Source organism: Erpetoichthys calabaricus, chromosome 2, assembly GCF_900747795.2.
Source record: "Erpetoichthys calabaricus chromosome 2, fErpCal1.3, whole genome shotgun sequence".
Taxonomy (NCBI): Eukaryota; Metazoa; Chordata; class Cladistia; order Polypteriformes; family Polypteridae; genus Erpetoichthys; species Erpetoichthys calabaricus.
The window spans coordinates 198,168,694-198,312,872 of NC_041395.2; the positions used below are offsets into that span (position 1 = coordinate 198,168,694).

At 39.2% G+C, this 144,179-nt stretch overlaps 1 protein-coding gene across 7 annotated transcripts; it reads right to left on the reverse strand.

Moving 5' to 3' along the window:
• Nucleotides 1-11,080: 11,080 nt before the first annotated feature.
• zgc:153039 (uncharacterized protein LOC767698 homolog) lies at nt 11,081-121,496 on the reverse strand. Of its 7 annotated transcripts, XM_051923052.1 has the most exons (17): nt 121,373-121,496; nt 59,474-59,601; nt 58,249-58,335; nt 57,506-57,670; nt 55,853-56,041; nt 23,386-23,520; nt 22,556-22,693; nt 22,186-22,473; nt 22,004-22,111; nt 21,733-21,844; nt 17,384-17,541; nt 16,215-16,297; nt 15,455-15,579; nt 13,650-13,847; nt 12,667-12,836; nt 12,126-12,272; nt 11,081-12,043 (listed from the first exon to the last, which is right to left on the reverse strand). In XM_051923052.1, exons 6-17 carry the CDS (start codon nt 23,477-23,479, stop codon nt 11,187-11,189), a joined length of 2,478 nt encoding a protein of 825 aa, XP_051779012.1. In that variant the 5' UTR covers nt 23,480-23,520; nt 55,853-56,041; nt 57,506-57,670; nt 58,249-58,335; nt 59,474-59,601; nt 121,373-121,496; the 3' UTR covers nt 11,081-11,186. The 7 variants fall into 7 exon arrangements, with proteins under 7 accessions (XP_051779012.1, XP_051779014.1, XP_051779011.1 ...); XM_051923054.1 differs by lacking the exon at nt 23,386-23,520 and having other exon boundaries at nt 22,556-22,750; nt 121,373-121,495; XM_051923051.1 differs by lacking the exons at nt 55,853-56,041; nt 57,506-57,670; nt 58,249-58,335; nt 59,474-59,601; nt 121,373-121,496 and adding an exon at nt 24,585-25,110.
• Between the last annotated feature and the right edge of the window lie 22,683 nt (nt 121,497-144,179).

The following is a 144,179-nucleotide window of genomic DNA, read 5'->3' on the forward strand; positions in this document are numbered from 1 at the left end:
CTTTTCATTTCAAGAAGCTTACGGAATAGTCATGTATTAAAGGGCCTCTTGTAAACCTCTGTATTGTCCATTTTCTAGTGAGGCTTCTTATGGAGCTGGTTGCCTTCAGCATGGTGCAACCTTCCTGTAGATCTCAGTGACTTGTTAATAAAAGAGGGATTCCCAAGAGATCATACCAGTTTTACCTTGCATGCTAGCCTCTTGTGTCCAACAGCATGTAATGAGTTAAACACACTAGAAGGGGCGCACACTTTGGTGTTTTGATCCTAATTCCAATCACACTTTGATTTTTCCATTCATTGTGTTCCCTGTGGGACCCCCTGCCAGATCTTCATTTCCGAAGTCTGATCTGCTGTGGCGCAATCATTCCCACACCGACCTAGCGGGGGGCCGCCTCATCACTTGCTGGAAGGTAATCAGGAATGTGTCAGCCTGTCAGCAGCTCCTGGAATGACATGTTTATCAAAAGCCGGAAGTGGGTGTCTGCCTGTGAGAGGGCCAGTCGGCTGCTCAGCAAGAGGGGGTAGTGGGCAGCTTGACGTGAGGGCGCAGAATGCGTCATGGATTGCAATAAAAACGAATGAAAGAAGATTCCTGGATGGGCATGCACCTGTGTTTACTTCAAGCCTTCATGCTGTCCCACTTCCCTAGATTTCGGAGGTTAATGCCCTACACTGGGTATGGCTCATTCATTCTTATGATGTCCACCCATTCCAATCCTCAGAAGACGCATTTCTCCCTTTGCTCAATCTCTGTCTTGATATTAGTCACCCCGCAGCTTCCTTTTTGATATTCTTACATCCTGTTCTTGAAAAGTGCAATGTAAAGAAAATCATGGCAGATTTCCAATGCCTCACCAACTTGGACCACTTACTGTAAAATAATATGTGGGGTGCTATCATGCCAAACTACATTCTCACAGTCTCTTTGCTTTAGATTCTTGCTGCTGACTCACAAGAGAGCCCACTGTTAAATAAAGTCGTAAATTGAGTGAATCAGAATGGAAATGGCACTGCAATCATGCGTGTAAGAGAATAGGCGAGCCTCAACATATGGGAGCTGCTGGCATGAGTTCTGCTGGCACCTTACTTGGTTTGCACAGGAGTGGGTATGGCCATGCTATAATTTGAATCCTGCATTTTGTCGTGTGAGGACCAAAGATTAGACAACCTCTGACCCCATAGGGGTTAATGGACTCAACTTTCAGGCTGTGATACAAAAAAAAAAAAAAAAAGACCCTGAATGGCAGCGATGCATCCCAGGTTGGCGCATTCTTTAAATAAATATGGATTTTCTTTTTTTCATTCTCATAACTTTCTCACAAAATATATGCTGCATCGTTTGTCACCCTGACACCTGGCCGGTTCCCATGGAAACACGGTCATTCCTGCACAGAGGACGCAGCAGTGAGGAATTTGTTTTGGGGAAGAAATTTCTGGGTGAATTTTCTGTGGTGTGGGGGCACACCAGTAATGGGAACCTGATGCTTGCCTCCTTTCAACTGGGTTATACTGTTGTGCCACTTTGTTGTATGGGCTGCATCCTACCCATCATCATGAAGAGCCATCAGCCAGGAACAACAGGTATGCTTCAGTAATTCTGGGGTTCTACTGATTACTGTATTCACCCACTGCAACTGGGTGCAGTGTACTAAAGTGTTCACATGCCACACCTAAAACATAAACCAGTGCCCACTGCCAAAGAACAAGAGCAATCTAATGTTCCTTTGAACCACTACCAGCATGTAAGTTACTGCTCCATAGTGTGCCCATTGAGATCACATTCCCACTTGCTGAGCATTAGGGGCATTAGGTTATACCACATCTGTTAGTATGGTTAACCTCATGAAGCCCACACTCAAATATACTGAAATGCCATAAAGGGTTCCAGACCTCTAACCACTTACTTGACTGGCGGCAAACCAAAAACTGAACATGAATGATGATGAAGCATCCTGATGAGTCAGTGGAAATGGCTTCAGTTTTTACATTCAAAATTACATTCAAATGCCTGTCCTTTTCCTAACTCACTTATCTATTTCAGAGTTGTGGGGAGGTGGTGTCTATTCTGGCAGCACTGGGTGCAAGGGCACACCTTCACAGACAATTAATCAATTTAGAACTGCCGAGTAACCTACAACACAGGTGTTTGAAATGAAATGCCATGAAAACATAGGTAGAACATTGAAACCCCACCTAGGCAAGACCTAGGCTAAGATATGAACCCAGGTCTCTGCAGCAGTGAGGCTACAGTGCTAGCCACAGCACCACCTCTGTACAAAAGTAAATGTCTTAATTATTTCCAACTGCTAAGGCCTTAAAGGACCTTGACTGCAGGAATATTTCACGTGCTGTTTAGGAGCACTTGATGGACGGCTCATTGTAGCCCATCTCTTTGTCTCCATTAGCGTCTGGTGGGAGGCGGCCAACATGCTTCAGATTTATGGCTCATAAGCAGAGGGGTCACTTGGAGGACAGCTCTCATCTATCCTGTTGCGCTGCCCGCTGTTCAGCTTCCTTCTTACCTTTATATATGTAAAACATTTTCAGAATCAGATTGCATCTCAAAAATAGAAGACCCAGAAAAAATTATCAGCTTGAAGCATGACAGATACTAGACCACATGATAGGGGTGAAAGTGGTCATTAAGGACCTTAAAGTAATGGAGCCCAAGAGGTCCTTTAGGTTAATGGACACTCACCAAAATATCCTGAAATATATTTAGGAAGGTGACCATTAGGATCTTGGATAATTGGAATGAGTGAAACTCAAAATCTCGGACTGGAGGGGGGAGTAATGCCAGCATCAGTGAATGAAAAGTGTTGTCAAGGCAATAAATGGCAAGGGCCTCAAAGTCCTCAATATGATGTCTAGCAGTCTGGATAAATGGATGGGGTGGATCTACCCTAGTCCTGGATAATAAGAGCTCTCAGAGGTATTTGAGTATCTGCAAAGTTAAAGAAAACCAAACAGAGCACAGTCTTTGAGGTTATATACCAATGAATTTGGTGGGATCTAAAGAGTTCATTTAAGGATGGGGCAAGCTGAATCCACATGATTCTTAAGACCTATAATTAATAGGAACCACCAAGAACTAAATGGAGAAAGTATAATTCTGAAAGTAATTATGAACAGATGGAATGGTTGCAACATTCAAGGTCATGAAATTAGTTGGGTGATCATTGACACGAATAACTTGCATGAAGGTGTCCTTTAAGATCATGAACCATTTAAGTGAATATGGCCAACACATTCATGAATAATGGCAGGGAGTGAGAAGTTATGAGTAACTAGTGTGACTACAGTAGTTGAGGTAATAGGTATTTAGTGTGAGTGTGACCAATATGTTTATATAAAGGTGTAAGTGAGGCCTTTGGTATATTGATGAACAGTGTGAATACAATATTTGAGGGTCATTAGTAACTGGTGCGAGTGCGAATGACAAGTTCATTGAGAACAGGCATAAACTTGACCAACAAGTTCATAGATAAAGAGAGTGACCTTTAGGTCATGGATAACTATTTTGCATATGGTCATGGGTAATTGATATGAATGTGATGGGCACATTCATTGACAATGACCCTTGAAGTCACTAACATTTAGTGTGAATGCAGCCTTTAAGGTAATCAAAAACTGGCATGATAACAATTCTGTATATCACGAGAGTATGTATAATTTACAAGGTCATGGGTGTTGTATTTCAGCCAGGATTCTCACCAGGCTGTGGTTCAAATATTATTTGTATGTCTTTCTTGTTTAATTGTGATTCCTTTGTTTATGTTACTAATGCTTGTGTATATGTTTTGCATTATACTTTGTTTTTTATATATCCACTTTAATGCCACCAGAGTTCATGTCCTGGGTCCTCTCTGTATCGAGTCTGCATGTTCTCTTCATGGGTTTCCTCTGGGTTCTCCAGTTTTCTCCCATGGCTCAAAGAATGTGAATTGGCCACACTGAATTGGCCCCTATGTGTGTTTGCCGTGAGTGTGGGTGTGTGTGTGTTGTGTGTGTGCTTGTCCAGTGATGGACTGGCACACTGTTCAAGGTTTGTTCCTGCCTTACGCCCTATGCTATCTGGTTTAGGCTCCAGCACCTCCCATGATCCTGCTCTGCTTTCTGGTTGGAAAATGAAATAGAATGAAAAAAATATTCATGCATTTGTTATGTGGCTCTTAAATTTGTGAGTGGTCCCCCAAAAGGCAGGGTCATCTTTCTATAACTGCATGGGACCGCCCTCAGCCCTATAAAGATGGGGGCAACACACATTTCCTTGTGGTTTATCTGAATGTGCTCTGGAGTTGAAGAGTGGTTACTGAGATTTTTCTGTGCTTTGTGATTTTCTAGATATTTTGAACCTGTGCTCTGTTTTTGACTTCACCTTGGATCTTGTATTGGGACTTGATTTGCTTTGGTTTGTCTTTATTGTGCCTTTGTGCTCCTGTGAGCTAATGTTTGGTTCTACAGAGCTTTTCAATAACAAATATTTTATTTGAAAAGATTCTATGTGGCCATTTGTGTTACTAGCCTGGGTTTTTGACAGGATTTCTCCCCTCTAGAGGGCATTTTTTGAACTTTTTAGAACTTACATGCTTGGGAACTCACAAGCTTCACTACATTTAGTAATGGGAGTGAGAGGTACCCAAAAGGCAATGGATAGGTGGAGAAAGAGGTAACCTCAATGCCATAAATACGTGGTGTGAGCGGTACCTTCAGTGTCATAGATCAGTGAAAGGAGTACTACTAATAAGTGCATGGACACTTAATGAGATACAACCTGAGATACACCCATGATGTCATGTATATCTAGGGTCAATGCAGTGCTTGAAACCATGGAAAACTAGTGTGAGTATGACCTTCATGGCTGTTGTTGCTTAGGAATCCCAAATACTTCCAATAATGTCTACATAAAGGGTATATACTGTCAAAGCCAGGCTAAATATAAGGACAACACAGAATATTTATAAAATAAAAAGGCTTATTTTCACAAAAATGATCTGTCCAAAAACAAGCTCTGTAGAACACAAAAGGCAAAATGGAGTTCACAAAAACAAAAGGAAATCCAGGAGAACAAGGTCCTGATACAGAAATACAGAAATGAGGTTAAAACAAATAAACAAACAAACAAAAAACAGCAAAAGGTCAAAAATCCAGTAATAACAATAAACAGAGTAAAACTCAAGCAACTCACCCCTCTCTGGCATGTTCAAAATGAACTGCCAGGAACAGGGGAAAACCCTCCTGATTTATAGGGCAGAGGGCAGTTCCTAGTGGTGACTGTCAGGTAGCCCTGCGTCTTGGGGGGCCACCCACAAAACACATAGAACATAACACAGACAACCTATAGACGTGATCAAAAACAAAGAATGTTGCCCACAATCAAAAAGATCATCATTAACATAGAAAATGGCACAAAAATAAACAATAAAAACCCAGCCAGAGGGGTAAACAGACTGAAACATGACAATGGTCACGGATAAGAGAAAGGTGAAGAAACAACAAGTTAACAAATACTGGGAGTGAGTGTTGTCTTCAATGTGTTGGAAAAACAAAAAGGTATTAGTGTAACCTTCAAGGTCATAACAGTTGTAAGTGGGACTTGAATTCTTTGCAAACTAGAAAAAGTGGGAATCATAGAATTCATCAAGTGCCATGTAACCGGAGGGAGCTGAGTTAAATATTAGATGACAGGTTTGAATGAGACCCACAAAGATCTGATGACTTCAGCTGAGGGTAATTGGCCTTCTTTAGCCTTCTGTAATTATGTGGAGCACCTTAAGTCTTCAAGGGCAGGAATGGTTGGAGTCCACAGATTTCTGGAAATTTGTGCTGAGTCTGCTTTTGTTGTAACGGACAAATCAAGTAAACAGGACTCACAAAGTTGTTTGGGTAAAGAGAAGAGTGATATCCCTGTAAAAATGTTTGCCTCTACGCCCTGAAAGCCTAGATTACTCAGATTAAGGGTACCATATTAGTTGTGTTTTGAATTTAAGGCTTTGGCAAGTTTAGAATTCAGATATGCTTATGTAATATTCATTATATTTTGGCTTATGACCCCAATGTATTTTTTGTTTCTGGAATTCCTTGTCATCCTCTGTTTCATCATTTGAGCCTTTCGGCCTGCTGTTTTTTCTGTCTTGGCAGAACAGTAGAATTCTGAGGTCTTTGAGACTGAGAATGTTGCCCCTCACCACTGTAGTAACTAATAAATGGAGCGATTAAGCAAATATTGGACTCACAGGACCTGAAACCTACTGATAACAATGTCTATGTGTGGCTTAGTCTTCCAGAACACAGGTATTCTTGCATATTTCTGTTTCTACCAGTAAGTGTAATGGATCTCTGATTGAGGCTCTGGTGTGAGGGTTACACTCCAGACTTATTTATTTTGTATTCAGAAATTGTTTCATGGAGACAAGACCTTAAAGAGCTAAGATCTTAATAAGTCTAGAAAGGTTTGGAAATGTCTAGATGTGTGGAAATGTTTAGATGTCTAAGACACTGAAAGCAGGAAAGAGTGTGAAGCTCGTACCCAAAATTCTATAATTAAATGTTTAAGGTAACAAAGAGCTATCTACCTGATACTGAGAAAACACCTCCACTGAGATCTGCACGCCTGTTTTGAAGTCCTCATTTGAGCCCATTTGATGTGGTGAATGACCCTGTTAGATCTGGCTATTAGATCTGACCACTACAAACTGTTGTCTTGATGCCCCTCTGATGCTATCTTTCTGGCAGCGGCTGAAGGAACATTTCCTAATAAAAGAATGCAATTAGTGACTCAGTGGTGGGGCTGCTGGCCATTAGCTGAGTTCAACAAGCCTCATGACAAGATATCAATACTGAGGCTTTGATCGGCAGCCTGCTAACGTGCCAAAGTACAAGAGCTGCCCACCTTCCACTTGACATATTCCAGCCTGAAGCATGCCTTCAGATTTTCCAGAATGGAGTCGCTGACCCTAGAATATTCATGTCTGGATCTCCGCCACCATTCAGTAAATTAATATTCCTGTGCACAATTTGCACTCTCCCTCTTGATCCCCACTTGAAATACTGCAGCATGCAATTCCTGATCTTGCCAGATTATTCCATTTTGGAGTCTCATGTCCCCGTGTTCCTGTCCCCTCACCTGCGTGGCCTCTCTGCTTGATGAGTGTGACAATGCAGGAGGTGCCGACCTCTCTGTCTAAAAGAGAAACTGGCAGACTGAGGCACTCTGCCCTCTGTCAAAGCCCCATTGTTTCACACAAAAGGCTTTTTCCTCTGAGGCGGGTGATTAAATCAAAGTAATTAAAGGGAGCACAGCTCCCAAGGGAGATGCAGTATTAGCTTCGCCCCCTCCGGCGGGACTGGCCCGCTACTTTCATTTTATTTTGCTGCTTAATTGCTTTAGTGCCAGAGAGGCAGCCTTTTAGTCCAATGCAAGACTTTTAGCAGTAAATACATCGACGTTGGTCTAGCAGGGATACTGGCAGCAGGATCAACTTGGTGTGGCTTGACTTTGGGGTGAAGAAGCTTGGATTCTTGGCCAGGCAATGGCAGTGAGAGTGTTTTGTCAGGTGCTATATGGCTCAAGAAAAGTGGTGCCTAGGTCAAACGAAATGACCTATTGGGAGACAATTAAGAAAAAAATAAATCCTTAGCCGCCAGGTCCAAGTGCATTACCAAGTAGGCTAGTTAAACCAGTTGAGTAAGCTTTATGACTTACTATTCAACATTCTTGCTTACTTTGAAAAGTTTTACACAGCGGACATCAAACTAAAAGCTTTCTTTGAGGTATTCAGGGTTATGAGTAGAAAGATCTTTTCATGGGTTTATGGTTATGAATCACAAAATTTCCTTTTGTGTTTCCAGTTTTTGTTTCTGTAATTCTGCTACAGATGGAAATAAGGCAAGAAAATCTAACTTTCATGTAAAAAAATGAACATAACATTTTTTTGTGGAAGCAGACAGACTGCCGTGTGTCTTTGTACAAAAATAATAGGAAAGATGCTCTGAAAATTTTAGGTAGTACTTCAAGAGAAGAGGCAAAGAAAAATTTAATTGAAACTAAAGTGAGGAAAGATCCTTAGCTTAGTTGACACCAAAATTTTGGAAACTCAGGCATATAAGAATAGTATTAAAAATGTTCTATCTAGAAAACTGTTGTGCACTTTTCCAGCATTTAAATGCCTCAGGATAGAAAGGCTGCCAGTCTGTGATTTCACAATATAAACTTCCAATGAAACAACTTAAATGCAGCTATCAATATCCCAAGGGTTGTTAACTTTTCTGACTTGGTGTTTACTTTTCCCTATCATCGAAAAGCTGGTCAATATGTACGACCACTAATAACTGAAATAGTCTTGGCAACTAGCTGGGTAATAAAGAAAAGTTGACAGGGCATGCCGTCTGGCAGAATCAGGGTCCAGGAAGATGACACTGTGAGAACTGATAGAACTGGGCTTGAGTAAGGTGAAGTTGTACGTTACTGAGCTGGAGGTGAAACCAGACATAATAAACCTTTATTGTTCTGCAAGTAGATAGAAGTTGACTGCTAGTGAGTAAGGACTGGGTCAGGCCTCAGGAAAGTAAGGTTAAAAAGATCTGATGTGATTGACTAAAGAGATGTAAGCTGATCAGACTCAAGGGGAAGAAAACTGCAGGATGGTAGAAAAGGGCAAAGTTAGGCTCCAAGTTATAAAGCTGCAGGATACTGAAATCTGGGAAGGATTACTTGATTGCGCTCCTTTGGATCAAGGGGTGGTGCAGTGGTAGAGCAGCTGCCTCGCAGTAAGGAGACCAGGGTTCACATCCCGGGTCCTTCACGTATGGCTTTTACATGTTCTCCCCGTCTGCGTGGTTTCCTCTGGGGTGCTCCGGTTTCCTACCACAGTCCAAGGGCATACAGGTTAGTTGAATTGGTGATGCTAAATTGACCCTAGTGTGTGTGTTTGTGTTTGCCCTGGCTCCCTATCCTGGGCCTGTCCCTGCCTTTTGTCCTGTGCTAGGTGAGATAGGCTCCAGCACTCCACACAACTCTGGCCTGGATTAAGCAGGTTAGAAAATTACATGATATGACTTCTTTGGATCAATCTGATTTATTCTGGAATGTGACAGCATCCAAAATCCTATGAAGCAAATATTCAGGATAAAAAAAGGACAAAATTCAGCTGCTGAAATTTGACAAAATTAGATATCTTTAGATTAAAGTTACAGAATACTAAAAGTCAACAGCATCAAACTACAAAGAGAAGGAGCTGTGAGTTGTGGCAGTGTTGCCCCCACATCTTTAAGTTTGCCTGAATGTCAGAGTGATGGCAGTCATCCCTCATCAGTGCGTAGCTATGCCAGGGGCCTCAGGGTAATTATTGCGCTCGCTCAGGGTCACGCTCTGCTGTTAATTGCCTAATTTCTTGCCTTCATAGTCACACTTGGCATGCAGTCGTGGAGCGTTGCCTTTCTCTGAGGAGCAGTGCGTGTAATAGAGATGTGGGCCACACAGAGAGAGCATGATGTGTAGATTGAATGTTAATCAGATGGATGGCAGGGGTAGAAGTTTTTTTTTTTTTTAAATAAGAATATAAGCTCTCACCCTTCAGATATGCTTGACTCTAAGATCTGCCCACAAGTGCACTGTTACAATTGATTTTCCTTGGACTACAGCATACAATTGCTCCAAATTTTGATTTAGAGTTACATTTCACAGTCCCAAATTTTTCTTTACTTCCACACCTGCTGGCAACTGCCTGCAGATCAACCTGCAGAAGAGTTCAGCCACACTATGATGCTACTCTCTCCAATGACTTAACAGCAACTGTAGTAACTAAGATCTTCTTATCAGCCCAGTGGGTATTTTCACTGGGATCACATATTTTGGCTTTGTTTGACATGTCGGGAGTTCCAAGTGTTACAACTGCATTTGCTTTAAAATCAAACAAGGCCAGTCTTTCTGAGGTTGTACATCTAGTCAGAAAATGCTTCAACAAGTTTTAAGACAGCATCCCTTTACCATACCTACTCAAGACCCTGCATGTCCATGGCTGGTAGCCAGTTAGGCTGCTACAACAGGTGAAGCTGCAGAACAATCTTACATAACTACCATTTGTCCTAAATAATACTGAATGAAAATATCTGTAATGATTACCACTTAATCTTGGTGTTATGGACTAGCCTCAAGTTTTGTGGGAGAACTGGGATTACTGGTAAACCACCAGTCCTTTTCTCCAAACCCAAAAGAACAGTTCTGAGTCACAAGGTCCTATTAGCACTTGACTTGGATACCCTAACCATAAGAGGACACACACAAAATCCCATGCCAAGGCAGTTTAGTATTACTCCAATATCTCAAAGATATACATTTTAAATTAATTAGTGATTCTTAAGCATCCAGAGAAAGTTTAAGAGCAGTCCCAGTGAGAACTTGATTTAAACAGGATTCAAATTCAGCCTGCTGGAATTGTGGGGCAGTGGTGTTACCCATCACCTGACCCTTAATCCACTGTTAACAACAATTAGTGTGCAACCTTTAGTGTTTTGGTAAGACTGGTCCCATGCCCACACTTCATATTGCTAACATCATACGGTCTGCACTCTATTCCATTAGGATGACTGACTGAACTAACTGCAGATCATCAGAATGATTAGGACCTCTGGGTTGGCTGGTGAGCCTCTGCTCTGATGGGAGCACAAAGTCTGTAGGCTGGTGGGAGGGTTTAGTTATTGAAGAAAGCCATTAGTCATTCAGAAGCTCAGCACCTATCAATAAGCCTCAACTGTGATGGCAGGCCTGTTATTACCAGTAAGCATCTATTCTGTCAAAAGCCCTGGGCTCGTTGGACAGCCTAGAGTCTGACTCTGTTGCGGAGCGACTAGAATTGGCTGATGCACGTTGCTCAGTGATCGCAGGAAATTAGTGACCCCAGAGGTCACCCCCCTGCTAAAATAAATGCATCAGTCGTAGTGGAAGTGAGAGGAATATAATGATCCCCAAGTTGGCAGGCAACTCTGCTTTCATTTCCATCCACTGCAGACATTGCAGTTGTTGCTCACTCTGTTTGATCAAGGTGAGATTCTGGAACAAAACAGACATCATCAATCACTTACTTAAACTGTCATTTATTAAATAATTTCTTCTCAAAATTTGACCAGTGACAAAAAAGACAAGTAAAAAATAACTAACAAGAATCTTTTCCACCCTTTTTGTATTTAAAGATCAGTGCTGGTAACAGGGCTGAGCCCGTGAATAAGCAGTGTAGGACCCAGACCTCTGGTCATGAGGTCCAGGTGGTGCAAATATGTGGGGTAGAGGCTTGTGTCAGCTGGTGGCCTTGGTAGATACAGAAAACGCACAGCTGGGGCTGAGGAGTGCTCTAAGATCAAGGCATTGACTGCCTTAAGGTATTCATCTGAAATACGCATAGCATTACTAGGGAAGCTGTTTACAAAGTCACCTTCCTCTTCCTCCTCCTCCTCCTGGTTGGCATCTGGAAGCTGCTTATGCCAATGCAGGGCCACCACTGAGTCCCAGGGTACCATCTCAATGGAAGCTTTGATGCGTAGCTTTGCTAGCAGCTGCTTGAGTTTTTCTTTGGGGCCCTCGTTTACATGACCTACTTCAACACACAAAAACAGCCGCAGCTTGGCATGGCGCCAAGTTCGTACCATGTTAAGAATGCAGCCCAACTGCAACAGGAAGAGACTAGATGTATCCACATAGTTGCTGCTATCTGGCCTCATTAGGTTCAGGGGCCAGATGTCAATGTAGAGGCCAGATTTCTGTGCCAAGACAAGCTTGCGGTCAAAGTTTGAGAAATATCGCGCCAGAATGATGTTCTTTAACATCTTGACAGCATCAGACAGTATGGACACATATTCAAAGCCTGACAAGGCCTTCCCTTCAGTTGTTGTCCGCAGCGGGGGAAAGTTCATCTGTAACTCCTCGCCATCCTCAGGAGAGAATCCACTTACACTGGTATCCATTGAAGAAGAGGTGTCCAAGTGTTCCTCCTGTGGTATGCAGTCATCATAAAATCCCAGAACTAGAGTGTTGGGCCTCATTCCACCTAAAAGGAAAAAAATATGAATAAAAACCACAGAAGTCATAAAATTCCAAGATAATGAACACCGACTTCAGGAAGTGCTTACCAAGCCCAGAGATGCAGAGCAGGTGCTGAACACCTTGCCGTACTGACCCCGCTAGTGTTAGGTTGACAAAGGCCTTGATGTTCAATTTATCGACAAGCATAAGCCAAGAGTCATACAGTGGCTGCAGCGGGTCAGATGGCAGTGTGCCTAAAGAGAAAAATAGCAACTTTTGAGTTCCCAGTAAAGCACATGGAGAATAATGTATGGTGTTTGATTAAGCGGATAGTATATTACTCAAAATGGACATTTCGAAGTGGATCAATCAGAACCAGCTACTAAAACTACACATGTAATTTGACTGGTTACATCCTAATTCATAGATTTACATAGTTATATTGAATGAAACTTTTTAGTTTTTGCACAATAAATGAGTCATCTTAGTCACCACTAAGCAGACTGGACTTATAGTACCTAGCTACATGTCATTAAAGAGGACCGGTCAGTTAGGACATGCTCTACTGGACCTGCTGGACTATGGTACACAGCTACAACCTTCTAGTTTTAAATATCATGTTTTCTTGCCTAACACCCTAATTCTCACCTAGATCTCCCAGCTCCACATGACCCAGAACATACAGGCCACTTTTCTTGATATCATTAATGAAACTTATGAGCTCCATGCAGCTTCGGGGATTGGCCACCATAAGCAGGACCTGTGGGCGCCAGAACTTAACATGCTCTTTACGTACATCGAGCATCAGAAGATATTTCCTTACCTGCAGCAAAAAAAGAGAGTTGGTTATTTAGTTAAGACCTAGTGACATATGACAGTATCCTGTGAACATAATAGTGTTTGCTTCAAACTTACTAAAAACATTGGAGTATATCAGAGTACTGAAATGGTATATAAACTGACAGCATCCTAATTTCAAGTTTAACACATATTAGTTAGTTTGAAGACTGAGTGCTTCAATTTCTGACACTAAGAATCAATCTAAAAATCGTAGTCACCTTATTTCAAGAACGGTATACTGTAGTGCTTGACTTTGGAGCCCTCTGCGTTCAAAGAGGTCTTTGAATGGAGGGCTCTCACTTTCAAAACCAATGAAATTTGGCATCTCAGTTAGGAAATCTTTGGTTTCAAGCCCACACAGGGCTAGTGGTCAAGATTCTTGGTTTCCAAAAAGTTCCCTTTCACAAAGAATGACAGCTGAGGGTGCAACGTTTTAAAATAGTTAGTAGCAAAAAAAGGATCACCTGCACTTTTTTAAGCTTTCCTCCTAGCAGCTTATCTCTAAAGCTCCAGACTACTTTTAAAGAACATCAGTTTGTCATGGCAACCTAGATTTTCCGTCATCTACATATTTTATTGACCAAACAGCTTCAGGGTATCTATACACAAATGCTTACATTTTCCCTGGCAAAAGGAAATAGTTCAATAAACCAAGACACAACTAGAAAATGTTTGTGTGTGGAAAAAACTGGATAATCTTTCATATGTCAGTACTCAGGGGAGTCAAACACAATTAGGGCAATTTTATACTGCTGATTACAAGCCAGAACTTGGGACATAACCTCTATGACCTTACCTGGTGGAAGATAAGAGCCTGGCTGATGTAGCCCCAGCTGCTGGTGGGAGACATGTAGTGGATAACGAGAAGTAGAAGCAACATGAATGCAATACTGGCTGAGGCATAAATAGGATTGATGAGGAACATCATGACAACGCAGCCCACGATACCTAACAGACAAGTATGCCAGGTAAAAAATCGGAAGGTTGGCCTGCAGAAAGAAGGAAGAAACAGTATCGGAAGAGGTGGAATGCTGCTGTGGTTGTCAAGATAGCACTGTTAAAGAAAGTCAAACAGAAATGAAGCAGAAGTTAAAAACAGAGACAGTAGCGACTATCTTAGACCATATGTTGAGGTTTTATTTATCAGTCTTTAGGTGTTGAGCTATGCAAAAAAAAAAAATAAAAAAAAAAATACATTGGGGAAGACATCTGCCACCTACTTTGAGCTCCTAGCCATTAACCAGTGAGCATCTCTTGGAGCTTTTATTTTTTTATTCTGTAAATTAAGGCCTTGGACTTTGAGCCTGTCAAATTGTACAGCCTTGCATCTTTATCTACAAGCAGGCTAATCCAATCAGATCTGAGTATTACAGAGCTATGTTCCCTAGATGTCTGATTCTGTCAAGTTTCACTAGACAGTAACTTTACCACTAAAAGGAATAATCAGTCTATATTTTACAGTTCTACATTTTAGTTCTTGACAGTCAAATATTGACAGATCTCAATATGTTCCAGTTTTGCTTCCTGAAAACTGATATACCGATTCAGAATGACCTCAACACCTTTTAATGTTACCCGTTAGTAATGGGGGTTTAGGAGCAGTTATTCCAAATGGCAATGCAGTGACATCCACCGTTGTGTTGGCAAAAATGACACACTTCAAAAAGGCTGTTAGACAATAGGGTTAAGGAAAAACTAGCAAACATAAAAGGAAAAACAAAGGGAAATCATTTAAAAATGGATTTTGTTGTAAATGAATGCGTGGGTTTGCAATTGCTGCTGTGAGGCTGAATGGGGAGGAATAATGAAATGAAGAAATGTGAAAAATAATAATTATAGTGATGCAAAAAAAAAAAAAAAAAAAAAAAAAGGAAAGAAAGCAGGGCCAAGGGGAGCTGGATTCCTCAAATTGCAACTGAGTCGTCCCAGTTGTTAGGATGGGGTCATCAATCACAGGACGACCCCAATTTTCTGCAATAATAGAACTTAATGATAAACATCCATTAGAAGTGTTCCTGGCCTTTGTAATTACCATTTAAATGATTCGTCTCTATCATTAATGCACCCGACTGGGAAAATTGCACTAAAGAAAATAAAAGGCTGCCCGCCTCCCGCTCCCTCAGAGGTGTTCCTCCCTTTTAAACAACACAAGAAATGCACTCAGCTTAATGTGCAGCGGCACGCCGACCCAATGCACGCAAACAGCTTCTTCTCTAGTGCCGCGATTAACACGTCTGAGGCTTGGGATTGCGGCTAATTAACTTAAAAGCCCAGCTCGTGTGCACTGCACACTTATAGCACCTGCTGTGGCTGCCGCCACTGCAGTCTTAAAGAGACCACACTAGGGCCTACTTTCTGTGATCCAGGGATCTGGTAAAAATGCACCTGGAGGAGCTGTACATAAAACAACAGGTGATATGGATTCTAGTAAAAAGAGTGTGAACCTTTAGTCTCAAACAAGATACAGTAGGGGCAAACAGGAGCCTTTCTCTTACTTTAAAGCTGTTGAGGCACTATAACATTTTGTCCGATTTCTGACAAACGTCCTATGAAATTTGATATGATGCTTGGGAAAAACGTACTACTCAGCACTTACCTGAAGTTTGGGGCAGATGCCCACTCAAGTGCAAGGCAAGCCAGGTCAACAGCTGCATAAACCAGAAGGAAAAAGATGGTGACAATGCCAGCAATTGTGTTGAGCTTCCCAGAGAAAAGCACCAACTGAAAAGAGTTATGGAGTAAATCAGTGTACATTTACTGATAAACACATCCATCCACAAACAGACACACACCAACAAGATACATACTAGAACTGGCACAGATACCAGCATACACATACCTACATGTACAGTATATCAACACATAGATAAAAGACCTCACACAGGCAAGACAAAATGAATACTTATGAGTACAATGATAGAAATCGGATCATATACAGATAAGACTAAAAGTATGGAGATGCAAATACAGAGTGGTTAATAAAGACTGTGAAATGAAATGGAAGGCATATAGACAGACATTCACACACATAAAGGTGGGGGACAGTCAACATACGCACAAGTTAAATTTGAAAGCATTTAAATAGCAGACCAAAAGTATACATAAAGACAAACACATGGGTGACTATTAATGAATACAAAAGAAGTACTAAATATATGAAAATGTATCAATAAATTAACCAGTGAACGCTAGCGAGAATCAACATGTACATAAATGTAAACAGAAACTGCACGTATTCCTAAAGAATAATTCCAATTCAGATGTGGGCTGTCTGATAATCTGTCCAAAGCTAGTACATGTCATCCTGTTACTTTCATTATTAACAAGACAACCATATCTCTATAGCCAGTACCCACCTGAACCAGGAACCAGGAGATTAGCACAGCCACCCAGGGGTTCCCACTACTTGATGTCTTTGTTGCAGGAGATAATACTTTCCCTGTATGAAAAAAATGAATAAAGATGTAAGTATCTTATCTCTACTACCTTCTAGTTCATAAACCAGAGAAGCACTCATCACATCACTCAAAGCTCCCTCTATCACCCCACATGTGAACAATATTTCTCCTAAATTGCAAGGACCCTTGATGTCAGCTTTCAAACCTCTCCTGTAGAACAGGATGCCAGGCACCCATTGTCATTCACTAGCTGCACAGGCTGGTTGGTGCATGGCTTATTGAGTTGCGCTGGAATTTCAGAGGACATTTGTTTTACACGACACGCGAGTAGACAGAGAAATAAATCAGAGTCATGGGTGTAACGAGGCGCAGACAGAGCCGAGTCAGCACAGCTTCTCAGGGTCTCACTCGCAGAAGAACATGCAGGGCTTGCAGCAACATCCAGTCAAAAATGTGTGGCACTTACCAAAACATGTGGCCCTTGACAGTGAAATGCCACCTGAAAAGGTACAGTCTCTTCCTCATCAGGATAGAGGCATCTGTGGAGATAAAACTTACCACTGACCAGACAGACATTGTCTGTTGATACAAGCCTGTCTTTAACAAGAGACAGAACTGGGGGAAACCAGCCACATCCTCAATGAGAGAGACAGACTTGCTACTGGAGAAGTGAACATCTTGGTCACTGACATACTTCCTGCTTAGGCAGTTTTCTTTCTCATCAAATTGTACCTACTTAAAGAAATGAGCTCCTTCCTCGCCAATAAGTGAAGCTCATGGAGATATACTGTACTTCTTCTTCTCGGACAAACACTTGCACAGATGAAGCTTTTGCTTATGAAGAGATAGCAGAGACACCAAAATCTACATTCAGCTATCTTGTCCTTTTCACTCAAGCCTCTGTCACTATACTAGCCACATTAGTGGGAACAAGGAATAACAGAAGGTGACTATGAGCTACCAATGCCAGTTTATGAAAGGCTACATGTGGTCATACTACTGGAGGTCTGGTAGACAGAATGTCCAGGTTACATTGCTTTAATCACGTCCGTAACCTCAAGCACAAGTCCCACCATCCCCCCACCCCAAAACCCAAAGTACTTCCTTAATAATGCCCACTCTCTCACCAAATAGGTCATCACGTGCCAGGGCATACAGGATACGTGATGCACCAATCAGATTGCTCATAGCAGCCGAGATTGTGGATGAGTAGATCCCAATGGTGACAATTGGGTGCCACACATTAATATCACGCATGAAGCTGTAATCATTCTGAAGTAAGAGCCTGAAGAGGGTTTAAAAAAAAAAAAAAACACAAGAATTAAATGTTAACAGTTACCCAACTTGCACAAATAAAAATAGGCTATCGCATTCAGAAAAATCTCCCATTTCCTACTCTCAGAAGGATGGATGGTGCAAGTGAAGCATTTTGGTTAGAGGGGGGGAAAGATGGTGGCAGTCCACTACAAGCTATATTAGTCAGGCAAAATCAAATTAGAACTCCAAGCACGTTCACTCCTGGTTAAGCTTTCTGAATTGTTGGCGTCACAATTCCATTAAGTATTAGTCAGGTCGATGCTGTCATTTACACACAATTATTAAACAAACTCATAGTGCCAAACAGCAATGTTGGTGCATGCTACTAGATTCAGCATACTTCTTCATACCCCTGGAATTACTGAAGCCCCTCAAGCAACACCTTGTTCCCTCAAACTGTCATAGGGAAAAGACATGTCCCTTTCAGTGCATCCCTAAAGTTACCCTTCTCAAACAGGGTCCAGGTCCTTTTACTGATAGGCCAACAATCACAAATCGTCTCCCAAAATATCTCCTGATCCTAAATGGGATAATAAATTAATTCATCTTTCTGTAATAACAAGCTGGAATTAAAAAAAAAAAAAAAAAAAAAAAAAAAAAAAGGATAAAACAGCAGCCAGGTCACAGTGGTGGTGGGGAGGGTCTAAGACTGCATTCACTGTCAAACATCAAGTTATCTTATTAATTCCTCCCTGGGGCAGCGAATTTGAAAATAAATCTACAAACATTTGACATTTTCAACTGCTGCTGCCCTGAAACAGAGATATTATAAAGCTGACAAAGGCAGTGGTGCTGAATGTGAGGGAGACAATGTAACAGAAAGGAATGTAAGAGAAATAAAGGGACTGGGACATTGTGAGAAAAGAAAATATGGAAACAGGCGATAGGAGGTAGGGGACCAAGGTACATTACATGTATATATCACATACATATTCAATTGCAAAAGAATAAAGGAGAGAGAATAGTCTACAATAAGATGCAGAGTGATAAGGAAATTAGTGAGGTGTTTGAAGAAAACTCTTTTTGGCTGGCTTATAGACAAACACAAAGAACTTAAGTCATATAATTTATTCTGGATGACTTCTAAACCATGAAATTGGAAAGCATATGTTGCCTATATTATTTATTCACTTTTTTGTAAACTTTCCCTTGTCACTTTTCTCATTTGTCACTCGTCTTGTGTTGATTCCCTAGATACCCACAGGAATGGCAGCATGAAGGTTTAAAAAAAAAAAAAAAAAAAAAAAAAATAATAATAAAATAAAAAAAATCTATATAAAAAACAGTCTTCTCCATCTGCTATGCACCTTGTTTCTACTATGCTTTCGGAAAAAGACAGTACTAGAAGGTACACACACTTCCAGACTGACTTAGGCTGCCCTCCTGTGGAAGCTACAGGAAATGAGGCCAGGAGTTTGATCAAGCCTTGAAATTACTTCGATTTCAAACTGATGTATGGAATGGCACAAAGAAAAGGGACAGGATCTGTGACAAGCATTCTGACAGTCATGAAGATTCATTCCACATTTTGGTGATGAAGACACGGTGAGAGTTCATCTTCACCACATGGTACTCCTAAAATGCACACAATTATATTCACACACATTCACAAACACAGCAAATATGGGTACTTACTCATGTGCAGACATTGCTCTGAGCATCAGTAGACATGTTAAAACACATGCATGTCTCAATCATATATGTGTAATACACAATCTCATACAGTACTTCTTATGCAGAATTGTCCACATCAACTCAAACAACACTGGCATGTATATGCGCAGTATTATGTAAATTCTCACATATTTGCACAGACACACACAAGCTTACATGTGCTTGTATTTATACAAAGTGGATATTTTATTAGGTGCAACTGCATTCCTCATGAAATTAACTTCTTAATTATTGATAGCATCACAAGTATATACACAATTATCATGTAACCTACTTAGCCTAATGGTGGTACTGGGAGGGGACAGAGTTTGTTCCAACAATACTCTTTAAAAAAAGTAGGCAGGTACTAAAGGATTGGGTATGCATACAATTTAACAAAGGTAGCAGCCAAAAGTAAAAATTCAGGATTCTTTTAACACATAGTAATGGGAAGGTTACCATGAACAACATACTGTAACATGCCTTACTAATAGTCTTCATGTCTAGTGTTGCAATACTAGTACGTTGAGAATGAGCTACCACTTAAAAACAAAGGTCATTGGGTCCTTGTTTGAAAATTGACCATTGATGAAAGTAGCTAGTAGAGGCTGACATATCTTGTATTAGATTAGCTGGGTTACAATTAGTCAAATAGCAATTGAATACAACAATGGTGCTGAAATGTACATATTAGAATGCAATGCCTTGGCTGAGTTCTAACAATATCAGCAAAAAACCAAGAAGCTGCAGCTGTACTTCATTAAGAAACACAGCAATTGACCGTAAAGGACCTACAGGATCTGTCTGGTGAATCACAGACTGTAGATGGAAGTATATGGATATGGGAAAGTAACTCATGAGTCCATTAATCCACCCAGCAACTCTGCAGGCTGTGAGTGGCTGTGTAGTGGTATGGGGTATTGTACAATATTTTATCACAATGTTCAAATATACAGTGTTGTTGCTGGTCATGTGCATCCATTCGTGGCATCATCAGTGCATTTACTTTCAAAACAAAATATATACCTTTTCAGTAGAACTACATAAGGTTAGTGTTGGAGTTTTATGATTGAATCTGTACCTGGTAAGAGACAAAAATTAATCTGAAACTAAGTTATAGTGTAGTAATTGTCTCTGATCCCTGCATAAACAATTAGGGGCTGGAAATCTAAGAACAAATCTTTTAAGTAAATAATAGTAAATTTACTACAGCTTTGCTTAATTTTAATAAAAATGAAGCTTTCACATAGATAATACTTGATTCTGTTCGCCCCTATAAGCAAAGAATTGAATGGATTTTTCTTAATGCTCTGCTATATTTCAGTATTAAGACATCTATATGAGCTCATATTGAAGTAAGACAGCTAAAAAGAAACACAAACTGTTAGTAAGGCATTAAGGGCATATAGTTTTCTGACTGTTATGTACATATATGGCCCAGCGCTGTTCAGCCATGGAATGGCCAATTGGGGAGGCAGCTTGATGTATGAGGTCTCCAGGACTCTAAATATATCCAAATCTTCTTATGTGATATAATCTACTGTTAAATTCTGCTCTGTACTTCTAAAAAATTTTATACTGTATTGAGGATTTGTTCTGTTCTGTGTATTGTATTGTATTGTATTGTATTGTATTGACCTCCTTCTTTTGACACCCACTGCACGCCCAACCTACCTGGAAAGGGGTCTCTCTTTGAACTGCCTTTCCCAAGGTTTCTTCCATTTTTCCCTACAAGGTTTTTTTTTGGGAGTTTTTCCTTGTCTTCTTAGAGAGTCAAGGCTGGGGGATGTTAAGAGGCAGGGCCTGTTAAAGCCCATTGCAGCACTTCTTGTGTGATTTTGGGCTATACAAAAATAAATTGTATTGTATTGTATATATCAAATGTAGGTCCTAGTGTATGTAATAGCAGATAGAAACTTTAAGAAATGAAACCTAGACACTTAAGCCTTAAACAGAACATTATAGACCAGACTTTTTTTTCCTTTTTTGGGTGTATTATCAACTTTCTTCTTTATTTTTTGTGTAAACTGTTTACTTTCAATTTCACTAAAACTTTTAAAATGAAAACACTACGATGTACGAGGAGTCATACTACCTGCTGGAGTGCCTTTCTGGTAGCTGTATTTTGAACTATTTGAAAACCTTTGACAAGTGTTACTACAGTTAGAATAGACAATGAATAGTTATTGGAAATTAAGATTAAACTAAGATTAACATAAATCACCTCCTTAGCTGCAAGATCTCAAGTCCAATCATGTTATTGTTGGGATGAGATCTGAAAGAATAAACTTTTCAAGTTAGATTCGCCACCAGCTTATTTGCCCTATGTGTCATATTGGAGTCCACAATGACTACCACCTGTGTATGCCTTACTTCTGAAACCCAGTTATACTCATACTCAAATAATTAAGGCTATCATCAATCAAAGCATGCCTAATTCATTCACTGAGACAGCATTTTTTTGCATAGAGATCTCCAACCAGGTCTTGTGGATAGCAGCACTCACCTGTCGCAGGTACAAGCCACCATGATGCAAAGCAGATTGTAGATGATGTAAGTGAATACCACTGCAGTGATGGTGCCACGAGGGATAGAATAACTGGGGTTCTTCAGGTCTCCTGTTGACAAAGAGAACAAACATTTACATTCACCTTGCTGGCAAGGTCTCGGTCTCTGTCGTAGTGTAGTCAGGCAAAAGATACACACTAAAATACACTAAATCTGTGAGGTTCACTAGTTTAGTTGATAAAAATGTATCAAAAACAAAAAAGTCTTACCTGACATGTTGGAACCGGCCATGATACCAGTACAGCCATTAAACATCACTGCAAACACCGTGGCAAAACTCATCATGGCGCCAGTGGTGTAGTCCACTACATAGTGGGCTGTAAAAACAGAACAGTTAGCCCTCAGCAGGAAGACAATGTTGTCAGACAAATTAAGCATCAAGGATACTTACGCATTAAATTGCCCTGCAGGGTGGACAGTTTAAATCCAGTGAAGTTGGCAAACACTGATGATCCATTGAAGGGGACTGGCACAGAGGTAGGCTTTACAGCAAAGAAACTGATGAAGACTGTGGCTAACACAATAATAACAATGAGGAAGATGATGAAGGTTGCCCGGGCATAGATGTTGGCCCCCACCATGCAGACCAGTAAGCAAAGCAGCAAAATTCCTGTTGCATAGAGTAACTCCCACCAGTAGCTGCGGGGAAGAACATGTGTGGAGTCTGCACTGATGTTATCTAATGGAGGAAAGGGCAAAATCATCAGGCTGGCCAGAGGTCTGTTGCTGGCTACTGGTGTCCACCACTACAGCTCACACACCTGGAGAGATTCCAAAGGTGTCCATGATGGACTCGACCAACCCAAGTACAAAAAGGGCACTGCCACACACATTGGCAAAGAAAAACATGATACCAATACTGCCTCCAAACTCGGGTCCAAGTGCACGGCTGATCATATCTGTGTTGCGAGGTCCAGTTAAAGAAAGTGTCCTGGTAAACAAATTTTAATCAGGACCTAGAAAAGGTAGGCAGTAATCAATAGAAGGTTGCCTGCTACAAATTCCTGAAACATATTTAATCTAATTTAAATAAAACTGTGCTACTTTAACTTCATATTTAAATGGAGACTTGATTTAACTCAGTGGACACTACAACTACTATAATCTACAAGTCCAATATATTTTTTCTCAGGACTAGTCAACCTTGCATTGCATACAGTAGTGACATGTATGCAACTCAGTAGAAGATAAAATATAAAATAACAGAAAAACAAAAACTAGTAGTATAGAAAACACACACACTAAGAAATAGTACAAGAGGGAACAAACAAAGTGTTGGAAGTACACTTTGAGAAGTAGGAAAGGTAAAACTGACTAGTAGTTAAAGACATGATGACAAGCAAATGCAAAAGGATGCAGAAACACAATAAAGATGTATTCTATCACATGCAGAGAACCAAAGGATGACATGTGAAGTAGGAAAGGAGGAGGAGCAAGACTAAATCTACATCAGGAAGAACAAAGTCTATGCAGTGAATGCAAGGACAATTAAATTTGCTAGGAGAATGAGACACAAGAAGGAGATATTTAGTGTACACTGAAGCATTTTCCATTTTCTCTGTGAAAGCTTTTGTGATCTTTGACAGGATACAGTAGGCACCTCCAGCATCAAGAGCACCATTTGTGGAGATAGCACAGACAGAGAGGACGGTCATGCTGATGATGATGTATGCCACAATGAACATAATAATCCCTTGATAGAGACCAGCCTGGCCTACTACAAACCCTGCAGTCACAAAAACAATTGTTAGATTTCATGAATATGAAAGTGACATTTTTGTTTAATTTGGTGGATGCATTTATCCATGGCTACATATGAGATGCAATTGGTCATATTTATTTTGTTTTTCCAATTGGAGCACCAACAGCACAAGGTCATTAGAAGGATTTGAACCCACAACCTCAGGTTTTGAAGTCCAAAGTCCTAACCACTACATCTCACTGCCTCTGACAAGTGACATGATTTATCACAAAGTACCTCTCTTCTAGTACATTCTCCAACCATTTAAATATTAACCTTTGTAGATCGGGTGACTGGTTAGATAACAAGCATAGACTTCTCTGACTGGTGCAGACAGAAAATTAATGTGATAATGGCAAAAATGAAGCATGTCAGTTAGCTTCTAAAATAGAGTGATGTCTGTAAAGGAATGACAAAGAATTTTCAAAATACCATTACAAATATAAAACCATGGAAAATTCTGGAATCTCTTAAAGGATTTTAAAGAGCAGAACAGATAATCTCTGGGGAACTTTAGGAAACCATATATTGAGTTTATATGAGAGGGGCTCAACCTCCTGTAAGCATACTGATTAAAAGTGTTTAGCTTAACTGGGACAAAGGAAAATAATCAGTCCCCACTGATACCACTGTAATGAGATCAACTCCACTACTTCCAAATTAAAATTGCTTTACAGGAAAGCAGTACAGTTCTCACCTTCTAATTACACGAATGTCAGGGCAGTTCACCTGTCATGGAGAAAGGGAGAACATTTGCCTCTTTGTATAGTAGGTTGAGATTTAAACAATGCGATAGACACTTAGAAGTTTGGAATGGAGGCTCATACAAATGTCCCATTCCCGCCCGGCTACTCTCTGATTGGCCGTTGTGGGGTCGTAGCAGGACGCGCTCACTTTCGACTGGGAGTGACTAAAACGGCGAGTCGACCGAAAGTAGAAGGACTCACCAATTCTAAGGAAGACCACGACACTAAACATGGATAGCAAAGTGGGGATAACTACCCCGAAGAAGGTGGTGAGCCTTGGGCCACGCTGGTCGCTTTGCCTACGCCTGGCTGATGCCCGTTGACTCCCTCTTTCTTGTTCGAAGCCGCCGGCCACCTGACGCGCAACTTCGGCTTCATTAACGCTGCAGGATAGCCGGTAGTGCAGGAGTGGTGTTCTTTCTGTCATAGTTTTCGGCAAACAACCGTGCTGTCCGGGCCGCAGAGACAAAAACACAGTACTTATGAAACTGGAACTATGAACTTTCCCAGTTCCCGTCGGGCTGGGCGCTCCCTTGATCTGCCTGCCTCCGGCATCACGTGATTCGAGGTGCTCTGTCAGTGCAGTTCTCCCAGTGTGCAGGCGGTGGGACGGAAAACACCGGAGAGGGGCGGGGGACGTGGTGAACTGCACCCGAGTCCCGCCCCGAAGATTGAGTAGGCAATGGGGCGGAATAGGGTGAAGATGGGATTTGCAGCGAATCAGAGTTTAAGCAAAATGGTGTGGGCCGCATCCAGAATACGAAAGAGAAGAGAAACGAGATGAGCACAAGGTGAGCGAGTGGAGCAATAAACCAATGGTCAGAAAATCGAGTTTGTTTAACAGAAAAAACCCCAACAAATTAATACTGTAAGAAAGGTGACTCGCAGTCACCAGCTACTTTTCCCCATTCCTACCACATTTGTTCAATCAATGAACCCTCTAAATTATTAAGAAATTCAGAGAGCTGCGGTGCTGTCTGTTGTGAATGGCACAGCATGGAATGAAATGCATCTGGACGGGCAAGGGGGATATGCTGTATATCCGTGCATTCAGAGTTTTTGTTTGACTTTTTATATCTCACTTCTCATTTTCTTTTCCTCTCTGTAACTGATTAGAGTAGGACTGTGGGCCGAAACTCGAGCATGTATACATTCGTCTCTGGTACCGCCCCTTCAGCCAGGAAGCTGTTTGTGCGAAACTGTACTTGGCACAGTGTCATTGCTTCAGGGAATCTGAAAGGCATCAATAAAAATTGGAGGGTTTTATAATTTAATTTGGGTCTCTGTTGGAGATCAAGCAAAAATCTCGTGTTTATTAGTCCTTTAGGCAAGGGATATTAGAATGTCTGACATCCACATGCTTTTCTGCCAAAATACATGAAAAAAAACATTACACTCACACTGGTTCCACAATTCAAATACTTGACTGCATGATTATAAAAATACAATACAATACAATACAATTTATTTTTGTATAGCCCAAAATCACACAAGAAGTGCCACAATAGGCTTTTACAGGCCCTGCCTTTTGACAGACCCCCAGCTTTGACTCTCTAAGAAGACAGGGAAAAACTCCCAAAAAAAACATTGTAGGGAAAAATGGGAGAAACCTTGGGAAAGGCAGTTCAAAGAGAGACCCCTTTCCAGGTAGGTTGGGCGTGCAGTGGGTGTCAAAAAGAAGGGGGTCAATACAATACACAGAACAGAACAAATCCTCAATACAGTATAAAAATAAAAATTTTAGAAGTACGGAACAGAATTTAACAGTAGATGATGTCACATAAGAAGATTTGGATATATTTAGAGTCCTGGAGACCTCATCCATCAAGCTGCCTCCCCCATTTGGCCATTCCATGGCTGAAACAGCGCTGGGCCAGCCAATCCGATGAAAGGACCCCTCCTTCCCATGATTACTGCTATCCTCCATCAGGGATGACTTTACCTTAGGCAGGCAAAACAACTTGATAGGTGGGCCGTGGCACCAAGTGCCACATTTGAGTACCGAGAAGAGAAACAGAATAGGTGAGGGTTAGTATCCAATTATAATTATCATGTTACTTATGTTTTAGTGCTAATGACTAACAACAGAGATGCAGTCTGTACGGTTAATCAGCAGCTCTAGTCAGGATATGCTAAACTGAAGTAGTGAGTCTTCAGCCGGGATTTAAAAGCTGAGACCGAAGGGGCATCTCTTATAGTAGCAGGCAGACCATTCCACAGTTTAGGGACCCTGTAACTAAAAGCTCGACCTCCCATTGTTATTTTATTAATCCTTGGAATCATAAGCAGACCGGCATCTTGAGATCTTAATGTGTGCTCTGGTAAGTCATGTAAGTCATGATAAGTTCTGACAAGTAAGCCAGACCTTGGCCATTTAATGCTTTACATGTTAAAAGGAGGATTTTGAAATCTGCCCTAAACTTAACCGGGAGCCAGAGTAAGGATTTAAGAACTGGAGTTATGTGTTCGTATTTTCTTGTTCTTGTAATAATTCTTGCAGCCGCATTTTGGATTAACTGGAGGCAGTATAGAGAACAGTTTGAACATCCAGTGAACACCGCATTGCAGTAGTCAGTCCTACTAGAGATAAATGCATGAATTATTTCCTCAGAATCCTGTTTATTTAGAAAGCGCCTTAATTTCCTAACATTTTTAAGATGGAAGAAACATGATTTGGATAACTTTGTAATATGCGCTTTAAATGACATGCTAGAGTCAAAGATAATTCCTAGATTGCGGGCTGATTCAGTATAATTAATGGCGATTCCAACTGAGTTAAATGATGACAAAATATTGTTATGATCCGCGTCATTCCCTCCAACTTTATCTGTGTTTAAAGACAAGTAGTTCTCATTCATCCACTCCTTTAATTCACTAACACAACTAATTAAAGACAACATTGGAGAAACTTCATTTGATTTAAATGAAAGGTATAACTGGGTGTCATCTGCATACGAGTGAAAATTAACATTATGTTTCCTAATGAGAGATCCCAGTGGAAGCATGTAAAGTGAAAACAATAAAGGTCCCAGTACTGAGCCCTGTGGGACACCATATTGAACTTCTGTGTATAATGATGGAGTACTGTCAACACCTTTCTGTACATTTTTGGAATCGATTTGATAAATAAGAACTAAACTAAGCGAGCACGGTGCCTGTAAGCCCCACATCATTTTCTAGCCTATGCAGTAAAATAGAATGGTTAATGGTGTTAAATGCTGCACTTAAGTCCAGCAACATAATTACAGTGGAGTTTCCTTCATCAGAGGATATCAGAATGTCATTTACAACCCGTGTTAGTGCCGTTTATGTACTATGATCAGTGCGGAAACCAGATTGGAATTTCTCAAATAAATTGAAGTGAATACCTCATAGGATGTAAAGTTGCCTAAATTTTTAGAAGTGATTTGCATTTTGCTGCAGTGAATTATTCCAAGTCCTCCTCCTCGACCAGAATCTCTAGACTTATGAAGGAACGAGTAGCCATCTGGTGACGCCTCAGCTAGGGGGACAGTGTCACATTTACTAAGCCAGGTTTCAGTGAGAAGACACAGATCAGATTTTGTACTTAATATAATGTCATTTACCAAAACAGCTTTATTGTCAAGAGAGCGAATGTTCAATAAGCAGCATTTAAAACTGCATGGTTCTTTCTGAACTGGTGATATATTTTTTGTTTTAATTTGAAGTAAATTTCTATTACATACAGTATGCCCCTGGTGGAGGGCCTGGTTTTATCCCTTGGTCTAATTATACACCTTATTTTTTGGTTATCAATTAATTTAAGGTTTGTATCAAGACTAAATTTACTGGATGCCCCACAACAGGGATTATGGGTAACAGCTTCAGGATAGTAACAGGTGGGATAAACAACAGCCTGTGATTTAAGATCACATGACTGCAGCCTGGGTGGTGCTCTAATCAGTCAACCAGGCAGTTTTGCTGCCATATTTTGGGATAATACATAAGATCCCCTCCAGTTAGGATGAAGACCATCTCTTTTGAAAAATCCAGGCCCTTCCCAAAAATCATCCCAATTGTTCACAAACGCTATGCTTTTATTTGCACACCCTTGGCTTTTGCTGATAAGACTTCTACTTAAGAACATTGGCTGGCCACTTTATTTAGTACTCCTGTATGTTAATATGACAAATGCAGTTTTAAAACTAGTATGGAGGTACTTAAGGGTCATGGTTGCATGTGGAAATTTGAATGTGGCATGCTGGAAATTTAACTTGCACTGCTGTCTTTGCTTCTTATCCTTTCGTTTCACTGTCTTTGTCCAAATGCACACGGTGAAATGCGGTACAACAAATTGTTATGTGTTCAAGGTTTTCTAGAATTTTGTGTTTTATTGATTGTGTTTGTAAGAACTACTCCTGAACTCTTTTCAGTCACTTCACACATTTTTTGTCCAGCACCTTATGAGTCACTGGTATGAGAAATCCCCCACATATGATATGTCATTTGATGCATCTTGATATCTAGTTATATAAGACATTGAGCTTTTTGGGATCACTCCACCTATTTGTGTCTCTCTAGGCCCAAAAAACCCTAGTGTGTAGACCATTTTTGGATCATATATTGTACAGGAAATTACTCCCTTATGGTAAAGAGTAAACCAATAGGTGTCATCAGCAAAAATGATCAGCAGGACTTGGAAGTTGTACATGCTACATCAACTCACTCTAGGGTTCACACCCTAATGGAACATGAGGGGTCAAAGTTACTATTTTTTGATAAAACTGTGAAAAAATGGGTTTGGTAAATGTGCATCACCTTGGATAAAGGCATCAGCCAAATGAGTAAATATTAGTGTAATTTTTTAAAGTTGTAACATTCTTATGCTTCAAGGAAATTACCAGAAATGTTCAGAAATGTTTTGTTGAGATATTTCGAATAAAATGTGCCAAACATATTTTTAAAATTTCAATAGTTCCTATTAAAAATCATTGGTGAAATTATGAACTCATACAACTTAAAACAGAGAACCATTTCTTTCCTCGTGTAATGAGTTATTCAGAAATGATCCCCAATACCATCTGAGAATGCATTTGTGACTTCCTCATTTCCTCTGCTACTGCAAACATTTGACACAGAATGATTTCAGGTTTTCAACAAAAATCTATTATTTGGTAAAAGGCAAGTGAGTGAACAAATACAACTTTTTTTTAACTTACTTACAAACAAAGTTATCCAGCACCAAATGGCTTTTTGTAAAAATAATTTTCTCCAGTTTAATTAGCCATAATAAAGGGAAAATTAGAGTCGCCTAAACGAAAAGCAGTGAGGTTTGAATACAGCCCGTCCTTCTCAATAAAAATCTAACTTATTTTGAGCTTCACCATCTAAGCCAAGTGGTCACCACAAAGTTTCAACAAACATCTAATACCATTCCTGAAGAATTTACAATTCCTGAAGAAATTACTAAAAAAGTTTCTGATATTTATCCATATGGAAATGGCTATGAAGCCATGTATAAGGCTCTGGGGTACCACCGAACCATAGTGAGAGCTATAATTTCCATTTGGAGAAACTTAGAACAATATTAAATCTCCCTAGAAGTGGCCAGCCTACTACAATTACTCCAAAAGCACAATGTAAAATTCTCCAGGAAGTTTGGATCTCAAAACACATAAAAGAATTCCCAAAAAACATATAAAGAACTGCAGGCCTTAGCTCAATCAGTGTTTGTGACTCCACAATCAAAAATAGGTTTCATTGGAGAGAAGCCCTGCACAAACCAGCACTAACCAAGAAGAAAATATGTACTTGTTTCTTGTTTGCCAGGAAGCCCTCGCATGAGTCCCAAGCCTTTTGGGAGAATGCGTTATAAACAGATGAGACAAAAGTGATACTTTTTGTACAAAGTTGGTGACTTCATGTTCAATGTAATGTAAATATAAAGTCACATTAAAGCAAATAAAGAATTTCACAATAAGACAATCATACCAAGAGTCAAACATGGTTGTGGTATTGTGATGGTGTGGGGATGCTTTGCTGCTACAAGACCTGGACAACTTACCTTGGTTGAAAGGACCATTTTTGTCGGTATCAGAAAGACTTTTAAGGAAAATGTACAGTTGTATATCTGCAAGTTGACTTAAAGCTGGGTCATGCAGCAAGAATGACCCAAAACAATAAAGAAAGTGCACATTAAAATAGCTGAAAAGAAGCAAATCTTTTACATTTTGGACTGGCCTAATAAAAGTCCAGATCTAAACCACAGATGCTTTAGTAGTACCTGAAATGAATGGCTAATGCTCAAAAACCTACCAGTGTTTTTGAGTTAAAGGAGTTCTACAAGGAACAATTGGATAAAATGTCACTGTGACATTATAAAAGACTGATATTGAATTGTAGGGTATATTTGCATGTAATCATTGGAGCTAACATTGACAGAACCAGTTTTTAACTGTAAGGGGGAAAATGCTGTTCTCATTATGCCAGTTGGTGTTGGATAGCTTTGCTCATTCAATAAATGACATATATTTGCTGAAAATATTCAGTGGCAAAATTTTGCTGTAACAAAGGAAATCAGGAAGGTGGCAAATTACTTTTTTTATGGTACAGTAATTTGGAAAAAATATTAACACTGTGGAGCTAAGGTGTGCCAAGTTCATTGAGCACATATTGTAAAGAATTAATTGAATTTGGAGGGCAAGATGTCGATAGCATTGGCCTTATGTTGGTGTATCTTCACACGTTCTTTTTTTACTCATGTGCTACTCTTGTTTTAATGCTTGTAAGGTGTAGGTTAGGTAGACTTTATTATCCCAGAGAGAATTTTGTTTTGATGCAGGAAACAATAAAGCATAGGATGCTGTTACGCAGATACAAGAAAATAAGTCAAGAGACAGTATATGACAATCATTTATACAATCATACACAGGTACACACATCCATATGATTTCTACCAATATGAACTCTGATGGTACACAGTAATAATTCAGAAGTCAGTAGGATATATACAGCTATTATAATTCAAAATGTTTATAGCTTTGGTGATAAAAGAACTTTGAAATCAATTGTTCGTTACCTTTGGGAAACTAAATCTGTAGTCTGATGGCAACAAATGAAACTTTGCAAACAAGATGACAGTTGCCAGACAGAATTGAATTGGCTTTATTTCTTAACTCTCCAGATTATCCTTTTATTTTTGTTGAGATGGGGAGGAGAGTAACATTTAAAATCTACAGCCATATCCTTGGCTTAATAGATATTAGGTTGCTAAGTTACTATTGAACAGCCTAGTCAACAGTAGGTTCATGACTGTCATCCTTATCTTTTAAAAGACTAACAAGGACAGAATCATTTGCAAATTTTAAGATATGCACATCCTTATCTGGACTTCTGCAATCAATGGTATACAAAATACACAGAAGACAGACAGCAGCCTTGAGGTGATCCAGTAATTTTTTTTTGGTATTTGATACACTGTTTTACCAAATACCAAAAAATAAATAAATAAAAAATAAATAAAATGATGCTATCAGAAAGCAACCATTAACACCTATTCTTAGTGTTTTATCAGTTAAAGTTGTTCTGACAAGTTAGGTCTAAACAGAATTTATTAGTGAGTTTATAACTAAAATGTGAGGCTGAACTGTATTAAAACAGAAAAAAAAAACAAAAACAATAATCTAAGATTGGCTTGAGGTTTTTTTTAGCAGCCCTCTCTTAATTTTAATCAATTTCACAGAGCATTTAATGTTATAAGAAGTTAATGCCAGTAGTCTGAAGTTCTTTCAAGGATTTTGGATGTTCAGTTTTGATAATTGGGATACAAGTATCTATTTCCAGAGTTTGGATATCTGTTATAAATCAAGAGGCATATGAAATATGAAGTGGGATATTAGGCAGATATACTCTACATAGGAAACCAGGAATTCACTTATTCTATCCAGTTCAGAGTTTTTTTTTTAATTTTAGTTTGATAAAGGGCTTATTTGCTGTCATTTTAATTGAAGAAGGATTGACTCTCAGCTCCAGTCCTAAGTCTGTTTTTTGCTAAATAACTTCTGAAGCAAAATCGTCTGTCTCAAACCCTAAATAGAATCATTGAATTTTTGAGCCAGTTGGTAGTCAGTTCAAACCATTGCCAGTTCCACATGAGTATTGTTTTTATTTTAAATGCATTACTATTATCTTCATACTAGTCCACAATGAGCTCAGAATGCCAGGTCATGATTCATTATTAACTCTGTCTTTATACTTCAACTTTGCCTGCTTGATTTCACATTTTACTGCATTTTATATTTCTTTCTGTTTAATTACAGTTACATATTGAAATTCCTTGTTTCTTTTGTTTAATAGGTGTTTTATACATCTGGTAGTCCATAGTTTGTTTTTGGGATATATTTTAACTGGTTTAACTGGGATTATAGTATCCTCAAAAAATTTTATGTAAATATTTTGTTGTGATAAGGTTCTAGGTGATCCTATTTTTCCATTTATACTTTTTATTATTTGGGCTTTAACTGAAATCCCACACTTTTACCACACTGTCAGGGACCATAGTTCTCACTTCTCTCTTCCCTTTTACATCTATAATCCCAGGCAGCTTGATAGAGTACAACAACAGGCAGGAGAAAGAGCTACACTTTTAATTATGTATTATAGATAATAAGTTTTATTATAACTAGCGCCACATAAAGCAAATAGAATATGGTTTTGCAAATCAAATTGTGCAACCTAATAATGATAGATGTGTAGTTTCAGGTGTCAGATAGTTGACACATTTTGTCATTGTGTAACACAACGAAATTACTTTTTGTGACAGCCCCAAGGTGCATTTAAAGAAAAGTTAAATAATTCCAAATATGTCATATTGCTCAAAGTACAGCAGCATAAATGGTTATTGCACGTGTTAATGAATAGTACATTACATATTCTACAGTATATTGTAATACATTAGTATATTGCACATTATCATTATAGCTTATTGCACATGTTCAATTTAAAAATGGTTCTTCGACTGAGGAGATTGAAAGTTGAGAAAGTTTATGGCAGATGGGAAAAAGCTATATTTTAGTCTGTTTGTGCATACACGGAAATATAAAGCGTCTGCCTGACGGGTGGAGCTCAAACAAAGAATTTCCAGGGTGAGTTTTGTCCTTGAGAATGTTTTTGGCCCTTCTCACACAGCGAGTCTTATACAAGAGTTCGAGTGATGGCAGTTCAGTCCCTATAATGGCCTCTGCTGTTTTTACAACACCCGCTGCAGGGCTTCTTTAGCAGCCTTGGTGCAGCTGTTGTACCAGACCATCATGCAGTTAGTTAAAATGCTCTCTATAGTGCATCTATAGAAATTAACCAGCAGTTTCTGGGGGAGGTCAGCTCTCCTTAGCTTCCTGAGAAAATAGAGGCGTTGTTGTTCTTTGCCAATTATAGCCAAGTAGTTGTCAGCCCAGGACAGGTCCTCTGAGATGGTGACTCCTAGAAACTTAAAGCTGGAAACTCTCTCCACAGGATCTGCATTGATTGTTATCGGACTGTGATTGGTCTTTTTAGTGGTCCTAAAGTCCAGAATAACTTCTTTGGTCTTTTTGGTATTTAAGACCAGGTTGTTGGTGTTGCACCATTCTGTCAGATTCTGAACCTCTTCCCTATATGCAGCTTCACTGTTGTCTGTTACAAGCCCGATGACAGTTGTATCATCCGCAAATTTAACAATAATGTTTGATTGGTGTATGGGTTGACAGTCATGGGTGAAGAGTGCATAGAGAAGGGGACTTAGTACACATCCTTGCGGCACACCAGTGCTCAAGGCTAGGGTGGAGGATGTGTGTTTGCCCATCCTGACAGACTGGGGGCGGTTGGTGAGAAAATCCAGTAACCAGTTGCATATGGACGGAGCAAGTCCTAGTGCATAGAGTTTTTGGATCAGCTGGTTAGGTATGATGGTGTTAAATGCAGAGCTGTACTTGTAGTTGCACTTTATTCTTTCTGGTCAACTAATTTGTGCTCTGTTCTGTTGTGGTTATCAACTGGTCTGCTCTCTTCAAGATGGAAAATTGCAGAGAGAATCAGGCTTTGCAAACCTACTCCTTATTGCCCCTCTGCTGCTCCTGACACATACACACACACACACACACACACACCTGCTGGAAACAGCTCAGGCAAACTCAACCACCCTCAGTCCAGCATTTTCTCTTGTTTCAAATAAACAAGAAACAAAGGATGCAATTAAGGTATAAAATGGGCCTATTTTAGTAAATTCTTGTCAATTAAATCCTTGTCCAGCTTCCTTGCTCTATACATGTACATAGTTAAACAATTGTGTAAACATTCATGTTATCATTATACATTAATAATAAAAAAATATTTTCAACCTACAGTATATGCTAGACCAGGGTTTTGCCAACTCCGGTCCTGGAGGACCACCGTGGCTGCAGGTTTTCATTCTTAACCCTTTTCTTAATGAGTGGCCTGTTTTTGCTGCTAATTATCTTCCTTTGAACTAATTTTAATTGACTTGTTCTTGAAGACTCAGACCCCTTAATTGTTTCTTTTTCCTTAATTAGCAGCCAAACAATAATGAGATAAAAAATGAGCCTAAACAACTGGTTTCCATCATACAATATCTGAAAATAAAGGAAGATGAAGGTCTCAGGAATGTTGATCTGCTCAGGTCCCCAAAAGATTTTAACAGTGCTCTAAGGGCTTGTTTATACTTCACGCTCAGAACACGTATGCACACGCATCATGGTGGTGACGTATTCCCAGCGTTCATTTCACACGTCCTCTGAGCAGAACCTTAGAAATTAACGTGATGCGTGCGTGAGTTGCAGTACCAGTAAAAAGTCGGGGGGCGCAGTGTGATAAAAATCGGAATGTGGCATCAGAGTCTCTGTTTACTATCTACGTGACAGAAAGCCACTATGTGGATCCTACTGGATCGATGTGCGCGCTTCGATGTTTGATGAATGGTTCGATGTGGTGAAGCAAAATCCCAACATACTGTACAAATGCATTTGTTGTGCTTTTATATTCAAGCATCGCATATTCCCGATCGTAATGACACGATACATTTTAAAAGTCTCACATACCATCTTTTGTGCCATCTTTTTTTTTTGTGGCTTCCTCCTGACCTAACAGCAGTGGCAAACAGCAATAGATCACCACACAGAACACATTAAATGTATGATATTCCAACTCTCTGCACATTTAGAATCCTAAGATTTATACTTGATATCACTTTCATGATGAAATGCATTAAAGTATGAATGTTACATTTCAGATAAATCGTTAATTTCGTTTAAATAATGAATACTGTTAATAATTACACACATGGGGGTGACACGGTGGCAGAGTGGTAGCACTACTGTCTTGCAGGGAGTCACGTTGCTGGTATTCCCTGCTTGGAGTTTACATGTTTTCCTGCTGGGTTTCCACAGTGTGCTCCGGTTTCCTTACAAAGATATGCAGATTTGGTGACACTAAAATGACGCCAGTGTATGTGAGCGCTTGTATTCACCTTGAGATGAGCTGAAGCCCCGACTAGGGATTGTTTCCGCCTCGTGCCCAATGCGAGCTGGAATGGGCACAGCCCTGGATTGATGGATTTAATCATTAAACATCCTTTTCAGAGATATTGCGGTAAGGTGTCCTTGGAATTTAATGGGTGTTCCAGGCAATTCACAACACAGCAAAACCTGTTCTCACCACAATAATATCTCGCACTGCCGCCTGGTGGATTCTTCCATATTTACGCAAAGTACGCATGCAAGTATAAACAGTAAAACGCTTGTGTAGCAGGTGCGTCTGCTGGAGCATGCTTCGCGTCGCATGAAGTATAAACCTGGCCGTAGTAAAGAGAAAATGAGCTTGGTCTCGTCCGTTGCGGGAGATGGACGTCGGAAGCAGAGCTCTGTTAGCAGCGGTGTTATTTTTTCTATTATTTCTTATTATCCCGAGGTATCCTGTATTTACCCAACCTGAGAGTTCTGTTACAGTATATGCAAGCATATACAGTATAAACATGACCGGCAAGAAAGGGGCTCAGAAAGAAACGGAAAAGAAACCTAAAGCTACATCCAAGCATAGACAGGCAAGTCCAAGTTTAAGTTCAAGGTACAGCCATTCAGAGACTGACCTGGAACAGACAGGCAAAAGCCCAGACTTCTCGGGACCACAGTCCACTGCATCGTCTCCAGTTGAGAGCGAAAATGGGAGCGAATGTGCAAGTGATGCAGGTCACGATAGCGCGCCAATTCAAGAAGATCACTTGAAACTGGAAAAGGCCTTGCAGTCCACGCTTTCACCTACTCCTCGCGAGACGGGAACATCGGCTGTAACAGGAATTGCCACTTCACCCACGGAGTATGAAACTGTCCACCAGCTGAACAAGGTAATGATCACAACAATGGCCACAGCCATAAAAGAGCTCAAGAAAGACGTTCAGAAAAATATAAAGAAATAAAGCGAGAAGACAAATGAGAAGCTGCAGCTGGAGATCCAGAAGCTGCGGCAGGATAATAAAGACTTGGAAAAACGTGTATATAATTGCTTTGATGCAGCCTTTAAAGGTATGCCGGGAAAAACTGAGGAACACATTCAGGAAAATGTGTCCAAACTGAGAGCACTTGCTGATCAGCTGGGAGACGTTAAGCAGACATTCACGAATTGAAACAGCTGAACATTTGGCATCTACCGCTGATGGAAATGCTACAGCTGCTGTGGACGCTGAAGTCGAAAACAATGGGATACAAAAACGCCAGTTTAAAATATAAAGCAATTTCTTTATTCTTGGTGAGTTAAAGAGACTGCAGCCACCCCCCCCCCCCCCCCACGCCGCCGAAGAGACGGGAGCCCCCCCCCCCCCAGCTCAGTGCCACTGACTGGTTAGAACAGACAGCCTGCCGCCTCACGTGGGGCTTCCCTCTATATACCTTCTTTGTGCATTAAAACAAAAAAAAAATATACATGACATTTCATTTTGAGGTTATAGATAAATTATAATAGCTTACTACTCCCTGAATTGCAATGAGTACATTGCTTCTTTCAGATAAAGAGGTTATCAGAGCACTCATAGTTTTAAGAAATAGGCTTAAATAATTTTAAGCAGGAATTCAGAAACTGTCACATTGATTTATAATATCACAGGGTGTTCTGTTAGTATCAAGAGGTCAGTATTTGCTCATAAAAGAATGCAAGTTACTCTCATAATTCTGTGCACAAGCTGAATTCTTTTTCTACCTAAATGAAGAACAAATCATATAGAAGTAAAAAATCATATAGCTCTCTGCAGCATGATTAATACAAAATACAGTCATTGGTATTGTGAGTTAAATACTTATAATCATTTCAGTTAATAATGTTTTTTTTCTTTCTCACTGCGAATTCTGAATGCAAAAAACTCGGAGACAGACTTGCTGCTCTGGAATATGGATACAGAAGGAATAATATTAGAATTGAAGGTCTACCTGAGAATCGTGAAAGTCCAAACCCAGTGTTTTCGTAGCTGAACTATTCTCAAAAATAATTGGAGAGGACTTTAAATCAGATACCAAGATAGCAGCAGCTTATTGCATACGTAGATCAAATACCTCTAAACCTAGGACTCTAATTATTCGCTTTGAGAGATTACAATTTAAGATTAACGTAATGTCACTCCTCAGACAGAAACAAGAGATTATATTTGAAAATAACCACATTTGTATTTTCCCTGATTTCTCACCCTCAACAACTGCTAAACGTGCCGCTTTTTACAACATTAAACAGCGGTTACAGAAAGCCGATATCAGATACAGCCTCTTGTATCCTGCCAAACTGAAAGTGGATATTCAAGACAAATATTACATCTTCACCACTATGAAGCAGAAAAGGAGTTAAGAAAGCTGATCCCGACACTTTTTTGAAATACGATCGTGAGTCGCATCCTGTCATGGTATGGCAAGAAGATATTACCTGCTGTTTGATCTGCTTGCAATGATACTGGTACCATAATTATACATTCTTTTCTCTTCTCTGCCACTTTCTGTTTATGTTTTAATTACAATTATATGCGTATGTGTGGAAGAAATGAAAGTGTTTTGTTTTTTTTTTGTTTTTTTTATTCTAAAGGAGACTGTTTGACATCATACCCTTGGTTTATTGTTATTGTTATTATTGCAATAGGGTTTACTATGCTTATCCAGGGCAACGTTTTAACACCATTCCATGGGTTTACTATCTTAATATTTCAAGACTGTTGAAGAATATATTTTATGCTTATAGTATTTAGACTTTATCGGCAATAGATATCTCTAATTTTTTAATCCTCAAACGCCGCTGCTGGGGGGCTTGTTTTGTTTTGGAACAAAAAATACCTGCTCTGTCTCTAGGTATGTCAGAGGACTGGGACTTTGTAAAGTGGGGTCCAGCCTCACATGGGGAGGCAAAATGGGGGGGGTGGGGGGAGAGAAAGAGAGCAAGCTATATCTAATCTATCCTTTTAATCCTTATAATTATAATTACCAACGTAACAATAGGCTGCATGGCAATAACTCGTGGGAAAATTGGAAATTAAGGTTCAAGCTGTCTCACTTCCAGTTAAAACTACAAAATGACATCAAAAATTCAGAATCAATGTCTCCATGACGGGTCAGTTAACTTTGTGAGCTGGAATGTTAAAGGCCTGAATCATGAATTAAAGAGAAAGAAAATATTCTCTCACCTAACAGGTCTAAACGCTAAAACAGTATTTTTACAGGAGACCCACTTACTAAGCAAGGATCAGTTCCGGCTGCAAAAAGACTGGACTGGCCAAATGTTCCATTCCAGTTTTACAAAGCTGAAAACAAGAGGTGTGGGAATTCTCATACACAGAACAGCCTCATTTGTAGCTTCAGATAATAATAATAATAATTATAATAATAATAATTCATTACATTTATATAGTGCTTTTCTCAGTACTCAAAGCGCTATCCACAGATGTAGTATCCAATCCTGAAGGGAGATATGTGATTGCCATGGGCAATTTATTTAACTGTAAAGTGATTTTGATAAATGTTTATGCACCCAATTTCGATGATAGGGAATTCATGCAAAATGTATTTGCATCCATTTCCAATGTGAACACTCATAAAATTATAATGGCTGGGGACTTTAATTGTCTTTAAATCCACTCCTAGTTAGGTCTCCTGTCACAGGGGTGATGACATCTAACACTGCAAAGACAATTACACAGTTTTTAACTGACCACAACTTATCAAACCCCTGGTGGTTTCTAAACCCAAACCCAAGAACATATTCCTTCTACTCACCAGTGCATCATTGCTACTCAAGAATTGATTATTTCTTTATAGATAATAATTTCTTGCCTACGATTAAATCTTGCAAGTATGAAGCTATTGTTATTTCCGACCATGACCCTCTGATCTTGGAGCTAAAATCATTATGCCCCACATACTCATCTCGCAGATGGCGTCTTAACCCACTTCTGTTAGCAGACGAGAACTGTATAGAATTTATATCAAAACAAATCAGCTTCTTTCTAGAGACAAATACATCCTCAGAGGTCTCTGCAGGAATACTCTGGGAAACTCTGAAGGCCTTCTTAAGAGAACAGATTATTTCATATCTTTCCCACGGAAATAAATTAGAAACCAAGAAGGTATCAGAGCTAACCAGTGAAATTACTAGAATAGATCAAGAACATGCCAGGTGTCCAAGTGAGGCTCTTCATAGGAAAAGGCAGGCTCTGCATTCAGAGCTCAACCTCTTAACAACTAAAGAAACTGAACAACTCATTTTTAAATCAAGACATCATTACTATGAACACGGAGAGAAAGCTAATAAGCTCTCTTAGCTCAACAAATCCACAAGCAAGAAGTTCGCAATGCAGTCCCAGCAATCACCAACACGAATGGAGACAAAATCATTGACCATAAAAATATAATGCACACATTTAGAGACTACTATAAAACCTTATATTCTGCTGAGTTTAAAGAAGACAACACACAATCTAATGCATTTCTGGATGCATTACAGATACCACAAATAGATACTCTTAGTGCAGAGGAATTGGATAAACCTTTGGCGCTATCAGAATTACAAGATCCTATAAAGTCACTTCAGAGTGGGAAAGCAGCAGGCCCTGATGGCTACCCTGTCAAATTTTATAAGAAATTTTCCACTCAGCTAGCTCCCCTCTTATTAGCATCATTTACAGAAGCTAGAGACAATCATATTCTACCTCAAACTTTTTGCCAAGCATTAATCACTGTCTTTCCTAAACAAAATAAGGACTTATTACAATGTGCATCATACAGACCAATTTCACTTCTGAATAATGATGTTAAGATACTCTCCAAAGTCATAGCTAGAAGGATGGAGAAAGTGCTGCCTTCGGTAATATCACAATATCAAACTGGATTTATTTAAGGCCGACACTTAGCTTCCAATCTTCAACGCCTGGTAATGTAATATATTCACCTGCAAAGTCAAACACCCCAGAGATGATATTATCGTTGGATGCAGAAAAAACATTTGATATGATTGAATGGAACTATCTTTTCACTACACTAGAGAAATTTGGGTTTGGCCCGAACATTTGTGCATGGATCAAACTACTGTATACCAATCCAGAAGCTTCAGTTTGTATTAACAACATTAATTCAGACTACTTTAAACTAGAACGTGATACCAGACAAGAATGCCACTTGTCACCACTATTTTTTGCAGTCGCCATTGAGCCACTGGCAGTTCACTGTCGAAATGCTTATCAGATAAAGGGGATTATCAGAGAAGGACTTGAACAGAAAATTTCTCTATATGCAGATGATATGGTAGTGTGTATATCAGACCCACAAAATACTGTGCCTGCAGTCCTAACAGAACTTAACAGAATTTAAAAACATTTTCTGGTCTCAGAATTAATTTGAATAAAAGTGTGCTCTTTCCAGTGAATTCTCAAGCATACAATATTAGATTGAACACCTTCTCTTTTATCATTGCAGATCAGTTTAAATACCTAGGGGTAAATATCACAAGTAAACATAAAGCTCTTTATCAACAAAATTTTGCCATCCGTATGGAAAAAATTAAGTAAGTCTTGCATGGATGGTCAACCCTTCATCTCACTCTAGCTGGAAGAATTAACATTGTTTAGATGAATATCCTTCCTAAGCTTCTCTTTTTATTTCAAAACATTCCAATATACATCAATAAATAATTTTTTAAGCAATTAGATTCAACCATAACTTCATTTATTTGGAACTTAAAACATCCATGTATCCAAAGAACAACCCTACAAAGATCTAAGGCAGAACATGGCATGGCTCTACCTAACTTTCAGTTTTATTACTGGGCAGTAAACATACAAGCTATAAAGACATGGACACAAATAGATGAACATACACAGGCTTGGTCCGCAATAGAAATAATATGCTGCAGTACTTCTTTATATTTCCTGCTTTGTGCCCCTATAAATGCAAGTTATCGCCAATATACTAACAACCCAATTGAGCTTCGCTCACTCAGAATATTGATCCAATCTAGGAAGCATTTCAAGATAGATAATCTTTTATCTGTGGCACCTCTGTACGAGAACCACCTTTTTCAACCCTCGCAAACATATGCAGTTTTTAATATCTGGAAAACAAAGTGTTTCCAGGGCAAGATCCAACCTGTGAATGCTGCAATCAAGTTCCAGCCTCACTGGGTCACATGTTTTGGGCCTGCACCAAATTAACATCATTCTGGACCAAAAGTTTTAAGTGTCTTTCAGACAGCCTTGGTGTCACAATCCCTTCTAGCCCATTAACAGTTGTGTTTAGTGTACTTCCTGATGGGCTTAAAGTTGAGAAGGACAAACAAACTGTGATCGCCTTTACTACACTATTGGAACGTAGACTTATCTTGCTAAACTGGAAGAATTCTAACTCTTCTCTTTTAAGTCAGTAGGTAATTGATGTTTTATACTATTTGAAATTGGAAAAAATCAAATTCTCACTTGGAGGATCTGTGCAGAACTTTTTCAAAACCTGGCAGGATCTAATCAATAACATTTTAGATTAAGATCTTATAGCACTGAGGAAGCAGATTCTCTTCCCATTTCTTTTTCGTCTCCATTTATCTTTATCCGCTTATTAAACTCATCAATTTACTTATTTTTTACTAGCTTTAAGCTTTACTCCGTTGGCCATGCTCTCTTTCTCAGGGGTAGGGGTTGATTTGTTTTCAATCCCATTTTTTTGTAAAAATTGATCTATTTGTATGGAATGATGTGTGATTACAATAAAATCAATAAAATTAAAAAAAAAAGAAATTAAGCAACAATGGAAGAAATGCAGGGGAACAAATCTTAAAAAAGCAATTCAATTAAAATGAATTCACAAGAAGTTAATTAGCCGCACAAACATGGCACTCAATAAAAAAAAGGGTTAGAATGAAAATCTGCAGCCACGGTGGTCCTCCAGGACCGGACTTGGTGACCCCTGTGCTAGATATTATTTTCTCTGTTACAATCCACCTTTTTGTTTTTTTTTTCGTATAATGTCTTTACAATTATAGTTCACAGTCAACTGAATAGTTGTAATTATTTTAAGATTCAGTTTCACCTAGGCTGCTTAAAGTGATAGCTATAGCTCTTCCATGCACTCACAATTGGGTGTGATCATTTATTCACTATATTCAGTAATTTCTTTGTTTTGAGGACAATCTAAAGAACTTGGATGCACTCCGTTTTCAGATGACTGATGATTTTTATCCACTTGGCATGCTTAATTCTTCTGTATAACTTTTTGGAGTTTTTAGATTTGGTGGTTCAAACTGAGACAAGTCCACACCTTCTAGTACACTAGCCCAATTCCATTTTAAATCTAATGTGTGATTTTTTTAGAATTCTTTCACCTAATCTATTCTACTCTTGTGTCTTACTGCTAAGTAGACCACTGTTCCAAACTATTCATCAAAACAAAAGCAACTGCACTATTAACTTCAAAAACCTGGTAGGTTATAGGGCACAGTTGTCAGTGTCAGTCATCTCTGCCTATGTGAGAACACAGGCACCTCTGCATAAACTGTTCACAAACTAACTTTTGTTGCCAGTACTTTGCACATTTAGAGTTGACTTAGTTGCCTTTTTTGCCTTTATACCCATGATGTAGCTCTGACTGCCATCGGCCTTTACCCGAATATGCTATCATCACCACCATTACTGGGCACTAAATGTTTTCCTGCCCAACAAGAGAAACATCATCACTATGCAGCCTTTGTCATTCCACCTGCAGCACACACCTCTAGAGTTAATCGATTTGTCCTGTGCTTGTACTACAGCTGATAAACACAGCAGGGCTTCCCTCAGAAGCCCATCTGACTTGTAACTGTACCAGATGCACCTGCTTAAGTGAAATATTCTCTGATTTACTCAGTTCATTTTCCTAATAATAGTATTAATTGCATTAAGTATCCCAAGTAATTAATTGATACCCAGAAATTACTCACGATGAGCTCAAAACTGTTGCAGTTACTTTAGGTATTCTTAACAGGTTTGTACAGTTACACCTCTTGCAATGCTAATTGTCTCAATTACCCTGTGCTTGAATATCCTGGGTCCCTAACTTACTTTTTTTTTTTAAATTTGTAACTATGACTAGTATTATTTTTGAATTACTTGTGGTCTTGTTGCTCATGTTTAATCCCAAAAGTATCTTTTTAGGTGTGTTCACATGTAATGCGTGAAGCACCTATTGTGATAGCCATGTCTTTCTGTCTGTTCGTTTGTCTCTTTGCATAAAGAAACTCGGCCTCAATGGACCAATTTTGCTGAAATAAGTCACACTTATTTTTCAAGGAAATTTTTTGAGCAGTTTCATTATAATTGAGATACCCTGAACAGATTGTGCTGTACAGTTTTAATATTTCAAAATCTCCGATTGAAAAGCATTGGTGAATTTGTAAACTTGTCTAACTTAAAATGGAGAAATGTTCTATGTGACTTCAACTACAAATTAGTTTGCTGTTTCAGTTTTACCTTGACAATGGATACAACTATTTTTGACCTCTGGGAGCCATGACTGATGGCAAGCAGATCCCCAATACAAGTTAATTAAGAACCTACCCGGGGTAGGAAGTGCTGTCACTAGCTGTTTGCTCACGGGTGGGACTGCAATTCTGTTATCAGCAAGTCAAGTTTGGTGTGCGTAGACACCGCTGCATAGATCTTCCTCCTCACGATGCTTTAATTGGAAGCATTTAAGGTAAATGATCTTATTAACAGTAAAAGAATAAAATTTAAGCAAAAACAAATGGTTATCTACATATGAATGAAATATGGTTTACCTAACACTAAACCAAGCTTACAGCTCAATTTTCTACAGATTATAATAATGTACTGTTTCACTGTCACTATAATTTACAAGGGTGTCCAGCTGTCCAAGTGACAGGGACAGCCCCTATTTTAGTCTATGCGTCCTGATAAATAACTGAAGAATATCAAAATATTTTAAAAGGCTGTCCATGTAATTAAACATTGCTTCCCCGAACGTCATCACTATACATTTAGAACAGTTTGTGCAAAATGCCAAACAGGACCCACATACCTTATTTCCCAGTTCTATGTAATATTTGTGTAATAGTGTGGTCAAAATTAAGAACTTCTGTTAAATTTCACAAAGAAGTATACAAAAGCAGACAGTACTGCCATTTATTTGTATCAAGCACTGTATGAAATCTTATGAGTTTATTTATTTATGTATGTATGTTTTTATTTATTTATTTATTGCCACTGCCCTGAACCCTTGCTGTTGAAGATGTCATAAAAGCAGGCATTAAATGAATGAGGACGGCCTTTATGTATGGATTTATGTATGTATGTATGTATTTATTTATTTAATTTAGGTTATGTTAAATGGAAATTGCAGATTGTCATTTTGTGTTAATATAGTGTCTGTGTGTGTACAGAAGTGTTTTTTGTGATGGACTACAGTCCTGTCCATGCCTGTTTTCAGCCTTTTGCCCATTCCTGGTAAGATATAGCTATTGGGCCTGCAATGCTTAGATGGTTTGTGAAGGCTGTAAAACCTGCATACTGAAATCAGTCCATTGAGGGCTACACTGAATGTGCAGCCCTCGAACACACCTGAATGTTATGCCATGCGTACATTTTCTAACTTGTACTTGTTCTGTTTCTTCAGTAATTCTTCCAAGTTTTTGTCTTTAGTCTTTGTTTTTTAATTTTTCTTAAAAAAGTAATTTCATCTTCTTGATTGTTGGTTTTGCTCCCGGATAGTCATTAGAACAGCTTGTCTACTAGTGCCACTCCATCCCAATGTTCTAACTGTATCCTGGTCTCCTGCATGTACTCCACTATGTCTGTCACCCTCACTATTCATTATCTACACCAACCCAAAGTCTATAAAAAGCTAAAAACAGAAGTTAACCATATTGCAAAAGATCAAGAAAAATAAAAGAAAAATGATAAAATAACTTTATTTTTTCTTGCGTGACTTCCTGCATTATCCTTCCATTCTTCCATACAATATCTGTGTGTCATTTTTATATTAGCCTGTGACCTGAAAATGTGGGCTAAAACCTCTCAAAAATTCAAGTGCCAAATCCAATATCTTTCCTAAAACTGTTTCTTTGTATTCACTTTTCTCTTTTAATTACAGAAAGCTTTTCCAGCTGCTTTTACTCTGACAATGAGGCATACTGTATTCTATTTTTTTCTTTTATCTTTCCTCACTGTTCTTCATGCATAGTCCACATTCTTTCAACTTGATTATTGCATATCCCATAGCACACACCTTTAAACATAAAGCAGGACACTTTTTCCTTTTTTTTAATTGAATTCTGTTTCATTAAAGCTAACTGCTAAGTTTTCTTTCAACTTGTTCACTCTCACACTAGCACTTTTAGACTTTTCACATAGAAGCTCTTGCATTTCTTTTATTTTTGCTATTTATTTTCTTAATTCCATGTTTTCCTCACTTACTTCCCAGACTCCATTATCTATCTATCTATCTATCTATCTATCTATCTATCTATCTATCTATCTATCTATCTATCTATCTATCTATCTATCTATCTATCTATCTATCTATCTATCTATCTATCTATCTATCTATCTATCTATCTATCTATCTATCTATCCTTGTACTGGTTACCTTTCCTAAAGAACTGCAAGTCAGCTATTGGTGTAACATACTGTATTTTTAAATATCAGACAATGTTATTATTTTCAGGATGCCTTTCTTGCTTCCTGTCTGGTGTTATACGTTCCATCTTTGAAGTTGACCTTTCTTTACACCTTTCTCATGCATCTCACACTTGCACTTCCTTCTTCATTGCATCACCAAAACCAAACTGACCAATTAGATTTCTCCGAGGGACTGGCCAGACAGATCTTATTGTATTATGTAGCAGATTATGTAAACTTTAACAGAATTTCTGAATCATATTCATATCTCACAGTCAGATACTGTAGTTCATCACTTCCGCCTTTCCTTTTAAATCTATAACACCTAGCAACTTAATAGAGTAAAAGAAAAGGCAGGAGAAAAAGCTACACTTTTAATTATGTATTACAGATAATAAGTCTTATTATCTAGCGTTATACAACCAGATAATGTGAGTTGTGTAGTTTCTGGCAGAACAATCACTGATAGCTACTGTTAATTCTTTCTGGATGGCTAATTTCTGGTCATTTCTCTTCAGGTCATCGTTTTGGTCTGCCCCCTTCAGGATTGAAAATGACTAGAGAGAGCATGCCTTTGCAAGTCTCCTTATTGTCTCTGCAGCTCCTCACACACACACACACACGCACACTCACACACACGCACACACACCTCCAGGACACTTCCTGAACCATTTCCCAGTGAAACAGCTCAGGCACACTCAACCACCCTAGTCCAGCATTTTGTATAGTTTCAGACAAACAGGAAAATATGCAATTAAGTTATATAACTGGCCCTCAATGGTCAATTCTTTTCAATAAAGCCCTGGGGAAGAAAAAATTTTATTTTCCACATTCCTTGCTTTTCACAAATTAGACAATTGTTTAAATGTTTATATTGTTAGACATTAACAGTAAAAAAAATATTATCAACTTTTATACTAGATATTATTTTCTCTATTACAATAACTACATATGGTATCTCACTGTTTGTCAATGTCAGCACAGGCTTCTTTAAACAGGGTCCAGTCAGGGCATTTAAAACAAACAGTGAAGCAGGCATTCAGTGGGTTTCTTTTCTCAAACTTGAATTGGTTTAATTAATGGCTTTAGGAAACAGGTGGACAGTTATGATCTGATGAATCCAGTGTGGGATTGAGAGTACATTCATATGCACATTTAATGTTCTCATAGTTAAGAGACATACTACTAAAATATTGTACAGTGTTTTGTTTAGTGAACACTGGTTAAAACTGACAAAAAAAAATTTGCATGATTCATTGTATCATCCTGGAAATACTGCACTTGGGTAACTGTAGACAGTTTTAATGAAAGTTTGTGGAAATTCTCCACATATGAGTTGAGCATAGTGAGACACCAAGCCATTCCACATCCTTAGTGCACACTTTTCCCCTAAACAGCACTGATTTACACCATTGCTTTAATGTAAAGACAAACATCCCTGCTCTATGACTTACCAGTAATGGCAGAGTCTCAGTCTGTTAAGCGTCTATACCTAGCGGTAATGGATCCTAGGTGGGAATCCATTTTTGAGGAGATGCCATATTTTGTACAATTTACAATTATATTTACAGTATAGCAATATGATTTCCATTTCATTCATGTAATAAACTTTTAACATTTGCAGCAATTTTTCATTTTATGTTTCCAACTGTATATTTTAGATTCATGGCTGAAGGTTGTTTATTGACATAAACAGAATTATTTTAATGCAGCATTACACAAGCATATTTCAGTTTATACTGTTACCATATGTAGGTTGAGGTTGTCACTACATTGATTCAGTCAGTTGGGGTATTAATGTAAATATATTGTCCAGTTAGTAAGAATTGTAAATCTGTAGACGGAAGACCAGTACTGGATTAACAAATTCTAGTGGTCTTGAGCGTGGGAATAATTGCAGAAATGGTACTGCAGTTTTTTAAGGTATGTTTTAAGACCTGTCTAGTTACCTGTTACATCACAGTACTGTAGTTGTTTCTTATTAGGAAGCCTTACAGATGTTTGGCAGAAAATAATTTCTGATAGGTGATTAGACCCACTTTTTTCTTCTTTAATGAGATAATTTTTTGTTTTGTTACATTCAAATCATTCAACATGGAATTCAAACATGTTTGTCTTGGTGTGTTTTCATCAACTGAGCCAGTGGGACACATCAGGGTCACCAGCAGACACATACCCAAGTATTTTCAGTTCAGGGGATCCTTTTCATACTTTTTATCATATTACTAATAAGAACATACTAAATATCATGCCAAATTTTTGATCTCTGTTGTCTTTTTTTAAATGAACAGTGTTCTTCTTGGTTGTGTCTTTTGTGTCTCTGTTTTATGGGAAGATGTGTTTGTTAAAAGCTAATTGTTGAACAATATCGCTAGAATTGCACAACAGCCATTTTATGTTGTAACTGCATTTTTTAATCATTGTAATTGTTATGTCAATTCAGTGTTTTAGACTTGTAAACTTAAATCTTGTCAGTTATGTCTGTGGCAGACTCTTTAAATGGTAATAATCACCTGTTTACTGTGATCTGCTGTCTCAATGATATATGTGAACTTCATTGTACAGTTTTACAGTCATGGCCGAAATTATCGGCACCCCTGGAATTTTCCCAGAAAATGCACCATTTCTCCCAGAAAATTATTGCAATTACAAATATTTTTGTATATACGTGTTTATTTCCTTTATGTGCATTGGAACAACACAAAAAAACAGAGAAAAAAAAGCCAAATCTGACATCATGTCACACAGAACTCCAAAAATGGGTCGGACAAAATTATTGGCACCCTTTCAAAATTTTGGGTAAATCGTTTTATTTCAAGCATATGATGCTCGTTTGAACTCACCTGTGGCAAGAAACAAGTGCTGGCAATATAGCAATCACACCTGAAGCTAGTTAAAATGGAGAAAAGTTGACTCAACCTTTCTGTTGTGTGTCTGAGTGTGCCACAGTAAGCATGGAGTACAGAAAGAAGAGCAGAGAATTGTCTGAGGATTTGAGAGCAAAAATTGTGGAAAAATATCAACAATCTCAAGGCTACAAGTCCATCTCCAGAGATCTTCATGTTCCTTTGTCCACTGTGCGTAACATAATCAAGAAGTTCACAACACATGGCACTGTAGTTAATCTCCCTGGACGTGGACAGAAGAGTAAAATTGATAAAAGACTGCAATGAAGGATAGTCCGAATGGTGGATAAACAGCCCCAATCAACTTCAAAACATATTCAAGCTGTTCTGCAGACTCAGGGTGCAACAGTGTCAGCTCGAACTATCCGTTGACATCTGAACGAAATGAAACGCTATGGCAGGAGAGCCAGGAGGACCCCACTGCTGACACAGAAACATAAAAAAGCCAGACTGGAGTTTGCCAGAATGTACTTGAGGAAGCCAAAATCCTTCTGGGCGAACATCTTGTGGACAGATGAGACCAAGGTAGAGCTTTTTGGTAAAGCTTATCATTCTACTGTTTACAGAAAATGGACTGAGGCCTACGAAGAAAAGAACACAGTACCTACAGTCAAACATGGTGGAGGTTGTAAGATGTTTTGGGCATGTTTTGCGGCCTCTTTCACTGGATGCCTTGACTGTGTGCAAGGCATCATGAAATCTGAAGACTACCAAAAGATATTGGGGTGCAATGTAGGGCCCAGTGTCAGAAAGCTGGGTCTGCGTCAGAGGTCATGGGTGTTCCAGCAGGACAATGACCCCAAACATACTGTACCTCTAAAAGCACTCAGAAATGGTTGAAGACAAAGCGCTGGAGAGTTCTGAAGTGGCCAGCAATGAGTCCGGATCTAAATCCGATTGAACACTTATGGAGAGATCTCAAAATTGCTGTTGGGAGAAAGCGCCCTTCAAATCTGAGAAACCTTGAGCAGTTTGCAAAAGAAGAGTGGTCGGAAATTCCAGTTGAGAGGTGTAACAAGCTTGTTGATGGTTATAGGAAGCACTTGATTTCAGTTATTTTTTCCATAGGGTGTGCAACCAAATATTAAGTAGAGGGTGCCAATAATTTTGTCCAGCCCGGTTTTTGAGTTTTATGTGAAATGATATCAGATTTGGCTTTTTTTCTCTGTTTTTTTTGTGTTGTTCCAATGCACATAAAGGAAATAAACGTGTATACCAAAACATTTGTAATTGCAACAATTTTCTGGGAGAAATGGTGCATTTTCAAGGAAAATTCCAGGAGTGCCGATAATTTTGGCCATGACTGTATTTATGTATTTGTTTTTTTATTTACTCATGTATTTATTTTTTGCATTATTGTGTCAGTCACACCACAAATAAAAAGTACCAATTATCTTTTGCGTTAGGTCACTTTCTTCTTCTTTTTTTTTTTGTTTACTAGCCAGTGAGTCAAGTTTGGAAGCACTATCATATTTCATATGTGTGGTGTGTGTGTGTTAGAAGAACCTCTATCTCTAGTCTGGTTGCTGTTGATTCTGACTGAATCGGGGAGAGGACTGGCACATTGGGGTCCTGTCTCTTTTCTTGTAAACATGTTGTTTACAAGTTGCAGAAATTATGGCTTCAATTACAAGGTGAAAAAAACAGTTAAAAGATGGTCTCTGCCACCAACAACAAACAAGTGATAAGTGTTTTGCAGAATGAATGAAAAAAATGGTTACAATTTGTAAGTGACAATGTCTTGATTTCTGCAATGGAGCATTGGGTGTTCACAATATAAAATGGGAGGTAATCCTCTGACCTACCCCCAGCATGTATTACATCTTCTGTGCAAATGACACTTTAGTTTAACCAAGTATTTTTTTAAACCTTCTCTTTTTCAAACTGTTTTTTTCTGAATCATAATCAATCTTGATTTAACTGAATTAATTAGTGGGCTATTCTATTTTTTGTATTTGTTGTATGAATTATTTGTACAGCTCACATGTATTTTATACATTATTTTAGATATTGTGAGACAGCATTGCCTTTTCAGTAGAGTTTGGTAAAATATTCCAAATTTTCAGGGTATTTCTGTCCCATTCATTCCCTTTTCTTGGGATCTGGGTGACATTTACAGTTTGTGGATAGTGGTTGTTTTTAACAGGCATTGATAATATGGATATCTTTAAACAACTTTCCAGATTGTCATATATAGTTTCCTGTTTAACGTGTACTGCTGATATCCTACTAAGAGCAGTACCCTGATGTGCACTTGTGGTTCCTGAAAAATAATCTTGCATCCAGAAGCATTACACTGCATCCTGTTGATCTTCTATTAACTGTGTCCTGTCCACTGATCTGCTTCCAGAAATCTCAGGTAAATGATGGCTGAAGAAAGAGAGATACGTTACTCCCTAGTCCATCTTGCAAGTAGTATGATCTCTTATTACACACAATAAGAGCACTAAACTGAACCCATTCTAAGTGTACAAGAGCTGAACTGTCTGTATCTAACTAGAGAAATTCACCCTTAGATAGCTGAATTTCATTATGTCCATTGAGAGTTAATTTGGGTGCATTCTTTCTACCCAGTGTGAGATGAGCTGTTTCCTAGTCTGACCAGAAAATATTCAGTCTGAACCATGTCCACTAGAGAGGTTTGAGCCACATACTGGTGTACCTTGAGCTATGGCCTTGGTGGTGCTAGGAATCATGACTTATACCCTGCAGTTCTGAGCTGTGCCCTCATACCTCTAAGAAAAATAAGCTGCAGTGTCCAACTAGAACAATTTAAATGTAGTTTGACTGACCTCATTAAAACTAAACTGCTCTGGACATTCAAGAACCAGAATTTATACCCCTAGTACCTCGGGGGAAGTGGGAAAAGTCATGCCTATTATGAGAGAGTTGAACTCTACTCAAACCACTCTCATCTTTTTCCAATGAATCTTTAGTCCTGAAACATGGAGAAAATCTGCCTGAGCTTTTTTGTATAGAGCTGGTTCCAATTATCCATAGATCTGAGTAGGTGTGCAGCATTTTAAGTACAACTGAAGCCCCTTCACGTTTTATTTGGCCTACATAAATAGCACAATCATTCTGTCTTGTGAAATTGGAGACAAACATGAACCATGAATTATTTATTATTAATAGATCAAATATGATAACTACTTTCCAATATTAAATAAAACATTCCCCCCCCCCCAAAAAAAATAGTTATAATATTTTTGGACAGCTGTCATATGAATTCTGTCTGAGATGCACACTTGCTAGCCTGCATGTGTCTATAAAGCTCCAGATGTCTATAGCTACTGCTGAAGTGTTTATTACAGTAACTTGGGAGAGAGTCAGAAAGTCAGATAAAGTTGGTCTTATTTCCTGAAAGCCTCCTGCAATGCAGCTGAAGATAGTGGGTTAAATAGTTAAGTGTATGACTAGTTACCTCTTACTTTCCCTGATTTTTGTAAATAATCTGGAGTGACCATGTTTGTGTTTATTATTTCTATATATCTAGGATGGATTTTTTTAGTGTGAGTATGGTACATATTGGTCATTCCATATGTGCTACATATAAATATGCAAATAAATATGTCTGCATTTTTGTAAAGATAGATAGATAGATAGATAGATAGATAGATAGATAGATAGATAGATAGATAGATAGATAGATAGATAGATAGATAGATAGAGTACGGTTGTGCTGCTGCCTTGCAGTAAGGAGACCATGGTTCCCATCCTGGGTTCTCCCTGTGTGGAGTTTGAATGTTTTCCCTGTGTTTGCGTGGGCTTCCTCCCACTATCCAAAGACATGCAGGTTAGGTGAATTGGTGATGCTAAATTTGCCCTAGTGTGTGTTCGCTCTGTGATGGACTGATGCTTTGTCCAGGATTTGTTCCTGCCTTGCACCCCGTACTAGCAGGGATAGGCTCCAATACCTCCAGCAACCCTGGCCTGGATTAAAAGGGTTAGAAAATAACAATGCATTTTTTGTATGTACATGTGTTATCATTTCTGTAATCGTTTTTTTGCTTATACAATTTTCATGCTTTATTTTGTGCGTAAATGTATGTGTATTTATTTATATACATCTGTCTACACATATAACTAAGGATGAGTTAGCACGTTCTTGTGTATTTATATGCCAGTATGAATATTTTTTTCTGTTTTTCATGGTGGCATTTTTTTGTAATTGTATATTGCTTCTGAACATAATTGAGCATTTTAACATCAACTTATGCAAGCTGTCTGGCTGTTTTCGTGAAACAACATGACTCCAAATGGACCAATTTTGTTGAAACTTGGCACACTTATTCATTGTGTTGAGATATCCAGAACATAGAATAGAGTATGCTATACAAAGCTAAACACTAAAATTTCGAAATTTTCCATACAGTGTCACTACAATTCTGTAATAATGTACTCTTTCTAATTTATTTCACTTTAATTCAGCTTGTATACTACCTCTTTTACTAGTCAAGCTGCCAATCCTGACAGCAAAACAGATTCCTTTTACAAGCTAATCAAACACCATGTGAAGAGCCTGTGCACAAGCAGCTGGTACACCAGCTCACTTCTCCTGCTGCTTGAAGTAAATTAACTGTAAAAGAAAAACAAAGTTGCATTTCTAGAAATGTATGTAAGAGGGAAGAAGTAATGTAAGTGTTGCTTTGTAAGCACAAAGTGACCAAATATATACTCAGTATATAAATTAGACTATCAACATCTCAGCTGTGTTATATACATATTGTAATACTTCAGTATTTCACTGACACTAGAATATATTGGGAAAGCACCAGACCTGCTCTCTGACAAGTTTCAAAGCAGCTAACAATTTTATGTTGAGATTTAAACAGACAGCACACATATTTGACAAATGATAGACCCTCCACAGCCATCAACTATCAATACGACATCAATCAGTGCCATTGTTATATCACTTGAACTGAAATCTGCTTTCAATGAAAGCTACTGAGACACTGCAAGTCTATTTGAGCCATGTTTTCAGCTACATGATATTGTAAACTAATGCTAAAAAGTGTAGTTTAATGTAGTGTATTAACACATGTAACTGCATTCTATTGTCACATTTATTTTTGAATATTAGGTTAGATAAAGTTTATTAACCCCATGGGGAAATTTAGGATCACTGTTAAAATAATGTAATTAAAATGTGATAACTGATTCTTTAAAGTAACAAAAAAAATGTAAAGTACGTCTACTTTCAAATCAGTTAACTACCTGTAAGTCCCCAAACGCACCTGAATATGTACATTAAGCATACATTTTCTAACATGTTGTTTATATATTATACTAGGGGGTTGTGCCCCCTGCTCACTTCGCTTACCCACCACATTCACCCCTGGGGTGCACCAGCCACTTTGTGTCTCTGCCACTCGTGGCTGAACGCACACTAAGGAGATGTGGTTGGATCAGCTGCTGTCTTTCTGCTGCTGTTGCCGAGCTGCATGTTCTGCTTGTCGCACTGCGTGTCGCGGTGCATGTCTGTCATTTAAAAGCCTGTGCAGCAGCTCTCCTTTTGTCTCACTGCCTTGTCTCGTGGGATGTTAAAGTGTCTTTCGCGGGATGTTAAAGTGTCTCTGAGAAAATCATGTATCTTCTCCTTCCAAGTCTTCCAAGATTTTTTTTATAATAGAGAGATGTAAATGCACATTAGTCTTTGTGAATTTCACTTATATATGTGTACATTCAGTATGTAGAAGTCTGACTTTTTACTATATCTGTATGTAATTGTGCCTAGTTAGTGTTTTTATGTCCAAGTGTGCTAAGTGGTATAATTGGGTGCATGTGTCTGCGTGTGTAATTATGTATCTGATCTGGATTTGGCACTTGCTAATATGGTAGTATTTTTTTCCTGTTGATACTACATATTTGTGAATGTGTTTTCTTTATTTTTGCTAAATTTGTGTGAGTGTGCATGTCTGCTACTGGATTGGAGTAGATGCTTTTTTGTTTCCTTGCTCTGTTTATTTATTTACCCTTGCTTTTGCTTATGTGCACATACTAATTTTGCTGTCAGATGCATTTTTGGATCTGTGGTTTGGCCTTTTTTTTCAATATGTATGTGACTGTTTTTAGATTTATTTGTACCATTGTTCATACAGGATACACAAGCATTTGCTTAATGTATGTCTACATTTGTTAGCAGCCTGCGCATGAGGTTGCTCCAAGAGTCCTTTCCACCATCTTCTCTTCAGGGTGCTTATTACCCTTCACAACATCCTCTTCAGTCCACCATGGTGTCTAGACTGCCCTATCTCAACAAGAGATTTCTATTACTTTGAAAGCCCGTCTTCAAGTGATTCTTCCACATTGTCCTTTGTCAGCTGCTTGGAGTTGCCACAGACTCATAACAAAGTGATGGAGTTATGCAATAAGAGCCTGAACTGGAGGAGACAAATGCTGAGGTGTTTTCCTTCCATAATACGTAGACTGCCCCTTTCAGAAAAACCCAGTGCTATTCTCATGTCTTTCAAGGTAGCAACATGTAATCTTGAGCTGCCAGTGTTGTATCATGGATCAAATATTTAAGTACTAACCACTTGATCTCTGTGTCAGAGTCACCTCCTTCTTCCCTGACACAGTCTTGGCTTTGCCATCGTAACAAATGTCTTCAGTTTGCCTCTGATTAGGAAGAGATATCGTTCCAACAATTTCTCCAGGCTTCTTGTCTCTGCACCCCTCTCTGTGTCCATGGAACTCTGGGACACTTGACCTAGTTCATCCTCCTGTAAGTGAAACTGTAGGTAAGCAGAAGACAGAATGGCACAAGATTCTTTTCTATAAAATCTGAAGCAAGTAAATAAAGACTAAATATATGCATAAGGCGGTTGAGAACCTGTGTTTCATGACTGTGTTTTAAGAGTGTGTAGTCACTGCCCCTTACTGATTCTTCAGCCTTGGCACATTAATGCCTGTTACAATTGGTTTCAGGTGACTGAAACTTTGGTACCCGTTCCTCTGTTTGTCAAAGACTGAGGTACCCTGGAAGATAGCATTGGGGCACCTACATTTAGTGACTTCATTCTAAAGCATGTTCTCCCCACCTTTAATTGCCAAGGTGTGAGTGAATGAGAGCGCTCAGCAATCCACAGGTGTACTACCCAATGTCTGTTCCTGTTCTTCGTCTGATGGTGCTAGGATAGTTTCTAGCTCCCTTCAATCCCATTCTGAAAATGAATATAATAATCTATTGTTTGATTGCTCATGCCTTAGTCACTGAAAACATGGCACAAGACCTCAGGTGACTGACAGCTTGACCAATCATTCCAGGAGGTTAGGATGAGCGTTTTATTTGCAGATTATGGATCCTTGGGCACCAGAACCTGTGGTTGGCTAAACAGAATGAAATCTTCTGGAAGGGAGTCATTATGAACTTTAATTAACCTTTGAGAAGTTATGCCGTAAGATATATGAGAGGGAGGTGGTATCCTGTTGTACTGTTTTCTTGGAAAAACAGTGCCTTGAGTTAGAAGAATTAAAATAAGGGAATATTTGTACAATTAACTTGGGTCAGAAAATACTTTTTGAATCATACATATCTTTGTGTACCACATGCATACTAAAATGTCCTTTTCTGGCACTGGCCAGTGACTGCTTGTCCACACATGGTCACCTGTACCAAGGCTTTCCTTATACCTCATTTAATTAGCTCTATTGAGCTTAGACTGGGGTTCAGGTGTGATCAGTCATTAGGGTATCCAGACAAAAATTCAAAGGGACACAACAAATCCTACTTGTATATCCAGCAGTGACAATATGGGTTGACTGCTTCAGTGTTAGGAAATACAGTATATCCTTCTTTGGCAAAATGACAATGTTGTGATGCAGCCAATGTGTAATGGGATAGCAGAACATAAACATTGTCACTAGCAAGAATAGAGTAGGGCAGCTTTGACCAATTAAAGCAGAATAGAATGAGAACCCCCCCTATTATAATGAAATATCAAGGCTGTTGGTGGCCATGCCTATCCAGACTTTTCCAGCCTATTTCCTGCCCAGTGCTTCAGGAACATATTATAGCGCCTAGTAAAATGGCTCCAATTGAGCCTCTCTTGATACTGGCTTGTTGGAACAGGCATTAGTAAATGCTGCTTTGGTTCATTACTTATGTTATGGTCTCATGTTTTGACTTACCCATGAATTCCTCACTCTCACCTCATGACCTACTTAAGTGTGGATGTAATTCTTACCGGGAAAGTGAGTCTGCGTAGAGTCTGGCTGTTGGTTATGATGTGATGGTTGACCCGCTGCAGTATGCCCTGGGTACAGTTGGATTGTGTTCCATTGGTTGCTGTTGTTACAGCAACAGATAAGGTGGTCAGGTCAGCAATGAGTTCTTTTATCATCTGGTTGGTCTAAACAGAAATTGCAGTGTTTTAGAATATCACCCTGCACACAAAGCAGCAACAATCAGAATTAGTACTACTAATCATGAAACCGGAGAGTGGTGATATGTTGCATGTTGATTAGGACATGCAAGTAAAACTTTCACTGTACTCTGTACATGTAACCATAATTACCCTATAAATTTATAAGGAGAGCCAGACAATGAAAACACAGAATTAGAACATCCTTGCTGTCTTCACTTTTAAGACCACTTGTGATCACTGTGAGACCAAATAAAATTTAATAAGGTGTTGAGACACAGCTGCAACCAATGTCTACATACTGTAACACAAAAACAACACTGCATTCGCTCAAAGTGAAACTAACTTTAGCACACAAGATGTGCGACCCCCTGTTATTATCCAAATGATCTAGAGATGGTGCATTAGGAGACAAGGTTGGGAGACTGAGTCTAACCCACTGTTTACTGGGTCAAAAAGGCAGTACCATCTAAATTGCACTAGTCAGTACACTGCTGCCAATCATTATTCCTTAGTAATACCATTGTTATTGTGCCAGAGAAGGCTACACTGCATGCCATACTTACAGATTTTTGTCTCCACTGGTCCACCTGAAGTGCTGTACTGGGCAGCCTCACTGGCTCTGGCAGAACCGTGTTGTTACCACATTGTTTCTAAGATTGTACATGAGAAGAAATATAGTTGTCTATTAACAATGGTGCAAAGGTCTCATTTTTTATTACTAGTAGACTCACATGCAAATTAAATGCATTGTAACAGAAGGGACACTCAATGACATATATTTTTCTCCCTTTTTCACTAACCATTAAGCTACACAGGTGACTTTACAAGTAATTGTCTGGCACTGGTGACAAAACAATAATATGAACCTGTTAATGTATTAGCTGCTGAAAACTCCCTTAAGATGTCCAAAGCCAGGTATGTATTAACTTGTCATCTAGACTCAAAACTGGAGTGGAACCATTGCAATGTGAAACCATGCTGGTTCACTTCACCAGCTCTTTACGCTGATACCTCCTTTTTTATTTGCTTAATGTTAAGACCACTGGAAACCACATTGGTTGCATTAATTCTGTATGCCCTAAAAAAACATGCAATCCGGACCCTAAACTTTCCTTGCTGTCAGGAACTTTAGAAGCACCTATGCTATTGCTGTAATTGTGTCCACTTACAGTATGAATTTAATTTTAATTCCTTTGCTCTTTGCAGTAAGGAGACCTGGGTTTGCTTCCTGGGTCCTCCCTGCGTGGAGTTTGCATGTTCTCCCCGTGTCTGCGTGGGTTTCCTCTGGGTGCTCCGGTTTCCTCCCACAGTCCAATAAGACATGCAGGTTAGGTGTATTGGCGATCCTACATTATCCCTAGTGTGTGCTTGATGTGTGGGTGTGTGCGCCCTGCTGAGGGCTGGCGCCCTGCCCAGGGTTTGTTCCTGCCTTGCACCCTGTGTTGGCTGGGATTGGCTCCAGCAGACCCCTATGACCCTGTGTTAGGATATAGCAGGTTGCTCAATGACTGACTCCTTTGTTTTTTAACGTTTCACACCATGAACCATATACTAGGTTAATATTTATTAGCCTAAAATCTTAGGCACAGTGAAACTTTCATGACAAGGTTTGTGGGACTACATTCTGTCTCTTTTTTCAAATCCCAAAATTATACCTTCAGTGGATAGGTAGGAGGTATGCAGTGTCCCTCACTGTAAAACATTGATGAAAAAGTGACAAAAAAGGCTGTTAGCCATTATCTTTAGCCAGCGTGTAATTCTTTGAAAATCTGAGCATCTCATTGTTACCATGCTTTCCAGGAATCCTTTTACCCTCCTAATTTGCTCCACAATGCTGCCAGGTCTGCACACCAGATCAGTTGTTCCACACTGTATCTCAGGCACTTGATCAAGAATTGCTACCAGGAGCAGAATTCCTTTAAAAACACAACAAAGAACAAGTTATTAGGGTTGAAAAATGGGTCATATACAAAGAGCTGGGGAGAGTATTCTTCAGATGCGGTAGATTCCTTGCATGGCCTTTGTTACTGAGCTTAGTGAAAATCTCGAGTCATTTCTTCTTATCAACATGTAGTCCTTGTTAGATCCAAATAATTCAAGTTTTTTGTCAACTATTTGTGCTTAATTGCCAGTTAAGGTTGATCAAAACCTGTGTACTGAGCAACACTAAAATAAACATTGATATCCCAGGGGTTACATTCTTCACTTCATCCCACGCAGCCTAGTTTGCTTACCCAGCTGCTTTATTTTGGACTGCCCATGTGCAATGAGGGGGTTGAGTTTCAGAAACTCAGTTAATGACTCACAAAACTCTAGTTATACAGGGGCACAACAATGATTGCTGCAGGAATGAGGCTCTGCACACCTGAATCCCTAGGCAGTGACCTCACATAAATCAGAAAAAATGTGAGAATCATCGGGAATCAATGGGACTCAGCAGTAATCTGGTGCCTCACATGGAAACAATCTGACCTAACACAATCTGAATTTACTTTTTTACATTGTGCACTCTTATAGTTTACAATAAAAGAGGTCTAGTGTTTAGTCACACAAAGACAGCTTAATGCAATGAATGAAATTATAAAGCTCTGTCAATACAAAGGTGACACAGTACTTTAAGAATATAGTCATATGAAAATTGTACCTAGCCTAGCAAGTACTTTGTGCGTGATAAGTATAAAATGTCAGGCTGATCCAGTATTTTTATGTGGGGCAGCTCTTGATACCACTAGTGCTAGAATTGTAGTGTACTCTAAAATAAACCAGTCAGGCTTTCTCACTGAATCACTACCTCATTCCTTTCATTACCACTATTTTTGGATGAAAAAGTACATTACTCTTTGTATTGTTCTTCTTTTAGAAGCTGGATATGGGGCTTCTGTCCTTACAGATATTCTGTGTATTTCAGTTTACCTCTTTCAATGACACCTTTCACTCACTAGGATACAGCTATGGAAATGAAATCATGTATGAAAGAATTGGAAGCTGAACAGCAGCAGCTAGAAATGCAACCAGGTGGAGGTCAGTGATGAAAGGGAATAAAGCCTATGAATAAGATCAGTTAAGAAAAAAAAAATCAAAATAAACCTCTAGAAAAATAAGACAATTTAAAGACTTTAGCTATCACTACATATGGAAATTTAGAATATCCCAAGGTGTTATGCTCACAAACACTACTGAGAAACTAATGAGAGCTTTGGGAATCAAGAAGAAGTGTTAAAGGCAGAGCATTAATGTGGTGAGGAATTAAAAAGGTGGCCAATGAAATGGAGGTGTGGCATCACAGATTGTTTAGAAGGAATGTTGGGACAATCAGGAGTGTGGCATCACAGAGAAGATAAAAAAAAGTTGGTAATTGCTAGGACTGAAAATGGAAAACTGACATGGCAATAGAGCACACTGAGAAAAGCTGATGTGACATTTAAAGAAGGTAAATATGGGTGGTGGGTACAAAAGTGCAAGTTTGTCCTATTCCTCAGTGCCTTCTAGCAGAGATGTTTTCTGACTCAGTCCTGGGAGATCCCCATGGCTGCAGGTTTTTATTTATTCTAAACACATTTTGCAATCTGTACCATTCTCATTTTAATTGAATTTGTTGTTTAGTTGTCTGGACTACAACTATCTCGAAATTCATAAAAATTCATATTCCTTGCCATAGTTTTAAATGCTTATATTTCTTTTAGAGGTTTCTTTTTAATATACCCCTTTCTGTAGAGTTTCCTCACTTAACTCCATCCAAACACTGACACAGGTAAAACATTGAATACTAAATGGAGTAACTACTTCACTGTCAATTTCTGATGCTGTCCTTTAGTTTTAAGTATTTTGATACAATTAATGGAGAAACTCAATAGAAAGGCTGAGTTAAAAAAGAAAATGGCAAAGGACACTGTAAGCATTTTAAGTTTTGGAACCTCTACAAATATTTCAGAATTTCTTAGTATATGATCATTAAAAAGGAAAAGCACACTACAATCATCAATTAAAAGTGAGAGTGATGCATTGTCTGTAAAATTATATGGGGAAAAATAGCCATAATTGTCCCACAGGACTGAACTAGGGAACCATTGGCCTAGCAAATGAGAGGCTGGGACTCTATAACAACAACAACAACAACAACATTTATTTATATAGCACATTTTCATACAAAAAGTAGCTCAAAGTGCTTTACATAATGAAGAAAAGAAAAATAAAAGACAAAATAAGAAATTAAAATAAGACAACATTAGTTAACATAGAAAAGAAGTAAGGTCCGATGGCCAGGGTGGACAGAAAAAACAAAAAAAAACTCCAGATGGCTGGAGAAAAAAATAAAATCTGCAGGGGTTCCAGGCCACGAGACTGCCCAGTCCCCTCTGGGCATTCTACCTAACATAAATGAAATAGTCCTCTTTGTAGTTAGGGTTCTCACGGAGTCACTTGATGTTGATGGTCATACAGACTTCTAGCTTTTAATCCATCCATCATTGTTGGAACATCACGGTGCTTTGAGTAGATGGTGGTGGCGCAATGTGTAAAGAACAAATTTGGTTAGTTTTGGCAAATCAGTTATAGACATTGCATGACATGGTTGTGTCAGCTTTGTAAACTTAATTATAATTCATGTAACAAAATTTTATTTGAACCTGAAATACAGATTATAAAGATAATTAATTTAACGACTAATCTTAACCCAATACTGCCCTTAATGACACTTGTCAAGGCAGCAGATTTGACAAAACCATGTTGTGCGATGATAGAAAACTGTGGAATTATTTGATATTTGCATTTTCTCTGTCATTTTATTATTGAAAGACAGTATAAAAATCTGTAATATTAATAAGCTGTGTATTATGTAAATGGTTAAATGTATTCCAAATGCTACTTTCTGACATGTAATGATAACAATTAGAGCACCGGGTAAAAAAGGTGCTGAAAAGAGTGGGTAGAAGAGGCCATAGGTATGAAACAGAGGTAAAGGAAATACAGAGTCTGAAGATCTGGTATAACAGTGCTTAGAAAAGGCATGGTTTTACAGAAATAAATACTAGGAAAAAAGGGTGGCAATATTTTGTAGCCTGGGGTAGTTTGGGTTGGGAGTATGCGTTTTGGAGGCTGAAAAAGAACTTCGTTTGGCTTTGAACAGGTGTGGGTCTTCAAATATATTTTCCAGAGAGAATATACCAAGGGATTGAAACAAAGTAAGCTATTAAAAACACTGAGGACAGTGGAAACTGGAATGTACATTACTAATAATGAGAAAAATGTTTATCTGTTGTTATTCATATGTGTCTACTTCCTTTGTGTAACCACAAACGTAATCTTATTTTGTTGTTTACAGAGGAACATTTTTGTCTTTCTTTCTCTGCACTGTCAGGTTCATCAATCTTTCCTGAACAGTGGTGTAAATTGGTGAACAAATTTGAAGAAGTGACCAAAATAAGCTTATACAGCTGACTGTGCAACAGCAGAAAAAAAAAATCTTTAACCTTTGATTTACATTACCACTGCTGTACATGCAATCATCACTACAGCAGGGTTAACAATCTTTTTTAAGGCAGTTCAATAGAAACCTGTCCATTGCATGATACCGGAAAAAACAAGAACAGGGTGTTTATATAATGATTGCATGAAATGAAGTAGACAAGTCGAGTGAGCTAATAAATGCAAACAACTTCACAGGCAAACACAAAAGATCCCCCCCCAACAAATGTACAAGAACTGAGGTGAAAAGGCTTGGAAAAAAAAATCATACTTTCTGCCAAAGTAAGGAACACATACCCATAATACCCCTTTTAAAAAATGTACAGCCTGAATTAACTACAGAGGTTTTCATTTGCCACTGGAGTGAAGTTGGCAGGGACCTTTAATGGCATGGCTGTTCACCCCTCTATTCATAACCCTTAAGTTGCTGACTCTTGAATCTATCTTGGGAGTTCTTGGAGGTAGGAAAAAAGTCCAAGATTGTTTTCGGAATAGATCTTCACCTTTAGTGTTATTAAATTGCCAGCTTTTTCCATTGACACAAAGCAACATTTGATTTGAAAGCAAATAGTGTTGTTCATTTTTCCTGTCATGCTTGCAATTAAATTAAGCAAAAATAATTGAATCAAGGAAGGTCTGCCTCTTTTCAGATTCTGCGAACCATTAGTAATGTTTTTCTAGGCTTTAAAGGTTATGAATATTAACACTTCTTGGGTAATGTTTAGAATTTTATTTTTAGATTCTGTGAAATACTACAAGGCTGAGGAATAACTGCCTCCCTACATGTGGTTATAGGTGTTATGGGTGTTCAGAGGGGAGTTTGGCATCTCACAGTGCTTGAAGGCTTTGATTTTAGTCTGGGGCACCTCTTATGTAAAGTTTGTATGTTTCCATAGTGCTCAAGTTCATTACTTCCCATATCCCAAAGCCATGCTACCAGTTTGAGTAAATGACCCTGCTCTGGAATGTGCCCTGTAGCAGTGTTCTGTCCCATCCAGATGTATTATTTGTCCTGTTTCCATTGCTGCTGGTTCAGACACAGGCTTCCTTTGACCTTGAACACAAAAAAACTGGTATAGAAAATGTACACATGAAAGAGAACAGATTAATGAGCAGCTTGCCAATCCTATTCACCTGGACTTTCTAAAATAACGTTTGGTCAAGATTTGAAGATCTATAAAGTCACACTTTCAACTGCACTACTTGGCAATTTATTCCACGTATCTGTAGTCCTTGTTGTGAAGAAAAACTCTTATTTACTCTTAACAGCTTTCCAGCAGTATGTTCATGCTCTTGTTGAAAAAAAATATTTTAAAGTAATAGGTGAGATCCATTGTACTAATTCCATTAATAATTTTAAACAATTCAATAGTGTCACGTCATAATCTCCATTTGCTTAAATTGAAAATGTTTAACTCCATCAATTTTTCCTCATATCTCATACTTCCCAGCTCTGCAGAAAACCTAATCATTCTGGACTTTCTCTAGCTCTGCTATGCCTTTTTTAGGTTTGTTAGTATATACGAAAGCTATGGTGCCAGTGTGACAGTTTGGGTCATCTCCACACTCCCTAGTTGTTTCAGGGAGCCTGTTGAACCTGGAACCTTTGATAACGTGCCTAATGCTGGATGAATATACATATACAGTCAGCAAGGGGTTTGTGTAAAGTAAATGGTTGCTTTTATTAAAAACAACAAACAAAGTGCCAAACAAAGTGTCCAAAATCCAGAGTAACTTGGAAGATTAAAACAATTATAAAATTCAGATAAAACAGTCACTCAGTTCCAGGTAAAAACCATATTGACAGTAATTTCCTCCTTAGCTCAGCCCAGCGTTTCCTTCACCACACATCTCCACAGCTCACCCCAGTGGGTCTTCCAACTGGCAGAGACAGCGACATCTATGACCACCTCTCCTGACTCCTGTCTCGATAGGCATCCTATGGGACGTGCACAGCCAGACCTCCACCATCCCATACGGCAGCACAAGGTACTACCAGGCATCCAGGGAGGTTAATTTGTCATCTCCACTCCCATGCTGATCAACAGGGACACCCAATGGAGCACATTCACTTCGCTCCGCTCACAGGGGCCCGGTTGCTCTGTCTCCTCTCTCACACGCTGATGAAACTGTTGCTGTCTGGTTTACTCCCGACCATTCACCTATAGAACTATACTCTGGAATTTATTTATTTATTTTTTTCTTCTTATCCAGTTGTCTCCTTTTTCTGCTGTGCAGGTTCCCTTTATAGCCCTGATTGGGTGCAGGTGCTATCTTCTACCTGCTTCAAGGTATGAATGAAGCATGTGATTAACTAGCTCGCATTTGCACATGAATGCATGATCATCCAAGCACTCCAATCAACCTTCACGTTTACATGAGCTCCTGCACCCATTTGAGGCCTGCACACCCTGGGAATCACTATTATTTATTTAAAATTGAGTTTCACCACAGAATTTTTACCACAGCCTGCGCAGCTCTTGAACACACATGAATGTTACACCATGTATACATTTTCTAAATTGTTGTAATATGGAGACCCAAGCTGCAAACAGTACTCCAGGTGAAGCCTCATTAGTGTGCTATATAACTTAACTATAACCTCCTTTGACTTGTACGTTATACATCATGCTACATAATTAGGGAATGGGGGGGGCAGGGAGTTTAGGACAGGCCAAGTTTAGATCTATACATGGAAGAACAAACAATGGTGTAGAAATAAAAATGCATAGTAATGTAAATTTTAAGCAAATATTTAAATGTAGAAGGAGTGACACATTAAAAATAGGTTCCCTTAATGCTAGAAGTATCAAAAATATGGTAAGTGAGTTGGAGTTGTATGTAGCAGAGCATAATTATGATATTATAGCAATAACGGAAGCCTGGCTAATGAATTATTATTATTATTATTATTAACAAAGATGGGGATGAGTGTAACATAGAGGGATACACATTTTTTAGGAAGGATAGACAGAACAGAAAAGGAGGTGGGGTTGCTGTTTATGCCAAACAGGATTTAAATATAAGTCCTCTTCAGTTGGATGATCAGCCCCATCTTAGTGAGGACATGTGGCTTCGCCTGGAAAATATTAGGGAAAGAGGTCTTATTTCAGGAGTGTGTTATAGACCACCCAATTCAGACAGTAATTTCAACACACATCTTTTTAGTAATATCAAAAAGGCAAGTTTGCAGGGAGATATTATAGTCATGGGGGACTTTAATTATCCAAATATTAACTGGGATAACTTTGCAGATGGAGGAGCACAAGATCAGGAGTTTTTAGAAGTAATCAGTGACTGTTTTTTAACACAGCATGTTAAAGCACCAACACGGGGTGAAGCCTGTCTGGATTTAGTATTTTGTAATAATCAGAATAGAATTGAGGGTGTAGAGGTGATTGAACCACTAGGGTCAAGTGAGCATAATGTAATACAATTCTCAGTATTTTGTAAGAGTACAGATGCAAAGACTAAAATTGTTAAGTTGAACTTTGGTAGGGCTAATTTTGAGCAGATGCGACAATGTCTAAGTAGGATACACTGGGATACGCTTTTAAGTGTGGAGACAGTTGAGGAGCAGTGGAACAGGTTTAAAAATGTTTTACATGTAATGCAGGACAGATACATACCTAAATTTGGAATTAATAGGAAACTAAAAATAATTCTACGGTGGATTAATAAAGATTTAAAAAAGTTTCAAAGGAAAAAACTGCTTTATAAGGCATATAAGACTAATGACTGCAAAGTGAATCATAGAGCGTATGAGAACATGAGAGCAACCATTAAGAAGGATATCATGGAGGCTAAAAGACAGTTGGAGAGGAATATAGCAGATAAGGCGAAAGACGACCCTAAGAGATTCTTTCAGTATATTAGTAGTAAAAGAACAGTCAAGGAGGAGGTCAAGTGCATCAGAAATAGTAAAGGGGAATTAAAAGATACAGACAGTGAAATAACAGATGCCCTAAACTTACATTTTTCTGTGGTGTTTACAACTGAGCAAGTGGATAACCTCCCAGAGTTAAACGGGACTACTAAGGAGGTACTGAGGGATTTGGAAATTGTAGAGGGAGAAGTGCTGCTCAGATTAAATAAGCTGAAATCAAACAAATCACCAGGACCAGATAATATTTACCCTTGAGTTCTTAAGGAGGCTAGCGAGTACATATATAAACCCTTGACACATATTTTTAGGAAGTCACTGCGCACTGGAGAGATTCCGAAGGACTGGAAAATAGAAAATATCATCCCATTATATAAAAATTGTGACAGGGCAGATCCAAGCAACTATAGGCCAGTAAGATTAACATGCATCACAGGAAAATTAATGGAAGGAATTATTAAGGATAAGATTGAGCAACACCTGGAAAGGACAGGAGTTATTAGGAACAGACAGCATGGGTTCAGAAGAGGGAGGTCGTGTTTTACTAACATGCTGGAATTCTATGAGGAGGCAACAAAAGGATATGATCAAAGTGGAGCATATGATATTATTTATCTGGACTTTCAGAAAGCATATATAAATGATTTAGATAGGAATATAAGCAACAAGCTGGTTAAGTTTGCAGATGATACCAAGATATGTGGATTAGCAGATAATTTGAAATCTGTTATATCATTACAGAAGGACTTGGATAGCATACAGGTTTGGGCAGATTTGTGGCAGATTAAATTTAATGTCAGTAAATGTAAAATATTACACATAGGAAGTAAAAATGTTAGGTTTGAATACACAATGGGCGGTCGGAAAATCGAGAGTACATCTTATGAGAAGGATTTAGGAGTCATAGTGGACTCTAAGCTATCGACTTCCCGACAGTGTTCAGAAGCCATTAAGAAGGCTAACAGAATGTTAGGTTATATAGCACGATGTGTGGAGTATATACCGGATGTCCAAGGAGGTTTTGCTCAACCTTTATAATGCACTGGTGAGGCCTCATCTTGAGTACTGTGTGCAATTTTGGTCTCCAGGCTACAAAAAGGACATAGCAGCACTAGAAAAGGTCCAGAAAAGAGCGACTAGGCTGATTCCAGGGCTACAGGGGTTGAATTATGAGGAAAGATTAAAAGAGCTGAGCCTATACAGTTTAAGCAAAAGACGATTAAGAGGTGACATGATTGAAGTGTTTAAAATTATGAAGGGAATTAGTACAGTGGATCAAGACTGTTATTTTAAAATGAGTTCATCAAGAACATGGGGACACAGTTGGAAACTTGTTAAGGGTAAATTTCGCACAAACATTAGGAAGTTTTACTTTACACAAAGAACGATAGACACTTGGAATAAGCTACCAAGTAGTGTGGTAGACAGCAAGATGTTGGGGACTTTCAAAACTCGACTTGATGTTTTTTTGGAAGAAATAAGTGGATAGGACTGGTGAGCTTTGTTGGGCTGAATGGCCTGTTCTTGTCTAGAGTGTTCTAATGTTCTAAAGAAAGTAATCTTCAACAGTCATTAATCACAATAGTCTCTGAGCTCTGGTTGAGAATACTCAGAATTTTATGTCCATGTGCTTAAATTCTAATAATCTAACATTGTATTAGCCTTATTGATTGCCTCTGTACACTGTTTGGATGATGATAGTGACAAGTCCACTATGACTCCTAGGTCCTTCTCATATAGTGTACTGTCAAGGTTCAAAACACCTACTATTTATTCAACTCTAAATTATTTATTTACATTAAATTCTGCCATAAATTTGCCCAAGCCTGTATGTTGTCTAGGTACTTATAACGAATCTGTTGATTCTCCATTATCTGCCTTTTCCTTTAGTTGAGGCAAACTCAACCGTCTTATTGTTTATATTTATATCCAGATCATTTATTAATATGAAACAGCATCAAACCCAGCACCGATCCCTGAGGGACACCACTTTTAACAATAGTTAATTTTGAACAGGTTTCTCTCACTAGACGGTTGTGGCGAGCGCCCTCTTCTACGCAGTGGTGTGCTGGGGAGGCAGCATAAAGAAGAAGGACGCCTCATGCCTGGACAAACTGGTGAGGAAGGCAGGCTCTATTGTTGGCATGGAGCTGGACAGCTTGACATCTGTGGCAGAGCGACGGGCGCTCAGTAGGCTCCTATCAATTATGGAGAATCCACTGCATCCACTAAACAGTATCATCTACAGACAGAAGAGCAGCTTCAGCAACAGACTGCTGTCACTGTCCTGCTCCACTGACAGACTGAGAAGATTGTTCCTCCCCCAAACTATGCGACTCTTCAATTCCACCCACCTGGGGGTAAACGTTAACATTATTCAAAGTTATTGTCTGTTTTTACCTGCATTTTTATTACTCATATGACATGGCTTTCATATGACACTCAGACGGTGGGCTACGACTTTTCACGGCGACTTTGATATGTGACAACTTCTTTTTTATTTCGGGCACTGTGCGACTTTGTGAACTTGAGCTTTCGAGTTTCTCCGATACGGGATGTCACTCGATCAACTTCCTTTTGTTGATTATACCACTGTTTAAACCAACAAATAGTACGTTTTTCCTTTACCTCCACTTGATATTCGCTGAAATTCTTATATTTTCCCCCGTGCTTTTCCCATTGTCTTTTCACAGAAGGCTATTTATATTGATTTGTATATTCAAAGAAGCGTAATTCTGGGAGGAGTTGGGGCGGGACAGAAGGCGCGTGCACGTGCGTTACTTTTCACGCTGATCGGGACTTATGTAGCGGAGGAACGTGGAAGTTTGCGTACGCACAGATTCCTGCATCTGGATTTTTCTGTGCGCACGCACATTCCCGCTTTTGTGCTTACGCCATGTTATAGTGTGAGTTCTACGCACGGCGTTATACATGAGGCCCCAGGACAGTTGAAAATGCCAGTCCATATAACTTGCACATCTTTGGGTAATTGGAGTAAAAAGGAGTACTTGGAGAAAGTCAAGTGGACACTCTATCTATCTATCTATCTATCTATCTATCTATCTATCTATCTATCTATCTATCTATCTATCTATCTATCTATCTATCTATCTATCTATCTATCTATCTATCTATCTATCTATCTATCTATCTATCTATCTATCTATCTATCACTGTAACCCTTTGTTCCCAGATTCTAAGCCAAGTTTATACATACTTACACACAGCACTCTGAAATCACACTTCCCTTAGTTTAATTACTAGCCTCTTGTGTCATACGTTATCAAATGTTTTCTGAAAATCAAGATAAATGTCATGTACACCTCTCTTTTTATATGCTTATCTTGCTTCCTCATGGAATTCCATCATATTAGTGAAACACATTCTTCCTCGCCTGAACTCATGCTGACTGCCCATTAACACCTGAACTTCACATGTGTTGCATAGTCTTTTCCTTAATAATTACATTTTTTGATTTACCCATCTTATATGTTAAGCTTACTGGCCTATAGTTACTTTCTTTAGCTCAGTCATCCTTTTTATATAATGAGATAATATTTGATACTAGCTCCCAATCCCTTGTAATTTACCTATTGTGTAGAAAGTTTCATAAAATAAATATCAATTGTTAATATGTGTACAGTACTCACTTGCTTCCTTAAGCACTTAAAGATAAATGGTATTTGGTTCTGGTATATTGATTAGATTTCTGCTTATTTAATCTAATGAGCACTTACTTGTCTACAATTTCCACAACATTAAATACCTTCTTAGTAGTACCTGTAATTGTTGGGAAGTTATCAACTTCTTCACACCATTCCATTCAGACAGAATACAGACAGATTACATGTCCAGTCATACAAGCAAGCCAGACCCCCCTAATGTACAGATTACAATTATCCTTCACAGTCCTTTAGACCAATTAAAAGCCACATTTTAAAAACATTCAACAGCCATAATTCATCACCTATAGTCATGTATTTGTATTGACAGGTAGTCTTTCTTCTGTTTTAAGAGTTGTCATTGAAAACCCTTTGCTGAATAAACCAGATTTACACCCTGACATACCTAATAGTTATGGTTTAATTTCAACCAGTGCCTTCCTTTCTAAGATGCTTAGAAATACAACAACGTTATAACTTTAGATGTTTCATACATACCACTACTTATTTGAACCGTTCCAGTCTGGCTTTTGTCATGGTCACATTCCATTATTTTTTCAGTTGCATTATTAACAATGGGCGGCACGGTGGCGCAGTGGGTAGCGCTGCTGCCTCGCAGTTGGGAGATCTGGGGACCTGGGTTCGATTCCCGGGTCCTCCCTGCGTGGAGTTTGCATGTTCTCCCCGTGTCTGCGTGGGTTTCCTCCGGGGGCTCCGGTTTCCTCCCACTGTCCAAAGACATGCCGGTTAGGTGGATTGGCGATTCTAAATTGGCCCTAGTGTGTGCTTGGTGTGTGGGTGTGTTTGTGTGTGTCCTGCGGTGGGTTGGCGCCCTGCCCGGGATTGTTTCCTGCCTTGTGCCCTGTGTTGGCTGGGATTGGCTCCAGCAGACCCCCGTGACCCTGTGTTCGGATTCAGCGGGTTGGAAAATGGATGGATGGATTATTAACAATATTCTACATTCCATGAATTTCAGTAGTCATTATGTTTTTAGCCTTCTGTGGACCACGGCATTGTGCTGCACAGATTTGAGGATAATGTAGCCTTCCTTGGAGGTTAGGTTGGCATTTATCAATTCATTTGCAATATGTTCAGAAGTCTGATAAATCTAATCCCCTACCAAGATAAATAATCCGTCCCTGAAGGGCTTAGTGTTGGGAGCAATACTATTCTCTCTATATGTACCTAATGCTAAATATTATTTGAAATTTAATGTGTTGGTTGTGGATGACACTCAATTGTGTATTTTTTATCAAACCTGATTGTGTTTGCAGTATTGTCTAATTAGTTTTGTATCTTCTGTTCTTAAACGTACACATTGGCTTCCATTTAATCTGTGGGCTAATTTTTGCATCCTAATGTTTAAAGTCTTCAATATATCTAACAGACATATTTATGTGTACACTACAACATATACATCGTCATCACAAAAAACAGGCCTTCTCAAAAATTCCAAAACAAATAAAACTATTGTAGAAATTACAATATTTAAGTACAGAAGATCCCAAGCTATTCAACTGTAAAAGTATCCAACATGGAATTCAATGTTAATATGGATTTGAATTGCCATTACTTTAACATAGCATGCTGTCATTTTTCAGAGCTGTTGGGATTGTGGTTTATTCTGTGAAAACATTTGATAGTTAAATTCATGCCTTCGGTGCGAGCCAGGCAGTGATTCATGAACCACAGTTACAATGCAACTCTCTCTAAATCTCTTCTTTTGAATTTGTTGATATAACACTGACTTACTTTGCTGCTGCTGAATTGCTTGTATACTAACTTTCAGTCTCATAAAGCACACAGTTTTTCAGTAACAATTCTGAATACCTGTAATTGATGCTTTCTGTTAAAATAGGAAAACTGTGCTAATGTCTTGCATGTTCACCCTTATACTCCTACAACATTTATCCTTAGGCTCTATTGAGCTTACATAGGATTAAGTGATCAGTCCTAAATCCATTTCAAAGTAATCTCTACAGGTTGGTGTGCTTGTTTAAAATGGATACCAGCTTGTGCTGGATTTTCTCTTGGTGCTTTAGAAGAACAAAGAGTACAGAGGTAGGCTGTGGTGTTTATTTAGCCTTTCTGAAAATTTCTAGGGACAAGGTTCTCTTCTTTTTATGAGGAGATCGGGAATTTAAAAGTCAAAAAAAGTCAGTACCATTGAAAAGTCAGTACGTTATGTTGGTAAATAAGGCTTGGTAAATAATGTACAAGTAATGTAATAGATTGGACAGCCTTAAGTTATTCATATCATGAGGGTCTACTGTGCATGTGAAGAATTACACTCAGTATACTATGTATGTCCTACTCTTTCTTTACTTACCCAGGTGAACTTTCATTGTGAAGTAATTTGCATCCAATCAGGGTCAATCATCTTCCAGCCCCGGGGCCTCATATATAACATCATGTGTAGAATTCACAGTAAAACATGGTGTACGGAGAAAAACATGTATAAATGTGTGTACGCAAAGCAAAACTGAGATGCATAAAACTGTGCACAAGCAAATTTCTGTGCACTTCCACTTTATAAATCCCAACCAACATGAATTTTAACGCACATGCCTACAAGCCCCACCCCAGCTCCTCCCAGAATTTTGCACATTTTAATATGCAAATCAATATAAATTGCCCCTTCCATTCAGTGTTTTGTTAAAAGACAATGGTAAAAGCACGTATGGAAAAGAAGAATTTCAAAAAAGAAGGGGTTAGATGTCAAAGTCGACGTGAAAAAGCAAGTGTCTGAGTGTCATACAGAAGCGTATTAGGGCCACAGAGAACAGAAAAAAACAAATTGGTTCACAGAAAAAAGGTCTATGTGAACTTTAATCTCGTAATTTATTTTATCTTTAAAGTAAAATGTCACAAAATTCTTATTAAAATCAATTTTTAATGCATTAGAGTTTCTTAAATCCCATCGTAACTAAAATAGCACGTTAAGTGCTTTGTATTCTTTGTGTTCCCCGACCCAGTTGTTAATTACTATGTGCTTCTTAAACAACCTTTCCCTTACGCCGGCAGGAGCACACAGGCAGTGATCGCCACACAGAATACATTACATTCATGATATTATGGCTCTCTGAACATTTTAGAATACTAAGATGTGTACTTGATATCATTTTCATGATGAAATGCATTAAAGCATGTATTAAACATGTGGGGCCACTGTGGTGCAACTGTGGTGCATTGGTATCGAAGAGCTGGCACCCCATCCAGGGATTGTTCCTGCCTCCTGCAACATAATACTGTGATGCACGCAACCCTGGAGGAATAATTTATTGCAGCAGTACTGTCTCTGTCAAATGTACCAACCCCCAATTCCTGTCCTTCCATTTTCTTTCTCCACGTAACCAATCGCCACACAATAAGCATCTGTAATTTATGTAAAACCAGCATAAGCTTAAAATGCAGATTCTTCAAAACTTTTAAGGAACATTGAAATTTCTTCCTTATACATGTTTAGTTATTCCATCCATCCATCCAGGGTCATGCTAGTCCCAGCAAGCATAGAGCGCAAGGCAGGAACAATCCCTGGACAGGGCGCCAGCTGATCACTACAGCTGCGTCACTGTGCCTCAACATGTTTAATTATTAACAACATACATTATTTAAATGAAGGTAACAATTTATCTGTAAAATGTAATATACATACTTGAATGCATTTCACCGTAAAAATTATATCAGTTATACATCCTAGTATTCTAACATCACACAGCTCCAAGAGGATAGCTCTTGGAACTCTAAATCGACTTACTGTAAAAGCTAGTCATAATAATCTTCACGCTGTCATCTATTGAATTGAATAAAATTCCTTTATTGTCATTGTATGGTATAATGAGATTCAATATGCAACTCCTCCATAAACTTATTTTCCTATAAAATGATGAAAAAAATGATTAAAAAACAAGGAAAAATATACAATATGAAAGCATAAGTAAAATATACATATACAGTGATCCCCCGCTATATCGCAGTTCAGTTATCGCACCCCCGCTATATCGTGGATTTATTATTATTATTATTATTATTACTAGAGGGCTCTGCCCCCTGCTCGCCCACCCCCAGGTTTGGTTTACTGTATAAACAATTTAAAGAGACTGTTATTTTCATGGGAATTGTTACATATACATTTTTTTCATTTTTACTTTAAAACTTTTGTAAAAACAATATTTGTCCTTTATTTCCTGCCCCGGGCACGGTTAAATCTCTTTCTCGTGGGACTTATAACACTGCTCATGTTGTGAAGGTGGGGGTGTGAATACACGCTAAAGAGATGCGATCGGTTCAGCTGCTGTCTTGCTGCTGGCTAGCTGCGTGTTCTGCTTGTTGCACTTTGTGTCAGTCATTTAAAAGCCTGTACAGCAGCTGTCCTTTTGCCACTTCGCGTCTCTGCTGCTGGCGTTCGGTGGAGATGTGTGTGAGGGCTGAACACATGTGATGTGAAGGAGATGCGCTCGGATCATCTGCTTGTCTTGCTGCAGCTGCCGCTGGCGAGCTGCGTGTTCAGCTTGTCGTTGTTTTAAGAGCTGGGAGCACCTGAAGTTTGTCTGCCAAAAGCATTCCAACAACTGCTAGGTTTGATGTCCGTGAACTTGTTTTAAATTGTTTGTAAGTAGGCTGTGACGTGCAAAAGTCACCGTCTCACGGGTTTTGCTTCCTGAAGTTGTTATGTCTTGTCTCACGTGTCGTCAAATTATTTATATGGTCTTTCTATATCACGGATTTTCACCTATTGCTCATGGGTCTGGAATGTAACTTCCGCGATAGGTGGGGGATCGCTGTAGTGTACACAGTGCAAATGGTTCATTAAGTGGTTCAGGCTGTGCAATATTTACAGTCGTAGAGAAAGTTTACAGTGAGGTCATTGTAATTACAAGTACAAACAATTCTTCTGGGAGCACTTGATTGACTGATTGAGTGCGCTTATAGCTCTTGAGATGAAACTGAGCCTTGAGTTCAGTGCAGGAAAGGCTCTGAAGTGTTTGCCAGATGGGAAAAGTTCAAATGGACTGTCGCATGAGTGAGTGGAATCCATGCAGATGCTAGTTGCTTTCTTGAGGCAGCGTGTACTATAAATGTCATTCAGGGCTGGAAGCTGTATCTTTTGCTGTAAGATGTAATCCTCTGCACTCTCGACACAAACTGTGTCCACACAGAAACAGTAGCACTGCTTTGATGCTGGGCGCCACCCGTTTGCAAAACCGAGCAGAAAAGTGCATATGCACTGTTTATACATGAGGCCTCTGCAGAAAAAAAAAAAGTTAACTAAACTCAAATAAGTTAGTAAACTGCAGAATTTATAACATGAATGTTCACAGAACTCATAATTAACTGAACTGTTCCATTTTGCTAGTTTACTTAAAATATCAAGTTGAGAAAACTCAAATACACAATTAAGGGGGTACATAAAAGCTGCACATGCTAAGTTGAGATGCACTGCTTGGAATTTTGGAGAATCTGCATGGCTAGTTGGAGTGCGTTATGAGTTTGAGGTAAGTTATTTTACAATGTATCACTGAATATATGTGTTTAAACATGATTACTATAAAAAATATGTTAGTTGTCGGTTTGACATTGTTATGTGTTTGGAATAACAACTTGCATTAGGTTGTGAAAGTTCCATCTTTTACTCCCCTGCTGTGTCTTTGTCAAAGCCTTCATCAAATGTCCTATGAAAGGCAGGAGCAAGATTGTTTGCAATGCCTTATTTCATCGTTTTCTTCCCTCCAAGCTCTCACAGCGGTATCACAGGACTGGACTCGAGAATCCCTGCATTAAGAAATCTGCAGGTATCATAGATATGCCTTTTACAAGTTTACTTTCAAGAGCAAGTCTTGATTCACTGTAGACGAATAACTTTTGGTAAGTTGACTGGTAAACTGATGCTTAGAAACAAAAGAGGTAAAAGGGTAGTTACTTGCTAGCCTTTAGCCCTAACTCCAATGTTTAAATGTTGTCAATATAAACATGATATGATGGAATGATATCTGCGTGTCCTTCATCATGCGCTGTATTGAATATACCATTCAATGCAATGTATTATAACAAATCCATTTCCAGTTCTGAAGTTGTGTATGTATTTTCACAAGTAATATAACTGAAACATTACATAAAATGATCATCCCAAAGTATCTGGCTCTCTTTTCAAACCCCTGAAGGTTGTTAAGGGACAATTATTCAGGTTTCTTGCCACCTTATAGGGCATACATACATCCTGGTTTGATTTCTGTCATAGATGCCTTTTATGGGCGTGCACTTGTCATGTTTATGTGGTTTGCCAGGTAGTCATGCCTCCACCACAGTCCAATGTCACAAATTAAGGCTGATTGGCAACACTATTCTGGCTTGGTATATACAGTACATGAATCTGGTGTTGGTGTAAGAAGGAGACACCTCTGCTCCTTCTAATCCTATAGTGGATCAATTGCACCCAAAAACTGATTTATATGCCATTTATACAATTATTATCGATTCATTCTTTTTATGTTGCAGCTAGCTAAAACTGATTTCCTGATCGACAACGTTTATTCCAGCGGCAATAGGCACAAGGCCACATCCCACTGCCGCTTTGTCAATTATACACTCACACCTTAAAGCAAATTGCAGAAAAACTAGAACAACACATGCAAACTCCTAACTGAAGGTATTTGGGAAATCGACTCATACTGTCACATGTCTCCTCACCAATTTGCTGAATAAGCAGTGCAGGTGCTAATTGCAATCATTAGCCAGAAAACGGAATGCCAGAGTGGACTGGGCACCATTATACCGCTGGCATATTACTTTAACTTTTTTTGGCTATTATTTCAATACTGGCAAATAAACAACATGCAAACTAAAGCCGACATCTTCATCACATAAGTTCGGTAGTAATCCACATGAACAAATGTAACGTTTTCTTCAGTTAGACACATTTTGATTTGTGCTCTGTATTAAGCACGTGCGCAAGCAGAAGATCTCGTCTCAGTACTCCATTAGCTCGCTCTAACACTTGCTGGCCCAAACTGCACCGTTTTCAGCAATTGCCGCACTGATCCCATTTACTTTAGGGGTTCGCGTAAGTCAAGGCGCTGGCACTCCTTAAGACACGCCAAATACCTAGTACATAGAGTTTTGAATTCCGCACTCACGGCACAGCAAATCTAACTCCTGGTCATCACACGTTTCATCAACAAGCTGGCAGCTGACGCACGCGCTCACTCTCTAGCTCACACGCATACTTTTCCAAAGCAGGAAACGAAAAAAAATCTTTAAAACTTACTACTGAAATCCATAACCCGCGCTCCTACGGGAAGTCGTATCAGCGGTCTTTCCTTCCCATCTTGTTGTGTTCTGTCAAAAATGAAAACCCGTCTTGTGTATCGTTTGAAACGTCAAGATAAAAGTGAGACCGTCATTTAATCGATTTGTAAATTAAGCTCCGGTCTTAGTGATGCGTTCTTTTCCCACCCACCAGCTGCGGGGCTGAGTCTAAAAACTTAAAACTGGCTGCTCCGTTTTTTAAGTTTTCCTAGGGGTGAAAAGTGTACAACTACAGTATTTGGAAAGCTTCAGAATTTAGTTTTCCTCAATGTGCCTATGACAGTAAATAAGTGAATCTGCAGTTACGTGCACAGGTATACAAGAACGGTTGAAAAAAGAAAGAAGATTGCAAACAGATGCCTGCCTTGTTGATATCTGTTCTGAATGGGACAGCCAAATTTACAACAGAGTAACACTGACATTTTGACTTGGGCAGTGTTTAGAAGCACGCTTGCTGTTGGCCAGGAAAACGACTCGTTGATTTTTCCTTCTCACTATCCGAGATTAGAAGGTGCCATCCATCCATTTTTGGAACAGTGTGACATGGGAGTATCATACATATGAACAAGAATTACAGACTTTAGTTCAGTCCATCACAGGACAGGTCTATATTGACTTCCTTTCTGATATTTGTCATATTTAAACCCCTTCTTCTGGATTATAGGGCTGATAAGTACGCTCTTCCTCTCTAAACCTGTCAGGTAGCTGGAGCCTTTATACTTTTGTTAAACTCTTTTCAGAATGGTTTGTTATGTCTGGTATAAACTTGAATTTTCTTTTTAAAATGTTGAAAATGTAAGAGACCACACACAAAATGACAGATTGAATCAATTTTATATTCTTCTAGTCTATTTTTGGTTATTACAAGATTATGTCCACATAGAGCCTCGTAAATTGCAACAGATTTACAGTCATGATCATGATATGCTCAAACTCTCTGAACCAGGGATCTTAGCAAATTTCTTGTGAGTAAAGACGCAACTTCAAAACAAACATGGCAGATGACAGTCAAGTTTACCTTGCTGCAATTGTTTGTGTGTTATTTTGTAGAAAAAAAAATCAAAAAGAAAAAGAAAAGTCCATCTTATTCAAGGAAAGAGGTCCCCTTCTTCGCAACCATGTATATTTAAGTTTTTCCCCCCATCTGTCATGACATGATGTCAAAATGCATTAAACATAAAAAATGTTTCCCATGGGATGTAGAATCATATATTATGAATTTGCTTAGTATTTTTGATTTGAAATTGGGGTGTCTCTTACTGACTTTCAAGTAAATATAGAGATTGTGATTAATCATCCATCCAACCATTTTCCTATCCAGGGTAGGGTCTCAGGGAAGCTGGAGCCTGTCCCAGCAGGCATAGAGCACAGTCCATTCCTGGGTGAATATATACAGTACAACCACACTAGGGCCAATTTAACAATGACAGTTAACCTAACCTGCATGTCTTTGGACTGTGGGAAGTAACCCTTGCTCCTGGGGGAAACTTGCATGGACACAGAGAACATGCAAACTCCATGCATGGATCCCCCAGGACAGGGGTGGGCAAACCTTTTGGCTCAGGGGCCACATTGACTTTTAAAATTTGACAGATGGGCCAGGCCAGCACTAGATGCATACATATCAAACATAAACATAAAAAAGGCATTACAGTGTTAATGTTTACATTCACTTTTAGTGGGAACAGTGTTGTTGATCACCCTTTTTTACCAGTGCATCGAAGTCTGGTGTTAGTTTTGTTGTGGCAATTCTCAGAACAGATCCGAGATGTTCATTGCTCAACTGGGATCTGTGGGGTGCTTTGTTGGTGTTCATCACACTAAAAGTCTGTTCACACACATACGTAGAGCCAAACAACACCAGCATCCTCTGTGCCATCTTCTGGATGTTTGGAAATTTGGCTGCACTTAATGAAGCATAAAACTCATCCAGTTTAAGAGAGTTGAACTTCTCCTTTAAGACGTGTCACATTGGAGATCAATCAGTTCCAACTGCAACTCCTGTGGCGCCGTTTCAGGGTCCTGTGTGAAGGGACATGTCACCAGCTGAAGTGACTTGTATATTTTTCCAAAATCAGAGAACCGACGGCAGAATTCTCCATGCAGGTCGTCCAGTGATTTCCTGTATTTTTTCACAAGTCGAGGGGGCTCTTTCAGCGTAGCCAGCGTGGTGAATTGAGTGAATGAGTTGTTTGACATTTTCTTTGAGAATAAAGCTAGCTTGGTTTTGAAGACTCTGACGTTTGTGTACATTTCATGCACAAACTGGTCTTTCCCTTGTAGCTTCACGTTCAGCTCATTCATGTGTGTCATTATGTCCACAGCAAAAGCTAAATCACAAAGCCAGTCTGTGTCACTCAGCTCAGGAAAATCGTCGGCTTTCTCAAGTAGCTCCAAAAATGAGATAATCTCCTGTTTGAGCTCCCACTCGTCGACATACTTTCCCCAAACTTAACCAGCGGGCATTGGAGTGGTAAAGCAAGTCCTGGGTCCTCATGTATAACGCCGTGCGTAGAACTCACACTATAACATGGCGTAAGCACAAAAGCGGGATTGTGCGTACACACAGAAAAATCCAGATGCAGGAATCTGTGCGCGCGCAAACTTTCACGTTCTTCCACTACATAAATCCCGATCAGCGTGAAAAGTAACGCACGTGCACGCGCCTTCTGTCCCGCCCCAACTCCTCCCAGAATTACGCTTCTTTGAATATGCAAATCAATATAAATAGCCTGTGAAAAGACAATGGGAAAAGCACAGGGGAAAATATAAGAATTTCAGCGAATACCAAGTGGAGGCAAAGGAAAAACCTACTATTTGTTGGTTTAAACAGTGGTATAATCAACAAAAGAAAGTTGATTGAGTGACATAGTGTCAGAGAAAGTCGAAAGCTCAAATTCACAAAGTCGCACAGTGCCCGAAATAAAAAAGAAATCACATATCAAAGTCGCCGTGAAAAGGCAAGTCGTAGCCCACCGTCTGAGTGTCATATGAAAGCTTATTAGGGTACAGACAAAAAAAATTGGCACACAGTGGGAAAAAAGCACGAAATGTCAACTTTAATCTCGCAATTTCCACTTTAATCACGTAGTTTATTTTGCCATTAAAGTAGAACATCATAAACTTCATCTTAAAATCGTTTATTTTACTAGTTTCTCAAGTAGCACGTTAAATGCTTTGTTCTGTATTTGATCTTCTATGCGCTCTATGTGTGTGAATCACTACGTGCTTCCGTTCTTTCTCTTTCTCCGACAGGACACAGAATCCATTACATTCGAGATATTACAGCTCTCTGAATAATTAAAATACTGAGATGTATACGTGATATCTTTTTCATGATGATAGCAATGAAAGCATGTTATTAAACATGGGAACACGGTGACTCAGTGATTGTTCATATCTCACGCAAGAGGCTTGCTGCGCCATGTGCGACCTTCGATGAAATAATTTATTACAGAAGTACTGTCTCTTTCAAACGTACTTTTCTTTCTCCAAATACCCAATTGCCACACAATCAGCTCTGTAATAGACGTTAAGCCATCTGTAAGCTTAGAACGCCGATTCTTCAAAACTTTTAAGGAACATTGAAATATCTTCGTAGTACATGTTTAATTATTCTATCCATCTATCCTTCCAGTGTCTCGTCAGCACCAGCAATAATGCAGCGCAAGGCAGGAGCTATCCGTGAACCAGCTATACGCTGCGGCACCGTGTCCTCACATGTTTAATTATTAACAATGCAGATTAGGCCTATTTAAATGAAGTTAAAGTTTTATCTGTATACTATAAGCAACATATTTTGCTGCATTTCATCTTAAAAATGATATTGTCATCATACGCGCTTTATAAAGTAGCGCAGGTTGTGCAATATTATAACTGTAGTGTAAGTTTACAGTGAGGTAATTGTACTTATAAGTACAAACAGTTCTACATGGAGCACTTGATGGACTGATTGAGTGCGTTTATAGTTCTTGGGATGAAACTGTTTCTGAAACGCGAGGTCCATACAGGAAAGGCTTTGACGCTTTTTGCCGTGGTTGAGGTAGTGTGTACTTGAAACTGTATACCGATAATTCTCTTTCCGATCAGCTGCTGCTGTGATTCACACTCAGATACAGTAATATAAATACTCCGAGTGGTGCAGTGAGAGTAATATGGAAAAAGATGATCCGCAGTGGCAACCCTTAACGGGAGCAGCAAAAAGAAGAACAAGATGCAGTAAGCGTAACAACGCTAAAGCAGTTATGGTGTTTGAAATACTATGGCTATTCCCTGGACCATTATATTGCTACAGGTTAATTACAATCAGATGCATTACACTAATAAACAATATGCAGTTAATTTCAGTGTATTTATAAAGCCGCGTCAGGAATGTGGAGCTAAGAAAGAAAGGATGATCACACAGGAACAGTAGCACTGCTTTGACGCTGGGTGCCGCCAGTCTGCAAAACCGAGCGGAGAAATTGTGTACGCCAAGGTATGAGTTACCGTGGAAATGTGCGTGGCTTTACGCCAAGTTTAGGTTTTATACATCGCGATTTGAGCGTGGAAACGTTCGTACAAAACATTTCTGTGCGTACGCACCGTTTATACATGAGGCCCCTGGTGATCAGCGTCAATTTCTTCAAGAAACGCAATAAACTGACGACGCTGAAGTCCCCTCGCTCGAATAAAATTACCGTGTTTTACAACTGGCTTCACTAGGTAGTCAAGCTGCAAAACGGATTTACACAGTGCTTCTTGGTGGATTAGGCAGTGTAAGAAAATTACCTCCTGCTCTTGGTTGTCCTCCTTAACCCTCTCTTGGATTCTTTTGAGCAACCCAACGTTTTTTCCAGTCAGATTTGGCGATCCATCTGTGGTAACGTTGGCGAACGTACTCCAAGGTAGCTTGTGCCTATTTATGACCCCCTACACGCTGTCATACAAGTCCTCTCCCCGCGTTTGCCCCTTTGGGGATTCCATGGCCAAAAACTCCTCCGTTATCTCAAAATTGTCATTAATCCCACTGATAAAAATTAAAAGTTGAGCGGTGTCCTTTATGTCATTACTTTCATCCAGTGCAAAGGAATATAATGTAAATGACTCCGCTTTTTTGTTTAACTTGCTAGCTAAGTCTTCGTCAATTAGCTCAACACGGCGAGTCACTGTCCTGCGTGATAAGCTAATTTTTTCAAATTTGTTCTTGCTCTCAGGACACAAGATACCTGCTGTCTCTACCATGCACTCTTTGAGAAACTCCCCGTCGGAGAAAGACTTGCTGGTCTTTGCTAATTTGAATACCAGCACATAACTTGACTTCGTGCTTGATTCTTGGATGGCAGTTTGTCGGATAAAGGTGTTTTGCTGAGCCTGCAAACTAGCTGCCAACCTCTGAGCGGTAGCCGTCCGTTCTTGCGTTGACTGGTTGTTAGCGTAATTAGCATGCGTGGTGGAAGAGTGACGGCTGATGTATTCCTTTAAAACCGCAACGGTTTCATGGCAAATAAGACATACAGCCTTTAACCGGACTTAAGTGAAAAAGTATTTAGTTGTCCATTCCTTATTAAACATTCGGCACTCACTGTCGACTTTTCTTTTCTTTGGCCCACTCATTGTTGCAGATGGGTTCAGAGCAGTAGCAGAGTAATAACAGAGTAACCCGGGCTCCGCAAAATCAAGTCAACGTATCACAGTACCTAATGCGCCACCTGGTGGAACGCCAGGCATTAAAGGACAAGGTCAAATGAATGCAGTCATAATTATGATATGATTTGATTTGGGCAATTTTGTACCAAGCCGGATTAAAAAGACCAATGGGCCGGATGTAGTTTACCCACCCCTGCCCCAGGACACGAACCCACATCTCCTTACTGTTAGGAAGCAGCACTACCACTGCTCCACCATGATTAATCATATTACAGGATAATTTGGGAAAATAATCACTTAAGACTTGTCTGAAATTGGGATAACTTTTGTGATTGTTAGTAGGGTTGAATTTGGTCTAAAACTGGTCACATTATCCTGTAATGTGGCTTAGCATGACTGAACTAAACACAGAAGTTCATTCAACATTATGACTGCTGTTCCTTGGAACTCATACTTCTAAGCATCATTCTGGCATGGAGGACTTACTTGTTTCTTCTGATCGACCCTTCTTTTATATGTTTTAACTGTTAACTACATTTAAGTGTAAGTAGCTGTGTTACCCAGCTTCACCTGGGATATTTCATAAGTCAGTGGATGTCAGTTATAGTGCTTTTAGTTAGTTGGATGTATCAGCAGTACTATGTATTTAACTGAGTACTTTTCTGTATACAATATTTGTTAGTTTTTTATTATTATTATTTCTAATCCAAGAACTAATATGTGTTTACATTCTGCTACTGACACTGTGTGACCATGAGCAAGTGGAAAAGCAAAAGAAATGTAACCAATTGTTTCTCGAATATTGTAGGTCATCTTGGATAGACACCTCCTCGAACCGCCACCTTATCGTGGTGGAGGGGTTTGCGTGTCCCAATGATCCTAGGAGCTCTGTTGTCCGGGGCTTTATGTCCCTGGTAGGGCCACCCAAGGCAAACTGGTCCTAGGTGAGGGATGAGACAAAGTGCGGTTCATCAAAACCTCCATGATGAATACAAAATTTGGATAGCGTTTTCCCTTGCCCAGACATGGGTCACCGGGGCCCCCCTCTGGAGCCAGGCCTGGAGGTGGGGCTCGATGGCGAGCGCCTGGTGGCCGGGCTTGCACCCATGGGGCTCAGCCGGCACAGCCCGAAGAGGCAACGTGGGTCCCCCTTCCCATGGGCTCACCACCTATGGGAGGGGCCAAGGAGGTCGGGTGCAGTGTGAGTTGGGTAGTGGCCGAAGGCAGGGACCTTGGCGGTCCAATCCTCGGCTACAGAAGCTGGCTCTTGGGACGTGGAATGTCACCTCTCTGAAGGGGAAGGAGCCTGAGCTAGTATGCGAGGTCGAGAGGTTCCGGCTAGATATAGTCGAGCTCACCTCGACGCACAGCTTGGACTCTGGGACCAATCTCCTTGAGAAGGGCTGGACTCTCTACCACTCTGGAGTTGCCCCCGGTGAGAGGCGCCGAGCGGGTGTGGGCATACTTATTGCCCCCCGACTTGGAGCCTGTACATTGGGGTTTACCCCGGTGGACGAGAGGGTAGCCTCCCTCCGCCTTCGGGTGGGGGGACGGGTCCTAACTGTTGTTTGTGCGTATGCACCGAACAGCAGTTCAGAGTACCCACCCTTTTTGGAGTTCTTGGAGGGGGTGCGGGAGGGCACACCTTCTGGGGACTCCCTCATACTGCTGGGAGACTTCAATGCTCACGTGCGTAATGACAGTGAGACCTGGAAGGGCGTGATTGGGAGGAATGGCCCCCCCGATCTGAACCCGAGTGGTGTTTTGTTATTGGACTTCTGTGCTCATCACGGATTGTCCATAACGAACACCATGTTCAAGCATAGGGGTGTTCATATGTGAACTTGGCACCAGGACACCCTAGGCCTCAGGTCGATGATTGACTTTGTGGTCGTGTCGTCGGACTTGCGGCCACATGTCTTGGACACTCGGGTGAAGAGAGGGGCGGAGCTGTCAAATGATCACCACCTGGTGGTGAGTTGGCTCCGATGGTGGGGGAGGATGCCGGTCAGGCCTGGGAGGCCCAAACGTGTTGTGAGGGTCTGCTGGGAACGTCTGGCAGAGCCCCCTGTCAGAAGTAGCTTCAACTCCCACCTCCGGCAGAACTTCGACCATGTCCCGAGGGAGGTGGAGGACATTGAGTCCGAATGGGCCATGTTCCGTGCCTCTATTGTTGAGGCGGCTGACCGGAGCTGTGGCCGTAAGGTAGTCGGTGCCTGTCGTGGCGGCAATCCCCGAACCCGTTGGTGGACACCAGCGGTGAAGGATGCCGTCAAGCTGAAGAAGGAGTCCTACCGGTCCGCTTTTGTCCTGTGGGACTCTGGAGGCAGCTGATAGGTACCGGCAGGCGAAGTGGAATGCGGCTTCTGTGGTTGCTGAGGCAAAAACTCGGGCATGGGAGGAGTTTGGGGAGGCCATGGAGAACGACTTTCGGACGGCTTCGAGGAGATTCTGGTCCACCGTCCGGCGTCTCAGGCAGGGGAAGCAGTGCAGTGTCAACACTGTGTATGGTGGCGATGGTGCGCTGCTGACCTCGACTCGGGACGTTGTGGGTTGGTGGGGGGAGTACTTCGAAGACCTCCTCAATCCCACTAACATGCCTTCCAATGAGGAAGCAGAGCCTGGGGACTTGGAGGTGGGCTCCCCCATCTCTGGGACTGAGGTCACCGAGGTGGTCAAAAAACTCCTTGGTGGCAGGGCCCCGGGGGTGGATGAGATACGCCCGGAGTTCCTCAAGGCTCTGGATGTTGTAGGGCTGTCTTGGTTGACACGTCTCTGCAACAACGCATGGACATCAGGGATAGTGCCTCTGGATTGGCAGACTGGGGTGGTGGTCCCCCTGTTTAAGAAGGGGGACCGGAGGGTGTGTTCCAACTACAGAGGGATCACACTCCTCAGCCTCCCTGGAAAAGTCTATTCGGGGGTTCTGGAGAGGAGGGTCCGTCGGATAGTCGAACCTCGGATTCAGGAGGAACAGTGTGGTTTTCGTCCTGGTCGCGCAACAGTGGACCAGCTCTACACCCTTAGCAGGGTCCTGGAGGGTGCATGGGAGTTCGCCCAACCAGTCTACATGTGTTTTGTGGACTTGGAAAAGGCGTTCGGCCATGTCCCTCGGGGAATCCTGTGGGGGGTGCTCCGAGAGTATGGGGTACCGGACCCCCTGATAAGAGCTGTTCGGTCCCTGTACGATCGGTGTCAGAGCTTGGTCCGCATTGCCGGCAGTAAGTCGAACCCGTTTCCAGTGAGAGTTGGACTCCGCCAGGGCTACCCTTTGTCACCGATTCTGTTCATAACTTTTATGGACAGAATTTCTAGGCGCAGCCAGGGTGTTGAGGGGGTCCGGCTTGGTGGACTCAGGATTGGGTCACTGCTTTTTGCAGATGATGTTGTCCTGTTTGCTTCATCAGGCCGTGATCTTCAACTCTCTCTGGATCGGTTTGCAGCTGAGTGTGAAGCGGCTGGGATGGGAATCAGCACCTCCAAATCCGAGACCATGGTCCTCAGCCGGAAAAGGGTGGAGTGCCCTCCCAGGGTTGGGAGCGAGATCCTGCCCCAAGTGGAAGAGTTCAAGTATCTCGGGGTCTTGTTCACGAGTGAGGGAAGAATGGAGCGTGAGATTGACAGGCGGATTGGTGCGGCGTCCGCAGTGATGCGGGCTCTGGATCGGTCTATCGTGGTGAAAAAGGAGCTGAGCCATAAGGCAAAGCTCTCAATTTACCAGTCGATCTATGTTCCTACCCTCACCTATGGTCATGAGCTATGGGTAGTGACTGAAAGAACGAGATCGCGAATACAAGCGGCTGAAATGAGTTTTCTCTGCAGGGTGTCTGGGCTCTCCCTTAAAGATAGGGTGAGAAGCTCAATCATCCGGGAGGGGCTCAGAGTAGAGCCGCTGCTCCTCCGCATCGAGAGGAGTCAGATGAGGTGGCTCGGGCATCTGATCAGGATGCTTCCTGGACGCCTCCCTGGTGAGGTGTTCCGGGCACATCCAACCGGGAGGAGGCCCCGGGGAAGACCCAGGACACGCTGGAGGGACTATGTCTCCCGGCTGGCCTGGGAACGCCTTGGGATTCCCCCGGAAGAGCTAGAAGAAGTGGCCGGGGAGAGGGAAGTCTGGGCATCTCTGCTCAAGCTGCTGCCCCCGCGACCCGACCTCGGATAAGTGGAAGAGGATGGATGGATGGATGGATCTTGGATAGAGGCGTCAGTCAAACAATAAGTAATAATAATAATAATAGGTAACCGGAGCTGCTTACTTGGCAGGGAAAAGGCCCACCAGATGTTCAGACGTTTCCCTCGGTAATTTAAACTACTATCAAAAATGTTTTTAATATCCCTCAGCTTTAAGCATTTTTTTTTCTAATTTTCCATCATATGCTCAGTGTAATTATGTATCTAGGAAATTATTGATTCTGGTAGTAAGTTTAATTGTCTTTGTGCTGGGTGCTACCAATCTGTTTACCAATTGGCCCTGCAGTCATCTATATACTCTTGAGTGTATGTGCATGTCTAATCTGAACTTTCTAGTTTAACAATAGGGCTCGAAGTTCATTACTCATATTAAAATATTGTTTTTATATAAATTGTGCATTTACACTTCTGTTTTGAGCTTTTCCTAGATGAGGCCATGCAGTACACACAAGCAAAGAGATATGAAAACTTCCAGTACCATTTACTCCCTTAAAGACAGACACAGTAATATGAAAAAAAAGTATTGAGAATGCGTCATTCACATAAAAATTCATCTTTATTTTTACTCACCGCTAAATTTCAAAAAAGATACCAAGGAAGACTACATGTGTTTCTTCCACTTTTTGTAAAAGAAACCAGCAGGGTGATACTTCAGTTTCAAAGAGGTACAGAATCCTTGTGCAGGAAGAGCAGGTATGTATACAGAAATTATTAGTATTTTTTCTGTTGTATTGTGGCTTGCTCTTTTTTCACCTCAAATTCACGCAATTCCAAACTTAAGGTGTTGCCAATTCAATTTAATCAGTTCATATTCCTGAGCAGCTTGTTGTTGTGAGGTTGACTTTTTTATAGTGTTTACATTTATATGGCTATATTTGGTCACATTATGATGATGATGTTAGAGGATATCACAATGATCTGATGGCAGATGAGAAAAAACCAAGCACCGGCACCCCACTGTTTGGTTGATTTTTTGTGATGTGAAAAGTGATTGAACTTGCATGTCTTTCTAGTCATTAGAAAAAGAGGGACAAAAATTATTTGTTTTGCTAGTTAATGTTTATAATAGGGGCAGCATGATGGTGCAGTTGTAGCACTGCTGCCTCGCAGTAAGGAGACCTGGGTTCACTTTCCAGGTTCTCCCTGCATGGAGTTTGCATGTTCTCCCTGTATGTGTGTGGGTTTTCTCCGGGTGCTCCAGTTTCCTCCCACAGTCCAAAGACATGCAGATTAGGTGCATTTGCGATCCTAAATTGTCCCTAGTGTGTGCTTGGTGTGTGGGTGTGTGTGTGTGCCCTGTGGTGGGCTGGCGCCCTACCCGGGTTTGTTCCTGCCTTGCACCCAGTGCTGGCTGGGATTGGCTCCAGCAGACCCCCATGACCCTGTGCTAGGATATAGCGGGTTGGAAAATAACTGACTGACTGTTTATATTACAGAAGTCTGGTAACATATAGGAAGTTCTGCTATGGCTACACATTTATCTTCATGCCAAAAATGCCACTAAAGAAATCCAAAATGCATAAGGAACATTATTCAGACATGTAGTGAATATGAAAACACTCCACTCAATGCTCTGTGGCTAGTCACAAAATCTGTGCTCCCTTAGTGGCAAGTGCCCATGCAACCATTGGAAACCTAAGTGCTTATTATATTTTGTTGGCATATGATTAGCAATAGCATTTTTGCTGATGTTTTAGCACATCTATACACTAGTATTTATCAACCAACATGCAACATGTAAGTCTATTTTCAGTCTGCACATCTGGGTCCTGTGGGAACCTTTCTATTAGAGTAACCTGCTGAAAGTTGATATTTTGACATTTCATTCACCATATGTAAGATTTCCCATTAAAATAATAGCATCCACCTGACTGACGTGCATTACCACACCCTCATTTTAACTGAAATGTCGTTTATTCTGATGCTTAACTATGTGTTTTTTTCTAACGTTGGGATGGATTACCCAAGTAATTTGCATGAACTTTTTCAAATGTTAACCTGTCAGAACTTGCATATTGAGGTGTGCCTACAAAGAAGTGTGGGATTGTGGCCAAAGGCAACTCACTACATCAAAGATCCAAATCTTTAGTATGGAGTTGCAATTTTCATGTTGCACTGAAATCCAATGCCTTGCGACTGCCTTGGAATATATTATTTAATACAAAGCTAATTCATTTTATAAGATGAAATAAGCCCTGGCTTAGAGAATGTGTTCACAATTTAGGCAGCCATTATAATGTAATAGTATATGAATTGTAGGATTAGAGATAAAGGATGTTCAGCCCCACTAAAGGATACGACAGTTCATGGCAATGGTCTCCTCATCTACTGATATCATTTAATCATTCATTTTATTCTTCAGTGCAGTCCTACAAAATAGATTAATAATTGTACTGGAATGAAGAATTACTGTAGTACAAGCGAATAAGTGTATGGTGTGAAAGATGCTAAATAAGTTATTTGGAGAAAACAGCTACCAGGTACTTTCCTGAACTAAAGGTCATGTCTTACTCTGGAATGCTAAAGGAAATTAACCTGCACACCTAAATTAATAGGCTAAGATAATCCAGTTATTTAAAATTCTCTAAGGAAAAAAAACAGGTGAATCCAGAAGAATTATTTAATTTATTTAAATATTGAGACGTACTTCAAGGTACCAGTGGAAATTAAGGGAAAGCAAATTAAAGACTGAAGTTAGAAAGCACTTCCTTACATAAATTTATCAGAGTGAAGCAAATGAAGAAAAAAATCCTGTAATATACTTGGAAGCCCTGACCACATTTGAAACTCAGCTATGTGAGAAATTTTAGCTACCTTAGTAAGGCAAAAGGTTTTCAGTATACCGAATAGTCTTTTAGGCATGATATTTATTATTTTCTAAGCTTTCTCAGAGATGTACCTTTTTGATTGAATGTGCAAAATGTGTTTGCTGACAACTTTGCACCTTTCCTGCTGTGCCAGTTGTTTAAAATCCAGTTACTCCTAAATGAAATGGCATTATAACACCTACCCCTATGCCTTTTTATATATTGCCAGATATACAGGCCTGTCTGCAGTTAGGCATATTTACCTGTATGGACAAACAGCAACAGAGATGAGATGAAACTCAATTGAACTCAAATAAGGCATCCCAGTCCACTCCTGAGCCTTAGGATTCAAGTGATTTGGGCCAGTTACTATAAAAAAACAATCTGCAGTGCTAATTGTTGCTATTGTTAATCCTGTAACAGTGTGTGTAGTTGTTTTTTATGCTTCTTCATTGCTATTATCATGCATGCAGCTTCTAAGCTGCACTTGTACTCTTAAGTTGCTTTAGAAAGCAAGTAAAAATATAATCAAAAACAAAAAAAACAGATTATTCAATGCATAAAACAAATAAAGGAAACACAATTTAAAGAGTATATCAAAATAACCATGAACTACAAAATCACAGGAACAGGCCACTTGGATGAGAGGACAATGCAGTAGAACCAGGGGCAGTACTGTTTGTATAGAGTATTCAAAAAAAGAAAATAAAGTTGAAAGTATTGCAATGATATGGCTTCTTTGTAACATTTCTCATTAATTTTAGACTTAGACTGTCAACTCATTAAATGAAGATCATTTACTCACATAAGGAGAAGGAAGCAAACATAAGGAGAAGGAAGCCCACAAATCTATAGACTATATATTAGATACCGAATATATAGAAGCAACAGTTTCTAATTAGTCATTTATAAATACTTGATTGAATTTTTATTCTTTGACTTCCTGCTAGCTGACAGGCAGTATTGTACGCAAGGAAAACAGGCTAGTCTCTAGGCTGGCTCACTAGAAGAAGTCTCCATTGGTAATAATAATGGATGAGGACATGAGACCTGAGAAAGCTAAAAAAAAAAAACGGAGTTCTATATAACATAATAATTGCTGATTTATATTAAAATGAAAATGAAGCTGCTGCCTCAAAGCTTTTCATTTCAAAGTTGAAACTTTGCTTGGAATTTACATGTTCATCCACAGCCACGTGTAATTTTGCTTTGGTACCCCGGTTTTTCTTCACATTACAGGAACATGCAGATTAGGTTAACTGGTAATTCTAAATTGGTCCCATTAGAGTGCCACTGAATACCTGAATGTGTCAGTAATGGACTGAAACCTGATCCATGTTTGGTCCCTTCTTATAACTCATATAGCTGGGACAGGCATTGGCACTAGCAACTCTGCATTTCAAGTTTAAAGATGTACAGATAGATGGATAGAAATAAATTTTTCATTAGTATTGTAAATAATTTTATCATTGAAGTTTTCAGTGACTTAGCGTGGTCTGATTAGGAAGTAGGACTAAACACAAGGCATTTTTTTTAGAGTTGTTGAGCCTTATGGGGGAGAATACCAGGGAAAATCAACACCCTGGTTTGCATCTTTGGAATGTTTAGATAGATAGATAGATAGATAGATAGATAGATAGATAGATAGATAGATAGATAGATAGATAGATAGATAGATAGATAGATAGATAGATAGATAGATAGATAGATAGATAGATAGATAGATAGATAGATAGATAGATAGATACTTTATTAATCCCAAGGGGAAATTCACGTACTCCAGCAGCAGCATACTGATAAAAAAAAAAACTATTAAATTAAAGAGTGATAAAAATGCAGGTAAAACAGACAATAACTTTGTATAATGTTAACATTTACCCCCATGGATGGAATTGAAGAGCCGCATAGTGTGGGGGAGGAACAATCTCCTCAGTCTGTCAGTGGAGCAGGACAGTGACAGCAGTCTCCTCTGTCTGGAGATGAAACTGTTCAGTGGATGCAGTGGATTCTCCATGATTGACAGGAGCCTGCTCAGCGCCTGTCACTCTGCCACAGATGTCAAACTCCATGCCTATAATAGAGCCTGCCTTCCTCAACAGTCTGTCCAAGCATGAGGCATCCCTGTTCTTTATGCTGCCTCCCCAGCACACCACCGCGTAGAAGGGGGCGCTCGCCACAACCTTCTGATAGAACATCTGCAGCATCTTATTGCAGATGTTGAAGGACACCAGCTTTAGAGAATAATTTCATTTTTGATTTGCAAAGTATTATTTATTTAAACTGAAATTAATAAAAGTATATAACCTACAGTAATTCAAAAAACATTACGATTTTAGTAAAATTATTACAATATATGTCTTTCAATATTTAAAAGTAACATTTAAAGATTTACTTTTTTTTTGTTGTGATGCAATATGTAGAACTGCATCCCTCACTTCTCTGGAAGCTCAGGTTTGCTTCCTGTTTGTGTGTGAAGTTTGCATGTTCTCCCAGATTATATGTGTGTATGTCTTTATTTTCCTAGAAACCTCAATGTTCTGCCCCATGTGCCAATTATGTGTTTAAGTTAACTGATACTTTAAAATGTACCTTGTGAGCCACTAGGGGGCATACCGCCACCCTAACCCAGACACAGACAGACAGGAGACAAGTTTTGCCACACTCCACACATTTATTTACAGTTTTTACTACAATACCAATAAGCACAACGCAACACCGCTAACACCATTCAGTTCCTTCTACTGCCAGTCCTTCTCCCTCCACTCCTCTTCAGGCCACTTATGGAGTGAGATGGCTTCTTTTTATAAGGAATCTGGATGGACTCCAGGTGCCTAACGAGCTTCTTCTGGCCACACTTCCAAGTGTGGCGGAAGCATGATCAAATAAGGCCCTGGAAAGGTCCATGTGCCCCCTGGCGGAGGCCACAGGTTCCAACAGGGTTGAAACTCCATGCTTATAACTCGTGGCCTACCTGAAAGCCAAGGGGGCTGTCCTCTGTTGGCCTGGGGAAGAAACTGTCCCGACAATCCTCTTTTCCCTGGTCCTTCCACACTTTTGGCGTCCTGCCAGGCAAGGGCCCCGGCCATCCACCACAACCTGTATAAAAGTTCTTGCAATGGTCTGATGTCCAGGGTTGTTTCCTTTCTTACCACTGATGCTACCCCCCATGATCTTGTACTGAACTAATTGTGATGATTTTATGTTTAATGATAACAGGTCTTGTGTGAGTACCTGAGCGTGTGGGAGCTCTAATGGATTGGTGCTCTGTCCATGTTTGGTCCTTACTTGTACATGATACTTCAGGTATAGGCTCTCTGGGTATCAACCGTCAATTTGATTTCAAAATGTTATGTTATGTCCCACAGTCCAAAGACATGCAGGTTAGGTGGATTGGCGATTCTAAATTGGCCCTAGGGTGTGCTTGGTGTGTGGGTGTGTGTCCTGCAGTGGGTTGGCACCCTGCCCGGGATTGGTTCCTGCCTTGTGCCCTGTGTTGGCTGGGATTGGCTCCAGCAGACCCCCGTGACCCTGTGTTCGGATTCAGCAGGTTGGAAAATGGATGGATGGATGGATGTTATGATGTTACTGCTGCAGACATGCTAAGTTTTGTTGTATGCCATCTATTAGAAGGCATTTTTATATATGCTGAATTAGTCTAAAGCATTAACTAAGCCAGTGGGTTTCTCACTTATCCTGCTCCAAAGTGTCCATAGTTTAGCTGGAAACATTCATTTGAAAAAATGGTAAAACTCTTATTTGTAGAATAAATCTTATTTTGTTCTTCAAAGACCTCTATCAGATAGCATTAGGTTCTTGATAATAGCATTTTAGTTGATGCTTATCTGGCATAGAGTGAAGGGACTTCCTCACATCCTCTACAATGCCATCTAGTAGAAAAGGAGCACAGGTGCCTATCTGGGGAAGTTTCTTTATGTTACCTTCACTTCAATGTATCCTGTTCTCTATAAACCTACAAACGTGCTGTTCAAGTGCTGAATTCTTTTCTCCCTCCAAGAAATCCCAATCCAGATCAACACACACACCCTCACCGCCTTATGAGCAGCAGCTGGCCAGCATTTTGTTTTGGTAATTTCTTTAGCTTCCTTCGCACCACCTTCCAGGAACAGGAGGAGTTGCTTTGGCGTCATCTACTTTTCCTGTCTCACTTCTTTCTGACCTTCTTTGAACTAGTCTGTCAAACAATGGGGAGAATGCATAGAGTTCTTTGGGATGTGTTAGAGGTTGATGGTTCAGGAACTTCATACTTCAACCCACAATGACTGTGTTTTCCCGCACACATTACAGTACACATTTTTTAAAAATAACATTCGCCATTGCCACAGAGTTGGATATGACATACCTGGAGAGCCGGCACAGGGAAAGTCATGCTACGACACACACAGAACCTAGGGTTGCTCTGGAAGAAAAGTCACCACTACTCTGCAGCTGGAAATCATCACATCACCAAGGGAGAAACAGCTAAAGGTCGTGAGGATGCAAACAAAAAAGAGCCACAAAATGCCAGAACAATACAGCTAATGAAAAGCAGAACGTTTTTACATAAACAAAATACTTTCACAGGCAATGCAGGCATCTGCATTTCAGAGTTTTGCACAGTTGGAAGGCACTCTTTAGTATAACTTACCTTTATGGAAATATAAAACATAAATAAATGCAAAAGGCCTAAATGTGTGACTTTAAGAAAGCAATGAACCTTTTAAATGAACACAAAAAACGAAGGTGAATACAATAAATAGGAAATGCTTCCTTAAACGTGACAAAATGAGTGAGGAGCATGTAAAAAGATTCTGGCTTAAAACATATTTATTTTTTTTTTTTCAGTTGCATGCAAATTTTCCATCCAATTCATTCATGAAACTCAAATATGGATGATGCCTTTTCAATTCACATTTTTCAATTATGTTTCTTGAACATGATTGAATTAAATGACCCTTTCAAAACTTGACTTTATGCAATCATTGTATAAGGTTAATTTTGAAAGACATTAAGGTTATCCATCCGTTCATCCATCCAGTCTCTAAACCCACTTATACAGAGTAGGGTCGATGGAAATCCCAGCAAGCACTGGGCACAAGGAAGGAGCAAATCTTAGAAAAGACACCAACTCATCAAGGTCAACGCACACACTCCAGGGCCAATTTAGAATTGCCAGTGAAACTGATCTGCTTGTTTTTGGACTGTGAGAGAAATCCGATGTGAACACTGGAAGAAGGGGCGGCACGGTGGCGCAGTGGGTAGCGCTGCTGCCTCGCTGTTGGGAGACCTGGGGACCTGGGTTCACTTCCTGGCTCCTCCCTGCGTGGAGTTTGCATGTTCTCCCCATGTCTGCGTGGGTTTCCTCCGGGCGCTCCGGTTTCCTCCCACAGTCCAAAGACATGCAGGTTAGGTGGATTGGCGATTCTAAATTGGCCCGTGGGTGTGTTTGTATGTGTCCTACGGTGGGTTGGCACCCTGCCTGGGATTGGTTCCTGCCTTGTGCCCTGTGTTGGCTGGGATTGGCTCCAGCAGACCCCCGTGACCCTGTGTTCGGATTCAGCTGGTTGGAAAATGGATGGATGGACACTGGAAGAAGACAGCAACTGGAACTTGAATCCTGAACTACTTCAATACGATGCCACCTGTTAAGGTTATCCCTATCTAATATACTGGATGTGTAGCTAGCAAAGCAAAAGCCAGCCTTGAATATAAATCAACGAACAAACTCAGACGATTAAAGCTTTGAGACATCGTGGTGTTTAACAAAGGAGCATTTTTGCTCTTGATTATTATACCATCGTAAAAAAGTGTAATGTTAATATTAAGTTACATACATTTAAAATATGTTGTTAGTGCACCATAAAACAATGAATGGTAAACGCTCATTAATTGAATGTAGTTCCAAATATTACAGAGTTAATCCAGTTCGAACAAATAATCTATAGTTGTTCGTATTTCCTATTAATGACGTGTTTTATTGTTTTTTTTAATTCAACATGGTTATTACTGCTAGTGGAAATCTATTGAAGCTATTGAAACAAATATAGTTTTTTTTATAAAATTCCATCAGATATATTTTACATTCAACTGATTTTAGTCAAGTCTAACTTAGTTGGATGAATGCAATTATTTTTTTATATTTTAAGTAGGTTTAATTTAAATATTTACTTAATCTGTATAATATAAAGGGTAATGAATGCTGCAAGCTGAAAAAACATAGCCAATAGCGCACATTAAAAAAATGAGGTTAGTGAAAAATATAAATACCCTTAATTAACGTGGAAGTTCTCATAAAATTATAACAGGCAGATTCCATTATTTTTGAAAGGGCTGATACAAAAATCAAGCTTTAAGAAGATAAAAATATATCAACCCCAGATTGGTGTTTCTATAAAGGAGATTATTAGGTATTAAAATTAAACGAAAACAACGATTTAAAAAACAAGACGAGTACCAGCACTGCGTAATTATTCGTGGAAGGAAAAACGGAACGATGTCCTGTCCCTTTAAATACAGAAGACGCGCCTTGTTGACAAAACTGTACTTAATTTAAAAAATGAAACATATCGTGCCCCAAATGAATAGGCATAAATCGTCATATTAAAGTACGAAACGTGAAAATAATTTCAAGAAAACATGAAATAGGTCTTCCTTAAGAGCAACAGTAGTGAAATATTTTAAAATTATATCACAGTACTTGTTAATAATTACAGCCTTAAGAGTTGCCTTGTTTTTAAGACTCCTGTATCACTCAATCTATTACCTGCACCGTCTTCAGTCAAATTGAGATGGCTAAAAACTGAGCCTACCTAGGCAGAAAACGGAAACATTTCCATGACACATTGGGATGCCGTTTAAAGGCACTAAACAGACCCATGTCGTTGAAATTCGAAGGTGAACCACAGGAGAGAGATTGATTTAATATCCTTGATAAGAACACGTCTTGAAAGGACAGAACCAATGCGAAGTTAGTAAACTAGGGACGCCATTTGTGTAAACTAAGTTACAAAAAAGTGTATGGATAAGACCATTTTTAAAGAAGAAATATTAATCAAATGAGAGAATTCATGAAATACATAAATAGAAATACATTAGAAATCATTAAGAAAAGAAAGGTATACATGTACTTAAAGATACAGAATATTTCAAGCACACACTTTAGTTCAGGTTTTAAACTAATCTTCAATTTAATTTCTGATTCCATTTTTAAAATTGTATTGGTAGAAACGAGGAGCCTATCACAACCCAAACTAGTCAATGCGCCACCCTGAAGTACTTTTTAAAATAATAATAAGGAACAATTGCATATCATGTGGAAGAATGTATAAAACGGAAACCTTCATTCACATCATGCTATGGACTGTAACTGCTACTCAGCGTTACCTATGGCCGTGTGCTTACATTCTTAAAAATAACGGTTTTAAAATGACACATTACTGGGTTGAGTGCCATGGTTCCTCGTTGAATCATTGCTTGACACAGAACTACTTCATTTTGGAAAGGTTTCTTTGCATATTAAATCTTTTCTTTTGGCTTTTTTAACATGTGCAGAAAACAGAAATATTTCATGTCTAGTTCTATTAGGGTACCTAGTAGGATATTGACAGATCAAGGAAACTTGAACTTATATGTCATTGTAAGAAAGAGTCTTTTTAAAGTCATGGACTCATTGGTATTTCACATACAGGTATCTCTGTTCAAGGCTATTTATGAAGTCTGTTACAGATTTAAATAAATACAGGTTCCTTCTGAAAACTTCATCTGGATGGTTCTTTTGGGAGCCAAAAATGGTTTCTATGGGATATCGCCCTGAAGAACTATTTTGGTACCATAAAGTAGGATAGGCTGCGGCCCTCGAGGTCCTAAGAAACGACTTTGAAAACATTATGTTAATGATGACTCGCATTAACATTTGAGGATGAACTGTGCAGTTCAATATAAAACTAAACATTATCTTATATAAACCAGTTAAAATCTGCGATGGGCTGGCGCTGTGCCTGGGTTTGTTCCTGCCTTGCGCCCAGTGTTGGCTGGGATTGGCTCCAGCAGACCACCGTGACCCTGTGTTAGGATATAGCGGGTTGGAAGATGACTAACTGGCCGCTTAAAATATTACACCTTGCCTTAAGAAAGGGCCTGATTTGCCTCGAAAGCTTGCATATTGTAATCTTTTTGAGTTAGTCAATAAAAGGTGTAATTTTGCTTGACTTCTCACAACTTTATATAAAACAATACATACCGCATTTCACCAACATACTTAACTTACAACATGCATGAAAGGTTTTCCTGCGTTTTCCAAACCCCTTCTTAATCGGCCAATTTACGAGTGCGGATAAAGTTCAACTTTGTAAACCCCCTCTTTGAAGTCGCCAGTAATGGACAGACAATGATTTCATTATTGGTTAAAGTTTTTGGTCGTCAGGTGGAAGGAAATAAAGTTGTTAAATGTAAATATAACGTCTTGATTTAATGAACAAACAAGACGTATAACTAAATATGACACACAGTGTTCATAAAGCAAAAGGAATGACAGGCATCGCCCGTAACATAAAACCACACTACCCGAAAGAAGAGTTTTTTCTTCTTTTAGATGACTGCAATTGAATACTAAAGCATGCAGCAGCTTTTGTAACAGCGGGAAACAGTGAAAGTGGAATGAGAATGAGTAAATGTAGAGAAACACACGGCACGTTGACTTTACTGTCTTTCAGACACACACATACCACCTGAACAGAATAACAATTTATGAAAAGTGCGTGTATATATTTCAGTCAGTCATTGTCCAACCTGCTTTATCCTAACACAGGGTCACGGGGGTCTGCAGGAGCCAATCCCAGCCAACACAGGGCGCAAGGCAGGAACAAATCCAGGGCAGGGCGCCAGCCCACCGCAGGCGTGTATACAGTATATTTAATTTATCCATCCATCCATCCATTTTCCAACCCGCTGAATCCGAACACAGGGTCACGGGGGTCTGCTGGAGCCAATCCCAGCCAACACAGGGCACAAGGCAGGAACCAATCCCGGGCAGGGTGCCAACCCACCGCGGGACATATTTAATTTATCCATCCATCCATCCATTTTCCAACCCGCTGAATCCGAACACAGGGTCACGGGGGTCTGCTGGAGCCAATCCCAGCCAACACAGGGCACAAGGCAGGAACCAATCCCGGGCAGGGTGCCAACCCACCGCGGGACATATTTAATTTATCCATCCATCCATCCATTTTCCAACCCGCTGAATCCGAACACAGGGTCACGGGGGTCTGCTGGAGCCAATCCCAGCCAACACAGGGCACAAGGCAGGAACCAATCCCGGGCAGGGTGCCAACCCACCGCAGGACACACACAAACACCAAGCACACACTAGGGCCAATTTAGAATCGCCAATCCACCTAACCTGCATGTCTTTGGAATGTGGGAGGAAACCGGAGTGCCCGGAGGAAACCCACGCAGACACGGGGAGAACATGCAAACTCCACGCAGGGAGGACCCGGGAATCGAACCCAGGTCCCCAGATCTCCCAACTGCGAGGCAGCAGCGCTACCCACTGCGCCACCGTGCCGCCCCTATTTAATTTATACAATCCGATATTTTCCAAAATCCTTAAATGAAGATGCAATCCAAATAAGCGGTGTGCAAAGCAAAATACCAAAGTCCTCAACGCTACACACTCTCAGGGAAACGCAACTACCCCCATTACCCACCAGTTCGCATGCCTGAATTTTGTGACGGTGTGTCAACTGAAAGTGTAAAGTAAAATAAACATTGTTTGAACAATAAATACAGGATTCCTACAAGTATATAGTCGTTAATGCCTAAGTCTATCAGACACAAACCCACGTTTCCTCTTCCCGACCAGTTTAGAGATATTTGCTTGCCACTACAACATGCGGAGATAACATTAGCAATCTAAAGAAACGCACTAGCACTCAGTTAGAACTCGCAAACTGCACACAATCCCCTGTTTGTTATACCACAGTACAACTCCCTTAAGTTTCGTTACAGTCCTGCGAATTCTGGCTTTAAATCAGGTCCGGCTACTCCGTTTCCTTCCACATTCTAATTTTCTCCAGCTTTGACCTCAGACGCAAAGTTCTGAATATGTGCGTATGCGTATGTCATGGACTGGCATCCCCTTAAGTTGTCCTGCTCTGGAGTGACATTGAATGCACTGCTGCTTCATGCCTTGCTGCTCAAATAGACCCGGAGAGAGGATATGGCGCCCCAGATCGTCGCCGAGAGTAAATGTATTTGTGAAAGTCTCAATTGAAAATGAAAAAAAAAAAAAAAACATGCGACACGGCCCTCTCCATCTTATTTCAATACTATGAATGTTACATGATCGGCAGGAACACAAACAAATATTGCATAAAGCACGAAACCAAGGAAAAATATAAATAGACAGTGCTTAACTTACCATCAAACACACAAAAAGAGAAAAATACGCTGCAGGAATTAAGAGGGCTAATCCCTTAGTGCTAAGCAATGGAAATGGCTAACGCTGCATTTTTGCAGGAAAGCGCATTCCGGGAAAATTATTTCCTAAACATCTGCAAACACCTGTTTTCCTACAGGGTTCTGTCAACCCTGACCAATTACTAGTGGAATGACTGGAGTGAAGAATGCAGACTTTGTTCGAAATAGCAGACAAGTGCGATGATCATTAATTTCAAAGAGTAGTTAAAGGGCTGCTTAAAAGAACCTTCTCTTAGTGCAAATATTATCATTACATATTCCCCCTTAAAGTGCTGCAAGCATTGTTGATTTTTTTATACAATTTTTCATTTAAATTGTAGTTATTATTGGAGGATCTTCCTATAGGAAGTCAGCTATAGATTCTTACAATGAAAATGGTGTTTTACAGTAAAACTGTTATACATTTTTGCATCAGCACAAAAAGAGGATCATTCAAAATTTACTTTACATCAGTTCTTCTGATTTGTGCAAAATTGTATCACTACAAATATTTCAGAATATCGTGTCCTATAGGCTCTACTAATACCTTTCATTTTTACAAAGATATGACATGCACAGTATAAAAAATTGTAGCATTCTGTTGCTGGCTACCAAAGAAGACTCAAAGATGTAATTGTTGCCAAAGGAGCTTCTACAAAGTACTGAATTAAGAGTGTAGATATTTATATGATACTTAATGAGGGATATCAGTTTTTTATTTTCAATAAATTTGCAAGCATTTCTCAAAACGGTTTCAAGTTGTCATTATGGGTTATTGAATATAGATTGATGACACAAATGGCAAATGTTTTCATTTAAAATTTAATTTACATAATAATAAGGTATGCAGATGGTTAAGGGATCTGAATACTTTTTGAATTTACTGTAAATAATAAATAATACTTTTATTGATGCAGGTAAGCATTTTGGGGCCAAGAAATGAATTTATATGCCTTTTAAATTCAGTTGTTCAGTTGTGCATTGCCATAACTACTTGTGGCCTCTTTGAGTAAATGGGCACAACTCACTGACTGCTTCAGAGGAAACTTTGATGTGTTCTTTAATGCACCTCTTGCGGGCTAAACTAGCATTGTCCTGTGGTAAAGCACATTTTGTGCAGAATGAAGATTTTGATAAAATAGTGCACTCAGGTGTAGGTTTGTGCAGTAGCATGGTAGAGCAGCCCTGGGTAGTTGATGAGGGAACTGGTGAAACCCACATTCATGTGCAAATGCTTGTGGTTGAGCCAATTTTCTCATTAACACTCTGGGGTTTGTAATTAAGGCACCTATGCCATCAGAGCTGAGCAGGCTAGATTGGGAGAGAGACTGAAAAGGAAAAAATGAAAGAAAAAGAATGAAAAGAGACACCTGAGGTTAAAAAGGGAGGAAGGAATGAAGGAAGGAAAGAAAGAATGAATAATATGTAAAGTGAAGCAGAAACGTGGGTGAGCAGGTGTGATTTTGTTGAGGCAAGTGGTCAGGAAGTTGCCTCAAGACGATTGAGGGGCACAGTTGATCCTGCTGAGCACTTAAGGAGCAGGAGTGACATACTGCTCCAAGTGGGTGCCCACTGAAGACGAAAAGTTGACAAGGCTTTCAGCTGAATGCCATGGGATGGTGGCAAGATCATGAGTCTAACTGAGGGATGACTGCACTTGTAGGTAGACATCAGTTGCTCAGGAGACTTTAAAAGGGTGTGCAGAGGAGACATCAGCTTGAAATGGAAGCTCCATGTCTCATGATGTTTTTCTTTAATTAATTTGAATTAAAAGCAAATGACAATCCATACAATCAAATCAAACTTAACAAAACCTAATTCAACCCCCCCCCCCCCCCAAAAAGAAAATGAAGCCAGACAGCCAACAAAGCAAATCTTTGAAGCAGCAGTTGTTCTAGCTAGAACTTTGGAGAGTACCTTAACCTCATTATTTAGGAGTGGAATTGGTCTGTAGGCTCATAATAGTTTTAATGGACAGATCCTGATAGGACTTTTAACCCCCTTTTATTTTTGAATTCCAGCCATCCATTATCCAACCCGCTATATCGTAACTACAGGGTCACGTGGGGTCTGCTGGAGCCAATCCCAGCCAACATAGAGCGCAAGGCAGCAAACAAACCCCGGGCAGAGCACCAGCCCACCACAGGGTGCACACACACACACACCAAGCACACACTAGGGCCAATTTAGAATCGCCAATGCACCTAACCTGCATGTCTTTGGACTGTTGGAGGAAACCAGAGCACCCGGAGGAAATCCACGCAGACACAGGGACAACATGCAAACTCGGGGAGCGAACCTGGGTCTCCTAACTGCGAAGCAGCAGCGCCACCCACTGTGCCACCATGCCGGCCCTATCTTTGGATTATTTATGTGAATTGTATCCTTCACCATGGCACTGTATTTATTTATTTACTAAGATTCTGAACTGTACTTTATTTGATTGCAAAATACTTTGTTGATGAATTAATGAATGTACCCTCATGTGCAAAGCCTGTCTCAGTTTTATGAATATTGATGTCCCGTGTTCAAGGGGAGTGTGCCAGCTGTGGGCAACCCACTAAAAAGCAAACTGCCCTACACCCCTAATCCCAGTTTAAGTGTCAATTCTCCCCACCAAACTTCTTTGAAATGCAGTCTCTGGGCCTTTCAATCACAAAGTGACATCCCAGAGATGTCTCCTCTATGTACCATCTAAACACTTATTAGTGAACAAAGAGCCATAACTTAACTCTGGTCAACATTCATGGACAAAATGTTGCACCATTTGTCAACCTAAAGGTTGGACTTATGTGCACCCAAGGAACCAATGGCAAAGTGTCTGTTCCTTCTTTTAAAAACTATTGCAAGCACTATATATTTAGGCTCTCTCTGTATGCTCAATGCTCTCATCCTGGCCATAACTTCTGCTCCATAGCAGGTACCCCATTGCCTAAGATGTTCCTGTAACACAGGCTGAAATTATCCTTTTTTACTCCAAAGGGCAACCTTGGTCTGGACTGGAAGAGTTAGATGATGTGCAACAAGTCCAAACCTTGCTAATGTAAAGAAGGTTTTCTTGAGCAAAGCAGATAACATACATAAAAACCACATGTTAATCTTGCTAAAGATGGGAGTTGACTAATAGTCCAGCAGATGTAAACTTTTGTGCTAGCTGAAGAGGATGCTTTGTGTAAGACCTTGAAAAGAAAACTGCAGTACTGGAACCAGAAGGTGCAAACAAGTTGAAGAAAGACAAGAGCTCTTGAACAAAGAAAGAAAAGCGTGCTGAACCTCCTTTTACAGTGCCTACACCAAACCATAAGTACACCTACTTTGACTCTGAGAACTATTACTTGTAACTTAGCAGTAGGGATAAAACCAACTAATGTATTATAATATTTGTATCACTGTAACTGAAAAGTATTAAGTTTTGTGAATAGGGTTTATAACTGTTATAAGTTTGACTTCCTAAATCCACTAGGAAAGTTCAGAACAGCATTTTACACCCACAAAACAAATTGTGCGTGTGGATGAACTGTAAACCAGTGTAGACTAGCTGTAAGCAAATGAACACCCCTGTTATGGTATAGATGCTAGAAACATAATAACTAGCTAAAGAACATATCCATCTTGACCACATGAACTTAAAGATCAGAATTCTTGAGTTATATGCCTTTTTTGTAGGAGTGAAAAAGTTAAACTAAGCTAGGGTAAATGTATGCTTTGTGTTGTTACTGGCCTTCATTTATATATCTTGTGGTACCCGGATGGGGGTGGTACCCAGCCGGGACGCCCGAGAAGATTGGAGGAGGGCTTGTGCCTCCTCCAGACCTCGAGGGGATGACCGCCCTGGGGGCCGCGGGTACAGAGCTGGGAAGCTTGACCCTGTAGGGGCCCATGGTCACCGCCAGGGGTCCCCAATACCTGGAGGACTCTGGACCTCAGCACTTCCGCCACACCAGGAAGTGCTGGGGGGAAGAGGAACAGGGACACCCGGAGTGCTTCCGGGGAGACAGCCGGCACTTTCGCCACACTAGGGCGTGTCAGTGGGAGATCACCGGGAACACACCTGGAGCACATCCGGGTGCTTATTTAAAGGGGCCGCCTCCCTTCAGAGATGGACTTGTGTCGGGTGGAAGAAGGACAAGGTTTATGGAGGAGAGAAGGAGGCGGTCTGAAGACACAGAGAGAGAGAAAGCATTGTGTTTTCTGGACTGTGGGGTATTGGGGGTCTGTGAGTGATTTGTAAATATGGTATGCCTCAATAAATGTGTGTGGGGTGATTACAACGTGTCTGCCTGTCTGTGTCTGGGTCAAGTTCCACAATCTATATACATATACATTTATATATACAGTATATTCCATCTCCTATTATCCTTATGTTTTGAATAAACTGTATTATTTAATTTAATGCAGCAAGTATGGTTGGATTTTTTGTTGAAAAGCAGTCTGAATCACAGCAGAGAAAGTAAGTTATTTAACGTAGACTTTCGCTGATTTATAAACTACATTCATAAAATGTACAGATCTCTTTATAATGTCTGGCACTCTGTCTGCAAGGTGAAACAAAGATCCCTCACTCATTCAACACTCTAGACATGGAGGGGTGGTGGTAACTGTTATGTTGTTTTCCATTTCTAGATTTAAAGGGGAATCCCATTTGCTGGTGTAGTTTCTGTCCCCATTGCTGATCTCAAATAGTGAGTAAATGCTCTTGGATGCAGTCATTATTATCCATTCTCTTATAAAGTATTTTTTTTATAATCCTATTTTCAATCTATACCTCATATTTCATACACCATATGCATGACATTATCTTGCACTTGTTTTGGCTGACTAATTTGAAATCTAATGTATTGTTTCCTGCCTTTTTAATAATCTAGCATTAATAATGCTGTTCACGAAGAGACTAAAATGGCTGTAGCCTTTATTATTTTTTTATACAAAACATTCCCATTAGAGCACATGGTGACATGATGACATGATTGAGATTTTTTGAGTAAAAGAAAAACAAATTTTTTTCTGAAATCTGTGTTAACAGTTTCTGCTTACTTTTAACATTATTGCTTATGCAGTGGTGGTACTGAGGTTATCATTCCTGCCTCACTACCGCAGTGATCAAAGTTTGATTTTTGATCATATCTGTGTGTAATGTTACCACATTCTTCCTGTGTCTCCATGGCTTTTTTCCAGGTACTTCAATGTGTTTAAATTGGCATATACAGAAAACCGAGTCCTCAGAGAGAGTTACAGTGGGTCCAAGCTTTCATTCCAGTCTCTTCAATTAACATCAGTCTTCATGTTAACATCACTCCTTATTTGCTCAGAAGGTTCACTTTAGCCCTCTGTCTGTTGTCTTTAATGATATGACTTATGCCTCCCTTAGCACTTAGTGCTACCATGGTTTTAAGTGCACAGAAATCTGTTTTATTTTTCTGCTTTTTTTGCTTTATTTCAATTAATCTGCTTGTCAAGAATGTTAAGTTCATATTATTTCATTTTATTACCCCAAAAGGCAATTAACCTTGAGTCAAAATTTACAAAAGAGACAACAGCTTATCAGCTAAACTGGTCACATTTTCATCTGTACAGTATTGTGTGTTCATCATTAAGTAATTGCATTTCATAAAATATTTTGAAAAGAATAAAATTTGAAGGTTGGTGGCATTCTAATCAATTTGAATTTTTCCTCAGAGAAATACAGTTTAACATACTAAAAGAATAGGCATCTAATCAAGAACTGCTTTGAACAAAAGTCTGCAGCCCCTAAGTCCATTCAGGAACAGTATTACTTACCATTGGGCTAAAAGGTTTAGGAAATATAATCATGTTTTATTCTTAGTCTGTTGTTTGCTCCATAGAAGCTATAGTTCAGTTTTTCTGTTCTTTCACGATGGGTGTTTAAGGATGATGCATAAGTGGGTTTGTTTAAAAATTTTACACTGGAGTCATTTTGGACCAATGGTTAGAACTTAAAATACCCAGTTGAGGAAATAAACATAATACATACACCCTGTCCTTTCCAAGCTGATATCCTTAGGGTCACACAACAACAAAACTATTGTTGAAGACTAAATACAGCATTCTGTGTATAGTTTATTGCCATTAAAATATGTTTGTGGACAAGCCAGATTTTCTTATATGGTTTACCATCTTCCACAGATTATCCCTTCATTTATTTATTAGGTACTACCATCCATTTACTGAACCTAATTATTCCAATACATGACCACCCTGTGGTGAAGAATATCCTGGGAAAATCCAGGGCTCTTAAGTTTTAAAGGAGCAGGACTAACCACTGTACCAAAATGTAGGCCATTCTTAACTCAGTTCACTTCAAATCAATTTCTTTCTGAATAAGTCTTCTTAAAAGACAGTAAGCCTGTTTCTTGACAATGAATGATGAGAGTTTCACACAAGCTCTTCCCACTAGTTTCTCGTCAAGCACTTTTCACAGGTTCTCGAGGTGGGTGAGAAGATTGGTGAGAAGGGAGAATCTTTCACTGGTGAAAGAAAACCACACCCAACCAACCCCTCCCATTTAAGATGTACGGTAAATTGATACTTGATGAAAGTATCAATTTAAAGCAGGGGCACAGTGTAAAGCAAAGCAAACTAAATAATGAAATAATGAAGGCATTCAAAATATTAATGTAGAAAATACTGTAATAAATGAAGCACTTTTAAAATGTATTAGAAAACTAAAGCCCAATTTCTAGACACAAATCTGAAAGGCATAACAAAAATTAAAACAATGTGGTGATGAAATTATTCGCATTCAACACACTGTTCAAAATGTAACAATACATTTGTGGAAAAATACAAAAGAGCTTGATCAATCTGGTGTATGTGACAAGGGCCATGCAAACTCTGCTTGCCCATGGCGTACGTGACAAAGGGTCATGTAGACCCTGCGTGCAAAGTATGCGTGCTAAGTGCTGCTTCTTGTTTTTAAGGTTACTACACAAAAAACCACAAGGGTGGACTCATCAAAAACTAAGGGACCAACAAATGTACTCAACCCTTGGGTTTGGTAATGCTGATTCAGGCTAATATTTTGAAATACTTGTGTAACTAAAGTCATAAGACAAAAACCCTATAAATATTTGGAATACCGACCCCTCGGGGCAGACGAAGGGCAGGTGTCCTAGCTACTGTGCTTCTCTGTCATTTAACCTTTGCCTGGTGTGTATCAATAAAAGATTTTTACTAACTTTAATTATATCTCTCTGTCTTCAGTCACAAGAAACGACACCATAGAAAAAGTGTCCACACATTCCAGCACAGTACAGTACAGGAGAAGGATGTTGTTGGGAAGACAATTGTATGGTGAAGATACAATTTCAGTTCTAGAAATTATGTTCTATTCCAATAACGCAACATAGACCTAACCAAGGAAGCCAATGTCTGTGATCCGTCTGTAAACAGAACACACATTATCATTTCCCTTCTAAAAAAAACTAGGAGTAGTGGTGGAAATAACACAACATAAACAAAACAATTATTTGAAGGATAATTGATGGAACATTTAACCAAAAAAGGTTCTGGACACTTCTCCTCAAAATACCCATCAAAACACTGCTGGACACCCAGGTAGTATTATGGTATGGCCAGGGTTTCTTTTCTTTTTATTTGTTTACTTTATTGCCTTCTGAATATTTTTTTGTAATTTATATTTTTGTATATATTTTTTATTTTGTTTCTTTTTGCATTTTATTCTTTCTTAGAGATTTCTTTATGAAGATTGCTGTCTTTATTTATTATTTTTCTAACTATGTTATTTTCCATGTTTGTTATATATTGAAAACCAAGGGGATGGGGCCCCCTGATGTTGCACCTGGGTGACCATCCTCTGCTCTGTTTAAAAGCTAGGAACCTCAGCACCATCAAATCCTTACTTATGTTTCAGGTTTTTAGTTTTTGGATCGCAGAATTGGTTCTGTTCATTTTTAGGACACTGTTGAGGACAAACCTGCTTTGATTCTTTTTCTTGTGTCCTGTTTTAATTTTTTTGTGAAATAAGTCTTTGATTATAGAGGAACATTGTTTTTATCATTTAATTTTTAATGGTTCTCTTCTCCCTTTTATACTGCCAGAGCTGTTAAAGTGATAGAACACTTAGGCACGAGTAAGCACCAGGTGATGAACAGATTAAAAAAAAAAAAAATGCCCACAGTCAAAATAAGGAGCTCAGTCAGTTGAGTCATAAGGACCAAAAGCACGAATTGTAGTCAAAGTAGTTTGGGAATGCCTGGAAATTTCCAAGGAAGAGACAGAATCTTTTGCTGGGGATAAGTTTGTGCTGACTTGCTTGGCCTGCTTCTGCCATAGCCCTCACCACAAAAAGTGGTCTAAAATGATAAGATGTTCAGAGCATGAGTTCTAGAGCCAAAAAATAAACTCAAGAACACACATTAAAGATTGATTGATAATCAGTTATTATTATTATTAAATATGGTTGTGCTGATAATATCATACAACATGACTTCTAAGACACTGGCTCATATTTCCATTGTAATAGCTCTAATGGGTGGACTGACATACTAACTGGGATAGAGGATAGTCCCTCACCTGGCTGGGTGGCCACTACAGAAGGACTATGCAGGTGGAAGTGTATCCTGGCCGGGATGGGTCCTACTTCCTTTTCCAGTTGGGGAGATAAAATAGCTGATGGACTAAGGGAAGGTGCATGCCAAGATGAGTTCTTCCACCAGTACGATAGATGGCATTGCTTCTCTGGTCTGACAACAGTTAGGACACCCACAGGGCTATTTGGGATTTGTAGTTTGGGTTATTTGGGTGCCAACTTTGGACACTGTAAGGAGAAGACTCCCATATTATATGGCAGTTCCAAATAGCCCAGAAGTGCTTCCCAGGTGCACTCTTCTGGCACCAGAAGTACTCCTAGGTCTAACGTAAAGGGAGCCATCCTGTTTCTCCTGAGGAGGTGGAGTCTGGTGCAGAAATGCTGTGAATTGTGGGCCTGTTGGAAGGTGTTTCTTTCAATAAATTAACTTCTGTGGTTTAGTTTTGTCTGGGGCTTCGGGCTCTGATACACCCTCACACTTTTAACACTTTTGCTTAGAAAAAATATTTTACATAGGAATACATTTTTAAAATGAACAGCTTGTAACAAATAGGATGGTAGATGGATTCAGGAGTTGAAAGCATTGTAATGATCTGATTGTAACCAGTCTCACAGTGTTAGTTTGTATAAGTTCAAATATCAAAGAACAGAGACACTTCACATTCTATGAGCCCTCCCCCTAAAGAAGAAAAGTTGAAATGGAAGAGATTTGGTGACCCGAAAACCCCCCAGGAGGAAAACTTGGTCTGGAATTGGGACTGAACCTGAGTGAGATGAGTCTTTGGCAACCACTCATTCCTATTTGTACAAGAGACATGTTAAGGACCATAAGAACTGGGTAAATGAGGCCTGCAAAGTTATGTTGGACTCTCTCTCTCTTTCTCTATGCCATTTTCCATTCTGAGAAGAAGCAATCTCCTGGTCTCTCTGTTACATCCATGCCAGCAGCAATGCTGGATCAAAGGCCATACCTGACAAGAGACCAATTCAGCATACTATGACAGAGAATCTCCTAGTAGCAAGCTTATTAGATGCAAGATAAACTGCTTATTATGAGGTTATATGATCATTCTACCCTGCTATTTTGGGAATTTTGTCTATAATGCATGGAAGAATGTGCTTTCTTGCCTGCCTATGTTAATGCTCTATCTTGTTGCCTGACATCATAAATATAAAAGGTAGTGTAACATATGAGGGCTATAGCAGGGATTTTGGGCATTTTGTTCAGGTCTACTCAATGAGGGGTATACAAGGGAACAATAGGGTCTCCCTAGGACTCTATTATGGCAAAACACAAAATTTGCAAAATCAGAACACATTTGCAGAGATATTTAAGTCTGTGCAGACTGCAAAAGCCTTTTTCTTGGTGTAGGTGAGGATTACTTTTTACTTTTCAGACCTGATTTTTAAGAATTGAGAATAACTGCATTTTTGAGTTTTGCAAGCCAACATTTCACCACAGGCAGATTTGTTGTTGGATGATCCTAATTAATTCAAATCACACAAAGTGTTCCAAGTTCTTGTTTGTTGAGTGGCTAAGTTCCTTCTACATTTTTTTGGCCTGTTGTGAAAGTAGGCCTTCTGTCTTTAATGTTATTGATTTTTAGGGAGAAAAAGACTATTGCATGCAACTGAGGCATTTAGTGTTTCTGAAGTTACATGTTAATAAAATGCAGTGCTTAGTAAGTGTGTTATAGTACAACAATGTAACATTTTATCACTTTGTCCAGTAAGCAAGTAAGTTATTGAGCAGTTGAAGAAAAATGTAGAAGGGTAGCACTAAATATATTTCATTCTAGATTCTAGAAAAAGGAGTATATAGTGCACCATCTGTAAATATTGAGTTATACCCTTCAAGTTTATAGAGGAGGAAATAATAAATACACTTCACAACAGGTGAGTAAGACAAAATTCCAACCAATTTATCAGACCCAAACTTGTATACAAATTCATATGTAAGCAAGTGTTGAGGTGCAACACTGTGATGGACACCGAATTCCATGACTTGGAATTAAGTTTCAAAAGTTGGATAGAAGCTATATTTTAGGAAAGCAGTACAAGATACAGTGCTGGAGTAGCATTGTAGAAACAGTAATGGAAAAGCACTGTTTAAAGCAGGTCATGGATCTAATTTGCATTACATGAGACATAATGGAAACTGTTAAAGGCATGCTTGAAAAACATGGGAGTCTGCTCTTAAGTGAACCATTATATTTTCCTGATCTCTTAATTTGCACCATAGACACATGTTCAATAGTAATCAGTTCTTTAATGAATAGGAGGAAGAGAAGGATAGTAACTCGCCACATGTGATATGGTATTTAAATATATGTTACAAAGAAGATATTGCAACTTTTGAAATGAAAGAAAAATTTAGAAAACTTGAGGGTTGGGCAAGAATAATGTGTACAAGACACTGGAGGTAAAAATTGCATGGTGAAAGACAGAGTAGAGTGTGCACAAATGGCTACTCTATGCCCAAGGTGAAAAAGTTTGCCCCCATTACACATATACTTTAGGGCTACAGAGCCAGTCCCACTGTGAGAGAGTTTTGTGACAACAACAATGCTACATTTCTTCATAAAGAACAGCATTTCCCTCACTTTCTATACTAGTTATGAACACAATCACAGAACTGAGGGCTACATTAAAATTCGGTGGGGCTGGTACTTGACATCAGTGTGATGAATTGCTCTCCACACCAATTTGTCCATTGCAAAAGGAAATTTTTGCTATACCAGTAAAAATAAAAACAAGACTTCCAAGAGAAAAGCTGCATTAGGACCTTTGGGCACTCAGTGAAAAAATGTTTTGAATTTAATACATGTGACAAAGCTCCTCCAGGCAGTGTACTACAGATGATTTCTTGAGAACACAGAAATAAAATAGAAAGTCTACAAATGATAAATGAGAAAAAGTAAAAAATAACTGACCTGAAAGTGATTTAGAAATTGCTTATTGAATCAGTGGGTGTCATGCTTTAGTTATAAATTGGTATTAAAATATTTCGCATCAGGCAAGCCAATATTTATATGGATGCCACAGAGGCTGTAATAATAATATTAATAAAAAGATCTCTGGCATGAAGCCACTTTTTATGTTTATGAAACTGAGCCTGACAAAACACTGAAACTCAGAACAATATTGTACTAAAATTCCTTTTTGGAAGTGAAGTTCAAAACAAACCAAAGCCAAGAATATATGGTTTTAATAGAAAAGGGGCTGTTAGAGGGAAGGGAGAACAATGCTGCAGATTCATATAATAACATGAAATTTGTATGTTTTTGAGAAATTATGTGCAATTTAAAGAAAAACATTTACATCACCTAATGAACACAGGGAAGTTAATGCTCTTCAGAAAGGGAATACTCTTTACTTCAGGCAGATTTTAATCTTTACACTTTGAAAAGAATACTCTACCCAAGAATGATGTTTCTTAAGTGTTACTAACCCCATGTATGCTGATCAAAGAAATTAAAGGAACGCTTTTTAATCAGAGTATAGCATCAAGCCAATGAAACGTCTGGGCTATTGATCTGGTCAGTTAAGTAGCAGAGGGGGTTGTTAATCAGTTTCAGCTGCTTTGGTGTTAATGAAATTAACAACAGGTGCACTAGAGGGGCAACAATGAGACGACCCCCAAAACAGGAATGGAGGCCACTGTATCTGTATATTCTGATTGATGTAGAGGATAAGGCTAAACTTTTGATTTTGAGGGATGATTAGTTACAAAGAAAACACTCTTTTTTTTACAAAGATAAGTCATAAAGATGCTGGATCAGCTGAATGTAAATTGCTCTCACACATGTCTTATATCTCACTGTTATAAAATTCTTTATAAGTGCAAAGCCTTTTTTCTAATGCAAACAGCCTTTCCCCAACCAGGGTGCCTCTGTTTTTCAGGTCTGTCTTGAAGATAACATCCCCACCCCTCTATAAAAGAACAGTTCTAAAGAAGACACCCTTGCATTTTATTAAGGTAGACATAAAATGTGTCCATTGTGACATAAAAAATATGAGACTGTACTACTTCCAGTAGAGCTCCAGGGAATCTTATAAAACATGGATGGCAATTTCAGACATTTCCATGTGACTGATAATAATGGGCAAGTCTTTTCTCACAGATTTGTGAAGAACAATTATTTCCTTCTCCTGTATAGAGAGAATCTTTTGGTTACCAAAGAATATTCTCAAGACAGCTCAGAGATTGAACCACTTTAAATAGCGAACATGGAGGGGAGTTTCTTCCTAGGGAACTATGGAAACTAGTCAGCAATCATTCACACCATGCTGAATCTAATGACTGTGTACCTTCAACTTCTACTGACAATACCAAATCCTCCATATTCAAAGTGCACACAATTCTATAAAGCCAGTATTTGCTCAATTACAAATGGAAGACATACTGTAAGTCTAGAATGTGTGCTTAAACAGACATGACTTGCAAATGATGAATATTACAGAGAAGACAAACAATTTAAAAACTTCACTTTATTATTGAAAAGTTTTTTCTTTTACCACATGATATTAAATCTCATCACTGCTGACTATGTAGAACAGTAGTTGTTCCACAGTCTTGCAGGGAGACACCTCGCTCACTCACATGCTTTAGATGGACCTGGAAAAACAAGGGAGTGCATTAAGAAGCACAAAAATGTTTTGTACAATGATGTTATATTTACCCTTTATTTTCCTTTCTTTAGTCATTTTTGTTATTTCTAATGTATTTTTAAGTGTTTACATTGAGTATGTAAATTTTGTTAAATAATATTCTATTTATTTTTTTAGTTTCTATATAATTGTGTAGTTGTCTTATGTTCCTTATGTTTTGTGGGTGGAACCCTAAGAGACAGGACCACCCTGATGGCACTGCTGAAGGACTGCCCTCAGCATTTATATTTGAGACAGGGGTACAGATTCTTTAGAGCAGTGTTCCTCAAATTTTCTGGTGTCAATACCCACTTTTTTCCCTGTAAGTGTCTTTGCGTCCCCTTGCTGAATCTATTGTGAATGTCAGAGATTGGACTTGCCTTTCAAGCCAGGGGTTTTCATGGTTTCTCTTCCTTCTGGAGCATTTATATGTATTTGGTTTATTTTGGCACATTAAATATAAACTTGAACTTTTGAAACCAGATGCTCTTTTTGGACCTGAGTATGCTGAAGCCTGTCTGTGCAGTTTTGGGTCAAGAGGATGCCTTTGGTGTGGCCTTTTCTGAGCTCATTATAACAGATAAAAAGAGTGAACTGTATATATTCTGTAAAGGAGATAGAGTACTCATTTTTATCCCAACCAACACTTCCAAGTGTTTAGCAAAAGGTTCCTACCATTGTTGAAGAATCCTGTAAATTATGAAGTCATGATACCTTTGTGGCAGTAGGCCACTGGCCCTTGAAAATATAATAGTATAGTTACCCTCTGTGCTCTAACTGCTACTGGAAAACAAATCTTGCTGAACGTAAAATAAATACAAAACCTGGTATTAGGATGCATTCTTATAGAATTCCTGAACCTTGAAAAACAGACATTTAAAAGGTTAAACGAATGCTGATTTGATTCCGGGTCTATCTCTCCATAACTCTGCCTTGGACAAGTTGAAACTGGGAGAGAAGACAGGAAAAATCTGTATCTTGTTCTTGGATTTCTTGGTAGTGAATACAAGATAGCAAGTCAATTTTAGTAGTAGACCATTAGCATTTTCAAAGATTTAAAGATGCATCTGTGTACACAATTAATTGCTTATAAGTAAAATATGGTTCAATCTGAAAGCATTGATGGGCAGGTGTAAGTAGGGGACATCTTCAAGGCTCTTATATAGAGTATAATTAATCTGATGACCATGGGCTGGCACTGTTGCCAACTCCTTCTTCCCTTTTGCCCTCAGAACAGAAGACAAATGTCCTGAAGAAAAATAATGTCTCTTCCACTTACATTACAAAACATCCACCTCTTCTGCCATGGGCATAATTTAACAGAATCAGCCACTTTGGACGAGCCTATGTCTGGGAAAGGTGTTTTCTCACAGCAGGGACTACTATCCTTTCAACGTACAGACCTATGAGGCCTTGTGACTCTTTGTTCCTTTCTTTTGTTTTTGTTTACATTTAATAGGCATGCCAATTAAATGGGGTTCACCACGCTTGTTCATCAAACCATTATCTTGTTCAGTCTGGTACTCTTGCAGCAAATAGAAATACATCCCACCAGAATTTACTTTTGCTTGGCTTTTCTCTGAAACTGTCCGAATTTGAAATTAAATAAATGATTTTTTGCCATATCACCCAGTTCTACATACAAATAACTGTAAATCCAGCTTCATCATAGACTGCAACAGTTGATACCAAAATATGATGATATGCTACTTTTAAGTGCAAGTGATTGTGCAAAAAGTGCAATAAATTTAACAGTACATTTGCCCTTCCAGTTACATGGTTTTGTGATTTTCTTCTTTGGTGTTTCTCCTTATTTTATGTGTTTTTTTCATATTCCAATGTCATTTATATTATTTCCATATAAAAAATAACTCGCCAGTAAAGTAAACTAACACCAAAGGGGATTTACTAGATGTGCTTGTTTGTTGCTTTGCGCATTTGTTCCAATCCACCCAAAATGCAAATGTTGTTTATGCAGAGTTGGCCAGCTGATTGCTGTGGTTTAACTTAACTCTTCTTATAGGAATTTGTGATAAGCATCAGTGAATTAAATCACTGAAATAATCTTCATTAGTAAAAGATGAGAAATAAAATGCCCCGCCATCTAGCCTATTCATAGTTGACAATGTCCTCATTTAACTCAAGCTGAAAAAAATCAAATCAATGACAGTATTATGTTGTACTATGAAAAGTACAACAGGCTTCAATAAATGGAGTCTTCTGTAAAATGTACAGAATAAATACAAAGTAGTGAACAAGACATGCTCAAGAATATGTTGATTAGATTAAAATCATTTAAGTTTCCACACTGGGCTTCCTTGGGTTCAATACATGATGACAGGTTCCATTTAATAGTAAGCCTGAACATTTTCTAATTCTATGCACTACCTTTCATTAAGTGGAGTGTCCATTTTTATCATACTGATTGACATTGTTTTTTTCTTTTTTATTTATTTATGGAATTACACTTTGCTGTTTGCTTTTTTCACTTTCAGAAATGTATTTTTAACAAATTGGATTTTTTCATTAGTTGAACTGATATTTATTTGTTTTCTTTTCTTTTTCACTCATATGAGTCGCAAAGCTCATACATTTTAATACAAGAACAGTTTATTTGTATCAGCTATCACCAGTCAAGAAAGGGGAACTAAATAATTTGTCTACACCACGTACTTAAATAAGTAAAGAAATCTGAAACCTTTTCCATTCATTCCAACCTACAAGTAGCAAGAACTTAAAGTTCCCCTGTCTCTGATGACAGCTCTTTCTTCCACTGACTTTGCAAATCTCCAGTTACACCCTTGCCTTTTATCAGGTTCCCCAGTCTTTGGAAAAGTGCATTATTTCCACTAATCTCCTCAGCCTCATGTAAAGCCTGTACCTTTTCCTACTGTAACACTCTAAATGAGCTACAGTGTTTGTTTTCAAAAACTCAGCCACTACTCTCCTATCCAGGTGTGGATAGTCAGATAATTAACAGTAATTACAAGGTAATGTGCTAATCAGCAAAGAAAATATGTGAATCATAGCAGAACTAATTAAACAAAACAATATGGCAATTTGCAGAATGAAAAACAAGTATCCAAAATTTTGGAGAGTTATAAAAAGATCTGTAACCTGTAACATTTACCCTAAGCTGAAACTTACTCATTCATCTGCTGTGTTGCTTTCCCTGCTGTTGTTCTAATTTTAAGTTTATTTAGCATTTTTTAATTTTGAGTTGTGAGTGAAGTTGTTTCTGTGTTATCTATTATATTATACCTACAGTGTATACTTTCCATTATACAAATTGACTATTTGTGTTGCTTTCAATTGTATGTTTGGCAAGTTTACATAACAGGAGCTCTCCTTAAACCACATATCCTGCTATACTTGTGTTTAATAATGAACTACTGATCATATGCAGCTTTTTATATGCAGGTGTTTACTTAGATAGATAGATAGATAGATAGATAGATAGATAGATAGATAGATAGATAGATAGATAGATAGATAGATAGATAGATAGATAGAATGGACAGAATGAACAAACTTCATTTGTCCAAATGCAGAAATTTGTCTTTTAACAGACTTAAGTTAAATTATCATAAATGTTAATTGAGTCCATAATAATTGATCATATGTATTATGCACTACATGGATATTTTGAATTCATGATAGTTTTATAAGGGTTGTTAAATTTTTTCAGGTATCTAAATTATGTTTTACCAAGCGGTTTGCTGCCCATCCTCGCTGCCACACATTTGCTCATCTAATTTTGATTAAAGAGCACACACTAACACCCATACACACACTAATCTTATCCTTCCTTCCTTCCTTCCTTCCTTCCTTCCTTCCTTCCTTCCTTCCTTCCTTCCTTCCTTCCTTCCTTCCTTCCTTCCTTCCTTCCTTCCTTCCATTCTTCCTAAATGAGATTATCCTCCTCCTGCTCTTCTGACTCCAGCTCTCTGAGCAGAGCCTCCTTTCATGAGACAACCATTCATGTGTCTCTGCTGGGTTGCTCAGTAAGGCTACAATTCCAAGGTCACCAGGCAGCTGTACACATGGGTGATCCAGCCAAGGTATGCCACCACTTAGCACATGGGGGGAGTATATAGTCCTGATAGACAGTCTTCCTCCGTCCTTCAATTTCATGGGGCAATTTGGGAAAAGGATAACAAACATTGGTGCCCCACATCCACTACATGGGTCCATCGACAAGGTAAGGTTGAGAAGAGAGTCCATCCCTGCTTTCTTTTAATATATATATACATTGTATTTATAATATATATATATATATATATATATATATATATATATATATATATATATATATATATATATATATATTTATACACACACATAAACTCTAAAGTGCAGTTTTATTGCCTTAAAGTGCAGTTACAAAGAAATATGGAAACTGTATTTTTGTCATGTTTCAGCCAGTGTTCCTCCCCTGGGCTGGTGTTGTGATTCATGTTTTATGTCTCTTTTGTTCATTTTGATTCTTTGATCTATGTTGTCTATGCACATTATTCTTTGTTTTAGTTCATGTATATGAGTTGCCTGTGTTATATCATATGTTTTGTGTGGGGTCCCCAAAAAAGGGCCCACCTGCTGATCACTGCCTAGAACTGCCCTCTGCTTTATAAATCTGGAGGGTCTTCTACAGTTCCTGGTTGTTCATTTTGAACATGTCTGGGAGTAGTGAGTTTAATTATGCATTTTTTGTGCTTTTGTGAATTACTGGATTTAATATGTGTTTATCAACTTTTGACCTTGCTGTGGATTCCATGGGACCTTGTTCAGCTGGATTGTGTTTTGTTTTAGGAAACTCCGTTTTGTGCTCTATGAAGTTTACTTTTGTTTCAGAGCAGTTTTTTGGAAATAAACCTTTTTATTTTATAAAGTTACGTGTTTTCCATTGTTATTAGCCAGGTTTAATGGTTTTCACCTCTAGTGGGCATTTTTTGAAGTGTATTTTTGGGATTTGCATGCTTTGGGGCTCCTACAGTCATAACAATTTTCAGATGTCTCAGAAGTTATTTCAGGATATCAAAATACTATTTTTAGATATCTGAAATTCAGCTAAACATATCTTAAATGCATATCAAGATGTTTGAGAAATCTTAGAATATGCAAAAAGCCCTACTGAAAGAATTGTACATTTCTGTGGGTTTTTTGAAAGCATGCTCCCCTTTTTATGTTTCACTGTTGTGGGAAACCTCAGCACACTTCAAATCAATTTAGAGCCAACAATAAACCAATCTAAAAAACATATCTTTGGGATGTGGAAGGACAACCAACATAAATGGAACAATTCTATGTTGTCATGATTAAAATATGTAAATTCCAAACAAGCAGTGCTCAATCCAGGATTTAAATCTATGGCTAAGATGTTGTAATAAACAATTTAAAATATTAAAATGCATACCCTGAGATGGGCTGTTGATCCCTTCAGGGTTAATTCTCTCCTTGAGTGTGATGCTCTTTAGATAAGCTCTGGCTGACCTTAACTGCATGGTTACATACTGTAAATTGTCTTTTCTCATATGTTTAACTCATGTTTTATACAAGCATGGTATACACCAAGGTTCAGTCCAGAGAGATTCAAGAACACATGCCAAACTGGAAAATGTAATGCTCTAAACCTCTTCTGAGCAGAGGCTTTCTTGGAAAGAATAGGTTTAATGAGAACACATTTAGCAGTCTGTTTGATTGGCAAAGAATATTCTTACGTTAATAGTTTTCAAAACAGGTACATTGTAGAAAATACATCAGGTTCAAGTATCTGTTGCTGGCTAAGTTTCTAACATTTCTTGTCTGTTGTAAACTATCAACTTGAATGACAGCGTGTCTGCTAACCTGTATTTGAAGGAAATCAGTGTTAATAAAAACTTTAAGGGTATATATACAGTAGGTTCACTTGTTCTGTATACACACTTTTAAGAGTTAGTTTAACATTACAGGAGTTAATTTAGCACTGACCATACTGCATGGATGGTGGAAAAAGATAATTAAAGTAGTGAAAAAATGTAAACTCAATTAGCACAATGGCATAGTTAAAAGATGTGTAGGATTCAAACACCAGTCTGAAGTTTACACATTTCCCCTGTGACCACATGGGATTTTCAATGCTAGTCCATTTTTTCCTTCCACATTCCAGAAAACATGTTAGGTGATTGGCATGTGCCCTCCAACAGACTGTCATGTCACCCTATATGTTGTCAGGAAAAGCTATGACACCCAGTATCCTAGTAAGTGGATTAAACAGATTCAAGAAAAAAAATGGATGTTGGATTGAGAAATCTAATTGAGCAGAGATATAAGAATCACTCTAGATTATAAAATACACAGCAAAATCAATAATAAAAGGGGTACCTGTGGATGAAGGTGTCTAAACAAATCAGCACTGAGAGAACTTTGTAAAAATCGATTATTACTAAGTACTGTTTAAAACCCTGAATAAGAAAAAATATGAAAATCTGCAAAAATTTTTAGCATATTTTTTGAAATTCCTGAAATCATCACTTCAACTTGCCGCCATTGTTACATATTATAAATCCATTTCCATAATAATAGTAAGTGCGTCATATTTGCAGAACTCCATGCCCTGAACAAATCTGCACTAACACGCTTGAAATAGTGTAAAGATTTATTGCAACTTATATTTAGATTAACCCAGATAGCAAACAAATACAGCACACCATTCTAACATATCCAGCAATAATTCCACAGAAAAAGAGCAAAATATTAAGAAAGCCAAAACAGATGGATTTCCCGAGGATACATATTTTCACTTACACAAGCTTGTAATTATAAAGGGATTGCTTTTAAATAACGTTTGAAAGTTCATGTCCCGGGCAATCAAACAGTGCAGCAGTATAACACTCAGCTCAGAGAGTCTAAAGAAGACCCGCACAATACTGATAGAAATTATAGAGCAGATCCTGGAGAACATGTGTGCATGTTCATAATGAGTTGGACATTTTAAATAATAGCAGCATCATTTTTTGAAATGATCACGACCACTAAGAGTCCTCCCACTTTATCGCCGTGCATCAGTCCACTCTGACACTCTCCCCGGCAGCTCACCTGTTAATCGAATGATCAAGCCCATCAAAATGAGCGCACTGCTGGTAACACACGTCTGAAACAGCTCGACCAACCTATTGTTTAGGTGTTCGATTCCGCCTTGGGCTCGCCTAAATATTTCTCCATGTGCTCCTTCTTGTAATCGACTGGACAGACTTCCCTTTTCCACGTCCTTGTCGGTTGATCCGCACAGTCAACGTGTGACTTCGGATTATGTTTCCTGTTAACTAGTTCAACACATTTAAAAACGAAAAGGAGATGTCCGATCGTTTCCATATGCATTGAAAGACAAAACCTACTAAACATATTAAGTGAGTGGGTGGAACATTTCACCCGAGTGGAGATCAAACGTATAATTGTGAAGAAAGTTAAAAGCAGCAAAGGACGGTACGCACATAAAGCACTGGGACACTTTAGGCCTCATCGCTCTTTAAGGATGTTTCGATTTGTACTGGTATAGGGAGTTAAAGCTACTAGATAACTAAGTTCTTAGGGTCGAATTTAGCCTAATTACCTGCTTTGTATTTTTTAGGCGACAGGCTTCAATCTATAAACTTTTCACAAGAAAATTTTACAAGGATAACTCTGATCAAACATGATCACATTTAAACCTTATTCTTGTCAGGCCACAAGGTTTGCCTCAGCAAAGATAAGGCGGAGCTAACAAAACAAATGTTTGTAAGCTCTCCTAGTCCACTACTCGTTTATGCTGAGCAGGATTCTAGTTCACTGCAAATTACAACATGTCAGTCCTCCAAGGAGCTGGTTCTCAATGATCAGTGCTGGTGGCCCCCTGCAACTGCAGGTTTTCATTCCAGCTAGTTTCTCAATCAGTATGTTACTGTTACCTTTAGTTGTTCTTCTTCTTTCAGCTGCTCCTGTTAGGGGTTGCCACAGCGGATCATCTTCTTCCATATCTTTCAGTCCTCTGCATCTTGTTCTGTTACACCTATCACCTGCATGTCCTCTCTCACCACATCCATAAACCTTTGCTTAGGCCTTCCTCTTTCCCTCTTCCCTGGCAGCTCTGTCTTACTGTTTAATTACCTTTTTGTATAATTTTGCACTTAGACAAGCTCAGAAGTGTCTGATTTACTCTGAAAGAAATTAAGACATATTTGTATATTTTTTTTGTATTTTCAAATATTTTTTAATTCAATTTTTCTATGGGGTTTACTTTCTTATTCATATATGAATACTTATAATTAATAATAATAATAATAGTAATAATCTGCGGTGGGTTGGCACCCTGCCCAGGATTGGTTCCTGCCTTGTGCCCTGTGTTGACTGGGATTGGCTCCAGCAGACCCCTGTGACCCTGTGTTTGGATTCAGCGGGTTGGAAAATGGATGGATGGATAGTAATAATAATACATTTTAATTAACGATGAGCAGAGCAGACACCAGCGCATATTAGTGTACTACTTCTTGGTTACCCATTTGTTTGCTTATTAGTAAATAGTTGTCTAAATAACCAAAGCATTACAGTGCAATGAAAAAAAAATTAAAATGTGAAAGAAATAATTCCTACCCATCTATCACACATACATTTTTTTTTTCATTCAGCAAAAATAGCATAATAACCAGTTTGTACTTTCTGTACGAATGTAAAAAACATAGTTGCTTAATTAAGGTAGAAGTTCAATGAAGAGAAGATGTGGGTTGGGTCAAAAACCTGCAGCCATAGGACACCCAGAGGACCGAATATTTAGAAAGACTGCTTTAAAGTATGCCCTATCAGAATCAGAATTACTTTTTAGGCCAGGTATACTAACTCATAGTAATTTTCTTCTTCATAATATTGAAGGAACATGCAAAACAACACAAAATTCAAAAAAGAAAAAAATAATGTTGCATAAAAGGGCAACACAAAATACAAAAATATCAAAATAGAATTAAATAGGATAAATTATCCATCCATCCATCCATTTTCCAACCCGCTGAATCCGAACACAGGGTCACGGGGGTCTGCCGGAGCCAATCCCAGCCAACACAGGGCACAAGGCAGGAACCAATCCTGGGCAGGGTGCCAACCCACCGCAGAGGATAAATTATGAAGGGAAAAAAGCTCTGGGTGTGCAGGTATACAAAAACACTGATTAGAAACTCAGACCTGTTTAATCAGAATAAACTGCACATAGAAAAAAGCTGTTTAGGTAATGTGTTGTTTTAGCTTTCACCACACAAAGACTTTTGCTGGAGGGAAGTCTTTGGAATAGCTGGTGCCCTGGGTGAGTTGGATTAACAATGATCTTTGTGGCCCTCTTCCTTACCCTGGACTCATATTGGGTTTGAATGTGTTGTAAGTTGTAGCCTACAATCTTTTCACAGGTTCTAATGATGCATTGCTGGTCGACCTTAGGGTGAGCAGAGGCAGCACCAAACCAGACCAGGTCTTGATGATGGCTCTGTAGAACTGGATCAGTATTGCTTGGGAGCAGAAAGACCATTCCTTGATGGGCTTTCTTGATAATATATGTTATGTTTTCATCTAACTTAAAGTTTTGTGACAGCACAGTGCCTAAAAACTTAAATGATTCTGTCATCCCCAAAAGCTGAACCATTTAGAGTAAGAGATTGGTGGGTAGCTGACTGCTTCCAGAAATCTATGATCATCTCCTGAGGTTTTTGAATGATAATGTCCAAATTATTATGGCTGCACCACACTGTCAGATGTTTCACCTCTCATCTGAATATATGCAGAAATTGTTTGAAATGAGTTCTGTTAGTGTTACGTAATCTGCAAATTTAAGAAGTCTGATATAAATCACCAGAGATGCAGTCATTTGTACATATGTAGTGGGAAGAGTAGTGGGAAAAAGGACACAGCCATAAGTTGCACCAGTACTAAAGGTGAAACGGTTAGACATATATTTGCCCAACTGCATGTACTGTTTCCTTCCTGTGAGAAAGTCTATAATCAAATGGCAAATCTGACTGCACATTTAAAAATAATGGTTTCACGATGACATTTTACTGTATGGTTTCTCATAGTTCCAAGAACCTTTTATTTCAGGTGAGGTTTTTCTTCATATGAATTTGGTTCTTTAGGCTTGGAAATGGTTCTTAATATGTGGACAGAAAAGGAAATCTTTAGTGTATATAGTAGGCTACTACCTAGGATACAACAGATCAAGAAAACAAGAATTTGGCCTGTATTACTGTATGCAGCAAGAGTCCTTTTAAAATCAGGTACCCATTGAGATTTCACAAACCTGTTATCATCTGCGAGTATCCATGGCTTTTTAAGTTACGGATGTAAATGAATAATCTTCCTAGGACCTTCACTTGGAGTATTCTTTAGAGAACCAAAAACAGTAGCCTTGTGAAATCACCATCCATCCATCCATTGTCTCCCGCTTATCCGAGATGCCCAGACTTCCTTCTCCCCGGCCACTTCTTCTAGCTCACTCCCAAGAAATTATTCATATTTTTTAAGAGTGTGGGCAGGTTGACCTGGGTGAGTCTATATGGTGCCCTGAGAAGACAGCACACATACCACTGCTGGTTACATAAATACTTTGACCAACTTTAAACCCTAAATTCTGTAGACACCCTCACCAGAGATTTTATAAGTATTTTGCATTTTCGCAATGGCTATTTATTATTAAATTCTCCAGTGTGGTTTAGTAAAGCTTGCCCTTCTGGTATTCCCTGAGATGAGACTACAAAATGACTGGGGTTTGTTGGATTATCTCCTCCAATATCTGCAGTCCTCTTCATCCTTTTGGGTGAGACCCAGAGGAGAGATGCTGAGTGTATTTGAGAAGGATGCTATAAGGATAGAGCTACCAGGGAAGAGGAAAAGAGGCAGGCCTAAGAGAAGGTTTATGGATGTGGTGAAAGAGGACATGCAGGTGATGGGTGTAACAGAACAAGATGCAGAGGACAGAAAGATATGGAAGAAGATGATCCGCTGTGGCAACCCCTAAAGGGAGCAGCCAAAAGAAGAAGAAGAAGATCAGATGATGTTTCCAATCATGTCTTCTTTGGCCTTCATCTTGACCTCACCCCAAATTCTTCTTCATTCTGTCATCCTCAGCCTTTTGTTTCACAGGCCCAAACCAAAACATCATGAAGTAAGTCACTTGTGATGAAGCAGTATTGTCAAAGAGGGGGAAATTTATATATAAAAAGAAAAAAGTTGATATGCCTCACTCCAACACCACACCAAAAAATACCCAAATGTCAGAAAAGCAGCCAGGAACCCTCCCCCAATCCTGTCCACTTCTTGTTCCCTAGGTGTTCTGCTGTTTTATTTCTTCAAAAGACTTTGGTCACTCAACACCAAATTAATTTCGTAACATCTAAATTATCATTATTATGTATAGCAGTATACACCATCATCCATCCATCCATCCATTTTCCAACCCGCTGAATCCGAACACAGGGTCACGAGGGTCTGCTGGAGCCAATCCCAGCCAACACAGGGCACAAGGCAGGGAACCAATCCCAGGCAGGGTGCCAACCCACCGCAGGACACACACAAACACACCCACACACCAAGCACACACTAGGGCCAATTTAGAATCACCAATCCACCTAACCAGCATGTCTTTGGACTGTGGGAGGAAACCGGAGCGCCGGGAGGAAACCCACGCAGTCACGGGGTATACACCATCATCCATCCATCCATCCATTGTCCAACCCGCTGAATCCGAACACAGGGTCACGGGGGTCTGCTGGAGCCAATCCCAGCCAACACAGGGCACAAGGCAGGGAACCAATCCCAGGCAGGGTGCCAACCCACCGCAGGACACACACAAACACACCCACACACCAAGCACACACTAGGGCCAATTTAGAATCACCAATCCACCTAACCAGCATGTCTTTGGACTGTGGGAGGAAACCGGAGCGCCCGGAGGAAACCCACGCAGACACGGGGAGAACATGCAAACTCCACGCAGGGAGGACCCGGGAAGTGAACCCGGGTCCCCAGGTCACCCAACTGCGAGGCAGCAGCGCTACCCACTGCGCCACCGTGCCGCCATACACCATCATGAGTACACTAAATTATAAAAATATCCAATGACAATATAGAACTACCAGCCGGGTATCATCATCCATCTATTCATTTTCCCAGACTGCTTTGCCTGCTGAGGGTTGAGGGCAAAGCTTCTATAGAGCTCTCAGATTCCGTCTTCTGTATGGATTTACGTGACTCACTCGAGAGCACGAGGAAGCTGACCCTACAGTTCCAGCATCCCGTGCAAGCGCAACATAGCTTCAGAGTAGCACCAAATCTCACTTTATCAGGAATGTAAAAAAATAAAACAATAACCAGATCGATGGAATGAAGGCGCTAACACATATCACTAGCAAATGAGTTGTAATTTTTAGACAATATAGCATGATTTATTATGCTATTATTAAAGGAGCGAGTTTCGGGAAAACAACAGATTAGATTTGGACAGGAAAGCTACTTCCTTTTCTGGGAACTGCGTGCAAGCATTTCCATTGGTAGGCCTACCTGTTAAGGAAGTTTCCTTTCTTGTGTTTTACACAATCGCTTAGATTAAACTGGTCTGATAAAATGATCATGTTATGTTTTGGAGACTTATCTGGCGTTTCTTGTTTTTAACATTACAGTCCGTGTAGGCTATGTTGAATTTCGATTGTTACAGTATATTGGTTATCCAGGGTTTGAGGGCGATATTGTCTGGGTGACAGAGATTTACTTTGCCCCTCGAAAAGTAACCTTCTTAATTTATTCCCTTCAGTATCAACATGTAGCTTACATTTTGAAGTTCTGTTTTATTACGGATCGCTAATTAGCAACACAATTATTTATTGTATTTTAAACTATAAATCACACGAATGAAATTTCAATAAATACTACTTTGGATTTTCATAAGATATTGCGTGATATTCTGAGAAAAAGGTGTTTAAACAAAGTACACCTGTCTGGATAAATAAAACCCCAGCACTACTGACTCGCTTTAGTATACCTAACGTACATTCGTTACCAGTACTGGACTGGTATATACTAAAATATTCAGCTTGTGTTGCGTTGTGCATATCAGTTTATTTACAGTTCTATCAGTTTTTACGGTTTTTACTTTGCAACCGGAAGTTGCCTTGTCGTTAATGTTCGTCATTTCACGTTCCTAGGACATAGCAACGAACAAGTTAAACGCAACTGCTCGATAAAGCTATTAATTTTCTGAGTCCGTTTTCTCTTTGTGACGCAGAAAGGCTGATACGCAAACAACATCCACAAACACGGATACAATAGACGCCTGTTACAAGACAGCAATTTTATCCTCATCACAATTAAGCATGTTATGCCGATGCCAAGCAGCTTAAAATCACGCTGGTTATTCTTCTTCTTATTATTTTCATCGAGGTCTACAACACTGTTTTAAAAATACCGTCCTGGAATGAAGACGCTATAAATACCACATTATAGAAAGCAACGTCTGAATTTTAAGATTGAAAAGTATCTGCTTTTTTGGTCTATAGCGTTCATTCCCCTCTCTATGTCGTACCGGTCTTAATTATTTTCGTGTCTTCAATTCTATGTCAAGTTATCTCATTTTTAAACAAACGTTTCTATTTTAACCATTCAATGTGTCTCATAATTCGACTTTCTAATTTTTGTCCGGAATCCCAGACTATTTTAAATTGTAGCTACTGTATATCATTTCAGGGTATTTTTTAATGCAATATGTACAGTGCTGGGTGGCATGGTGGCGCAGTGGTATAGGGCCGCTGTCTTGGAACAAGGAGGCCAGGGTTCACATCCTGTGTCATTCCTGTGTGGAGTTTGTATGTTGTCTCTGTATCTACATGGGTTTCCTCCAGCTGATTTGGTTTCCTCCCACAGTCTTCATAAATTGTTCCTTTACACTGAGATGGGCTGGTGTCCTGTCCAGAGATTGTTCCTGCCTTGTGTTCTATGCAGCCCTGCTCAGGATAAAGCAGATTTGGAAAATGGATGGATGTACAGTACTGTAAAGATGGTAGTACAAAGGAGTATTATCTATATTTCACTGTTCTTGTTGTACTGGTCACTTTGGTAGACTTAACTGGTTCAGTTGCTTTGTAAAGCACCTCAGGATGGTCTGTCAACTGTTTATTCAATTTAAGGTTGCTTTAAATGTAATTTTTTTACTGTGTTGTTAATTAAGGTTTACATGAGTTGATCACTTTTAAGAATGTTTCTTACCTGCTAATAATGATTTATTTGAATTGTTAACTAGAGTTAAACATTCATTGTGTGAAGTGTGTTTTCTTTCTTTCTTTCTTTCTTTCTTTCTTTCTTTCTTTCTTTCTTTCTTTCTTTCTTTCTTTCTTTCTTTCTTTCTTTCTTTCTTTCTTTCTTTCATTTCAGTTTAATAAATATGCTATACTGAAAAAATTGCTGTATCATTGACAGGTCATTTCCAAGTCCCCGGGCAAGGATAAAATTAAATAATCTAATCTAAAATATTAAAAAACAGAGGAGCTGAAGATCTTCGGAGACGTCTAGAGGAAAGGGAGAGTCTGAAAGTACCTAAGTATGGTAGGAAATGTGCATATTTGTTTAAGGCTGCTTTAATTCCTCTGTGGTAATTCCCCTTATTTAAGTTGATTGTTTACAGCTTTATTGTTTTAAAATAATTTAAACTTGGAAGTTTATATCTGAAATTGAGTGGGTTTGGGGGACTTTAGCTTCTGAGTAACCTTTCTGTGACTGGTAAGATTTTATCATTTTTGCCATGAGCGTGTAGAGGAAAGACGCAGCGATCTGAATGTTAGCCACTATTCTGGATAGTTGCTCTGTTCATGGGAGCAGGGTGGGATCAAGACTTTGAAACATTGGAATCTTCTTGCTATCATACATATGTGGTTGTCCATCACAGAGTTCACTATGGTTTGTCCTTTCTTGGGGTTGCAGTCATCAGATTTCTGATTACTTCCTACATACTCACAGATCCAGTCCAATTTTTCAGAATTTGCATTAATTTACCTTTGAATGCTATAAATCTTGTCTTTGTAAGGTGCTATGGTCTCATATTGTGAAAAGGATTATATGTTGCAAGGAAAATAATAAAATCATTCTAAACTCTTTTTATGCCAACTAAGGATTTTGCCTGGCAGGAACCAGTGTCTGAATGGGACACCAAATTCACCGTTGGACCCACTCACACACACAGTCAAACTTATACAGGGTCAATTTAAAGTGGATATGAAATATGCATGCATTTGGGAATTGGCAGTGAAAGCCCACATTATTAAAACAACAATTTATTTCTTGTATAGCCCAAAAGCACACAAGGAATGCCTCAATGGCTTTAACAGGCCCTGCTTTTTGACAGCAGCCCTGACTCCCTAAGAAGACAAGAAAAAACTACCAAAAAAAAATTGCAGGTAAAAAAAAAAGGGAAAAAACCTTCATCCATCCATTGTCCAACCCACTGAATCCGAACACAGGGTCACGGGGGTCTGCTGGAGCCAAGCCCAGCCAACACAGGGCAGGAACCAATCCCGGGCAGGGTGCCAACCCACCGCAGGACACACACAAACACACCCACCACCAAGCACACACTAGGGCCAATTTAGAATTGCCAATCCACCTAACCTGCATGTCTTTGGACTGTGGGAGGATACCGGAGCGCCCGGAGGAAACCCACGCAGACACGGGGAGAACATGCAAACTCCATGCAGGGAGGACCTGGGAAGCGAACCCGGGTCCCCAGGACTCCCAACTGCGAGGCAGCAGCGCTACTCACTGCGCCACCGTGCCGCCCGGAAAAAACCTTGGGAAGGACAATTCAAAGAGAGACCCTCTTCTGGTAGGCTGGGCATGCAGTGGGACTGATTTAAAAGAAATGGGGTAAATACAACACACACCAAACGTAACACAAGCGTTCCTTTCCACAGAGCTAAATGACCTATCATCATTCTTCACCACATGTAGGTGCAATGTGCGGCGGCAACTGTCTGGGCAAATTGCAAGAATAGAATATACTACCCCAGAACTAATACATATGAGGATTCAGATTTGTTTAAATACATTAAAAACAAAGTAGAAACTAATTAACATAAATGAGAAACAACAATATCTGTCCATCAGTTAATTGCAGAACCACTGACAGATTGTAGAAAAGAAGTCAGACAAGCCAGATATAGTCAGAGTCCTAGAGACCTTGGCACGCCTATTGGCCATCGTACAGCTGAGCCAGAGCTGGGCTGGCCAATCTGATGAAAGGATCCTTCTGTCCAATGATTCCAGTGCTCCTCTATCTGAGATGACATTTTCATAGGCACCCAAACAACTTTGCATTAGAGCAGTGGCACCAAGTGCCACATGAGGATGCATATACATATGTAGAACATGAAGTCTAAAATAAAGAAACAGTATCGTCAGACTCTTTTAATTCAATTTTGGCTGACATGGCAGAGCTATTCCTGGTGGCACTGGCTCAAAGCACGAACCTGAAAAATATAAACAGGTACTGTAATACAGGATAGTCAATGCTAGTGTGTTTTCTTCATTATGTGATGCAACCATTAACATTTTACTTTATTGTTTTCTTTTTTCCATATCAAATTAAGACTGATTGATGTGTTACATTCCAGTAACCACTTTCATAAATATGAAACAAATCTATGGGAACTAGGTTGGTAATTTGAAGGATCCCGGTGAGTGGCAACATGTTGCTTTTTAGTTGGATGTGCAAATAACAATTTCACTGTATCTGTCCATGTAGCAGCACAATAACTACTATTAAAACAAAGCACAGTTTAGAAGAAACTGCCAGTTCTGTTAAAAAGTCAGTGATCAGACTTATTCCATGGAATGTATGTCACAATCCAGGCTGACACATGCACTTTCTCAACCCACCTGCACGGGTCATATACCAACATGGTCCATGAATCATATAGGAGGAAACTTGCTGGCATAACACATTCCTGTTGCAATATTTTAACTGAATGGGGGTATGAGTCTGCATACAGTATAGCGTAAAATAATGCACTATTATGGCTTCTGTTGTGGATCTTTTAAATTTCTGAAGGTCATTGAAAGTCATACACCTGCTCCCCATTACACCCTGCTTTAATTAAAGGGACCAGACCTGAGAAACTTTTCAATTATGATCAATAACAGTAAGGAAGGCTATCAAATTCCTAAGTGCAACAACTGAGAACTTGAACTATATCACAAATATGGAAAGGCAGCCAAGTGATTTTCCACTTCAGGCAGTGAATATTATTAATAGCAAGTTGATTTTTTAAACAAATGTGGGTTAAGCTGATATAGCCAATGATGATTTCATATACTACACTACACCGGAAAACTTAATTCTTAAATAACAAAGGATAAGGAGGGAATAACACACACACACCTTTCCTGGCCTCTAGTGGAGGAGAGTCTCTGTTCTTTGCAGGTTCTGGAGATATCGCACTCAGATTTAGGCTGCCAATTATGAAGATGTCAGTTTTAAACTTTAAACTGCAGTAAAGCTAATGACAGTAATATTGGCTGTATCATCTTGCCAAGATGTGGTATATGTTAACATAGCATGCCCAAACCTGCTTAATCCAATTCAGGGTAACGAGGGTCTATGCTTGCATTATTGGGCATCAGTCCATTGCAAAGCCCATTCACACACACACCCGCACTCACAATTTGGAACTGCAAGTTAACATAATCTAAATGTTTTATGGGATGTGGGAGTAAGAAAAGGGATAAACATGTACACTGTTACATAGACAAAGAAAGTACATTGGATCTATTAGGTAGCAATGCTTAACACTGCTCTACTGTACTGCCTTTTGCATATATTCATTTATCCAAATTCTCTGATTAAATGAATGTGGTATTGGTTTAATTGGGACTTTTGTTATGTGTTTTTGTGGTACTTTGTTATTAGGTAGAAAGTGGGTAGATAGGGAGGTCCTCTTTTATATTTTAGCCAGAAAATGGTGTATCTTTGTGATTAAAGAAGTCATTTATTCTTTAATTTAACAAACCCATCTATACATTTTCTGAACCTGTTTAATTTAGTTCAATGTTACAGAGCCTATCCTGGGATTGTTGGCGCAAGGCAAGAATTAACCCTGGACAGCCCACTGCAAGGCACAGTTACGCACATTTCATCACACCAGGGGCCTCATGTATAAACGGTGCGCATGCACAGAAATGTTGCGTACGAACATTTCCACACTCAAATCGCGATGTATAAAACCTAAACTTGGCGTAAAGCCATGCACATTTCCACGGTACCTCATACCCTGGCGTACGCAATTTCTACGCTCGGTTTTGCAGACTGGCAGCACCCAGTGTCAAAGCAGTGCTACTGATCCTGTGTAGTTACCCTTTCTTTCTTAGATCCACATTCCTGACGTGGCTTTATAAATACATTGAAACTAACTGCATATTGTTTATTAGTGTAATGCATCTAATTGTAATTAACCTGTAGCAATATAATGGTCCAGGGAATAGCCATAGTATTCCAAATACCATAACTGCTTTAGAGTTGTTACTCTCACTGTACCTTCTTTTTCTTCTTTCAGCTGCTCCTGTTAAGGATTGCCACAGCGGATCATCTTTTTCCATATTACTCTCACTGCACCACTTATTTATATCACTGTATCTGAGTGGGGAATCACAGCAGCAGCTGATCGGAAAGAGAATTATCGGTATACAGCATGAAGCACATGCTGCCTCAGCCATGGCAAAACACTTCAAAGCCTTTCCTGTATGGACCTTGCGGTTCAGAAACAGTTTCATCCCAAGAACTATAAACGCACTCAATCAAGTGCTCCTTGTAGAACTGTTTGTACTTATAAGTACAATTACCCCACTGTAAACTTGCACTACAGTTATAATATTGCACAACCTGCGCCACTTTATAAAGCGTGTATGATGACAATATCATTTTTAAGATGAAATGCAGCAAAATATGTTGATTATATTATACAGATAAAACTTTAACTTCATTTAAATAATCTGTATTGTTAATAATTAAATATGTGAGGACACGGTGCCGCAGCACTAGCTAGTTCACGGATTGCTCCTGCCTTGCGCTGTATTCTTGCTGGTGCTGACGCGACACTGGAAGGATAGACGGATAGAATAATTAAACATGTACTACGAAAATATTTCAATGTTCCTTAAAAGTTTTGAAGAATCGGCATTCTAAGCTTACAGATGGCTTACCGTCTATTACAGAGCTGATTGTGTGGCGATTGGGGGTATTTGGAGAAAGAAAAGTAAGGACAGGAATTGGAGGTTAGTACTTTTGAAAGAGACAGTACTTCTGTAATAAATTATTTCATCGAGGGTCGCGCATGGCGCAGCAAGCCTCTTGCGTGAGATATGAACAATCACTGCGCCACCGTGTTCCCATGTTTAATAACATGCTTTCATTCCTATCATCATGAAAAGGATATCACGTATACATCTCAGTATTTTAATTATTCAGAGAGCTGTAATATCACGAATGCAATGGATTCTGTGTCCTGTCAGAGAAAGAGATAGAACGGAAGCACGTAGTGATTCACACACATAGAGCACATAGAAGATCAAATACAGAACAAAGCATTTAACGTCCTACTTTAGTTACGATGGGATTTGGGAAACTAGTAAAATAAACGATTTTAAGATGAAGTTTATGATGTTCTACTTTAATGACAAAATAAACTACGTGATTAAAGTGGGAATTTCGAGATTAAAGTTGACATTTCGTGCTTTTTTCCCACTGTGTGCCCATTTTTTTCTCTGTACCCTAATAAGCTTTCATATGACACTCAGACGGTGGGCTACGACTTTTCACAGAGACTTTGATATGTGACAATTTCTTTTTTATTTCGTGCACTGTGCGACTTTGTGAACTTTAGCTTTTGAGTTTCTCCGGGATGTCACTCGATCAACTTCCTTTTGTTGATTATACCACTGTTTAAACCAACAAATAGTATGTTTTTCCTTTGCCTCCACTTGGTATTCGCTGAAATTCTTATATTTTCCCCCGTGCTTTTCCCATTGTCTTTTCACAGAAGGCTATTTATATTGATTTGTATATTCAAAGAAGCGCAATTCTGGGAGGAGTTGGGGCGGGACAGAAGGCGCGTGCACGTGCGTTACTTTTCACGCTGATCGGGACTTATGTAGCGGAAGAACGTGGAAAGTTTGTGAACGCACAGTTTCCTGCATCTGGATTTTTCTGTGCGTACGCACATTCCCGCTTTTGTGCTTATGCCATGTTATAGTGTGAGTTCTACGCACGGCGTTATACATGAGGCCCCAGGACAGCTGAAAATGCCAGTCCATATAACTTGCACATCTTTGGGTAATTGGAGTAAAAAGGAGTACTTGGAGAAAGTCAAGTGGACACTCTATCTATCTATCTATCTATCTATCTATCTATCTATCTATCTATCTATCTATCTATCTATCTATCTATCTATCTATCTATCTATCTGTCTGTCTGTCTGTCTGTCTGTCTGTCTGTCTGTCTGTCTGTCTGTCTGTCTGTCTGTCTGTGGAGCCTGATACAGTAAATCTCTTGTTGTAGATGACTGGTCCTTTAAGTGTAATATACCTTTGTATGCCTTTGAGAGCCAAGGCCAGTACTATTTCATTTATGGTGCCACATTCACCCATGAGGTGAACAAAGTTAGCTCCTTTATGGAATAACTACTTATTCTCCAAGTAAGTGATGACTGCAAGAAAAGAAGGCTTTATATTAACGATGAACCTTTCTATGTAATGCATTCATTCAGAGTCTAAGTTGGTTTTATTCATCTAACAGTGAGCACAGTAGGCAAATCCAACATAAACGAGGCACAAAGCCATATTTCTCACAGAACAGCAGACAACCTCAATATCCTAAATATCCCCTTGGGTGAAATAAAGTGTGTATTTACTTATTATCTATCTATCCACACACCAATGTTTTTCAAGGGATACTTTATTTTTTACAGTGTGTCAACAACATGAAGTTTATTTTTAACCTGCTTCTGGACTTGTCTGGCTAAATAATACATTCAACAAGGCTGTCTGGTTTTCTTTTCATTTTGCAATTACAGCAGATGATTGGTAACTTTGAACTATCCTTGTGTGAGTGAATGAATGTGGGTTGTGGTGGACATGTGTGTCAATTGCAAGCAAGGCTTTAAAATTTGGGAGAAGCCCAGAAGTCATTAGAGAAGGCCACACAGATGTGTGGAGATGCTGCAACACCTATAAAGATGGCTGCCATGTGTAGCTGTGACTTTGAAAATCAAAGGGGATTTAACAGTCATTATCCATCCATCCATTTTCCAACCCGCTGAATCTGAACACCTGAACACAGGTCTGCTGGATCCAATCCCAGCCAACACAGGGCACAAGGCAGGAACCAATCTCGGGCAGGGAGCCAACCCACTGCAGGACACAAACACCCACACACCTAACCTGCATTTCTTTGGACTGTGGGAGGAAACCGGAGCGCCCGGAGGAAATTCACACAGACACAGGGAGAACATGCAAACTCTACGCAGGGAGGACCCGGGAAGCGAACCCAGGTCTCCTAACTGCAAGGCAGCAGCGCTACCACTGCGCCACCTTACAGTCATTTTCTATTTTTTTATTTTGTGATAGTTCTCACAGTGATGAGTGCTGCATAAACATATATTTCAAAATTTTTTGGATATGCTTTATTAATCCCCAAGGGGAAGTTGTCTTTGTACAGCACCACAGTGCAATTTTCAGGATAAGGACATTGCTCATCTCATATATATTCTTCTCAAAAAGTTGTGTAATACATTAAAAATGAACAGAAGAAAGCATTACTTTTAATAGTGTATAATTGTGAAAATCCTAAATTACATATCTCCTTTAAATCTTTGTGTACTAATATAGAGTAATAACATTTGTAATGTCATGTTCCTTTGTCATACAGTTCTTTATAAAATTGACATAAAATATATATTTTTTTTTTCCTTCATTAAAGGGGTAAAGAAGAATTATGGATATTGTTCATAGAATATTCCAGTAGTCATCTTCACCACTGAAAAATCTTGCCATGTAACAATGATGAATCACACACAAACCCTGTGCATACATACTCCTGCCCGAATGAAAGCTGAGTAGGAAGTTGGAATCATTATATATACAGGTAGTATGTTTATATTTTGCATTTTATTTCTAAACATCGGTGGCATTGTGGCATTTCGTTTTCACAGCACCAAGTACCTGTGTTTTATATTGGCACACTCACTGATGGTGTAATGTGTACACATTTGATATTCTCATGTTTGCTATCACAGTCCTAAACATTTAAGTGTTTTCTGAATTGGTAACTCTAAATGACCATGAACAATGCAATAATCAACCCAGGGTAGCACTCAGTCTCAGTGCACACACTTGCACACACACATCCACGCACTCAACCATATTGGAACAATTTAGAGTTCTAGGCAACCCAGGTTGTATGTATGAATCCTGGCTCATGTAGTTTCTGGGCTTTACTACAAGTACTCCATCATAGATCCACGTGTGATATGTAGGTTAACAGGTTGCTCTAAACTGACCCGGTATATAGGATTGTGAGTGTGTGTTAATCTAATGTATTCTGTGCCTTTTACACAAATTTTGTGATCCGAAACTGAAATAGGCAGATACATTAAACTAAAGGATGGATGTGAAAACTGTCAAATATGAGTATACAACTAAGATTTATGGTCCAGTGTGACAATGCAGGGAAGCAAGTAATAATTGTTAAAGAAAAAGCTAAAAAAAAAAAAGAAACATACTTGGCAAAATATAGAAGCAAAACGTTTAAAGAAGGAGCTGAGACAAAAGCTTAACACCATACTTGACAATAAAAAAAAATAATTGTATAGATTTACATCATTTATAATGTGAAACTGATGTCAGCATGTTAACAGCAAAGGCAGATAAGGGAATGTCATTTAGATCATCAAGGAAAAGTAAGATAAAAAAGCCAACAAAATTGAATTACACATGACAAAAGAGAGGGCGGCACGGTGGCGCAGTGGGTAGCGCTGCTGCCTCGCAGTTGGGAGATCTGGGGGCCTGGGTTCGCTTCCCGGGTCCTCCCTGCGTGGAGTTTGCATGTTCTCCCCGTGTCTGCGTGGGTTTCCTCCGGGGGCTCCGGTTTCCTCCCACAGTCCAAAGACATGCAGGTTAGGTGGATTGGCGATTCTAAATTGGCCCTAGTGTGTGCTTGGTGTGTGGGTGTGTTTGTGTGTGTCCTGCGGTGGGTTGGCACCCTGCCCAGGATTGATTCCCTGCCTTGTGCCCTGTGTTGGCTGGGATTGGCTCCAGCAGACCCCCGTGACCCTGTGTTCGGATTCAGCGGGTTGGAAAATGGATGGATGGATGGATGACAAAAGAGACAATGCAAATGTATTATGTGATACATCATATTTAGCAGAAAATGTAACAAAAGTGCACATTTATGACAGACATAAAACCCTTTAACCGCATTCAGTGAATCTGTTTTAGGAAAGCTATTGCATAAAAATAGTGGTCGAGCCTTTAAACAAGTTGATACTTGGCATGTAATTATATTCTTACAAATGAATATTTTAAATGTAAATCAGAAATGTATCTTGCAAATATTATTCAAAGAAAAGCAATACTTTAATTAATCAGTATACCTTTCAAGGCACTTGGATGGCCATCCCTGAGCACGTTGTAGTATGTATTATATAGGTATGATGATGAAAGGTATTTTGTATGAAAAAGCAAGAAAAAAATGGATGTCTGAAGTATCTGCAAAGGTATTACAAATCAAAATAATGTTAAAATTGACAGCTTAAAATGAATTAATTTGCATTGCACATAGCAAACCTATAACCTATGCCCAATGGAAACATCTTTCAGCTTCTTTATGTGTGGGGGTTCACGTGAAGCTTGGTGGAGTTTGGTCGTGTTCCAGACGAACTCTGCACCCCAACCCCATGATTACTCTCTTTTCTATGAATTAACATCAAAAAAATTTCTATCTAAGCCTCAACATACAGTACCTTTCTTGTTTGTTGCTGGTTGATATGGATTTTTCAAAATGAAAGAATCATCTTGCTTCTCTACACTCAAGTACAGTGAAGAAAGCCAGAGGAATTTGGCAGAGGCCGGAATGGCAGCAGATAATGCTGGGGCAGTTTCGATTGTTGACCAATTGAAGGCCTTCGTCTAGGAGCAAAACACTGTTTTAAGTGTGACATTGAATGCAACCATGCAAAGTAGTTTTTCGGATCTTCAGGGAAACATTGTTGATCTCAGGAATGGGCAACAGGAACTCGTCCATCTTTATGCAGGTTCATACTCAAGTTGAGCAGCATGACACCGAGATTCGCTCCCTCCGTATGGAAACACAAGCTCTCCAAGAGAAACTCCTTAAACATAAAGACAGAAGTAAGAGAGACAACATTAGAATTACTGGGATCCCATAAAATGCCTAGAAGGAGAAAATGTTTGATTTCCTGAAAAAAATTACCTGTCCCACATTTTAGGCCTGAAATGATGCAGGCACATAGGATATATTCAAGAGACAGTGACACTACACTTCCACATCCAATTATAGTCAAGCTGCTTTGTTATTTTGACAGAGTTATCATCCTGAAACAGGAATGTCAACTTCAAAATATAACCTACGAAGACTGGAAGATATACTTCTACACTGATTATTTGATGCAAGGCCAAGTCTCTGGTGATCAGGAAGGCTGAACAACTCTGCCTCTCCATTTTCTTGATTTATCTGGTGATGCTTCAGATCTCCTTTCCAGGAAGGCACCAGATGTACAATGACCCTCAACAAGCACTTAAGGTCCAAGACATGTTTTCTTCCACTGGTACTTGGTCGCTTTGACTTCTTCATGTAAGCTATTCCAAGACCATTCCAGCATCTCCTTAAACATTGATCAGAAATGACTAACCACATTGACTGTATCTTTTTTGTTTATATATATGTATGTATATGTATATATAATGACAAATAACTCGTGGTTTCATTGAAGGTTTTAAAACTCATTTGTCATGGTGTGAGAGTTGCAGGGTTTGGGAGGGATCAGGACACAGGCCTACTTTGCTCCAGCGACAGTGTACCACATACTGGGGGTTTCTCTCACACCACAGTTGTGTAATATCCAACTGTGGACTAATTTTGTCCTCAGATACAGTATATTCTCTTGAATATTTGCTGCTTTGATCTTTGTGATGTGGATGTTGGGCTAAGATGGGATTGTTTGCTGAGCTTTATGTACGCCCATTTGTGGGCACATCCTGTTGGTTATTTTGCGTTATTTGTTTAAAAGACCTCAGTTCAGTTTTTTGAGTTATTTCTGTTAAATTTATACTAGGAGGTTTGGGTGGAGAATCCAGAACTGTTGTCTACATTATATGCGGTCTCTGGGGGGACCATGGGACATACACCTTCAGTACTCTTTACTGTGCTTTCTTTACAGCTCCACTTTGCTGCTATCTTTTCATTCTCCTCTCTGATGGCTAATCCGTCTTTTCCTGGAATGTAATATCACTCTCTTCTGCTTGTAAGCATTCGAGTGTTACTGATTTATTATGTTTGTTATGGATCTAAACCTTGTAGACTGTTTCAGGTTATTAAATCCCTCTGCGAAAGAATTTTCCTTCTTCTCTTCCTGTTACAAGTCTTTTTTTGAGAATAGACTATATATTACAAAATCTCTTGCCCCTTGCACGATTTTTATCCTCGTCCTCTTTATCGGTGCGTTAATCTTCACCTTATTCTTCCCCTTCTGCCTCCTCACTGGCATTTTCACACTTCTCTACTGCAAAATGCAGATTTTATTGAACAAACCTCCAGTAAACCTGAGGAGCTTGTAGCACTGAACAAAGATTCTGTTCAGGATCTAACTTAAGTTTGGCTAACTATTAAGGAGTACATTTAAGACCTGACATTTGCTTTTGCATCCAATTTATCCCATTAGGCACACATTTGTACTGACGATCTTGAGAAACATCCAAATAATTTGGAAAATGCCCACACATGTATTTCTCATCCACTACTCGAGCTAAAAATTACAAGGGGTTTAAAACTTTATTTATCAACATAAGCTTCTGCTATAACAAACTCACATCTGTCATATTCCTTCCTATTGTTCAGGTGTCCTAGGTAGGGTTGTCCATTATCTCTTCTGCTTTTTACTATTTCACTCAAGCCTCTAGCCATCGCCATGCAACACTTTTACACCAATTCTGGCTCATAACACAATCCACAAGGCATCTTTATATGCTGATGACGTTCTTCTCACATATTAACTTGGACTATAACATCAACTGGAGCAAATCTGTGCTGCTCCCTATAAATCATGCCTGTCAATCTCTTTCTTTACCTTCCTTCATTTCAGTTTTTAACTCTTTCAAATATTTAGGAATCACCATTACTCCTTCCATTACTGATATTGTATGGTCAAACTTGCACACCATGTATAATGAAGTAAAACAGTCAATGCCCTTCTGGAATAACCTCTCTCTCTCTTGGCAATCAATAAAATGAATATTGTTCCTTATTTAAATTTTGTTAGCTCAATGCTTCGTCTTCCTCCACCTTCCTCCTTTTGGTTCTAGGTCAGATCAGCCATCAACTCCTTTTTATGGAGTGGTATCAAACACTCCATTTTGATTCCAGCCAGGATGGGTGGAAGTATCTCCCTTCCGGATTTTGAACTGTGTCATTAGGCATACTATATGTTCTTTGCCCATTATCCCTATGGTTGACTCCCCCACTTTCCTCTCTGTCTAGGCTACCTATAGGAAAAAAAATTGTTTCCCCCTACCATTTATCAGATTCAAAACAAAAAAAGGAATAGACGAATATAATCCATTTATAAATTATGTTCTGCATGTTTGTCACAAAGTAGAAAAACACATTGCCTCCACACCACACTGGCACTCCCTCACACCATTGTTTCACAATAGCTCTCTCAAAATTGGTGGGGGACCCATCTTTTATCCACTTTTATCTACTGTCTCTCTTTCTGTTCACTACCAGCGCATTATCTCATTGGCCACAAAAGCAGCCAGAAGTCTAATTGCTTCCTAAAGGAAGAATCCCGAACCTGTCACTTTCTCAGTTTGGAAGTCCTCTTTTTACAATCTTGATTTATTAGAATTGTCAGCCGCACAGATTAATGGGGTATCTGCATGTACTATCAGTAAATGGGAAAACACTATATCCCTAAGCAAGTTATGGCTGACAACGTACCCCTGATTTCAATTTAACACTATTCTATTAGATTTTTTTGCTCAGCCAGGGGTGTGGGCCTCTGGGACTTGTCAGTGACCTGCGTATTTTATCAATTCTAATTTAATCCACTTTCTAAAATACCTCCGGGGTGGGGTGGGTTTTCAGTGGGCTCCGGTTTGGAGGTTTTTTTCAAAATGTATACATGAAAATGTCTTCCTTTTTTTACAATTTCTTATTGCCTTACTATTTGTTTCTGACATTGATAAAAAAATTGATTACAAATAAATATTGTGTATTCTTCTCATCTTACTTTAACTTCTTCCATTCCAGACTATTTACATTTTGTCATTTTGGTAAGGAATGAATGAATTGAATGGTGGATATGATTTATGAATGCAAGGTGTGTCTAAACATAACTTACTAATGGACCAAGCTGGCATGTGTTCCTGAATTGGCTCAAATTTTGAAGAAGGCAGAATTTCTGCAACATTCAATATGGGCAAAATGTTGGTAGTATTCTATGATCTGAAATGCAAAGTGCATCTAATAGAGCCTGTCATCAGTGAAGTGCACTATATAGTAATAAACAAAATTAAATGAAATGCAATGAGGCATTTAAAGCTGTGTTATTTACAGCATTTTGACTTTAGTTGTCTTTGGCACACTACGGAACACTGTTTGCATGTAAGAATAGGTAAGTTACTGAACCTGGTTACTCAGATCATCTTTTTTGTAATAATTCAGCTTTTCCAGTAACAACATATGTGGGAAATTAATTGTGTGCTGTGGATATGTGGGTAAATGTGCTTCTGTTTGTTAAGATGTAGAAAACAGAGGAAGAAAAAATGACATGTTAATTGGAACCAACATCTGGCATGGTAGAAATCATCTGCTATGAAGTGCATGTTCTATTAATAATTTAATTAATTTTAAAAATTCACCTCCAAATAAGAATTAATTATATAATTAAATGTCTAAACTTGTAATGATTACTGAAGTACAGTCCAGAATATTACATTGCTTGAATGCTGAGGAGCTAAGAACCCACCGACTTTAAAGTTCTTCAGGCAGTCATTCATTTGTTGGCCTTGGTGTAGAACCTGAGAGGCTTGGCTCTGCTAGTATATGTATGTGAACCCTAATTTGAGCAGTGACTTGTGCTAGCTCAACATGTCTTGTTAAGGCTTATTCCTGTCTGCTTATACACATGTTATACTTTCATGCAAATGTATTGAAGTGAAACTGAACCATAAGTTTGTTACATGCATCCCATTCATTATTGAACCTGTGCCACCCAATGTAGGTCTGCTGGGAGCCAAGCTGATGTGCTTCAAGTGCAAGGCAGGAGCTTCCACACAACTGCAGGAAACGCACATTCACATCATGCCATTATTAATTAACATTAGATGCACACAGGTGTACAGTATTATTTATATATTTTACATGTGGTTGGAAAACTGGGTTATCTGGAGAAATATCCACATCCATAGAGGGAGAATTGCAAACTGTGAACATCAACCTGCTGTGCTAACTACTGTACCACTATACTGCTCTTTAAAATCTGAGTTTTCATTCAACTTTTTAGAAACTGCATTAGGAAAAAAAACATGTTTTTTGGAAAACAAATCACTGAGTACCTCTGAAATCAAGCCATGAGCGCTGATTTTTTTCCCCATTATTTATTCACTGTAGATCTGTCCATTTTGTGCATTTTTGGTGCATTTATGTTTTCAAAGTTTGCAGGAAGAATTTTAGGCTAACAATTTTTTTATTTATTGATTGAGAGTTTTTCAAAGGTGAAGTTTTTCCTTAAGTAGTTTAGTATGTGTCATAATGGAAAAATTCTATTACAGTATTTTGCAAATTTTCCTTAAAATTTAATTTGTTTTTTAACAGTGTGCTTTCCAGATTTAAATTCTCAACAACTAACAGTTTAATGCTTAAAGTAAATAAAAAGAACACTTCAACAGAGTAGAAAATTTATGATTAGCCATATTTACACACTAGGAACTGTCTGTGAATTATTTGTGCACTTTGCAGGATTAAAATGTTTTACTTATGACATAAATATTGAGCCAAATAGCTTTGTCTGCAAAAATAATTCCTCATTTTTCATTGTAACAGTTTAGGTTATCACTTCTGCACATGCAAAGCTTGTGTAGTATGACTTGAAGTTCACAATCTGCAGCACAGTATCGTAGTATATGTAATTTTGTTTAAAACCATGTACCTCTTTAATATTTATTCATGAATGACTTTGTTATTAGCATATGCACTTGCATACTGACTTTCAAAATCAGATCGGATTGACTATAACATGAATGTATGAACAGATAAATAAAACATTTATGGAAGGATAATTCAGTTATTAGTAGTTAATTGATGCTTTTAGCAGTGTCACAAGATATATACATTATTGTTCACATTTGCAAAAGTAAATACGAGCATATATACATGTGACAGATCTGTTCTGAGTTTTTACGTAAGGAAGATATACTCTCTAGCCATGGTGTCAGAGAGTGGCGAATGTAAGAATTTCACTTTACTCTGTAAAAATGACAGTAATCCTCCTTAATGAAAAAATAAGTGTCTGTGTGTCTGTCTGTGTGTCTATCTGGATGCTATGTCTGTATCATTCCAAGAGAT

Bases quoted from the DNA above. Each gene is read 5' to 3' on its own strand.
- zgc:153039 (XM_051923050.1), bottom strand. From the start codon at position 24,708: ATGACAGAAAGAACACCACTCCTGCACTACCGGCTATCCTGCAGCGTT. The intron at 23,521-24,482 runs GTGAGTCCTTCT...TTGTGACTGCAG, and splicing joins CGTGGTCTTCCTTAGAATTG to GGTTTGTAGTAGGCCAGGCT. The intron at 22,112-22,185 runs GTAAGTATCCTT...CTGTTTTTACAG, and splicing joins CCTGCAGGGCAATTTAATGC to CCCACTATGTAGTGGACTAC.